We start from the raw sequence: 144,179 nt of genomic DNA, 5'->3' as shown, positions 1-144,179 counted from the left end.
CTTACAGTCTTGTGCATGAAGGTCTTAACTTCTACAATACGACATTTATATGTCTAAAAAAGAAAATTTAAAAATAAAAATATGAATATTACAAATGTTTGGAACCTTACACAGTTTCGTGCATATAATTATGTCTATAAATTCAAAATTTAAAAATCGAAAGCAAATAAAATTATGACCTAATGATGTGTGTGACAGTAAATTAAAAAAAAATAGTCCGTGGTTCTTCTACAATATACTAAGACAAAACAAAAAGTTTATAAGTATTGTTGTTTGTGAAAAAGTGTGACAATTTTGTGGGGTCTTTCACCCTGAGGTTGTTTTTTTTTGTCATTATCTTGACATTTATTGGTAGATGCATGATATTTATGAGTGTCGTCGGCTAATTAACGTTCAAACCTCACAAAAGTATATCATTCTGTGTAAAACTTTTTGCATTGGGTCGGGATCAGAATTTCGTAGTTTTTCCTATTAACTAGTATGCAGTACTTGTACCGCATAGTACCTACACTAATAGGTATTTAAGGGAAATTATTTGTAAAGAGAATGTTATTCATAATTCATTTTTGTCTTGTTCATATGATTAAATATAATAACGACTCCTTCACAAAAAAATACGCGTGTCGTAGGATGAACAGAAAATTTAATCACATGAATATAGCCTCCCATTTTGCCGATAGTTTTAATGTCAGGATCTGCTTTATATTATGAACTAGTTTTACGAACCTATGTGATTGTATTGTATGTAATGTATATTACATAAAAGAAAACAAAGAAAATTGGAATGAGAAATCTCGAGTATTCAAGTATCATAAAACAGGTTTTACGTTTCGAGTTACGATTTCCTTCATTTGGTATTTCCTTTTTATAAGGTATACGTATATTTTTGCGTGTATGACTTAATTGAGGTAATTTTCTTGAGTAATTACAAATTAATTACGAACGAAAAAGTTATGCACTTTGATGTAAAGATTTTGTATAATTGTTCTAAATGGTTACTTGATCAAATTGCCTTCTTTTGTTTTAAATTAATTAGGACTGGTTAGTTATAAGATTTGATTGTATTTAGTCATGCCGAAATAGGCATATCACCACTTTTTGAAATATCATTTTCACTTGAATAGTTTTCCATCAAAACATGACAAATTTTTATCTTAAGTCTCTTAACCCCGGTCGTTATTACAGTAGGCGGTTAGTTACTCATCATCTTTATGCAAACGACTTTCTGTCATCAAACAGGATACTAGCGTTTTTTCCGCTTTAAATCTTGTTTAGGTGGGTAGTTAATAAGTGAGCCTTGGAAGGAACGACAAGTTGAAGGTAACTTTTAAATTACGTCTCCGTTCCCGCTAACTTATTTACTCCTTATAGAAGAAACAAAATATAATTCCACTTTTCAGGTCAAGAGATAATGGCCTTTGATAACAGCCAGAAAAAGCTTTCCGCTGTTTTGTTTCTTTTATCTTCAAGTTTCTGAAGTTTTCCACAAAAATTATAACTTGCAAGATTAAATAAAGAAGTTTTAATAAATTGCCCAGGGTTAGCCGGGATTAAGGCTTAGGTGAATCTAATTTTTCATTTATGAGAAGTACCTATGGTGCGATTAAATCTTTTAAATTGTTTTGAAGTTGCTATTCGAGAACGGGTAGGTTCAGAATGTTCAGATTTAGTGTTAAAGTTTCCGTTTGGTCCATTTCTTTTATATCCCGACTGCAGACGTCGCAAACTCTAGTGCGACGTCTGCATAAATATGAATGGTATATGATACATTTGAGCCATTAAAATGAAGTAAAAACTCATTGCTAAGACTGAAACATAAATTATGAATGAATTTATATAGTTTTAGACCGAAACTAAATCTTCTCAGTTTCTCGTGGCTTAAGTTAAAGCAGATTCTTACCTTACCACTTAGACTAATTCTCTATGTTAGATGCTTTTCCCCTCAATCACTTACACATACTATTTTTACGTGGCTAAAAAGAAGACTATTTTCCATTTTGCTGTTTCCTATCAGTTTGTTAAAAGGCAACGAAAATAGAAAAAAGCTTGTGTAAGAGGGTTAAAGGTATAAAAATAACTAGAATACCTCGTACGTTGCAGTATTTGTCGACATTTCGCAGTTTCGCGCCTTGCAGCCAACATCACAAAGGTTATTATGCAAAATTTGTGCCAAAACGCACTGTATTCAGTTTTGGTGGCGGAAACCGTGGGCTTTTATTTACTTGCCACCCGGATGCAATTGCAATTGTGGTCTGAAATTCCGCATGATAAATTGTCAACTGATTTCGGTTCAATTTGCTAATTAATGTTTGTGAGTGATTTCCACAATACATGTGTAGGTAATATGATATTTGTGTTTTGCTGGTTGGAATAATGTTACCGCACGATGTCTGTTCTGGGACTTTTTTTTTTATGTTTTCGAAATAAATGCTACAATCTATAGTTAAAAAACAGTCCAGTTTTTTTTATTTTTGAGTATAACGGAGTAGAAGTTAAAATAAATAAAAATGGTTGACGGCGAAAATGTTATTTCGTCATTTATAGGTGCAGTTTGACGAGCCGTGTAAAATTGAACGTTTTCACGTAAAACTGTTACGTATTGAGGTTTGTATCCGTCATGTCTGCGCGTTTGGAGCGCGCAGAATTTTGTAATATAGCCGGTAGGACAATGTTCAAGGGATGCCGATCTTTTGTAGAATTTTAATAAAAGGGATTGTTTCACGAAAGTATACGGGAATTTCATTCATAGAATTGATAATACTTTTGGAGACTTATCATAGAAAAACATATTATATACATTTTTTACGCTTACCTACGCTTTATTGTACGTGTCTCTTAATCCGGACACATTTTAAAGATGGTGTCTTTATATGGATGTGAAAAATTCTTTGCAAAGAAGTTGTTGTGAGTAAATGTACTAAAATGGTGACCACTGAAATTACTAAGGAGTTTATCGAAATAGTTATTAATTTGCCTACACTTCTAAAACACGTGACTACACTTCTTCATTGCTTTACATTTGCTTTGTATAAACTTGATCTTGTCTTCACCAAATACAGTTTCATAGTGACATAATAAACTCATTTCGTATAAATACGATGTCCGCTCCGGGAACAATGGAACAGTGGATAGTATAGTGTTGCGTTTGGAACACTGAGTTACTGTATTCGACAACCACCCAATTCAACTTTACGAATACCACAGCGATACTGGCTAGTTGCTTTATAATATAGGTGCAACAAAGGGGAATAAGTGACTTACTGAAGTTATCTGCTGTCGGTATTCTAGCGAATAGTCGGGATTTGTGATGAGTCTTTTCAAAACCTTAAAGATTTGAATGTTACCCCATTCAAATCTTGTTGTTTAACATAAAAAAAGGAATAGATGAGGTAATATGCTGTGGATGTGTTTATTTTTCCTAGCTAAGTTGAAGAGAAGCTGTACTTATTTTTTTATTCGTTATTGTTTTTCACGCAACATTTATTTTTCATGTACGATTTTCATTATTATTGTTTTGATGACGTCATGTAGGTAAATTATGTAGTGTATTGGCATCATTCTTGTAATAATAAATCGTCAGTTTTAGAAGCTTTTTAGAATCAAAATTTTTCTATTAAGTCCCAAAGAAGTTGACATCGTTTCTAGCCAAAACAAAAAACAATCCAATACTAATATAATTAGACTATAATTATTGGTGAAATGCGTCGCCATAACAGTGGTATTAATTTGTTCGCAAACCGCGCCCCTGTTTCTGTCACCTCATTCCCTAAATTAATGACAAATAGAGTCCCACCCAGCGCCTCTAAATGTCACGGGGCGGTGTTTTCGATGGCTAATTGACTCCGTTAACCCTTTGTTAGCGATGACGTTTGTAATAGGCAACTTAACCCATTACATGTTACACGCGAACATGTTACAATGAATTGTTGCTAATTATCGCTTTGTCAAAAATGAGCTTTCCATGTTCCTTTTTACAAAGACTGTGACGTGCGCAAGGAAGTGTAATTTATTTGTATTTAAATTAGTCTCTTTGATTCGATTCACAATGTGGTTTCTACGAATCGTAGTCACTCAAAAGGCATTGAAAACTGTACAGCAATTTTATGTTATTTGATTAATATGATTTTATTTTCGTTAACTGGTCAGCTTATTAGGCTGTAGGGTAAGGGAAGATAGAATTTCAATTCTCGCTGCATACCTACTTGCTTCCTATGTAGGTTAAAAGTGACTTGGTCTCTTCCCATGCATGAATGATTGATTCCGTGAATGAAAAGAGATACAAATAATATAATTAATTTAATTTTTGGAAAAGTATTGGCCGAATGAAATACGTTGGAATACGATTTAAAACTACAAAAACAACTAAAATTTGTTCCGTAAGCGACAAGACAACACCAAATTTCTCTCATGTCAAAATTAGAGGTTAGATATTAAATCATACGATATTTTTCTAAAAAGTTGATACTAAACATAAACTTATCGTACTATTGTAACAGTTCATTTTACGCCTCGTAAAATCCAACATAATATCAGCTCTGTAATAAGTACCAACATAATACATGTAAGTCATGTTTTACGACATATTTTATGCTCTTGCTTCTTTCATTTTACGCTTAAGAAGATAATTTATGTTATATGGAAAACATATTTCAGATTTATAACAAGTAAGTAAAGGTAAGTTCTGAAGGGATTTGACAAATTATATTTTGTTCTTATACTTTGATTCGAAGTTAAGTTAATGAAGATGTAATGTCTTGTTGAATAACTTTATGTTTGAATGTACAACGAAATTTATAATTATGTTCATGTGAGGATATCATATAGAATTATTTCTGTGAATCCTTCGAAGTTGTCTCGACTTTTCTGTATATTCATGAAACAATTTTTAGCATTCTGTACCAAAATGGTAAAACAGAATTCTAATACTTAGGGTCCGCTTTCTTTTCGTCTATCTTGAGGATGTATCTCATGAACTGCTATATATAGAAAGTTTTATCACAGACGCTATTTTTACTATATTATAATAATTGAGGTTCCTCTTAACCTCAAAATTGAGGTTAACCAATGATTACCTATTGATAATGACATCATGAAAATAATGGCTGATTTTTTTTGTATATTTTTAAGTAAGTATTCAATATATATTGAAATTGTAGAAATTGTATATAATACACGGTGATTTTTTAGTCGTCTTACGAAAGGAGCCCAGTTCATGCATCCGACGTAAAATACCCCTAGGCGCGATTATTATTTTTTTATCATCAACTAGTTTAATAAGTACGAAGAAAAAATAAACAAGAGTAATCTGAAAATACTCTTAAAAATGATAAAAACGCCGCCGCCCGCGCCCCTCACCATTGTTACAAGGCTCGGACCGCGCTCGCAACAGAGCTGTGTTTCTAAAAAACTACGAATTGCATCATAATATTGAATAAAAATTGCATTTTAAATTTAATCAAATCTCATAAATACCTATTTTTTTATCATGAACGTGTTCTAGTCATTGGATACATGAACTGGGCTGCTTTTGTAAGACGACTAAAAAATCACGGTGTATACAATTTCGAAATTTGATTTTATTAGAATTAACTGCTATAGAATATTTTGTTTCTCTGTCTGTATTAATTGTATTCCTCATCATTGTTGTGGAAAACCGAAGTAATTTGTTAGAATTCGGAGTAAATTGTCTATTGTAGCCGCAGTCTCGCCAAATTATCGATTTGCGGTTGTCTTGATTGAAATTGCGTACGTTTGCTGACGCTATACCGAGTATCTACAAATTACAAGGTAACAATGAACTAGGAACCTTTGTTACAGACAGAAAGATTAATTTGCTTAATTATTTGCAGAAGTTAAAAGATTGTGTGACATGAATTTTGCATGTAAATACAGATAATGTTTATACAGTTATGAGAAATTTGTAAAGATTTATGATACCTACAGCATTTCACTCAAGCTTTCTTTTATTGTGCTTTGCTACCTTGTATTTATAACATACATTCAAGTCCCAGTCAGATTCGAGACAGTGCGGGTTCCGTGCAAGTACAACAAAATTGCGAACAAAATTGGCTATCGATTGTAAAAACTATTGCTCGATAAAACATCTGTAAAAATTCTTACTGTCTAACTATCACAGTTTGAAAGACATGGCTCGGTGGCAGACGGATAGACATCGTTGCCTCGATAGTAGCCTATTAATTTTTACTTTTTTAGGTACGGCATCCTAAAAACTGATTGTTTTACACAAAGATATTAGTGTTATCAGATCATTTGTAAAATATACAACATAATAATAATTTTAGTAGCCTAATTGGCACAGCGCACGATTTAAATCCAAATTTCTCCACCCGCCGTTTGATTTGAAACAAACATTAAAACAAAATTTGAATAAATTAGTAACACACAGAAATTGATTGTCAGTGTTCAATTAAGTTAATGTGATTATAATAATATGCGATCGTGTCCCGTATTAACATGCGACAAATAACTGAGCGATTCATGTAATCAAATCGAATTATTTATTCAAAACATCAGTGATCCGTCTCGTGTAGCTGTCCTGGTAATTGTAACATCATTGTGTATTATGCGCAGAACACGTGGCAGAATTGTTTTGTGTTGTACAGCATTTATTTTTAATTTAAAAAATATGGTTTTGTATTTTTAAGTTTTTTCAACGATCATACTTCCACAACTACATTTAATTTTGTTACTTTAAAAGCTGACGCTGGGCTTTCTACGATATTGCTGCCTAAAAACTGTCAAAAAGGTTACATTGGAAATTATTTAATTGTATTAAGATCTATGCATTTAAACTATCTGCTATTTATGCCTCACCGCATAAGTACAGGATTCGATCACGATAAACACATAGTTTCATAAGTCTAGCATTGCAAATGTCTACGTCATTTAATATTTACATGACATCAAGATATTAGCAGTTAATAGTCAGAAAGCCTCTCAGTACAGCTAACCGAGAGGCTTTCAGCATTCTACGCAGGCGTTCCTCGCGAGATTACCAACATGGACGCTTAGCGCGAACTCCAAGCACGAGATATCACATTCACGACACATGTCTGGCATATGGGCAGCTAAAATGGTGTTTTTGTGATGGTGTTGAATGATAATATGTTAGCAGTAAGATGGCTGCTGTTCCAATCTGTCATAGATCTTAGAGGCCACCAATGATGATGACGATGAGGTAAGAAAAGAGAGGTGAATTGTGTTTTTGTTACCGGCAAAAGTTTGGGAGGTACATAGTTTCACACATTGACAATATTTTGTGTCTATTTATGAAATATTAAGACGCACTATATTACCTGAATACGAAAAATAAAATAATCCTTTATTTATCTACCTTTTTTTGTTGTTTATGCTACTGCATAAAACCGCAAAGAAACTTATTACTGCTTATGTAGCGACAAATCTATTTGCCATGGGTTATAAATAATAACAATTTTATGAATTGCAACAACGTCTACATAAATCATAATATGATTCTGCAATAAAACCACTTTAGCACCCTGGTCACACCGACTTACATAATACCAACTACAGCAGTATTGGGGCGGCGCCGGCGGTGCGTATGCAAGTCCCCATCCAATTTGCCACGGCAATCAGCTGTGTTAATAAGTTCAAGCCCCACTCATTGAGATGCCAATATATCGTATAATCATAGTTGACATTATAAATAACGAAAACATTAAGAAAAACGAATTTATCAGACGATTATTATTACCCATTTGTTGGAATTCGATTAAATTTGTTTACAATGTAAGCAAAATTAGTTGATGAACACGGGTTTCATTTTCGTACGCTATTCAGGATAAAGCGATTGTGTCATCTCCGGTTCTAAGTAAACAGCTCGTCAAAGAGGTTGCAAATCGGTGATTACATCTATTTATAGCGAGAGGCGGCATTCATCTGTCAACCTAACGCTATTTAATTAATGGGTTTTCCTTAAAGGACCTGCTTAGATGTCGCCTACATTGTTTCCACATAATGTTATATTGTCGCCAGACTTTGAGAAATATTTTTTCCAGATTTTCGTCTTTGCAAATCACTTATTAGTTAGTGGAGCATTGCGGTGTATTAGGTTACTACTTAGGTACATAAACCAGTTTGATGTCTGTTCATACATTTTAATTTATGCAAAAAAAAACGAGTATTTGCTTGATCAGACGTTTTGTCTGCAAAAACTAACAAAAAAAAAAACAATCACAAATCAACTTCATAAAATATAAATCGATGTAAGTCTTAATTTATTTTATTTGTTGTTATAAAGTCAATAGAAATATATGTATCTGTTGAAATTTCACAACTGCTTAGATTTCACAGTTCAAGATATACTGCCTGGTAACAAATTGATCGTAATGGATAGACGGACGGACAAGGGAACCGTAGTATTCGTTTTCAGAACAACTACAAAACCTTAAAAAATATCACGTTTCATCTAGTTGAGAAAATTAATAAGTGTACATTGAACTTGAGCTTATAAAGCTAATTCTTATAATATGTAACACACTCAAGTATTAAGTATTGAGCTATATTACAAATATCCAATGTGCAACACATAAATATAATTCTGAAGCGCAGTATAGTGAGCGTTATTTCGCATTTAATTAGCGAGTACAGCCTCAGCGGTTGGCGTCGCTGCACCAACTCGGTTGTATCTCAGCAATCTGCAGTCCGCGCCTGTACAACTTCTAGCACGCTTCTGTGTTCTTGCTATACAACTCCTACAACTTTGCGTAGACACGGTACAACGAATTTGTTCACTAATTTTGATATGAGGATACAGTTTTGACGACTAATGTGTGGCGTATTGCTTAGTATTAAGAATCTGCTTGACTCTTTTGATGTTAAATATAGAAAAAAAATATGGTTAAGTTTGAAAAACGTCAATTGTTAGTTAGATTCACGAAATGGAGGATTGAAAATGAGAAAAATTTAAGATGAGAAATAAAAAAATATCCCATCTTTCGTCACTAAACTACGTCACAAGATTACAATGTAGCAAGAAACGTATTCGATATTTTTACACAATTTGAGTGACATAAAGAGCCCACTCTAGTTATCTCTGCACTTGAATATTTTTACCGTATTAATATGGCTACAAAATTGACATTCCAATTAAAGCTCGGGAATTGTTGAACGGGTAACCGTGCGCATTGGCACGCAACGCTGATGGATTTATGATATAATATGCAGCTGCAAAGCCTGTACCTATTTAATGCATCATTTGTGATGAGATGCATAATTCAATAATGCAGAGATGATTTTGTACGAGCATTTACATATGTTTAATTAGTGTTACCAGTATCGAATAGCTGGCGGTACTGATTGACAGGCCAATGACATTTATGATCCTATGTCAGGGTTGCTACTAATTTTAGCTCATGTATAACTATACCAAGGTATTTTTAGAATGTTGAAGCACGTTATAGCAAGTCATCAACAGTTCGCTAACAAGCTCAATTTAAAAGCTTTGAACACTCTATTCGGTCGTCCGTTTCAATTATGAAAATACCCAATTACTGTGTTCTCAGAATTTTATACATAGTCGACTAAAAATTGAGTGGTCACGCCGCCCGCATTACCTGAAATACATTAATTATGAGACAAAAATGCCAATGATGGCATGGAGGGCTGCGAAGCTACTTTCCGATGAACATTTCTGTAAAATTATAATTTATAATGACGTCACAATTACTATGTTACCTTGCAAACCGGTCACGTTCGCAAAGTTAGTCACAGTAATTATTCCCAAATTCAGAAAATGAAGAATACAAGTTTGAAAGCGAAATTAAACTTATTGATTTAGTCTGCCGTCTTTAAGGTAAAGTTGTATGATGTAATTTGAAATTTCTTAAGGACATTTTGCGGAAGGTTTTCGGCTGTAATTATAATTCCACTGTCAAACATTGTTACGTGAAAATTGGTATAATACTAATTGGTTCAATTCCTTGGAGTTGTTAAATCGAATATAAAATTATCTTTCGAGTTGAGTTTTCTAGCTTAATAAACTTGTGAGTAGCACTGAAGATGACAGAGAACTAATTAAAAGTTTCTTAATTATGTTAACATTTTGGAGATGTATGGGCTAGGTAATGGCGATGTTAAAAGTACTAGTACCTATTTATCTAGTGATAAAAATTATAAGAAATGGAAAGCTAAAAATTATGAAAGAAAAACTAAATTTGATCTCAGCCAGAGAAGCCTCATATCACCATTAATTTGTTACAAACACTGCGTACTCAGTCAAAGTTTTCGACTAACCGCACGTACAAAGTTCATAAGATTCATTACGTTAAATGTTGATTCTGGGAACGAAAATGGTGATATCCAGACTATATTACCCTGTAAATTTAATTAGTAAAGTATTCAAATGTAATTAATTACAGTAATGTAATACGTTTCCCGAATTTCGGATCAAAAATATACAGGGTGTAAGGAACACCGTGACTTTTCCGTGGGACCTGAGTTCTAGACATGATTCCAGACCCCACTGCGTTGGAATTTTTCATCGGTCTTTTCATGAAAATTGCAATTTTTTTTCGCGTTTTTTTAATTTTATGTGTCATAAAATCATTTTTCCTACGTATTTCAATAATATTTTCATAAACAAAATCATTATTAAGCCGTTTTCACAAAAAAAGGCAATGTAAATGAAACACTAAAAACTGCTCCCGATCAGCTGATTCGTAAAGGTACTCGTCGGTCATCGCTCTCTTGCAAATCTAACCGAAAGTGACGTCAAAACCGAACCAATACTCATGAGCAACAAGCGTAAGAGATAGCGCAACTATTGCGCGCGCACTCGCACGCATTATTCGTAATCCTGCCTACTATTCCTTTAAAAAAAGCCGCGCGCTTTGTAGGCACCGCTAGCCGCCTTTGTCGACACCGCCAGCGCGTCGCCGACACCTACAGCGGTATCGGCGAGTGACGTACCTGTGACACTGGATAAAATAGTACATCGATTTTTGTTACACGGGTTCCATGTTATAAAATAGAAAATCACCTTCTCAGCGTTTATCAACTTATCGTACTACGAAATTTATTAAAACCTTTTATTATTAACAGTTTGTTATTGTTTAGAATTCTGTAGTTCTAAAACATGTTGTTATAAACAATAATTTATTTTTTCTAAAATTAAACTCTGTTTTGTTACTAATATCCATCATCTACTAATGAAATTCCTGCCTAAAAATTTTTATCATTTTTTTTCCTACGAACTGCTGAATAATTATTCCAGTCACATAAAACAATTATGTTCTTACACAAAAGTACATTTTGTGATTATTCAATTTTAAAGGTTTAAGTTAAGTACTTTATTGTCAAGAATAATTTTACGATATTCACTTCGACCTCATGTAATTTATCGATAAAGAATCATAGGTACCTAGGTCCAACACTACTCAAAGGTAAAACCGAAAGTTCGGATTTTTTCAAAATAGTACCTATTTTTACTCAGTTTGTTCCTTACGCTAATCGAATGTGCATGTGCAATCGGGTAATTCGCGGACTAATTATCGTGTAGGCAGACAATTTTATTGTGTTAAGTGATATAAGTGCGTGTGTTGTGTGTGTATTATTTAAATTACGTTCCTAGTAGCTCGATAGGTTATTTTACCGCCCGGGAGAATGGCAACATGCTAATGTGTTATGGCGAAGCACGTGGCAATGCAAGTCTCGCGATGAACATTTACTGGACGCGGTACTTTTTGCCCCGGGTTCAGCAGCAGATTTTTCGCCGCGCCAAAATTTGTGTGCACGTAGATGGCGGACATTTCGAAATTTTCGAACCTTATCTGGTTAGAAGTGAGCGAGATTAAGGTAAGAGTAGGTTTGATTTAATAATACACAAGACACAGATTGAAGTCAGAATAGTGTAAATTGATTGGTATTTTTTTGTGATTGTTTTTCGTTACATCACAACATTTTTATAAAATGCGCGCGCGTTTCGAATGTTTCGATCGTGTCGCCGAGTGTCGCCCTCCTACCACATTACAGTTCGTGTAAGTACGTTCGCTGAGCGTAAGGATCGCGCGGTAACTAATTCATTGCGTGCTCAAAAATGACTAAATCTATAAATATTAATCTCCGACGGTAGCGACTTCTTTAATATTAATTAACACGTTATTTTAAAATCATTATGCGACTTTGGTGGTACGGTGTTCCTTACACCCTGTATACCTCATCAATAATACTCATTGAAAAACGGTGTCTATAAAATGAGTTTTTAATGAGGTAAATGTGATATCTCAATATATAATCCCTGTATCACAGTAAAATGAGTTGAGACGGTGTACGGAATGTATGTTTATTCAATATTTACGTTCAATAAAATGCACAATAAACGTCGAGAGCCTGCAGAGTATATATCACGGGCGAGACACGAGGCAGACCAGAGTACGAGGGCTGTGTTCACTTTACAGTTCATTTCTATATCTTGTTCCATTACAATCTTATAGCTCATCTTTCTGCAATGCGAATAGAGTTGGCAGCAGGCCCGGAAGTTGGATTTACACTGCTTCTCTTTTTTTTTAGATTGCGGTAGTATCTTCGATGAAATATTAATAGGGCGTTGAAATTTGATTGCTTTCTTGCCTTAAGAGGGATTTTAAAACATAAATTAAGTAAGGATTTTATCAAATTAATTGATATTAAACGTTAAGAATTAGTACTTAGTACAGCTGAAATGTAATTTGAAGTTCTCGGATAAGATTTTAATATTTTAAAACTACTTCAAAGTCAGGTAACAGTTTTTATCATGTTCTGTAAGATTTTTGGCGCACAAACTTTTTTATTCAAAATATTTTTTGGTAGTTCGACGTTGGTTATAGAGTTTTAAACTTTTAATAAAAGAATATCGTTCCCCGCGCTGTTAAAAATACAAATTGCTGACCTAAACGAATTTTAGTTTGCGTGTAGAGTATTTTAGGTAAAACTTTTGACTGGGATTAAAAATTGTTAGTACAAGAAAAATCTTAAAACTTTTGTTTTTAATTTCTACTTCAGCCGAGTATTTCAAGTATCTGGCTATCACGGTTCATTAAATACAACCTAGTAACTAACGGAAGGACGGATACACAGCGGAGTCTCAATGACAAACGTTTCTTTTTTCAACCCTTGGGAAACAGAACCGTTAAAATCAGTCTGAAATTAAAATTGAATGAAAATTTGTAGTTCACAATAAATATAGCAAAAAACATTAATGGTTTAGCAAGAACATCACAAGAAACAACTACAATAGTCCAGTAACCAGACCTCACAAGTAAAACTTATACTTACCATTAAACAAACACCATCCAATTACAACATAAAATTGAAATCCATACATCTATACGTTTTCATAAAATTGGGGTGTCTGTTTTTAATATTGGAATAACATGCATATGAATATATACGGTAAATAATATATAGATTGTCCGTCTCTATGTTTTTCCGGCTTATCTCTGAAGTGGCTGGACTGATAATGACGGGGCTTTTATTTCCAGCGTATTTAATGAAGATCAACTTGGCTACTTTAATTTTAGAACAATAAAGCTATGATGCAAAAATAAAAAAAAAATAAACAACTAAGTAATTCATTTTATTTTAATGATATTCAAAATAGGGAAGCGAACGAAGTCGAGGGTACACCTAGTCAGAAATATAATACAAAGCAATCTATTTAACTCGTCGACTGATTAATTAATATTGACTTAAATGTTCGCTATACGTAAGTACTTTGTTTTAATCCGCAGGACGTAATAAGATGCCAATTAGGGTTTGACGTGCGATAGCATTAATTTACTTGTAAGCAATAAAGTGATTAGTCAGTATTCATTGGTAAGACTGATGTCGATTGGTCTTATTAGTTTTAAGACTTACGTGTTAAACTATTTGTGATTAAATGATCGGGAGTGCCGACTAGTTTCGGATCCAACCGGTGTTCTTAATCATGAGCTGACGCGGCGGGGTCCGTTTGGGTCCGAAAGTAGTCGGGCAGTTCCGTTGAATACGCGTGAGTAAACCGTTGCATCATTTAATAATGAAACTCAGAATAGTTACTACAAAAAAATGTGGTTAGGAGTAACTCAATATTGTAGATTACTGAATATCAATAAAAGATTTATTAATGTATAGTCTCGTATTTTAAGGGTTCAATGTTTTTATTTTTATCAGAGCTATACTATAGCAGTTTTTTTAATCTCTAGTTATAGGCAAATCAACTGGCGGATAAAAAATATCAATCCGTATACCCCGTTGATAACAAACGTTTACAATTTTAAATGAGTTTATAGAAATCTTATTTTCACACGGCTCCAGTAAGATTTCGTTATCTGCAAGTTGTAGATTTTTTACTCTCTTTTATTGAAAAACATGGTTTCTTGAATATTATGTAATGCGGGTTCAAACAAAAAATAAAACTTATATACAGATTATTTCTTTATACAATATTTAATTAAGATATTTGATATTTGTAGTTTCTTTCTTAATAAGCCCTCTTTTGAAGGAAAATAAAATTGATTTTATTAGTTGTTGATGACAAAAGTAAAAGGAAGGAAAAGCCACAAAATACATTTCTATTAAATTTGATTGACAAACGGGTAATCTTCTTAACCACATCAATCATCAACCCAATTATCTTAGCCAATATGAAGATCTACATCTTCTGAGAGATGTCTTACTTGAGTTAAGCGGCTTATTTCTCTGCATAACATTAAAATAATGAGCGTATCTTACAATGCACACAGCTAATAATAGTATTGTTAGTATATAATAGCGAAATTCTGAAGTACTTGCACTTCACTACGCCGCGTACAGCACTATCGTGATTCTATAGTAGCAACAGTACTTTAAGAGGTGGTTAGCGATTACAAATATTTTAAACAAGCTGTTGCCCGCGTTTTCTTCTACTTGGTTAGAAGACCTTGAACCGTTTTCGCAGCGCACGCAACGGAAGCCCTCGAAGATGAATAATTTTCCCTGTTTTTTCCACATTTTCCATTGTATCTTCGCTCCTATTAGTCGCAGCGTGATGACATATAGCCTAAAACCTTCCTCGATGAATGGTCTATTGAACAAAAAAGATTTTTTCAATTTGAACCAGTAGTTCCTGAGATTAGCGCGTTCAAATAAACATACTCTTCAGCTTTATAATATTAGTATAGATATGTACATTTAACAATATTTACAATCCAGAGAGTCTACCTAAGAACTGGTCATAAGCGATTCTCACTAGTGGAGAATGAGCTAAGGAAAGAAACCAGAAAAAAATATTGGTCACCCATCGTATTTAATACCGCAGTTATGTAATTTGGAAATCTTCGTCATTGTTTTACGTCACGTTGTTTTTAATCGCGTTTCATGTAAACAGAGTTTTAAAGTACCTGAACAAAGTGAGGAATACATAAATACTTTTTGGTTACAACCTCTGCAAATGGAATAACAGTCTGATACACTGATAGCAAACTTCTTAGATGACATGTTTTTGTCACAGATGTTTCGGGACGAGGCCGCCTTGATGACGACTCACCCCTTACTTTATTATACATAATCAACTTTCAGACAAACAACAGCTGGCTAAGAGATCCTTGGTATTACGAGTCACATGTTGTTAGATGAACCTTAGCAATTATATTAGGTTATATACACATAATGTGTAAATGAATTATTCCAAACTTCCACAGGAGAGGATTTAAAATCATTGAATTCTGATTGATTATAATTATTATTATTCAACTTAAACTGCATCGGCATAATCAAAATATATCCTAAACTTAATTAAACATTAAATTGCATTAGTAATACGTAATAATGTTAAGACACAGACACAATACTTAAAATCGACGTGTCTAAGTCATGTATTAAAAATTACTGCGGAAAAAAACATTTTTAAGTTAAAAACATAAAACCAAACAAAAAGGAGGTCTAAACAGGTGCAAAAACAAAAAAAAACAAAAAACTTCTCAGCGGTAAACGTAAATGAAAAATGCAGATTGATGAACGCTCTATACCGCGTTTAAATTACCTTCCAACTTCTTATTAGTTATGATTTTATTAAAACTTGGCCTATTAACTTCCAGTTGTACACCAAAGTTCGGATTAGGTATCCAGTTAAGGCTATTGCGCAATAACTAAACCGGTAATAGCCCCAACTTTCTACCATTATTATTTACGGTCAGGTATACTCCAAGATTTTCTTTTATCTTCAGTACTAATCATGAAGATAATTTTGTGGTACAACAAAAAGTACTTATATAACCTATTTCATACATTTATTGTGAATGGGAAGTTATTTTATCTGTTTAGTCTGCATTTCCATGTAAACCCCTGAACCGATTTTAGTGAAACTTGGTAATAATACTGTAAGATATTTTGCAATACGATGGCCTGACAACAGAAATCTGAATACTTAAGAACAAAATCGTTAATTCCTAGTCATTTGACGGGCCTGTTGGTCTAGTGGTTAGTGACCCTGACTGCTATACCGGAGGTCGTGGGTTCGATTCCCACCCAGGACAAATGTTTGTGTGATGAGCACGATCATTTGTTCTGTGTCTGGGTGTAATTTATCTATATTATGTATGTATTTAGAAATATATAAGTATGTTTATCAGTTGTCTAGTACTCATAATACAAGCTCTGCTTAGTTTGAGACTAGATGGTGTTGTGTGAATGTTGTCCAATATTATATTATTATATATTATAAATACGAAAATGACATATAATGCATGTTGAAGACTATGTGGTTTGATAGACATTGTAGGGCAATTGTATACGAGTCTACTACTATAGTCCAGTTTTCTTTGGACTAAAAATAATAATAAAATTACTTTGCGTTAAACAGTTTGAAAAGGAACATAAAACGTGAGAACATTATTTTGACATTTAGTTTGTTTTTTTTTAAAATTTAAAACATGAAGCTTAACGAGTAAACGGAACATAAAGACATTTGAACTGAAATGAAACGGAACTCTGCAATTAGACTTTATATGGGTGCAATTGTTACCGCTTGCTACAATTGGTGATACTACCAAGGAAACAAAGATGAATAACTTTTACGAAATGTAAATTAATACAACAGTCAATTAGCTAATCAATAAATGCAGTTTACATAATGGAACCAGCTTATAGAATTGCCACAGCTAGGCATAGGCCTCCTGAGACGAAGAAAAGTTTTGGGCATTGATTACCTCGATTACTGTGGGTTAGCGATTTCTGATTCCAAAATTTAGAATTCAGGCTGCCGCACATTGATGGTATTTATTTGAAGCGGTTTTTTCTTTTTTTAAGACTTTTCACTATGGAATTCTTAATCTTACATTTTACAAACATTAAAGTGACTGCGAAATATACCCAGACTCAGGGGCAGCATTCGTGGATCCCACACCGCTTTTCCTGCGAGGGGATCGAACAGTGCGTAGTGGGTTTCAACCACTCGGCTATCTGTATAAATGTACCACACAACAACGTCTTACAAGCGTTGTTTGACAGAATCTTTAAACTATCTTGATAAACGATCCATATTTGAGCTAAAAACAAAATTCTCTCTGGAGTCATTCAGTGATATAAAAATATCACAAACATAACAAAAATGGCATTTATTTTCTACGAGTAATACTTCTCTAACATATCACTTCCGTTCATTTGACCAATTATATCAGCTATGTACTATATAATAAGGTATAATTCTATTTCTTTTGAAACCCAATAGACTTTAAAAAGTGATGAATCACGAAGCATGTCGTCACCTTACTGATGTACATACGCCCTTTAAATACCAAGAATGAGGCTTCCTTCATGTCGGAATTTTCATAAGCGGACGCTGTCATTAATAATAATTAGTGTGCGCCGAATAATATAAGCTGAGTGGTTTGGCCTATTTACAGATTATAGGCCTCTATTCCATCACCAATATTATAAATATGAAACTTATTTTGCCTGTCCATTCAAGTTTCTGCATGTTACGATTTGACTGCTAAAATACTGAATCGATTTTGATGGGATTTCGAAAAGTGGATAGGTTACTTTTTTTTTTAAAACCATATTTTATATTCTAAATCTGCGAGAAAAAGCTTACATTACTATAGCACTTTTAGTGCCATTTTTGCATACATGTCTCATGTTGCTCAGTAATGTTCAGAGCTCATATTTATTGCACGCAGGATGCATATTAGGTAAATAACGTGTATGAGCTCGCCTTGTTTGTATTGTGTTATACGTTAGGGAACTGTTTGTTTACTTCAATGAGACTGTATACGTTTCTGAGCTTTTACGTATATAAACAATCCTTTGGGTGTAATTTTCGAAAGTGATAAAACCCGTCAAGTGTGAGTCGAACTAGCGATTTTGGGTTCTGTAGGAATAAAAAAGAACAACAATTTTGTAAAAAAAAGTCAGTGATCAAATTCATGTATACCAATGTACATTGCTTAAAGTCAAAGTTTATTGTCATTATATTAGTCATTAATGGTTAATATGTGGTTTACTTACATACATAAAGCTTTCTCTACTGAAAAAAATACATACGTGTCGGTTAAAATTCTTTAAATAGTATTTAAATTCTAAGTATATATACAGTAATGAGAAATAACTCATTGCAATTTTATATAACGAGGAAGAATTACTTCAAATGGTATTCGATAAAAAAATGTGAAACCAATAAATTGACGAATGCAGCTGAACTTTATTTTATTTATTGTTTACCGAAAACATATAAAAACCGTAATCCTTTTGCTAGCATTTGTCAAATGTTACATGGAATGGAACAAACATGCACAGGCAATTTGACTTGTGAATAAAAACCGAAAAATATTCGTTAGAAATAAATGAACAACTATGACGGAGACAAAGCATTTTAGTGCTCACATTTTTAGGTTACCAGTTTTAACACGAATCGGTGACTAGGTTTCTAGTTACTCGAAAGTTTCGAACACAGATTGCATCAATCGACATTTTTTCTATCGTTTTCGTGACATTCACGGATAGCCAAGTTGTTATACGAATAAAGGCTACCGTATGCGACGTGTCGAGGGTTTGATTCCTGAGCATTTGTGTAATCCATCAACGCTTGTTCTTAGTCTGAGTGTCTTTGTATCTGTGACTTGAATGTTAATGAAAGCACGAGACAGGGATGAAATATACTACAGCGGTAATCGCTTTAAAAAAATATCGAGTGCTTGTAGAATAGGTCGTTTTGACCACACCTAGTTGCCGTCATAGTGAAATTAAAATTACCTGCGTCGAATCGGCTAAGAGGCTTTTGTCGATGGGTTATTGATATTAGATCGATGTAGGTGTGTCGGCATCGACGTCATCAATAACCGTGCGTGGTACGAACATGACCAGCGGACAAAGGAAGTTAGCCTTTACAATACACGAGGGGAACTTTGCATGTGTGAATTGTTTATTGAAAAATTACCATTGGATAAATGATTGTTCGGAGCGTTGAAAGGTTTTCCATTATTCCACGACACACACAAACATAGGTACTCGTACTTTTTCATTACGTTATTCAAATAAATGGAAAATGCGTACCGGTAATCAATCTGTACTGAATTCTGGTGATAATGCAGGGTTTATGGGTAGTGTTTTAAAGTATATATTTGCTTTTATTTTATTTTTTTACGTGTTTATTCTTCTATGGACAAAGATACCCAGATTCAGCACAAGCATTCGTGGATCACACAAACGCTTGTCCTACGTGGTAATCGAATCCACAACACGTTGGACACATTGATTTTGATGAACTATTTAATGATTTTTAGGGTTCCGTACCTCAAAAGGAAAAAACGGAACCCTTATAGGATCACTTTGTCCGTCCGTCCGTCTGTCAAGACCCTTTTTCTCGGGAACGCGTGGAGGTATGAAGCTGAAATTTATATCAATTACTCAGGTCTACTGTCCCTTGAAGCTGTGAAAAAATCAAACTTCTAAGGCAACGCAATCAAAAGATACAGCCGTTTATGCCACAAATTTTCGACACTTGCAAGGGAATCAAAACCTACAGGGTGCTTCCCGTGAACTCAGAATCTTGAAATTTGGTACGAAGCAACGTCTTATACCATAGATAAAGGAAAAATTACAAAAACCATAAATTTTTAGTTACATCACATAATATTTTTTTTTTTAATAATTTTAAACTTACTACCTATTTCCTCATAAACGCGTAGAGGTATTAAATTGAAATTCATACCAAATACTCAAGTCTATAATACCTTTAAGCTGTAACAAAATCAAACTTCTATGTCAAGGCAATCAAAAGAAACAGCAATTTAAGCTGCATATTTTGAAACTCGCACGTACTCGCAAGGGAATCAAAACCTAAAGGGTACTTCCAGTCGACCTAGAATCTTGAAATTTGGCATGAAGCAACGTTTTATAGCACACATAAAGGAAAAATTCCGAAAACCTTAAATTTTTAGTTACATTACAAAATATATATTTATATGACTCGATTGTCGTAATGAACGAACTTTGTAAACCTTGCAGGTTTGTACGGAACCCTCGGTGCGCGAGTCCGACTCGCACTTGTCCGGTTTTTATTTACTAACCACAAATTTTATTGATAATTCTTAAGTAAACAAGATTATTAGAAAAATCTTTTTAAATTCGATTACTTCTGAAACGGAAATTTGATTTGAAACTGTAAAAACACGTATAAAAATAAATGTACACAGACACAGCACCTCCAAGCTCCAAGCCAATATATAATACGAGCACAGTGTAACCGAATGCAAAATGAAATAGCACGCGAAACTTCGCGGCAAGAACGTCTCTCGAAATCCTACCAAAGAATACCATCATCCGATTTTCTGCCAGCTTACTGTAAATAAGAAAATTCATTCGAACTGCGTCGTTAAACGTAATCGAGCGTCGTGGAAAGTATTAAAGAAGCAGACGCTATATTGCATAAGTTAAGATGTTACAATGGAAACTTTGAGTACAGCACCAAGTGTGCGCAATTCCTCTTTGGCAAAATACGTCCCCACTCATCAGGCGAAGTGAAGTTATGTAACGTTTATACGACGTTCTTACAGTCAGCAGTTAAAACAATCTTATGCCCGTTCAATTGTTTTACCTAATTGTTAAATTATATTTCTGTCGTTCTATCTACGAAGGTACTTTTACCTTCGTAGTTTTCTTTAAACATTTACTTTGTCACAGTACGATTATTGTTTTTGAATGGTAAAGTTCTTTTTGTTTTTTTTTAACCTCAGTAGTGTTCGACTAAATCATTGAAACGATTTGCAAAAAGCTTCGGCAAAGAAAACAACTAAATAATGTAAACTAGTGGTCTATCAAGATATTTAAAAGCCACTTTTTCTTCCCTCGAATATATTTCTGAATAGAACCTTATCATTAATTTTTGTTTTTTTACGCATACATTCACGAGAAAAAGCCTTCATCAATGCATAACTATAACTAATGCCATATACGTTTATAAAGAAAAGAAATAATGAATAGCAAACAGCTGTGTGGTTGTACTGGAATGCTTCACTCGAACATACCTCGCAGGTCTTTTGTGATGCGATAATACCGTTCCACGTTGTATTTTAGTTAGTGTTAGTGCGGTCCTAAACAAACAACCTCCTGACAAAGATAAAGACGCTTACTACTTATGCTTAAGCCTTATAAGCTTATATCAAAGCTAAGAACGATAATTAAATTAAATAGAATACACGTATTACGCAATCATTTCCAAAAGTAAATAAACATCTAAAGGTTTGTCCTGTTTACCATTAAAAGAGTTCTCGAATCAATTTTCTTTGAGAATCAATTCCTTAAATCCTTGCCTTGTCTCTCGTTAGAATTGTTGGATTATTAAAGCTTGCAGCTCTTTCAACCCTCTCTGTTTTTGTTCGTTGAATATTTTAGCCCGTTAATTGGTTAGTTGATTTACCATTGTTTTCTAAAGAATTATAGATTCATGCTAATGTAGGTACGTACTTATAGATGCACGAGTAGCTACCTGACGTCTCATTACGGAGGGGAGCCGTCTCGAGAGGTAAATATTAGTGTAAGCGCAGCACATGTCAGCTGTAATGTTTGAATAATGAACGCCATGTATATGTAAAGGAGGCTATTGCGAAAACTTGTGCTAGTAATTTTCCTTAATATTAACGAAGAACGAAAGCAGTGTTTTTATGTTCTTAGGATTAAATATATAAAGAAAGATATGGGTGTAATGAAAGAGATTTTCGTTCAATACAGAGACAAACATCTTTGTATTTCCACCATTGATATTCGCCGGGCGGGATGGAAGTTGGTGCGTTTGTTTCGCTACATTTAGCCAGCGTCGCTCGCTGCTACATTTCATTAGTGCCTCCTCCCTTTTCGATATTGTTCTGCTTGTGTTTATTGCGTGTACGTATAGATTAATTAATTTGCGTTATTGATTTTTATTACTGCAAATAAAGGGATAACGGTGTGTAGATAGTCACGTAGATTGAATATTTTTATTTAGTATTCACGTCGGGAGTTGTTTGTTCTGTTTTCTCTATGAACAGTATATGAATGAGTTGTCTAGCGATAGTCGTTTCATTAATGATTATTCTACATATCTAAGTATTCAAGTATTCTCATTCCAGTATAATGTTACAGCCAAAGTTATGTTGATTAAAATTTGTAATTAACGTTTAACTTTCAAACAGACACTGAAAGATAATTGTGCGTTGTGTTCACATAAAATATGGAAGGTCTTAGATATACGGACTTTATACATATAGTAGGTTGTAAATCAAGTGCTAGGTTACTTAAAAGCCATTACGAACTCTTAACATACATAAAATTAAAGTCGAAAGATTGGCTTGTGGGAGGCGTCGTTGTAATCTCTGACTCGAATATTTAGGTAATAAAAACACTCTGAAACATACAGATCGCTAAATTACTTTAAGCTTTTAATCCTATTTTAAAAATAACTTTAGTTCATTCAGTTTGATTACGACAATACCGTGTAAAAGCGAGGAAAGTATTCATGGAAACAAATGAAAGGTAAGAAAACAAGATAAAGAGGTCGATAGGTAATTTACATCAATGTCATCGGTAAGGGAGTAAGGCTGGTCACACACGGATGTCATGTAACAACCTCTTTAGTGCATACTGCTAATAAGAACACGAAACTGGTAACTCCAATAGCTGCTGTCAAATTATGAAACCGTTCAAGTGAGTGTCAGAATCCAGGCACTGACGGTTTCGTACAGTTAGACTGAAGGTTTCTCTTAAATTTAATTGCCACCCATCCAATTCACAGTAACAGTTGCTTAATATTGATCTTAATTGTTATTATTTGTTGTTAAAGTGACAACTGATATGCTTCATCTGCTTCATTTTAACAGTCTGGCTATCACAGTTCAAGAGATACAGTCTGGTCATAGACGAACGGAGAGCGGTGCCTTTGGTGGTGCGGTGGTATTTGTGGGATTTGGTGTACATGACGTGCATTGGAGAACAGTGACGAATAGCTAAGCGAGGTTGCCGTAGCGAGGAGTCTGTCTATGCTAGTCTTCGGTCGCTGCAAGAAGGGAAATATTCGAGTGTTTCAAATAAAATTAAACTGAATTGTCAAACAACGTTGATGCTTATTACTTAGTAATTATAATTTGAAAACATAAAACCAAAATAATTTTAAAAAGACAATACATGCAATATACTGTAATAGACAGCTTAAAGTAGTTGATGCTGAATGCCTGATATAATTCGTGTATACCTAGCCTTACTCTTAGTAAATATCTGCTTCTTTCATTTATCTTAGTAAAAAACCGACCGACGTTTTTCTGTCGCCCACATTTGCTTCGTAATTTAGCTGTAAGGCATTGTAATTTGTAGTATTATTCGAACATATATTTAATGCCTAAACATTATTGGTATGTTGACTAAACATGACGATATTGGTAATACTTTTTTGCATTTTTACAGTGGAGAGTCGCATACAGTGGAAAGTCTGCCTCAAATACCTCGTTCGGTTTGATTTTAACTACAACATTGCATATACTGTGATTTTATTGATGCGTTCATAACTACTGACAAGATTGTATATTTATGTTTCTTCCGAATTAGGTACGTATGTAGGCATAGTGTTATACTAATCTAGAATGAATTAAATGAATCTTTTATATTAACAGATTATATTAAAATTTGACAAGCACAATGTACCCTGGTTTTAGATACAGGCTTCTTCCAAAGATGTCCGATGTCAAAGATATTGATGTGTCTCTATCTTGTGCTACGTCAACCAAGTTTGGGCCAGCTGTTAGTCTGAGGTAGACGACCTCAGACTTAGTGGTCACCCTTATTTTTTTTCCTTGTTTGGCTGTTCGATGTGGCCTTCTTTCCTTAAATTTGTAACAAATATCCGTTCATTAACTGTAGAGTTGGCGTAATAGTGACAGAGGTACAAAGCAAAATACGAGAATCTATTCAATACTCAATTTCTTACAATATTGTCTTATTAAATAAACAAACAGACGACACAATAGGTAGGATTCTGTTCTTTGAGTGTTTGAACGCTCCAGTACTCTACACCACAGAACATTACTACTTAACTATCCGTTGCAGCCCACCCACTCGGGTTTAGCAAGAATACTAGAGATGTGACGGTAACGTCGATAGAAATAAAACAATTTAAAATATATTTTAAGATGAGGTTTATTAAAGAAATAGTTTTAGTGCATTTCCAAGTGAAATATTTTTTTGTTAAACAGCTAAAGGTCCTCAGTGAAGTACATTTTTTAGTAGCTTGATTGAATCGCTGAAATGGCAATGATTTCAGTTCTGACAAGTGACACGACTTTGACTTTAAAATTCAAAATGCAAATTGAATTGCATTTTGCTGCTTTATTTTTTATATAAGCGGCTTTAGATCCCACTGCTGGGCAAAGGGCTTCCTCTTTCCTTTTCAGACCTCTCTATCTTTTGATTTTCTGGCAACGCCTGCCTCGCTTATTTGATCACTTGTCACACCACCTTCGCCACTCAGCGAAGATGTCTTTCCTCTGCTATCCATTTTTGATAGATAAGTTTTAACACTTTTTAAATAAAAAGTGTAAAGACACATCCGTCAAAACTTATACAATATCGATACGAGGCAACACAAAGACGAAACTAAATCGAGTAAGTTCCCTGTGTTCCCACACAGTGTAGAACACATTGTCAGTATGCTAGATAGGCACAATGAGCTATGAAATTCATCATGCAGCTACGTAGCGCTTTGTTTGATCATGATTAAGATGTTACGGGTTTTGAATGGATCGTCGCTCGTGTATTAATCAGACCGCTCCCAAATCGTCTATTAATCAAGTTTAAGCATCTGGATGACAACGAACTGTCAGCTTAAGTAGTGTTTAGTTTACGACGCACTGTAAACAATCGTTTGCGGTAACTTGTCTCGGCTCACTGCCTTTATTGTTTAATGTTTACATGATTGTAATCATAAAGTTTGCGCGATATTAAGGAATTGGGAATGTGGAAACTGTAATTACGCGCTGTTTGCTTATTATTAAATTAGTTGGGCTTGTTTAGTTTGAAACTAATTTGTTAGATTTCTGTGTAATTTTGTTATAATTTCTCTTACATGTTGCATTTTCTTGTATATATGTTTTAAGTGTCATTAAATGCAGATGTACATTGACATATTTTTTATATGAAAATCTCGCCGCTTCTAATAAAATATACTCTAAGTTCTTTCTTGCCATACATTAGAATAGTCAGCAAATTGTCCATAAATGCAATAAAAGCGGTTACGGTTCATAAAAACCGCTTAATATCATCAAAAGTTCAGCTTCAATTGGTCGCAAAGCGCAAAAACGTTAAAGCCGTTATCCCAGTAAGCGCATTCGGCATTCCAAATCAACAATGACATTAACCCCCCTAGTGTGGCAATCAGAGAGTAAGTGGGAATTTCCGCGTCGTTTCATACGGCTCCCGGCTAAATGTTAAGAGTTCACTGCCGATGTATCTACGTAAGTAGGTACGTAGGCATGTACCGACCGCGCGACCCACTGGCCACAGGACCGCCGAGCTAAACCGGTACTCGCCTACTTGCGCACATTAAATGAACATTCGAAAAAACGACAAAATGTTTTCAACTTCTGAGATATTTCATTGGTCTGTAACAGTTTTTCAAATATCGAACTTCAGTTTTGAAATTTATTGCTATTATTGGTATTGAACCTTGAAGTTGTGATGTTCAATTGTTAACACAACGGTCTCCACAATAATGTTTTATTAATACTTGGCGATACGATTCATCTTTCATTCGTATAAGTTTCCGCTTTTAACACAAGTGGTTTTTCAAATTCACTTTCCAGATTAATTATTTTAAAAGTACTGAAAAACACGAACTATGAGAATAAGAAATAAAAAAAATTGTATGACATACGTGGGCTTTTACCTTTTGTTGTTTACACAGTACTGAAATTTTGTCAAAACTGACTTTTAGGTAGTGAAATGCTCTAGGTATTTAACAAATACGTACTACCTGGATTAGTCGACTTTTGTCAGCAAATGTTTATGCCGTATTTATCGTGTTACCACAGAGAGTATTTAGAGTACAGAATTACAAAGTTACAGCGTCAAAAGCGTTCGGTAGCTACCCATATAATTCTGTGGAACATTGTGGGTGCCTCCCGAACGCGAGCAATCCTCGTCAAACGCAAACGGAATACTATATAAAACGGGTCGAGGGCTTATTGACATAATGTATTATGAAAGCTATTTATTTTTAATAAGCTACGCTTTTATAGATTAAAGCTACCATTGATGGTATGCCAAACATTCATAAAACATATTTCTGTGTATATAAGAATCTAAACAGACTATAAATCTTTTAAGCTTCCTGAGTTATTTTGTGGGTCAATAACGTGATGAAATACAAATACTATGCAGGCTTTATTTAATATAGCGTAGTATACTCTAATTAATCAGAATGTAGTAAAATATGTACTTATCTTTCGGCCGGCTTTCAGTTTAACCACATTCAGTTCTATTTGCAGCATGTACGTCTGCCTGTCTGGTTTCCATATTCCATTGTACTAAGTACCAAAGTATTCCATAGAAAGACCTTATAAGAACGAAATCGTTGCCTAACTTCGATTATGTTTAGTATTTGTTTTATAAAATGGCGACAGGAATACATCTATGAAAATATCAACTGTCTCACTAACACAGTTCGTGAGATACAGCCTGTTGACAGACAGACAGCCCCAGGAATAGATTTTCTTTTTACCCTTTGTTAACCGCACCCTGATGAGGTACAAGAGGACTAAATTGTGCGTCTCAGTAATGCTTTTTCTTGAATCTACAATCATCTTTCCCATTATGCCTTTACAGTGTATTAAGATGCTTCTGATTTCTGGGAATCACTTATATTTCAGACAAAAAATTTATGAATCTATGTCGGGAAAGTATATTGATGTAAATGTTCATTATGTTTATTCACGGTTTACCCTTGTTAGAGGGTCATTACGAGTTCTAAAAAGGTTAAATGTTCGAAAATAAATTGTTTACTCGAAGTCTAAGGAGGATTATCAAAATATGCCGATTATTCCAATCAACGGTTTCGGGATTAGGTGCTTTTTTGCCTTTATATTGTTCAGTGTTCTGATTTATTTCTCATTAATAAAAATTATCCGTCTATATTTCTTTTAATTTCAAAATAACGTGTCGCTCATTACTTAGTTATTATGTTAGCTGTTTACAAGTTTGATAAAAATCGAAGGGGGTGTGGGGGGGGGGGGTGAAAGATGGGTAGAATAATTGAATGTCTTTAAATATGCTCAGTTTTTCAATTTAGCTCCAGAAAACAATTTTGCAGTTTTTCTACCTTAAAATATTGTGTCTTGGCTGGCAAAACCTTTGTTAATAAGAGCAGTTTCCTAAAGGAAACCTACATATTGGTACGCTGATTCTTGAATGGGCCTCTAAGATAAATATCTAGATGGTTCAATGGTTGTAAACAATGTAACGTACTGAAGTAGTTCTGACAGTTTCGACAGCAATCCTCTTTGCCCAGTGAGATGAGACTTGCCGCTTCTATTACACTCTATTCTATGTCTATATTCATTTGTGCAACCGGAAACAAAGACAGCAACGACCAGGTTTTGTATACATTAAATAATAAATGCTTCTTTAAATGTATTAGTTGAAAGAAAATGTTTCTTGTTTTAAATATGTAGCAAAAGAAAGGCAGTGTGAAAAACCAGTCAAGTTAGACTCGGAGTCGCAACACTCAGGGTTCCTTAAAATGAGCTGAGGAAAAACTAATTTGAGAATAAGTTGTCATTAAATTTGTGATCGTCACAATCGTTGTTGAACCTCCATTTTTGTTATTAAAAGAAATACATCATCTGTAAGTTTTCAACTGTATACCTCAGTCAGACAGGCTACCACTTTTGTCATTAGAGCACGGAATTTCAAAAAGCATATCTGGAATATTTTTTTATTTATTTAGCCCACTGTGTGTGTTTTTTATTTCCACGATTCTCTGTACTGGAATCAGCCCGCGAGCTAAGCGTTAATAATGATAGTGATAGAAATAGCACTTATAATTACATTGTCGATAACTATGCACGCATTCTTCTTTAAGATAAGTGTCTTCTTTACAATTTGTATGAATCCGTGCAATCCTTGAAGGACATAAGTGATTTGCCGGTTGTGCTAAAAATCCCCACTTATCCCTACTAATATTATAAATGCGAAAGTAACTTTGTCTGTCTGTCTGTTACGCTTTCACGTATAAACCACTGAACTGATTTTAATGAAATTCGGTACAGAGATAAAGTTGACCTTGAGAAAGAACATAGGATAGTTTTTATCCCGGACTTTTGAAGAGTTCACATAAAATCGAAAATATATTTCTTAAGCACAGCATTAACGACAAATATTGTCTTGAATTTTGGGAATTTTCCTTTCATTTATCAAAATTTGATTTTAGGTAGTTACTTATTTGTTATGATTTATTAGTGTTCAGTGTTGCCTAATGTAATCTGTACGATATTATTTGAAATTAATTAAATTGAATGTGGAATGTATTTCTTTTTAATAAATAAACAAATTATCATTTTACGCTACACTACAACCCCTTAATTGATCGGACAAGTTTTTGAAAAGTACGGGAAAAGGATGTGTAACTCATTGAGTATAGGAAACTGACTGATTGACTGCTGACTGACAAAGCATTGAAGGCATGACCCGGAATGAAAATAAGTCGTTTTTTAAACGCGAGTATACTTAATATAAAATACTTTTTTCAGTAAGTTTGTAACTTGCGATCTAACTTTCGGTAAACATTGATCTGAAAAAACCTTTTGTTGAAAGTTGAGTAAAATATCACTTTTAGTTTTCCATTAAGTATTTGCTTTGTTGTTTTGTTTGTCAATAACAATCTTCTTAAGAAACGTTAACAATAGACTTAAATAATCTTGTGGCTGTCAAAATAGAGTCTTTTAATATGTGAAATAAAATTTTCTATTTCAGCGATAAATCTGTTATGAAAAGGCATTGTTTGTAACATCAACATCCATTTTTCGTGCTCACAATTACTAAAAGTTAACCAGTACAAACAGCTGAGTCGTATCATTTATTCATGACGTTCACACTAATTACATTCAATGACCAACTGCCGTTCGTTCTTGTGCGGCGTCTGCATAATTTATTCGCAGTCGATACTAATCACTATAAAATGATGATTGGCTTGTTTGCGAAGCATAATACGTTCGAATTATCACAGCTAGAACAACACGAGGGCAAGGAATGGCGTGCAATGGCGTGCGTGGCTTTCATCGCCGGAACAAAGTCGCCGCGCAACAAGTGACGTTTCGTCCCTAGCCGCCACCTAAGGCGAAATAGCTTTTCCTTATAATAAAGTAGCACCTAATAAATCTACCTAACTCACCATTAATACCAAATCACAGTAATATTAACATCTTCAATATAATTGTAAATGATCTCAATTCAAATGTTTGATTTCAACCGCGTTTTCAGTTCTCTTAGTAAACAGTTCGTATGAGTTTATTTACTTTTCGCCACTTTTAAAAGAGAATGATTGTTGTTTGCGCGTGCGCGAAATCCGAGCGAGAGAATCGTGCGAGCGAGACGGGTGACAGTAGCACTCGCTTCGACCAATCGATTAGTCGCATAACGATAGCGGCTTCTTAAATGCAGATGTGTCGTGTATACCAACGTCAGTCGGCTGGCGGCAGGCGGCCGGAGCCCTCGATCATGGCTCCCGGGAGCCGTTACAATATATACGCTGCCTTTTGTAGTGACTGTAACGTTCGGCCGGTCCATAGAGCTCGCGGTTGAATGTGTGACCACATTCTCAACGGCTGTGCAATGTAACGAAAATTATCGTCGGACGACTATTAGATAAACTTTTAAAAACTAATATCAACTAACGAAAACGGCCTACATTGTAAGTTTAAAATAGGAGCGGACACTTGAATAGTGCTCAAATTTAATTATGAAGTGAACAAAGAAAGGATTGTAACGGGAAAGGTAAAGATTAAATGTTAATTTTGTTTTTTAAATATTGTAGGCACTGTAAACAGCATGTGTTTGTCATTATGCCGTTGATAATAGAAACAAACACGGGCCGAACTTGATGTTATTGGTTGTTTCTCTATGATTTCTGGTATGAGATATTGGCTTAATTCGTTTTCATTAGACGTAAAAATAGGACATGACGCTTTTATGCTTATTGGTGTTTTTTACAAATAAAAACATAAGAATGACACACCTTCCTTTTTTATTTCCTGATGAGAAAATGATTGCTTTCATTCATGGATTAAATATTTTTACTCCGTTTAGCCCATCGTCTATAAAACCGGAAATACAAATTCGAAGAGCTTGTTACCAGACAAGTATTTTAAAAATATAAGAAAATTTTATAGAATACTGACCCACATTAAAACAATGATATTTAATACAGAACTAAAAAAAAAAACAAATCGATTAAAAAGCACTAAATCTACGAATATACATTAGTGACATATTTGTAGCCATTTCGTAGCAAATTCGTAGACGTTCGTAGCAGATGATAACATAATCGTTTAAGATATAGATTTGGCATACCTGTCGTATTGGCACCTTTGGATGGTTTTCGGGGACGGTTTTCACTCCATCTGGTACCTAATAACCTCTTTAGACATGTGGAACTTTATTTGAGTATATCCACGTGACTAAAATTACTGTAGAATGATGGCTGTATCGATCCGAGTGTTTGTTTTCATAGAGTAACGGAATCAAATTCGCTTGTTTATGTGTTGTTTATTTCCGTATTATGTTATTTATAAATTGTTTGTTAGAATTATTTTGACGTACGTATTTATATTTGAAACCTTCTTATTTTGTTTATTATTTGAATTTAAATATATTATTAATAGCATGCTCATCGTGTTTTTTTGTTTAATAAACAAAAATGTTTAATATAATTTCCAAATTGATACTGTGTTGTTGTTACTATTTTTTTAAACAGGTTGCTCTTATCAATGTGGCTGGAATGATATTTTTTTAAGTTAAAGTTGTATCACAGTTTTTTTGTCCATGTTTTTTTGTAAGCCTGTACTTTTAAATTCTGGAGTTAGATTAAATAATATAATAATTAAAAGAATGCTTTTGTACGTACGCATGTTAATTGAAAAATATGCATGTATTTTTGTAAAACGATAGACGATGAAAAGGAACAAAATTAGGTTATTTTTTAGTTTTCTGCAATTTTTACGTACTTTTTCGTTTAACGAGGTTTTCACATGGATTTTATTTTAAAATTGTCATTATACCGTATGATTGTTAAGTTGACCTTGAAAACTCAGACTGCCTGTTACGTAGTGTTTAGCCTCATTTAGGCAAATATAGGTTCGATTCGATAAATAAAACATTCATAACAATGTTACTGCATTGGTTATCATATTCGTAGATATTTAAAATAGTTAACCTTAAAAAAATCTTAAAACACCTACGCCGACCGCGTTATTAGCGTATTGGAGATTTTGCAAAAATAAAAATATGAAAAAATATCAATGGAAAAAAACCTAAAAAACACATTATTCCTCAAATAATGAAAGAACAAAATATTATTTAAAATTATTACACATTGCTATAAAACATTGACAAAAAATTATCATTTGAAAATCCCATAACAAAATGATCTCAAAGAATATTAAGTACGAAATATATATTAAGACCTCCTTATTCATCAGGTGTTCTATCACTAGTATAAGTAGGTTGTATAAACAACAGAAATTCTTAGTGGAGGGTCGAGCGCCGGGAGAAATTACAATAGGTACGTAGGATAGGCAGGTAGGTACCTGCATACCCGGCCGGTATTCCATTCCTCTTGTCTTTATGCCCGGTATAGCTGCCTGGATTATCTGGCCACGAGCTAAATTAGATACGCAATATAGGGTGTAGCTAAAACCCGTAATTCTTTACTTAATTATTTTCTGTGTTGAGCAAAAAAAGTTGACGATAGTGTCGTAATCGATTAAGTATAAATTTAATCTCCTCCTCAAACTATACGATCCCCTTAAAAGGTTTTTTTCTATGAATTTTCACTTTATTAATTGAGAAAACTATACAAATATTTGTGAATACACCCGCTATACATGGATAAATTTCTAAATGCGGGTGGTTGGCTTTTTAAAGTTTTTAGTTTATCTTTAATTTTATATTTACTTACGAGGAATAATTTTATCAGATCTATATAGAAGAGCCATAGAGCTTATTCTTTATAGTACGTACAGACAATATTTCCTAACTGAATTATACCTCTTTGGGCATTGTTACCCGTTTCGCTTTATCGATAAAATAAATTTAGGTTTTCTCAGTAAGTAATGCGGTGCTTGAAGAGTTGATTCCCCGAAACTTTTAAATGGGGAAAATCAAGGTCGATCCTGAAAGCGATAGGCTTACTGTTTTTTTGTTCGTAATTATCATTTTAAGTGATTTTAAGAATAATTTTAATGTAATGAAATTTAAATAATGTTTAATCTTCAGAATAATGAAAATCGTTTCTGAACGATAAATTCTTTTGACCATTATTTTTGTTTTTTGTTATCCGATTTATTCGCTATAAAAATTGAAACAATCTTTTGATTAACAATAACTCAAGTACCAATAGCAAAAGAATCTGATTCTTACCAAAAATGACGTGTTATAAAGAGTAATATAACGTTCAAACCACATATAACAAGACTTACATACCTTTTATAGTTGACACGAATACCATAGAGAACTGAACACAACAGAACGACAAATCCTAGTTTTTGTAAAACAAAAACCAATTCTGATTTATCGTCCTGTACGATTAAGTCAAGATCTCTAGCGATTCTTTACGTGTCAAAGTACTAGCGAGCACGTCAGGCCCTCGATGTCAGCTGTCCACGAAATCATTAATATTCGTATGACAAGCGGGACAGACAAGTTAAGAACAGTCAACATCGGAAGTGTTGATGTGTGCCATCGGTAATGTACTCGTTGGTGGAGAGTCAAATGGAATACTAGTTAAGAGTAAAACTTGTGAAAGTTTAGACAATATTTTAAAATCAATTCCGCGTATATTTTGTATTAAATTTCTTTCTTTTTTTGTTGACGAAAAATAGGTTGAAAAAGGTCAACAGTATTAATTGTAATTTTAACACGAGAGGTGATCAAATCATCGATCGCCTATATTTTTCTTTTTTTTTGTGTTTGAGCTTTTCACCGAGTAAAGTTTTTGTATGGTGATTATACTTAGATGACTCAAATTTAAAGGCTTTGGACAGAAGCCGTCAAACGTCGACAGCAGATTTCAATAAAATTCAATAATAAACTAATAAATAATTGGTTTGGAAACGCATGTGGTAATCATTTTTAACTCATATAATAAACTTAAAAGGCCATTGCGTGCAGGCTGAAATCATTTTTAGGGCTCCGTACGCATATATTTGAAATTTTAACATCTAATGTATATTGTATGTTCCGGCAATGACGACAAATGATAAAAATTTAAATCGAGCAGCGGTTGTGTGGTCATAATTAAATGAGTAGCATTTCCTTTAATTTATTTTTCTTTATCTAAAGAAATCCTATCTATGTGTAGAACACTCAGTGTCCCGAGTAAAACTCGCACTTGACTATATTCTTTATCACACTAAGCACTTACACTATAATTAGTAACTTTATAAATAATGTAATTTTAATTATCACTGGCCTCATAGAAAGGAGGTTGCCTTCATAATTGTAAGGTCACCATCAATATTGATATTCTCAGTAATTAACGGTGCGGACGACAGCGGCAGGTGCTTGCCTATTCCAACTTAATAAAAAAAAGTTACAGCTTTGTACAGGATGTATTTTGATGACATAAAAGTGTTTTTTAGATATTTTTGTACATAATTCATGGCTTAGGAAGTCGTTGTAATGTTGGGCCTGAATTTTTTTAATGACTTTAATAAGGAGTCATTTTGAAAATAAACTCAAAGAAAATACGTACAGTATCTATAAGATACTCGACGAATGTTACGATTATAATTTTCGACCGCATATGAAACAAATTGCGCCTGACCTTGCAAAAAATTCAGATAAAATAAAATAAAATAAATATAAAAATAATTCTATTTTAAAAAACATTATGTTTATTATATACCTAGATATTCATTATAACACTCACAAACCTCATCTTTTTTCACCTAGAGAAAGGAAAAAGTCCCCTATTAATAGGTGTCGACATTTTTAAATTATAACATCGCTTAATTTCCTTGAGACGTCGTCAAACCGAGTACTGAAAATATTATCTTAACGACTACTTGAGAACTGTGTTCGTGCTGGGACAAGTTGCCCACTCGACAAATTCACAGTACTAATAATTAAAATATATTTAACTTTAGACGGAAGCTGAAGTATTTATCATAGTAATGTTCGACTAAGTAGCCGAAACCCACGCTCCGTCTTGAAGAGTCTGTAAAATAAAATTTCAACAAAGACAGTTTCGGCGTTTTGTTTTTGATAACAGATCTAAAAATATAGGTTCGCAATATATAATAAGCAAATCGATTAAAATAAATCATTATTGTTATCAGGCCAAAACCGATACTTAACTACAACATACTTAAATAAAGTATGAAATACGCCTAGATATTAGATGGGTACTATCCACTATGTATGCTGGTTTCCACTAGGTACAAAAACTATGCAATAAAAGTCAAAGCTTCCGTTTAATTAACAGATGCATCAAACAAAAATATGTTACGAAAGTAATCTACGTCAGATTGATTAAAATCAGTTATTAAAAAAATAACGACGCCTATTATTAAACAGCGCAAAAAAAAAATACAAACGTGTTCATTAGCGCAGAATATTTAGTTTTACGATTCAAAAAACATTTTTCGTAACTAAAAACAAGTGAATGAAACTACAAAGCGCATCACTCTTGTCATTTTTCAATTAAACGGTACGGTTCTGGCGGCTAATTTAATTAATATGCTCGCGCCACTTTGCACGGACTGTTAATCGTTATTTTTTTTAAACGGAAATAAATTTTATGGTCGGCCTCCGTTTGTCATATCGACGTGTTTAGGCGACTTTCAACCTTGAACCTTCAACATTCTTAACTTTCCTTCATCATCAGTTTATGAGTAATTTTTAAACGTTTTTAACTGCAGCGTAGATATGTATTTATAGTGGTAAATAAATATGTTTTAGAGGTCAGCTATTCTTCTTTTTCCAGTATTACTTGGTTCAACAAAATCCCGTATTTTATATCGAGCGACTACCTACCTTATTTCCACAAAAAAAATATCTGGATGAAATAATCTACTGCAATATAGTAAGCCTAGCTCTACTAGCAGTTGTGATAATAGCAAATATGCTTTTACCGTACATGTATAGATGTAATAGTCTATTTGCGATAAACATGATTTTTATTAGCTTGCTCTGTCACATAAAACGGAAAAAGCCGTCCTTTTTCAAAAGTCAGTACTCCAACTCGCAAGAAAGACATTTAAATCTTCCTGCCCATTCTTTCGAAGTTTACCGCGACCTCAAGCAGATTAATTCATTAAATATGTTAGTAAACAGCGGCACGGGCTTATTGTACAGGTCATAATAAAAATCCCTGTCAATTTCAGTGCAGGAAGATGGCCCAAGGTACTTTGTTGTAGGTTTATGTTTGGCCAATTTTTATTTACGGGATTCGTGGCTACCATCTTACGGAACAGAATGAGCCTTGCGCCGTGGTAAAATTTATAAGACATAACTCGGCCGGTTTACTTTACAGAATCATAAAAATGTTATTTCTTGTGGACAGCCGGAAATTCTGATAGGGTCACCAGAGGCGGACGAAATTCGAAACGTTTATTATTTATAAAGTTGTGTGCCTCTTGCTGGTGAGATGTTATTAGTTCCCCGGGTGAAAAGTATCGAGCGCAAGGAGGTTTTTTGTTCGTTAATAAATAAGTAAATTTATTTATTTTTGTTCGGCCTCTAGGGTACGGTTTTACTGCAAATAAATACAACCACCGAGTAACACGTTTTACGAAATCTTTTCCTGATTTTATAACAAAATAATAAAATATTTCGAATCATTTCTTAATCAATTAAATTATATTTGTTAATACATTTTTCAGTATAATAAATAATTATATAGTTTGTCATCCTACAAATTATAATTTCACTTGACGGAGAGGTATTAATGGATATGTACATATAATATCCATAAGAATAATATTATATTCTGCGAAATAAAGAACATTCAATTTGCAACACTCATAATACCTAAATTCTATTCCCCGTAAGCGTGAATATGTCCATCACTTCAAACATTTTAACACAAAATTGTTCACACAAAAGAAATCCGTACATAGCAACAAAGACTTTCGGGCAATTTTAAAAGCAATTCGAATTCATAAACGCTACTTTCGCAGCATTCACGCAAATAACTTGACAATAAACAAACGCGCTCGACGTAGCAAAATGAACAGAAAGATTTGGAACAACCCAGATATGCCAGTATTTGGTAAAGAATAACAAATGTAGGCGTACTGATCGAAAGCAGCTTAGGTTCAACATTCGACAACTTGGTTTGGTATTGTTAGGTTTATGAGAAGTTTAGTATAGTAATCCAGATTTGTTTTTAGACTAGAAAAGCTTTGTGGTTTTCTTTCTATTCCCGTCTTAAATGTAGGTAATAATTTATTAAAAAAATGTCGAACTATAGTTTTTCGTGTTTTATAGTTATTCTGCAATTCAAGAAGGAGACGAATCTAACAAACCAATTATCGTGAAATTGGATCTCAATTTTGCGAGCTATAAATAATAATAACAATATTTCACAACAACGCCAGCTTGTCTCAACCTGAGCAAAGCTTGTAATACGAGTTCGAAACAATTGATTAACATTAAATATATTTTGTTTTCTAAGTCATAAATAACACCAAGAAACAGAAAAAATGATCGTGCTCTTCATTCGAACATTTTTTCTTGATGGGAATCGAACCAACAATCTCCGGTTTGGCAGTCAGGGTCACTAAACACTAGACAAACATGCTAGTCAGTAAGTAAGTGGTTTAAGTCTCCCGCCTTTCTTACTCACATAAAGAAATGTATTTATACTAAAGTAATTTTCTAAAACATATTTATGGTCCGCAAAAATGTTGCCGTTATTTAATTAAAAGATAAGTTTGTACTCGACTCGACATGTCTCAGTATTATTGATTTCAGAACAGGGATTTGGGACAAATCTCATTTGTTTTTTGCCTACTTCTTAATCCAATATAGTAGGTCTCTAAATAAATCGAGCTGAGCTTTCGTAAACGTTTTGTCTATTCATCCCAGAGGAGTTTCTAGTAGATACTAATTTCCGATAAATTTGTGCGTTCTCGCGGGTGAAACAAGCCACGGGGAGAAATTTATAGCTTTTGAAACGGCGTTTACCTTTTGAATTGAGCGTTAATCTTGTGTGAAAGACGCGACGTAGAGGCGAGATGCGAATATTTGTGATCTTTTCGCATTATTCACTTATTGTTTAACCGAGACCTCATTCCGCAAAGAGCCATAAATTCTAAATCCCGACTCCTGATATTTAATCGATGACACATTTTTTTTACGGTATCGCAACTGTCGACGTGTCGCGTCGGGAAAGTGGGCCGGAAAATTTGTTTAAGAAAGTAATTTATCACTTTCGATGGATACATTTAAAAAGGGAGCCGCGACTCCAGCCATTTGCATATTGATTTGCCAATAAGTTAATTATTTGGAACTCGTTGCAGGTTAATTTCGTACGAGGCAGCCCTAAACAGTACAGAGAAAATGCTTTCTCTGCCCAAGTCATGCGTAGTTATTTACCTGTATCTGATCCTTTGTCTATTTTCGCTCCACAAACTTCGCTTTATTTGCTCTGCACGATTGGCTGCTTCATTCCGACATAACAAATGAAACTAAGTTATTACTAGTTTTTCCGGATTACTTTCTTAACAAAACAAATCTTTCTCCTCGGATAAATTAGTAGGATTTAATTTTTCCCGCATTCTTCAGCAGAAAGTGCTATCGAAGGTCTTGATATAAGCATAATGATCATGTGCTTATGATAGAATAAGTACACCATATAAGAATTATCATAAAAAATCCTGGCTTTTTATACCAAAATATCGTCGTAAGTTCGTATTAATTTTCATAGAAAGTATGAATAAAGTGCTATTATGGTAATGTCCATTGGTTGGAAAATATCAGGGGCGGAAAATGTACAATGCAAACGACTTTGGGGGCCCATTATTCGCAATCAAAGCATCAATATAAAGAAAAGTGATCCACGATATGTTTGTTCCACTTTAAAGACCTATTCAAGGACATCCCGCGGCGTGGAAAAATTCCCCTCTTTTACGATTTAATTTCACGCTACCTTTACACGAAATGCGTCTCTGGTAAAATGTTGTTTAAATGGAGACGAAATTGAAGAAATCTTAACGATGTACAGTAGGGATATACATTATGTAGATAGCTTTGTTGGAAATAAGATTACTAATGATTATAATGTGAGCTTCGAATATTTTCCTAAAGATGAATGACTGAATTGCTCTTTCTTAAATAAATACTTTAACAAGACTTCATACGAATCTCTTGTGAAAAATAAAATAAGATAATTCTTAAAACAATGCCGTAATATCTCCCAACAAAACGCCAACAAACAGGAAAGCCATATCGCAATTAGCAGAAGTACAGTCTGCGAAAAGCTAAACAGCTCGTCGACATGTCCCAGAGATAAAATGAACAACGCTGTAGTGCTTGACAACTGTAATAAAGCAACCCACTGACGCATTGTTTACGAACGGTCGTGTCGGCCGCGTCGGTCGTCCGTAAGCCGTCGGCTCCAAGCCTCGGAGACGTCGGCTACGCGTAATGCCTTTACGTTTGCATGCGATTGCGCTTTTGGGATACATAAAAGGCAGATACGGTCGGAATAAACATTTCACTGTTATTCTACTACAGATATATGACTTACCGCTTGTACCAAATAGGGATAGGACAAAGTTTTCGTTTGTAATGAAGATCTGTAACCAATGTTTTTATGTTTAGGGTTAGGAGACTTATCCCAGCCATATTCATGAAATGTCAACGTCGTCTTCTTTATAATAACAAACGAATTCGAATTTATAAATACAGGACAAAAGGCCAATCCCAAACCATAAAGAATTTCTTATAGAATAGCGAGGAATGCATTAGTATCTCAAGCTTGAAATTCTTTGATGATCTCAAGAATCTAGAATGTGTGTCATGGTGGAACTTAAAACATTCTTAAGGGAAGGGAGGTTGCGGGGAGCACTGAATATTGTAAAGCAGGTACAGAATGTAGGGAATTCAGGCGACGCACTATCGACAAAATGGAGTCTTGTAGGAAATTCTGATGCTTTTATAATCATACTACTTAAGTAGTCATAATAGGTATATCAGAATGCATCAGACCAATAGGGAATTTTTCATGCATGAGCTTAATCTATAATTATAGCTAACAACGGCCGGGAAATTTTATAGGAAGTCTTGCGAATAAATTTGCACATAATCTGCATAAAACTAGTGGGAAAAGCTGATTAGATCCAACATACATTATGAGTTTTGCTTGAAATGGGTTTTCCTTATTCCTTTTTTAAGGGAGTTATGTTAAGCGAAGAAGAATCGATTTTATTTAAGTTTTTTTCGACATCGTCTTGATTTTACAATGGTCGAAACAAAAACATAAACTTTGTTTAACAAGACTGTATATTATTTAATCAGGTAACAACACCTTTTGCGTCACAATTTAAAACCTAGTTTTAAAAATACGTTCATGATTTACTTCTATGTAAATACCGGTACTAAAAGGACGTATGTCGTTTGACGTCAATTCAAGTCCCAAAGGTCAACTCTGTATTTGAAACCTATCATTAGCCGACCTATGTATACGACACTCATGGAGTCCTTTTAACAAGGTCAACATCGAATGCCTACTTAGTTAAGTCCTCAGGGATTACCATCGGGTTAGTATTGCCGAATCATCTCGTATCAAATCGTCCAATCGTTTTCCATTTAAAGCATCCTTAACCCGCTAAATGTGGCATCAAAAACAACTAAAATCTCCGTCAAAGAACTTACGTATAATAACTAACGTATAAATCTAAAACTTCATCAACTGTAGTGCGATCTAAAAAATCCACTTTCCTTTGAAACTTTTGTTTTGTTACCTAAATCTACTCGAAATTAAAAACGTTTTAAAAATCCATTTAATAATTACAAAGTCTGGAACATCAAGTCAGAATGGAACGTTACCTAAACGCGTTGACGTGACATGAATACGTTTCCTGCTAAATAGTGTACAGTGAACACGTTTAATGGTTTCCCAGTTCAGCTGTATTTTTCTAGAGCATCAACTGACTGTTTGGAGCAAGAGTTTTAATGCATCAGACATCGAGACAGCTCGTTTTTTTTTAATAAATACAATGGATGTTGTTTTAAAGGGATAGAGACTTTTGATACAGTTGTGTTGGAAATGTTCTGAAATGTTATGCTCAAACCTGATTCAGACGTAGTTATTGCTCTGTATTTTTAACCCCCTACGCAAAAAGAGTTTTGTTATAAGTTTTACGTATGTCAGACTATCTATTTGTCTGTTTGTGACATCATAGCTACTGAGCGATTTTCATTTAGTTCATTTGGTATTTTGGGAAAATTATGTGCGAGTGCTTTTAGTTATGTCTGATAAAATCGATGGAGTCATTTAAAAGTTGGTCTAAGTTTTCAATGTCAGGTTTTTAATTTTGCCCTGTTGGCTGTTCTTTGCACTTTCTCGAGTATTTGCTTGTTTATCGACTGTCAGCCAACATAAAGCGCCGTTAAACCACTGTAGTCGTGTTTTGACAACATATTGTAATTGCACAAAAAATGTCTTTTAAATGTACAGTTTTATTGAACTATTTATTACACACTTTATATTTATATCGAAACGTGAACATACATGAAACTTTCTATTGGATAGCTTTTATTTAACTGCCATTGGTAGGCCGTTGCTGGACGTCTCCCAAGAAGCACGATACAGCCTTATTTTGCACGGTCTTTACCTTATACTTTGTCTTTTCATATTGCATTCTGCTCTTAAACTTAATATGCATAGAAATACTTCTTTAATTGTAATTCTATATCTTTAAGTCAGTATCAGCCTAGGTGATTACTGTTTGAGACAACAGACAAAGGAATTCTATTTATAAATGAGATTGCCAAAAAGGGCGTGTCTAAATATTTGGAGGCATCATATTGGGCACGTAGCAACTAAGTCCATTTTCACGATAGTCTTACAGTATTAGGCGTATTTATCGTATTAATATTACATCACTAGATCTAATACTAGATCAAATAGGGATCCGTTCCCAAAGGATAAAACGGACTATTTGTACAGAACCATCAATTTCCAGAGTCCAACTCCTGAACTTGACTGTTTATTTGCTCTCAGAAATGTGTACTCCGTTTTCGAAAAAATAATTTAAAGAAAATATTTCCTCTAATTACATGGGTCGCTACAATTTATATAGAAGTTATAGAGATAGCAAGAGTAACAGAAATCCATGTGGAACCATTAATTTTCCTCAATAAATAAATACGAGAAATTACATTCAATACCAACCAGTTTAGTAACGTCGACTAGAGTTCTTTTTGCTTCGTGGATTTTTTAGCAATACTATAGGAAATATGTACAGTTTTAAACGCATGATGTTGTCTCTTTTTAACAATTCTTTTTTGGTTTGTTACAGAAAGGTGGGAGGAAGACGGATGTAGACAGCACAGTGTCTACGATGGACCGCTGGGTGACGGCGGCGAGCTCGCTGCTCTCCTTCCTGCTCTACTACAACACCTTGGACGCAGGATTCGTTTACGATGACAGGTAATCACATCATCAAATCAAAATAAATAAGATACAACGACAGCCTTAACACCCGAGGCATTCTCTACCAGTCAACCATAGCCTGATGTTTAGATTAGAAGAAAAATGTGTCAAATATTGTAGAGTCGTAATAATGTTAAGATTCAGAAAAACAAAAGGAGATTTTATCCATAACCCTGGACTCTAAACAAGGATTCCCTTTGTCGTCTTTCTGTCACAAAGGATAAAAATATTACAAAAATTATAATCCCAAAAAATAACCTACTAATGCTAAAAATAAAATGGCGTGGGAAGGCGCCTCTGTGTATGTCAATATGGATGTTTGTGTGTATGGACATATGTTTTAATTGTACATATAAACGGGCAAAGGTAGAAAGAACTCTGGGAAGCTAGGATAGGGGATATGTCCGCCTACGCCGTACAGTAATAACCTCGAAACGATATCTGATGAACCAGTAAAATGACGCGTCGTTAAGGCATTATAAACAGACGTCATTCTCTTACATCTTACTACCAATTTCGTATAATAACTCACGGGTTGCGTAGGAAGGTCTCTCGGAGTGTACTTTGTATATGACGTATTACGAGTCTGTTGGTAAAAACTTTAAGGAAAATCAAAGAAAATTTATAGTGAATGTTTCATTGCTTCTGGTTACTCGTATCTCCATTTCGGAAATACACCCTGTTTGATAAAAACACAACAATGAGTTGTGACGTACAAATAAAAAAAAAACATAGTACACATTTATATTAATTAGTATTAATATTTTGGCCAAAGTTGCAAAAAATAAATCCATAACACAACAAAATATACACTCTACAATTAATTGTAACGGTCAATAAGAGTTCCACGTTTAGCAGTTGACGTTTCCGCTTGGCAGGGGAGAAATGTACAAAACGGCAACCATGTGAAAGCAGGGTAAAATCACCTGGCGACCTGTCCGCGTGCCAAATATAATGAAATTACAAGTTGCGACCGCCAGCTCGCTGGCAAGGAAAGTTATTTGGTTTACGGAACGAAAAGTATGTGCTAATCTGGGATTCATGCTGTTACTAAATTGTACTGGATATTAATACCGAAGTATAAGACTTTAAAATGGTCAAGTAATTTATTACCTATTTTAGAAGTTTAGGTAAGTGTTACGGATAGGCAAGTGGTTGAGTTTGTACTAGCATAGAGTCTTTGTGTATGTGACTTGACGTGACACAAAGATTAAATTCCAGATTAAGGAAGTCGCTTTTTATATGACAAAATTATCTATTAAATTAATTAAGACAACATTTTTTGATTTGAGACTGGTTTAAATACCTATGCACATAATTCGTTCTGTATCATATTACAGTAATGCTCATGCTCAGAATTGCATAAACTGTTTAAGCTCGCTAGAATATGCCCTCTCATGACCAGTCCAGAGGAAATAAGACGCTCCTGCAAGCCAGTTGACTCCCCGTCTTCTACTCACCGTGTTTAATTGCCTGTTGACGGCTCTTGCACTAAATGGCTTTGATGTTATTAATATTTGCGCGGTCAATGTTGCACCTTTGTACGCTCAACAATATTATTTGTGAGAATGCTTCCGAAGTTTCGGATTAAGGAACTTAGTTCAAAATGTGTTTAGTTGATCGTTTTATTAAACTTGCAATCGTGAGCTTAATTAATAAATGTAACGTGAACATTGTGAGTGATCTAGATGAGATAACAACAGATTCATGTTTATGATGTTAAACAGTCTAGCAGAATTTTTGCCGTTTCTTAAAAATGTATATTTCTCAATTGAAATATTACTCTCAAATTTTACTTTCGTTACATAAAAAAGAACTACAGTCAGTCTCTCGAGGAATGCCACCAATTAACACCTAAATAAGGTTCCCAGAGGATTGAAGGAGCTGTAAAAAGGTAACCCGCTATTTGGTGAAGGCCCAGACTTGGGCATGTTGAATAATTTAGATATTCCTTTGATCCCATTGTCCCTGAGGGGTATAAGGGCCGCCACATTATTGTATTTGATTTATACTTTATACGACTCAGGTAGATGGTGCCTTAAAATAATATTTTCTGTAATTACAATTTTGTGAAATTTATCACAAAGTTTTAAGAGAAGTTTTCAGTATTCATGAGCAATTTAAATGTTAAAGACAGGTTTTAAACGACGCATTGTTGTATATGTAGCCTTTATTTTTATGTCCTCGATGTAGTATCGACGTCTGATATCGTCAGAAAGTTACTAATGAACATGACATGTCTCGGACAGCACTAATTTTCTCAGTAGAAATGTTCCAACTCGATAATCGTGATAGAATCGATGAACTTTGTTCTGGATTAGAGCTCGTCGAAAACCGCTTCAGTGTTTCGTAATTGAGGGCTTACGTGACGACTGTGCGCAGCTGCCCGCAACTTCCCAAACAAAAAGTTCCTCACTATCCCAACTTTATCTCAATCTTAGTTTCGATTCTACTAGGGATGCGAGTAGTTTTTATCGATATGGTTATGAAAACCAATATAGGCCAATATTGTTACAGGATGGGCTTTGATATAAAATGTAAGGGATTACGTATTTTGCTATTTCAGCGTAACTTTATGCTTGTATGTAGACTCGTGTATTCGATATTGAAGAGACATCACAAAGATATTCTTTCTTTGATATTGAACTGAGTTATTTTTTACAATAGAAATGAATATAAAAATGTTGTTAAACGGTATGTTCTGTAAGCTTATATTGGTTGTACTTAACAAGCACGGCTCTGAAATTGCGGATTGAAAAATCAAATTTTTTTTATACTAGCTAAGCCTAACATAAAGTGACCGCATTTAAATATAAATTAATTTAATTAAGTGTTAAATTACTCTGTAATTATTAATCTTGTCATTGACGATAAAAATATTTTTACTATAAATATGCGTAATAAAAAATCGATACTACACAGGAAAGTAAAACTTTTAGATCGAACACGTAATTCTCGTCTAATTGAGGATAAAACCGTTTTTATTCGGTTCTATGTGATGTGTTATAGGTAGTAATATTTCTCGTGGTGATGTGAAAACGAGGCAGTACCGTTCACGGAATCGCTGGCGTCATAAAGTGAAAACGTCCATAACCGAAGCCTACTAAGGTATTCCGTATTTCTATTTTCATTTTTATTGATGCGTGGTTCGGTATCGGTATCGCCGTTGAATGTAAAACGTAAGCCTATAAGAAAAGTATTCGGAATGTTGACTGGTCACCGCGCCGGATCACGTGAAGAATAACTATGGGCACCCGTCCTTTGTGTGACTTGCAGAAAAGGGAAAAATTGTTTTGGGCTATATATTTTCTTCAATAATGTGGATAAATGATAAAAATATTTTCGGAGAAGAACGTTGTGGCCTGATCGTTTTTCTACAGTATTTTTTCTATACATTTATACATTAAAATCGTAATGGCGGAAAGAAATTGAATCAAGGTACAAATAGGTTGTTAGCGGAACACGGCGAGAATCAAACTTTTTGGTTTCATATTTCCCACGAAAGATATAAATATTTTCTTCCAAGAACTTCAAATGAGGAAGTGCAAAACGAAAGTCATTTACGAACAAAGTACTCGGAGAAGATTTTATGTAAATAAGTGAAGGAAAAGGCGTCTTACTCACAATTTGCAATACAATGGCTGGATGTTAGAGATGATTTTTCCTTCTTCGCATAGTAAGCACGGTTTTGGTCCCATAAAAATATATTATTCAATCGGCTATTTCACTGGCTTTCCCTTCCAAATCTAAAATGAACGAATAAAATGTATGAGGGATCAATAGATAAAGGGATGAGTACCACGTGTGGGTGGTGTTGGCGGTCGCCGTCCTCTCTCAATAAATCTTTTCTCTCTCACTTATAATTGGGTATTTGACTTTTTTAAATAAAAAGGTTCTGGATGTTCTGTGTGGATATCAAAATAAAGTACCTACCACATGAATTTATTATCAATTTTGCTTATTTGAAAAGAGTAAATCAGTAGGATTTATGAGTTTCATTAATCTTTGCCTTATTGAACATCATGAAGGCATAATGAAAACCGAGCTTTTTTTTCAAATGATTGACTATTTTATCACGTGAAAGAATTCCAGCAGTCATTTGTTTAATAGACAGTTTTAAGGTACCGATTTCGAAATAATGTGGCCAAACCGAGTTAGGTTAAGGAGACCACTGACTTTTTAATTTCCTCTGCACTGAAAATGTGCCCGGTAAATATCGTCCGTTGCCAAAGCTATCCGATAGGGTTTCCGACGTTCACTTCGTTAATAATTTCCTTTGCTGTTCTGTTATCACATGGCAGGAAATGCGCAAATAAAGCTATCTGGTGTTGATTTCGCCGAGGGAAATTTAAATCGTGGTACAGGTCAGTGAGCTTAAGTTAACCGGTACTTCAAGCATTGAAGCGGCGGTTGCTTCACACATCAACCGGAAAACGTCAAAACACGGTTCACAAAATCAATTTGAGAGGAGAGATCGGTACGTTAAAACATGTCCATTATTTAGGCGGTATTGAGGCGCCCTTCGGAGGGAACGGCCGAGGGCACGGGGCCAATCGTTCGGGAAACGTCGAACGGATTCGGTCCCGATGAGCGACTACCCGCTCAGGTAAGATGGTAATATTTTATTTAAATTAAGCTGTTAGGGAAGGGTGTTTGAATTTGTTCTACGAAATCAAATTTTGATGCGAATCGTAAATATAAATTGAAACGTCTTATTATGGCCGTAAAAGCACATATTGGAAATAGTTCAATTTAATTTTGCACGATGTTATATGTCGCTGTTTTCATTTCGGGGAAACATTATTATTGTTTTTGATGTCCTCTGTGACAGGATCTGGAAATGTCAATAAGTAAAGGAAACTTATTTTATTTTGGAAGTTTGTTATGAAATTTTGATGATTCAGAGAAGTCGTTGGTTTTTTCGAGTCGATGGTTGACATTTTATTACACTCCTGAATCTTTAATCAGAATAATAGACGACGTTTCCTGTATTGTTTCCGTTCGTTCTAAATTGACGAATGGTGACAATTGACGATTTTAAGTAGTATTTTAATGCTAAATATATAATTAAATGAAAATTAAAAATACTGCTTTCTATTTTTTTTGTTTCTACATATATTAACTTTCAAATACTTTTATAAAATAATAGCGATATTTTTTATTACTTATCTTCAAGTAAAAATATTATTGATGAAGATGAATCTGACTATGAGTGAAAATATTAAAATAAAAACACAACATTCATAATTTCACAAAATAAATACAACATAAAATGAAAATTGTTAAAATAAAAGATTGACAAAGCAACTAAAAAATATGTTCGTTATTGATCTTTTATATTTCATTAAAAGCTAAAGCCGTAGGAAAAAGTTACGTTGCTAAAGTTTTTTAATCAAAGCTGATGAAAAATATACGATACTGGCGCTGGACGTCAAGATACCTCGGTACACCGTGTATTGCTCTGACAATCTACAAATTGCCTTTAAATCATTTTTTGCTGCGATATTAACTGTTTTTCAACTCGTATGACTTTAACACATGGTGTTTGGTAATGTTAACTTTGTACTATTATGAAGTGTTATAAGAACTGATCAATCAAAATTATTGGTATTTTAATTTGTTTTAAAGAAAAGTAATGTTATAACATGCTACTTCAATGTTGTTTATTCAAAACTGTTTTAGTAGGGCGAGAATGAATTAAATTAGATTTTTTTTTTCGCTGAAATATGAATAGTAAAAGCCCTCGATTAAAACCGTGCACTGAATTTTCAGATTTCAATTGAAAAGCTGTTAATCTCATGTTCTTAATGCATATTGAGCAAGCCATCTACATGTTTGAATCTCAATACTTAATCAACATTTAAATAAAATCTTGAATGAATGTGATAATATATGTTAATGTAGTTACTTTATTTCGCAGGCGGGCGATCCTATCCAACCCCGATGTCATCGGCCACACACCTATAAAGGCATTATTCGAAAACGATTTCTGGGGAACACCGCTCACAGACCCCGGTTCTCACGGCTCCTATAGGCCGCTGTGCGTCGCTACATATCGATTAAACTACGCTTTCAGTGGATTCAAACCGTGGAGCTACCACCTTCTCAACGTTATATTCCACTGTACAGCGACGGCCTTAGTGGTGATGACAGCCCGCCGCCTCTTGCCGGCGTATTGTATGCGAGTGGGCTCCGCAGTCACCGGCCTCGCATTCGCAGCGCATCCTATACACACTGAAGCCGTGGCCGGCGTCGTCGGCCGGGCCGACCTCGCCGCTTGCAACTTGTTCCTATTAAGTTTTCTTCTGTACAGCGAACACATACGATTACGCGAGGAGAGACATAAGAAACAATGTCGGCATATAGTGAGAGACAATTTGTTGCGCCGACAAATACCAACTAACGAACCCCCTTTCAGACTGAGCTGCCATAGCTTGGTACAGCACATCATGATGAACGTTCGCAAACTGTTAAAGGCGAGTAAAGCCGGGCCGATGAAGATGTGGGACGCATGTGAGGTGAACTGCGCAGTGAGACCAAAGTGTCAGTTTAGTGGTGGTGTGAGTGAGGATTCAGGTGAACTGTTGCAGTGGCTCACGCTGGCGGGAACACTTACTTTCGCCGCGGCCGCCACTCTGTGCAAAGAGCCGGCCATAATGGTTCTGCCTCTTTGCATATTCTATGACTTTCTTAAGGGCACTCGCTACGAGGAACCGTACTATAAGGTAAGGAATACTATTTTTACGTAAATAAGCTTAACACAAAAGCGCTTTTTATAAGGTCAAGTATCGTGAAGTTATAAGATTGTTTTCGGGAGGTTTTAAGATTGAAAGGGTTCTCGGCTAATGAACTCCGGGTGATTGATATTACCTCGTAGAGCCTGATTTCAAAATAAAGCAGAGGGTTATTCTTCTATAGATTCAGTAATAAAAGGTAGATTAAGTGTGTACCTAACCTAGTTGGTGTTTCAAATTACCTAAATTATTAAAATAATTAAATAACGTTATTTAATATCGTCTTACAATTTGAGGTACAGCTCTCATTCAATTATAAAGATCTCATCACAAATTGAAAAGTATTTAATGCACACTGTTTATTTGATACATTTTAAGCTAGTAACACCCATCACGTGTATGTCCTGGTCCAAGATTTATCAGAGACTCGTAAAGCGTTGCCAAGAAGTCTTAAATATTATTGACTTTCGTATTATCAAACTATATCACAGCACCCTGAGCGATTACAGTTAACGATTCTAAGCCATCAATTACCGATACTATCAAGTAAACGTACAACCTTATTTCAGTGAAGGTTTAAATAGGTCAAATGAATAAACAAGTGAAGTCAGAGGACACTAGGGGCCACCACCTTTTTAAACTTATCGTCTCAATTGAGTGACTGAGATAGTGCTCTACGACTGGTATATCGTCTTCTCGCCTGCACTATCTTCAACCGTAAGTTTTTGTCGAATAGTGGTAAGCCTCCAGTGTGTGTCTTTTGCTGGAAGTCAGTACTAATCCAATCGGTATCCTGTGAACGTATTTATTGTTTCCAAGTCGTGATCCGAATCTTCGATTGATGGAAAGACAAAGTTTCGCGGATCCACTACCGTAATTAGTAATGGAGAAGCCACACAAAACTGTTCCCCGTTTCGTTGTTAATAACATTGTATGGATGTACTTATGACGTTTTAGTCAATGCATGCTGGTCGTTATTATAAACCATTGCTGATGCTTCATTTGTTTGGGTAATAAAAAGGTTAACAATCTTGCTGTCTTTTAGCCTAAAATCTCACTATAAAACGTTTTTAAATCTCAGTTTTGTCTTCTGATTTATTCAACTCTAATTTCTATCTCTTTTTAAATCTTCAAATTATATCAAGGATTTATTAATGATTATTAACTTGAGCAAATACTTGGTAACGAAAAACGAAGGACAAGAATTCGTAAAAATTTCTAAACAGATTTCACCATACATTTTCATGGATTTCATTTCAACCATAAAATCTTCGCAAATATGTCAATCGATTGTCATACAAAAATGACTAACAAGTCTGATGCATCATATAAAGCGCTTAACATTTTATAAACAAGTACGTAGTCAGCCAAACAATCGCGGCGGATTAGGTTTGGCTTTGCAAACGCATTTTACTTCACATAGAAAGAGTTTCCTTGGTGGAGCAGCCTCTAGTGAATACACGAACTTACTCGTAGATAAATACATTAGACTATGCAAGGCTGCACTCATATTACTAAGTTCACAAGGGTTTAAAGGTATTTCGTTGTTGCTCATGCCCGTACTATGAACTCGTAAAGTTGCGTTTGTGGAAAAGAGACGCCGCGAAGTGTTATGTATAGCGCTGTCTTACTCTAACGATGGTTACCTCAAACGTCACAAGATTTATCACGGTATCATTTACGTATGTTAGTAATCGAGAAAAGATTTGGCCATTTGTAAAATGTTGCCATAAAAACGGTTTCCCTTAATGCGTCCTTGAAAAACCATACCTGCAGTTAACATGAAATACCATATCTTTTTGGCTCGTCAATCGTTTCAATCAATTCGTCCACTGCATGGACACAGACATCGGTTTCTCCCAAAGAATACGAGTACACATATATTTATTTACCTACGCGTATAAAACGTGTACGTAAACATGAAGTCTATTGGTATACCTACTTGAAGCCACTGTAATTGTATTCCCTGTAATATTATATCTACACACTACACATGTATCAGGATTCCAGGAAATCAATAGTGTTGACCACACTTCATAGTCCATTGATCGATTACTAACCCTACTTTGAAAGGCTTCATATACAACTGAATGATTGACAGTGCGACCAAAGAGGTTCTAAACTATTTCTTGAAAAACAAATATTTACTTCTTCTTTTATTTCAATAAAATGACTCCGTTAGTACCGGTTCTAAAAAATTTACTTGCTAGTAACGTTGAAATACAAACTTTCTCGTATATTGTAATAATTTTCAGTAAATTTTTGTGTTGATTTCGGTAAATGCAATGTAAAAGTTTAAGAAGAGGTTTTGATGATCAATCCAGTGATCAGATATTCTCTCATGAGCAAATATTACTATTACGATACTATGTCAAATTCAGAATGCGGTATAAGTTCTTAATTAAAATTATCAATCTAAGCAAAGTCAGCTTGAAATTCCCCACTCAACAAGTACCATTATTAATAGTAATACGCAGTAAATCAAATCGTTCACATGCCACACGATGTGACGTTGAAATGTGTACACCGTTAATTGTCTAATAAAATATGTATTTAGCCATCTCCTTCAGTTGACTTTCTGTTTACTTAGTGTATAATGGCATGCAAATAGGATTAGCTATTGATTAATTAGCGTGGCAATGCCTGCGTACGTTCCTGATTTATATGCGTATACCATTGAGGTTGAAACGTGCTTAATAACTCGCGATAGATCAGTTTTCATATAATTATTTCGATATTAGTTATTCAGTAATTCTAAGTTATTTGTACCAACATATTTTAGTAGAATCTGAAAACAAAAACCTCTTTTATATAGGAAGACGCTTTTATCTATTAATAGAATATTTAGAGGCCGGCATTATAAGGTAAAACGACGTATTTTTAGGCAAATAAATATCCAGTTTGTTTACTCAAATTTGCTACTTATTTTGTTTATCATTTTCGCAAATATATTCCTCTTACGAAGTACCAAAGAAAGATAAAAGATAGTCACAAACTTATCTCATTGAACAATCGCTAGCGAAATGTGTAAAAGAATTTACCTCCAGACGTACGAGACTAGGCAAACACGAGCCGGTATTTCGGAAAAGCTTGCTTTCCTTGTTGCTTGCTTTTTAATTTTCCACTGAATGCATTCACACACCTGGGAAATATAACCAACAGAGAGATAATCGTATCTCGCAAACGATACTGCAGCCCAAAGCTTTCACACTGAGTTTCTGAGTAGTTTTTTAAAAGTAAATTTATTTCGGCACGACGCGACGTGTCCACGTGTTTTCCAAAAGTAGTCGTTATTTAAAAACTTAATAAACACGCGCTGCCGAGCGAAGAAAAAAATATTCTTCGCAGCGAGTTTAAGAGCAGTTCTGGGATTAATGTAGCTAATCTCAGCTTGTATTGCGTTTTATATTGGCTTGGAAAGAAAGGAAAGAATAACGTTTCGAAATCATTTACGTTGCGAATGATAAATACATGCCTACAGTGGCTGTGTAAAGTCTTTTGTTTGTAATTTATGAGCTAATTTACGGTGGTAATAGCCGCTTGTGAAACTTGTGGGTTCAATCACCCCTTGCACTATTGACGTATACTTTCCGCAGAAGGTAGTGAGTGCAGGATACTTATGGCTCTAATATTAGCAAATTACTCTCGCCAGCAATGCTCGCAATATACACTGCACAGACTGCACTACAGTGACAGTTCCTAATTGCCTTCATTTGTCCGCGTTGTAAAAAGAACTTGTTATTTAGTAATGACCTAACAAGTTACATGAAAACAACGAAAATATACACTTGGTGTACTTTAAGACAGGTTGAAATAATAAATTTCAGAACTTATTTATTAAAAAAATCTGCTTGTATTATGATCATTTAGAAGTGGGTAAATTTTACTTTAATTTTTGTCGTTGCCAGGTGGAAATAAAAAAAAAAGACAAATAGTTTGACTTGTTATTTAGCTTTCGTTGTTTAATAACCTATGTAAAGACTTCTAAAGACTTTTTCCAACGTACATATAAAATGGTAGACTAAATATTAAACATGGAAATATAAATACAAAGCTAACGAGTAGTGGTGTTCTACTAAGACTTGTTATTTCGTATTTTTGTTGTTTATTCCCGACTTCACTCTTGTTGCTACGAGAAAACCAAGGCTTTAAGAAATAGAGCATTTGAGTTTCACCTTTAATATTAAATGATAAAAAATTGTATGATGGATATTTTAGAAATATTTGACCAAAAACGTCTATCGGTGTTCACAGATAACAACACTTGGTTGATTGCCTTTATAAATCTGATGACTTTTTTCAAATTAGTTACATAGAAAAAGCAGACGATTATCGCATTTTACACATCACATCTGCCTATCTGACATTAGCAAACCATTTTATTGGATAACAATGTATTCCAGAACAAATTATTTGATATAAAAATTTCATCTAGCTTATTAATCCAGATCGTCCGACTAGTTTCAGACCCTCACGAGTACTTGATCATGTGCTAATTTAATAAAAAGGAGAAAGTTATTAGAAGCAACCAACCTCTTTTCGTAAAATGTAGAGGCTTCTCTGTCGTGAATAAAAATCCATAGTAATACTGGCAGAAATAAAATACACAAAAATGAACTTTAAAAGCAGGAACAAAAGCCGTCTTGTTTTCTATATTATAAGATGTTTATTGTAACATTAGCTTTGTGTTGTTTATATCGGGGACGGAAGGAAACACGGCTCACAGTGATTGCCCTCGTTAATGAGGTTGCGGATGTCACACTACCTAACTCTATAAAGACGAGAGGTTGTGTGAGTGTGTGTTGTGTAGTGTATCTCCAATTTTACGTGGGATAAATTGTAAAGATAAAGACACTAAAAAACTTTATTTTTAATATAGAAAGATACGTAGGATGACATAACTAATTAAGAGGGCTTCGTAAAAAAAGAACGAATAACGTAAAATACGTGCAAGAAAATATTGGTCATAAAGATGATTTCGTTTTTGAGTATGGAACCCTAAATACAATCTCAGGTTTGTAGTGCAGTTAGAATTTTGTAGATTTTCAACTTGGTGACATTATGATTTATGGAGTTTCTCGCCGGTTCCTCCCTAGGGGCACGAATATCTTGGATTCGTGTAACTATGTCACTAGATTTGTAATTTAACTTTTCAAAAGACTTTAGACTACGGTACTTTAAAAAATAGATCAGTAATAGATTTAAATTATTAGCACTTTTAGAATGGAACTAAAAATATATTTTTCCACAAATTTGTTTCTATAATCGTACTTATATCTTATCTCATTCAAACTCTTTATATTTGGATAGAGGCTTGTATAGACCATTGAAACAACTATAAACTAGCATAAACCTCCTTTTTACTTTGTATACTATTCTCCTTGCAGGATTATTTTTAGCCTATACTCAAAGTACTTCAGCTTCCATATTATAGCCTGATGTTGATACAAAAATAGCCGATTGAACAAGAGTCACGTCGTGTGTCACAGTCGTGTGAAACTGGTTATTACTTTATTTGACCCGTGAGATATTCCTCCAGTATAAAAATAACTAGTTATCTTTACTTCGGATTTTTAATATCATAAATCTCACAAGCACAAACATTCAGATTGGAATTACAAATATTTTTGCCGTTGAAGAAATATATTACAGTTTAATTTCGCTTTGAAAGTATTTAAAGATACTATTAGATTACTTGTGTTCTAACTGTGAAATTTCGACTTTAGAACAACAATGTTATGATAAAGTGCGAAAATATTAATAAATATTTGAATGTAAGAAGGAATTGGTTAATTCTTTTTGGTTTTTGCAGAATTCAAACGATTTTTGACAAGTTAAAGTACAGTAAATTGTTAAAATTATCATTGTTATATTATCATCAATTTCAAAGATGTTTTTGTTGTTGTACTTTGTGGCTGCTACGAAATAATACGAAATACTATGAAATACTGCAAGTACGGACTAAGAAAAATATACTCTAAACCAATACTCAACAACATCCCAAAGCCGAATAAAAACTCACACCCTAAAACCCAAAATTCAAACAAAAAAAAGAGCACAAATAGAAAGACATAATGCTTCATAATAAGTACGTATATGCAATGGGATTAGATCCGTACAGGCGTGGAGGGTAACCGTTTAACACACGCGCGCCAGAGGCAGTCTGTTTTATACTGCAGGCTAATTAAATCCAATTTTCAAATGCGGGTAGCCATGACAGAGATATTGCGGAGTGCGGGCCGGACCGACTCACAGGACCATTTTGTGAAAATAGCTTTTCTGCGTGAAGCAAGACTGTATTATGATCATCCTATTATGAGTTAACGCGCTTATTATAAGCTTGTGAGTTGTTTTGGAGGATAGATTCGATAAAGGATGGTGTAGTGATGAGAAATCGGACCATTTATAGACTTATGTTTGCATACGCACAAATCCGTACTGTTTGATTGATAGCAAAACTTGACAACCAATTAAAACCACTTCTAGTAACTAGCTAAGTCCACAACTTTTTCATTTTGACCTACAATACACGGTGATTTTTTAGTCGTCTTACAAAAGGACCGTAGTTCATGTATCCGACTTAAAATACCCCTAGGCGCGATTATTTTTTTTTTATCATCAACTAAGATCATAAGTATGAAGAAAAATTAAACAAGAGAAATCTGAAATATACTCTTAAAAATGATAAAAACGCCGCCGCCCGCGCCCCTCACCATTGTTACAAGGCTCGGACCGCGCTCGCAACAGAGCTGTCTTTCTAAAAAACTACGAATTGCATCACAATATTGAATAAAAATTGCATTTTAAATTTATTCAAGTCTCATAAATACCTATTTTTTTATTATGACGTGCTCTAGTCATTGGATACATGAATTGGGCTGCTTTTGTAAGACGACTAAAAAAACACGGTGTATATGACATTATGAGTAATACAGTGTTCTGTTTTCTAGCAAAGGGATAGGCCCTTTGCTAGAAAACAGAAAACTGTATCAGGATATATACAAAAGAATAAAGGTCAAAGTTGTTATAAAATAAATTATCATACAATTTCAAAGCACGACTGCAATAAGAGCTAATATGAGAACAAAGCAATTCGTTTCCTAATTGTTGGAACATTATTTTTCATGGCCTACGCACTGCTTAATATAGCCTTGAACTCACTATTATTGTTAATTAATATTATCTTTAACACATAGGTAGCTCTTTGTTAAGGGTACTTTTCCGTGACCTTTGCACGGTGATAGTACTGCAAGATATCATCTGTTTACATACAGTCAAGCATTTTTAATCTTTTTTCATAATTTTTGCCAATTCCAAAAGGGAAAAGTTGTCAATTCGTCTGTGTTTAATGTTTGTTACCTCAAAACTTCGGACTGGATGAATCGATCTTTCATTGATATGATTTTTCATCTTAGGATAACAAAGACATCTATTATAGTATAGCACACATGTACATAAATTGTAGTACGTTTACGTAGTTAGATAACACAAAGCACACAAAACACAATGCTCCATAAATATAAAATATCTTCCATTCTCAAGCAATGTTTAACCAAAAAGAAAAATCTAGACGCTCGTAGAGTCAAAGCAAACAAAATACTAGAATATTTTCACATTCAGGTCAAATGAATATAACGACGTTTCGTTAGGAATTCAAAATAAACATTTCAACATTTCTTCAAACTCACATAAAAAGATAGGCGACATTTTTCCTTCTTAAGCCAGCAACAATTTCAAACGAAGTAATTAGGTAACTTTATAGGCACAATCCACGAACAAAACCAACGAAATGATTCATTTCTATGTAAATTTCAACGTAAAAGCGTTTCTGCAATACAATTAAACATAAAATATAAACCAAAACAGCAAGTTTGATATTCGGCCGGCATAACTTTGGCATAGTCAGAATTTGCGACCCGACATTCCGTCCGCGGTTGACATGACCCTTCTGATTTTCGATTTAGTCTCTCACGTATTACGTATGTACGTGTATATAAACAAAACAAACGTCTATTTTCCGCACAGCAATGTTTTATTGTATCTCCTACACAAGTTTATGCCATCTCATGCAATAAAGTGATAAAACAGTTAGCTAGCACAGCGCTGCCGAACTGGCTCAGATATATCGACGAACAAATAAAACAGCCATTAAAAGCGCAAACTTACCGAATGTTTTGTTTTGTTTTTTCGTCGTATCTCCTGCGAGCCCCGAGTTATGGATACGGCGATAATATATCTCATCATGTACGCTAATGTTGAAATAACACCCGTACATGCTTCTTGTATGCGTACCTTTTAGACGGATTTCGAACTTGCTCTTTTAATGATTCATTTACAAATTCCCTTCAGCCAACCTTGGTTTATATTAGTCAAACAAACTCTTAATAAAAGTAGGTTAGTAGGCATAACTAAAGTAGGTAATACAATAATAAACCAATTAATTCGGTACGTATTATAATCAAAACCATGACTGTTACCTAGCACTAAAACTTAATGAGCCCAATATATTCACATAAAGCAATCGTTAACTTCACAAAAAAGGTATATTGTAAGCGAAGTATAAATTCAGTAATAATGAAAGGCCGCTTATAAAACTAAGTAGATACGTAATATTCATGATATCGTTCGCCAGGAAAAATTAACGGTACGCTTAGCCAAATGAATATCGATTCAACGCCCTGCCCTCGGCTCATTTGCCCTGCATAAAATTAGTATTTGGACCTTTTCGCGGGCAGGGCCCAATATTTCTCTCATGTTGAGTATTGAAGCCATTTTCTGTAGCTCTCAACATTAAATTAACATTTGGGCTTTTTCTTCGGCATCGTGCCCGTCGTTCTTTGCCGTCCCTAGCTCAGTATATTTCAGCGGTCGCGTAATTTGTGGCTCGTAAATGTTCTGAAATTGGTCATCCCTTTGGTTGAGGTGAATTTATTGCCTCCTCGGTCGGCCTGTCGAAAGGGGAATTAATAAGTCCCCTCTAATGGTGAAACGTACCCTCACCATCAATTTGAATGCCAATGCCCCAAGATTGCCGCGGCCCAGTAAAACGAGCCTGCACATGAAATATCTCACTTATAAATTCTTATTCATTTTGTGCTTTCAATAAATTGGATACCCAATGATTACCTCATTTTATTACAAAGCCGACATATGGAATATTGAAAGGGTGACAGATACAAGATTGAATGAAATATAGTTGGTCAGTGTTGTGTAATAACTTTTTGGTTGGACCGGGGATGCGTGTTTTCCCATAACGTCTTTTTAAATGGTTTCGTATTGGTCCGTCGCTTATCTCCCCCACCGATGGAAATTGATTATTTAGGCGTTAGCAGGCGACAAGCTACCGCGTTGTCACTATTTAGATAAGTTTAATATCGTCGAGCCTTAAAACAAAGCCTGGCCTACAAGTTTTGTAATATATCTATGTCATTTAAACTCGTTGTATCTACTTAGAAATTCCCTAATTGAAAGAACCTCGGGCGTTCAAAGTGTTTAAAGTTCAAAAAGTTTACTAAGGCTGTAATTATTGTTTGTATTCTTTGCCATATTATCATTTTAAAAAGTTTGATGAGAATGACAAAGAACTACGGCGTAGTTTATAATTGAATTGAATTTATAGACGATTATCCTATTGCGGGTCTTTCTTGTAAATGTCGTCGTAAATGTTAATTCATTATTATTTACGTGTGTTTCTGTGTTAGATTACGTGGGTTCAGCTATGGTAACGATAATGAGTAAATAATGACCATTCCGTTGTGAACTGAGGAGTGATAAACATCTCTTTCGTAAGTAAAAATAATGTTTATTTTCACCTGTAAATGTGACTGCAAATGTTATAGTAATTCTAATGTTTGTATAAAGTACGGATTACTGGCGGTAGAAATGCCTTTGTAATACAATAGGTCGCAATAAAATTAGTGAGGGGAAATATTTGTGACTTTGAATCACGAACGCTGCATTTCGTAATTTCATGTCACAATTGTTCAAAGCTACATTCAAAACTGTTGGCTTCTTGATAATGTCTGCATTTAAAGACAGACTTGGCTCCGTCTCCGTGTAAAGTACAACTTCAATACGATACATCACTATTTTTACGTAAAGCAATAAACAAAGTTGGTTGTAAATAACTTTGGTTGAACGCCTCCTTGTCTTGAAAGAAGAATAATGGTATTTTCTATTTCGTTAGGTTGTACTAGATATACTTGTGTCCGCTCGGATGGCTGCCAGCTGTGGCGCTCCGCATCCAGTTCTAGTGTCCCTCCCGTTTGGCAAAGATGTAAACTTACTATGTAGCTGGAGGTGACCTGTCCCCGCTATATTTTTCCTTCTAGGTAGAAGCAAAACTGCGACGCATAAATTTTAAAAGAACTTGAAGTTACGTGACTCTGAAAATAGGGAAAATTCTTTATTCTAAATGTTTTACTGACTAACATTTTATACCAAAGGGTCTTGTGACCTAAAAATGTTGTTCAAATATTTCATGTTATTTGACCAGATAACTCCGAATGACAAGAAACAAATTCGAACCTTTTTCGCAATTAAAAGATACGAAATTAGAAGAGAATGTCTAGATATAAATCTGCTCTTTTGATTGGTTCGAACATCGTTTTATATTCACTTTGACATAAAACGAAAGGACGAATCGTTGACATTCCAAACAATTAAGTAAGTCTTGTGTTGCGGAGGCCTCTTCCATTTCTGACTGAGTGTGTGCGGACCGCCGGCCCTAAATCAAAGAGCCGTGAAGTCCCCCCACACTTCCATATTTTCGCACCCCGACAACGTCGTATAATGGCTATTGACCAAATTTATCGACTTTCATGTCATATTCTCATCTTTATGCGGAGCTGGAAGCCTGGAATTGGCCTCACATAACATATGTGGGAAAAAGTCTTCGTGTTCTACGACACGATAAATTATTTTGATCTTTGTCTCGTACATAAATAATACTAGTTATTGATATCAACGAAGAATAAAGCGGCTAAATGGCGTATTCAGGAAGCGAATTACATGTCGATCGGTTTGATTAATTTGATTGAGTCCATGAATAGTATAATCAGACGATACGCTTGGCCATTTATGTATGAAATATATGTATATATATAGGATCGTGTGTCGAATACGTGTGGTGATATTAATTTGCTTGAAACAATGGGAGCATTATTCAAGCTGAACTCTAATCATACTAACACGTCCGTTATAAAATCCAACTACCACAAAAACACCTTAATACCCGGGACAATTGTTCGCTCACGTATGTGCCCATTCAAAAAGCGGAGAGAAACCGGCGTGAGCAATCACAAAAGAACGGAAACGTGGAGCGAAGAAACACTGTCATTAATATACGTTCTACGATGTTGTACGCCGCTACTGGGCTTCTTGTTTTTATTCATAGCACGGAATTTAAGTTTATTATGATTGTTATGCAAACTTCGACGTAAATGGTGCGAACCGAACAAAAGAAGTAAGCGATCGAGTATCGCGAGATTCGAGTGCTTTGCTTCCATATTTAAATCAAGAAATTTCCGATTTTATCTTAAATATAACTCGAGTTTTTTCGTCCAAAAAGTTTGGTTGTTTTTGATTCTCGGTCGAGGTTCTGCCTTTTATTGCATTTATCGTCTTTATATCTCGATACACGTTGAATATATGGTATAGCTTTTATAAATTAAAATTAGTCTAAAAAGACCCGAGTTTAGATTACTACTCGTTGAAAAGCATGCATGTTACAGCATTTGTGGATGAATTATATTCAACATTAAAATATTTGATATAAAGATTTTCAGGAAAAGTTAACCATCTTATATTCATGTCAAAATGTATTTTATGAGAACACAGAACATTAATATACTTTCATAAACACGCTTTTAATAAAAGCTAGTTAATTGCAGTTCCAAGAATATATTGTTTGAAGCCTCACTAAGTCATTTTTAATAAGTTCTAATAATAATTATAGTGGGAGCGCAGTAGTTAAAGTGAAAGGTCACCGTTAAACCAGACCAGACAGAATATACAATGTAGCGACGTCATAATCATTATTAAAAACTTTTACAACAACTTCGAAACAGCCTGCTCTGAGTAACTTGCTACCTACGTAAAGTACGGAAATTTATTACAGAATGTTTTTACTGGTTTTCGAAGTTCCTTAATCTAAAATCGATAGAAACGACGCCGAACAAAGTTGTGAATTGTACCTTAAGTTGGGAATCGAAGAAAGTCGGACCTTCCGTTCAACACCTGCGTAAAAGATACGCTCCGTTGATAAAGCCAGTAGTTGGGGTCGCGTTGCACCGAAATGAGATAAACCGAACCTTTACACGAATGCGGAAAGTTCATACTATCTGGAAATAATCCGAGAAGTTTTTCCGCATGAAACCGGAATACACACATACACATGTTGGTTTAGCCGTTTTTATTTATTTACTTTTATGCAGTAACATTACAGAAATAGGTTCATAGAATCATTGGAGTTCGGAACTTTAAGTAACGGTATGTCCACATGCACAGGTTTCGAATAAAATAGTATCCAGGTATTCTTGAACTCACAATGTTTGCTAAAACATGTATTAGTATTTTTGGCGTCAACTTAGATTCGAACACGAGACTGCGCATGACAGTCGCGTTTACACCCACTAGTCCAATAAGGTAGTCTAGTTAAAGCAAATTACAAAATTGATTTGGAATTTAAATTGAATGTGAAACTATGTCGGCCCTGGCAAATGATTCTACCTACCTATTATGGGGTTCTGTTCCGAATTAATAATAGTCTCTATGTACATTTAACTAAGGTTTGCTTCTACACAGATAATGAAGCTACAATCGTCGACTATATATAGTCCCATGGAATACTAATAGGAGAAATGTAATTTTCCAAACAACTGATTTATCACTAAACTGTCTCACGGTTATCTCTAACGAACTTCTAAATAAACAAATAATGAACGGTAGGTCCTTTTCAACAGCAGTGCTTTCTCAACCTAAATATATTTCAGGGCAAAGTCCTCTTTCATAAAGCTAATCTATTATTAATTTCAAAAGAAATGCCAGACGACTAATTTTAGTTTGTCGGTACATTTTCTTGGGATTAAGCAAAAGCTCGCTCCTATTTGTTCCTCACTTAGACTGACCTGATAAAGATTGACCCGATAAGGCAGCTGTATTTAATTTTAACAGTAATTTGAACGTTATATCCTTCGTAAATCGAAGAGATCTAGAGAAAGCCCCTAAATGTGTACGTGAATGTTTAGAGAGGGATACAAACCGAATAGATATGGTCGGGTGCGTCTCGTACGCTGGTCGAATGGAGCGAGCAAATTACATCACTCCACGGCGGCGCTGGGAGCCTAGTAGCACGTGACGCCGGCTTCCAACATGATACACGGTATTATTTTCCTCATGATATTAAAGGCTGTGAAGGTTTTTATTCAGTTTATTTAAATTTGGTTCAACAGACTGTGCTGTACAAATATGTAGAGTGACGTTCAGGTGCGTATGCCCATTTTAATAAGGGGCTGAAAAACAAAGTTTTTTCATTTGTGAAAGTATACTTAGTAGCTCCATTATTCGCTAGTAGTGGTCTATTATTTATTCCCACTTGGATAGTAAAATCTTGGATTCCCCGGACCTTACTACTGAATGAGAGAGATGTCTCATATACGATAGCATTCATCAAATAATCTTATCGTCAGAAACAGTCCAACTATTTGCCTTTTAAATACGTATTTTAACACATATTTTTTGGAACAAAAGCTGTAGAATAATTAATAACTGTAGAGGACATAAAAAGAGTGACAAATGAGTGGCGTATTTTAACTGAAAATAAAAAAGTAACAGTTCAGGTGTGAAAGAAATATTGTATTAATTACGCTGCGTCATGTACAGACATAGAACAAAAGGTATTATGGCTGCTGTATACAAATTGATACGAGACTGGCAGTTTCGATAACAGTTACATGTGATCGATGTATGGGTTGCTTTTAAAAATATTTTTACAAAAATTGTGGATGTGAAAAGTGTTTTTTTTTTATAAGAACTATCAAGGTCGTTGGGGCTTGAAGATCTTTGTATGGATTCGTATGCATGAGGCGCAGGTTCAATTCCAATTAAGACAGAGTAACACAGTGTCATTTTTCAAAGTTTTATGTACTTTCTTAATTATTTTAAGACCTCACTGACAAATGGTGATGGAAAACACCCTGGGTAGCCTGGATTCCATTTTCGTAACTGAAATCACCAAAGAGCCCTAGTTTTTTTTTATCAATGTTTAAACTGAAAGGATTGTTTTATACTGGAAAAAGCCTGCGCAAAAGTGGGACGTATTTAGTGTGGTATTATTTTATGCATAGGCATAAGTAGGTAGGTCCTATAAAGGTCTAAGAAACTGATAAAGATGAACAGCATTTTGTAGGTAATTTATTTCTAATCTTTTTGACATTAGTCAATGGTTCTTCGATAGTGATACCTGGATAATAGGTCCTTGATTGGAAACTTCAATTAGCTTTTGGGCCTATGACAACCTCTTAAAATGCAGTGGTGAAAGAGAGATGGTGCGCAATAAGGCAATGAGCGCATCTCTCTACGCCGCAACGGGTTTATTGAAAGAGGCGGTGATAGGCCAGAGCCTTCGAAAAAAAAAGTTTTTGTTAAACCGTTGCCATTTTGAATACACGTGCTGTTCTTACCCGCAGTTGAGTGCGTTCAGCCAAATTCTAAACAAAGTGAACAACGATAGATTTCTCTATCTGGCCGAGCACAAAGAGTGAAATGCTACGCTGTGTTTCATTTTGCGTTTTTCATTGGACTGGAAGGAATACAACCGAGACATCGTTTATTTGTATTTCGTATCGCGTTGAATATGCAAACAACATTAACAAGGACTAATTTGAGAATAATTTGATGTGAATGAACATTGTTATTCGAGTGTACTGAGAAAAGTTTTGACAAATTCAACTTTTTCTTTTCTTGCCCTTGATTTTGTTTGTCTTTGCGTTACTATGTTTTAATTGTGAATAAGTCAGTTAAGGATTCTTTTTATTAGGTGTTTAGTAAACTGTTTTTAAAGTAATGTTCTGATCTCAAATATTTTAACTTAAGGCTTTTGTTTTGAAACGATTGCCGAAGAAACGGAGTGTTTTTTTTTCAATGTATACTATGCATGGTTTGTCATGAGCATTTTTTTTTCTGCTGCTTAACTTCTAAATATGTGTTTTTAATTCATAGACTTCTTTTTTTAATTATAAATAAAGCTTTAGGTACTGCTAGAAAATAGACAGTATTTGAATACACATACGTATTTTTTTATTTTTTTACTACACTAAAAAGACTAACATAAATTATACAATCTTTTTTTTTGTGTTTTCATAAAGCTTACTGTTTGAGCTAAAAATATTTTACACTTTATTGATGAATGGCTTTGTGTATTATCAGAGGCATCAATATTTACGTCGACGTATTATAAAACATCGTTTAATGTATCAATGCCAAAAAGGATAAAAAAAAAACAAAACGAATTTTAAGTCATGGAAAAAATGTTGATTTAATTTGGCTTTTTGTTCCATATAAGCATTATGCAATGTATGTTTTTACATTATGTAGTGAAAAAGTGACTCGTTTATTTATTAGCATTTCATTAATAACTTTTATACATAGCTTTTATTTGTTTAATTGTTTCTGTTTCTCTGTAATACAAAGGTCTCCCTTTGATTTTTCCACTCTTTTCGGACTTTTGAGAGTTCTGTCCATTGAAAACAATTACTTACCCTATTTTAATTTCTCTAAACGACAAAAAAATAGCAGATCGACATCCAAGTGAACGGAATCGCGTTCAAAAATACATAAACCTTATATAATAAACTTTACCGCGCTTAAAACTTCAAACACGCAAAATTAAGCTACAAAGGTCCGAGTTTTTAAATCATTAAACAAAGACAGAAATAGTGTACTCGAAAAGCACTGGAATATGCAAAGTCTCAACAACTTCTCTGCGAATAATGTAAAGTTTCGAAAATTCTATTTTAATACGTACTTCGCTGTGTCTGGAAGCTTACAACAGATTGTTGTCGTACGGTAGTCCGACTTACTTCAAGAATCATATTTCTTTCAACAGTCTGTCTTTTGTTTTAAATAATGTGGAACGAGCAAAGACCCAGTAACTTAATCCATGGTACTCGGAAGTCAGCGAAGCAAGCAGAGTTCTTTGCAAACATTCATTACGGTGCAACTTGAGAATAATACTGTGATACTGCTATACAATCGAGTAATGTACAGGTAACAAATGAAATGTTTTGAATAAAACTTACAATAGTATGTATTTATCTTGTTTTGTTACCGGATTCGGTTTCGTTGCTACAGTTGTAGCAACATCACAGTAAATATCGGTCTTATATTTTGTTGAACATAATTATTTTATACTTCATTAGGAGGTTTAATGACAGTTATTTCAATGATTAAGGATTAATCATAGCCATGTAGTAGTAGTAGCTCTCTTAGGGAAAAACTGTTTTTTAGTTAGATTAATTTAATTTAACATTAATTTGCACACAGTCATCCAACAAAACAGTAATGTTCAAAATAGGTATACATTAACCCAATTCTTATATGTTGCATCGTAACTAATACATTACAAGCGTTCCATTGCTAGTTAATGACTCGTTTAATTGGAAATCGTAAATCAATGTCATACAAACCTTTCAATGTATAAGAAACAATGAGTTTCAACAAGGGCGAGTCTGATAGACAAATCGATGGGAATAAAATCTGTCTGCTAAAGATTTTTAATTAAAAGTTCAGAGGTAGGCGCCGTTAGTCCGTGTATTTTATTATGCAGTTCATGTAACCCATCGCAATAAACCTGATAGATTTATATTTCAATTCGCACAATAGTGCTACACCCATTGGACACTATCCATGAATATATTTCTATAGTGCTGCTATGAATGCTAGTTTCTGCTCCATTTTATTTTTAAACAAAAGTTTTAAGAGCCGCATCCGTGAGGTCAGGGAGAGAGCTTCCTTTTTGGCAAATGTTGAGAGTGAATGAAATGTTGAGTGGCTATGATGTTTAAGTTTTTTGTGAATACAAGGTCAAACTCGACCGGTAAAGAGGATTCATGTTGAATGTTCATTTCATGCTCTAAGATGTACCATGGTTGGATAGAACAATAGTTTTTATACGTGAACTGCAAAAATAAATGTGTCCTTGTGCGACAGGGAGTTTCACAAATATTCAAGTCATATGCACAAATGCACCCAGACTCGGAACAAGCGATTGCTAATAACACAAATACTTGTCCTACACGTGGCACACAGTGGATTTGGTGTGCACATAGCTTGGCTATCCGTGAAGTATTGTTAACGTAATAAAAGCAAAAACACATTTATTAATAATTTTTCACTTTAAATATTGAATACTAATCTTGTAAAAGAACACCAGTACTTGTCGTGACTTATCGACATTTTCGTATGTATTTATGTTTATACACACGTTTTTGTATTAAAAACGTCATAAAAGGTTCGCGATCTATCTGTCAAGTGCAGCGACAACGGCGTCCGCTTTCAACCGTTTGTTATGGCAGGGCGTTCCATACCGATACGGATGATGGATGATTAAAGAAAACTGCAAAGAGTTTAGATTTCACAACCAACATCGATAAGCTAAAAGAGTTTAAACTTTATAAAGCATTTTTTTTTTCTGGTTGGTTTTTAAATTACCCTTTGCAAGTTTTTTTTTACTGCTTGTGTTAATGGCCAGTAGCTTAAGTAGACTTTAAAGTAAAAGTAGTAAAATGTTAAAGTATCTGTGTGTTCCAAAATAAACAAGCATTGATCTACAAATGGACGTACAGAAATTGCGAATCTAATCGGTATACGGTTTTTTGTCCGTTGGCTATATGTCTAACTCTAACCAACCAATAATGATCAGAAGTTATGTAACTAACAGTTCAATTATTTGCTGTAGTACTTTTTAGATTTACAATATAACAAACAAGTAGTGAAAAACTAATCTGCCAATTAATGTATGGAATCTCTTCAGGTTTGGCTTAAAATAATCTAATTCAGGTAAAACTAATTATAATTAAAAAAAGAATGTAATTTAAAATGCCAAACTAAGCTGACCCTAAACTAAGCTAAAACAAGAAGACAAATGCACGAAAATCATATTTATTTATCTTCCTTGCATAACATTACTACATTTCCAAACCATACCCATATGCCTATGTTTAAATAATACATGTAGTTGTCAAAAGCTTTACTCCCAAATGTAAGTACTTGATATCTTAAGTGTAGAACACGGCGATCACAGTACACCCGTTAGCAACAACATTGTGCCTTCGCACGGTAAGTGACGAGAACCGGATGCTTCGGGCTACCCGGGTATTCACTCTTCATATTCTTGGGTACAAAGACATCTACGTATATCTATAGTACATACTTATATAGATACCCCTTTCGGTATCGAATTTATAGCGGAGGTGACCCGCATCGTTTGTGCCCCTTGTTGTGTAGTGAAGTGCCGGGAATCAGAGCAACTAAAACTCTTTACATGTCTGTACTTTTGCATGAGTATAGTTTTGAACAACAGTGAGCCCTAATAATGAAAAGGGTTGGTTTGAACAATGCCTTGCATTGATGCATAAGCGTTATACTCCGAAACATGATATTCTTACACTTTTGAAGAGATTTTTTTTTAGTTCATTGTTGTTTCACATCAGCGAATTCATAAGGTTTTTTAAGAATGTAGCGATTCGATACGTACACACGGTTTTTCACTAAACCCGTCCAACCTCAAAAAAACATGGTAAACAAATTAGGTTTAACTAACGACTTTCGTGTTTCGTCAACTATGTGCATGTTACCTTTTAAACAGTTATAATTGTTTTGTTGTTCGGCCCGAGGTCGGCATTTCGAGTGAAATCTTGTATTTTTCGCTCGACAAAATACTGTTATTATATTGTAAACTACTTCATCCGCCTTTAACTAATATAAATTATAGAAATGACAGCTGTTAACGTGTTGGGAAGTTGACGTTAATGTTTAAATATAAACTAACAATCTTGACCTTTATCGTTGAATACTTAATTGGACAAGTGCTGTTTACCTGAAGTATTTAAGTCGAATTTATCAACTTGGAATAGTTAATTTAGAGAACTATGTTAAGATGCTTTTAGAAATATCAGGAAATATGCGTTAGGTAGGAATACAAATTAATCTTACACGTATAAAGTATACAGTGTGTAAGTGGTAAGGATGTAAATTGAAATGACAGTCACTGACAAAGATCAACCTATGAAAGTTGATATGTATGTTTAATACGAAATCCATTGACCAACCTCAAAGGCTAGCTTTACACAAAACCATTTCAACTAGAACATTAATCAATGAAATCCACTATTACTTACCTCGGACGTAATTAACAAAACCTTTGTTCACTCAAACGTCTTAAACACAAGCAACTCGAATAGAAATTGGTCTCCTGCCCAACTGTATGCAACGATGAAGGAAATAAGTGAGTGCGGTGTTCGTCGACGCTGGCCACATAACCGACTGTGCCGTGTGGTGGCCGGTAACAAATAGGCGTGACAAACCGAACGCCGTTTGAGGTGTTTGTGTACGATGCGTTTGTCTTCGCTCCATACAATATGTAAGGCAGGTATTACCTTGCCTTACGTGAGTCGGATTACAATATGGTATACCGTCATAAGCAAGTTTGACTGTGTTTTTGGCAGGCTTTGTAGTTCAAAAGGGTTGATTTTTGAGTTCCGTAGCCAAAGGTTTATTAAACCCTATTTCTGAGGAACCGCCTGTCAGTCAGACTGTCCGTCGGTCACAAGGATGTATCTCAGGAAACCGTGATTGCTAGACAGTTGAAATATACACAAATGATGTATTTACATTGTCATTGTAACGACAAAAGATAATGGTTGAGGTCAAGCGGCGGTTTTTACGGTCATAAATTTACTAGGTGACAAACGAAAGTTTTAGGTACCCATCCTCAAATTTAGTATCGCGAGTCTGATTCTCTCTTGACCGGATTTTGTGTTACTTATCATCAAACCATTTTCGAAATTCTTTTCAACACTAATATACAGTCCATTAGCATAATCCTAGGTGTTAGACAAGCAAAAATTCTATTTATAAATCAATAAGTACAGATATATGTACATATTAACGATAAACCATACCATTCGCGTCGTTTAAGGAAAATTCAAGGAACTGGACCCTTGCTATAGCCATCACCCGCCTGTCAGGGCTCTGATTATGGTAATTTCCTATCGCCCGGAGGTCGCGTTCAATTCTGGTTGTCATTACGATATGACGAGGACAGCGCAACCTGTTAGTATTTATTCTTAGTTATTTTTTAAGCTACTGGTTTGTTAAAAGCGTTATTATGAACCGTATTTTTTTATTAACTAAATCTAATATTTACTATATACACTATTTAAGAAGCGTCACAAAAGACACCTTCATCTACTTATAAATCTGATAATTAAAATGAATTTTATTAACAAGTTTGGGTTGGGTCCTGCACAATAAGTAGGCATACTTTTTGTTTCCCCATTTTTGCTGCCAGGACTGACAGATTAGATTGACGAAAAAAAAACACTATTTTTTTCCATGTCCAATTTATTATATTAAACATGTGTCGCGGAAAAGTTAAGTCTACGCATATTCGTAACCAATTGCGGTTTATCAATTTGCAAGGCTCAGTTATACGTAGAAATAGTAAATAGATAGACTGAAAAAATACAAACAGTCTGTTTGGTTACCTTACAAGTAAATCGGTTTCCCGTTTTAAAGTTTTTCATGTAACCAGTGTACCTACAATTAATGGAAATACAAGAATTTAGTCGTTTTATTTCTTGATATTTGGGATATATTCTAAGAACCCGTTTAACAATATAAATGAGGTTCTATTCGCAAATTGTGGTTAGTTGAACTGTTATAAGTATGTACTAAACAAAATTTCGATTGCTTATGTAAAGATCTCCAATCAGTCATTTTTTTTACAGACGTATTAATAGCCTGGAAAAAGGTCTTAAAAAACAATTAGAACTCTTAAAGACGAAATCAATCATCTATTAACGGCATTATCAAATTCTAAACCTCTTAAAAACGTTACCAATTTTCTTTAAACGACAATTAACGAATATATTACGGGTAAAAGTTTCAATTCTTAAAAAGTTTTCTCAAGAATGAGGGTGGCACTTTAATGAAAAGTAAACTGGGACACTTTGTATCTATGACAGTAACTGTTACCGGTATTCTACTGTCGTCGACTTAACGTGGCCTGCTAATGAAAGATTTAAGCTTCTGTTTTGATTTAAGACTATGTAGGAAATGGCTGTTTATTGTGATGTTCCGAAGGCCGTAGGTACACCTGTCACCTACTACAATCGTTTTATGTTGTTTCACAAAAGAGGTTATTCCAAAAAGGGTTATAATAATAGAAACATGTCGGATTTCCGTAACAGTGAGACTTAAATTTGAATGTTTTAAACAACAACTAAATAACTGTTTTGAGTACCTGTAGAAATCAAAATACCAATGCCATAATATAATATTGTTAATGAATATCAGTTAAATGATTCTTGCTAAATTGAACGTTCAAGATATATTATTCCTATTCTGAAAAGCAAAGTCGAACTGGGTTTACGTATAGAGTATTCAGATTCGTCTAACTTGAAATCGATCTGTTATATTTCTTGTGGATTATGAGAAGCATCCATTCGTTTCCATTAAAACCTGAAATTGATTGACCGCTTCTCGAAACTTTGCAATAAACTCATCAAATTCCCGTAGGACAAAAAAGTATAATACGTAGAAATAAAACTTGATACTGACGGATGCCGAGATTTTCCGAAAATGGGAAAAAAGTATCAAGAATACTCCAACAAGTTACCTTGCCTGTAGAAGGGAGGTTAACCGCAATATTATTATGTTCTAGTGCAAAATTTCATCAATAATACTATTTCACTTTGAAATAGGAAAGAATGGATGAAACACAATTACTTAAACAGAACTCGACACAAGCGTCCTATTTCTTTCTCGCCTACTACAGTAATGGGTTTGGAGCTCCCCTCTTCCCACTAGTGCCGGCGGTACCGCCCCCTCGCCCCCCACCCTTCAGTTTCAAACGCCGTCGGTGCCACCAACAATGACCTCGTATTTCAGACGGAATTGCTCAAACACGGAACAGAGAAAACGCAGAATAGCGTCCAGATATTTTAAAGATCATCCTAGATTTGTTGTTGTTAATTTATATTAATTTGAATATCCGGAGAAACGAGATTAAAATATAATAAACATTAAGTTCCTATTAAATCGTTGTTTCTAAGAAGTTATTAATTTGCTTCGTAATGTGTAACTGATTAGGTACTGAAATCGTTCTTTGTAAATAACTTCTATCATTGTAGAGCGGTAGGTACAGTTTAGTTTCTAACCTAAAAATACATTTATTACGTTCCAAATATTTTGGCTTCTTTCCCTGTTACCGTATAAACACAATACCATAAAGAAACTGTCATAAAACAGAAATAGTGAATAGGTAAAGGCGTAAAGCTATTCGTTTATATTGACCCCGAACGTTCACTATCTGATAACAATATTTGGTTCATATCACATAAAAACGTAGGTGTTTTTATTTATTTTAGTGCGTCATCTGTGACCGAGTAATCCTGGGCTAAGTGTTAGCGAACTCATCTCTTTCTATGGGTAGCATAGGATTAAGGGTTATATAACGGTTGAGACATAACATAGATTTCCCGAGGGGCGCGGACTTCTGACAGCAGACGTTTCGCTCGAGGCCACGAACTTGTCATAATTATAAGGATTCTAGCACCTTATTTTGCTGTTAAATTGATAATAAACACAACATTTTTACTGGCACTTTTTTATAACTAACGCCTACAGTTCTGAAAATCATATTATATTAGATAAATAACCTTAAATATTAATCGGATTAGCTTTTTTAGTTTTCCCGAACACAGATTTTTTTTTAACTTACATTTAATATTTGCTTTTACAGATTTATGATGAACAACGATTGTAAAGAGCAACCATTTTGTTCATAGCCCGTGCATCCATCAATGATCACTCGATTTCGTCGCTCGCTATAATGACGATAATTATTTCCTATGCTAATTGATTAATTGTCCCGACCAGCTAAAGTGCTTAACATTAAAAGCGAATGTTCGTTTTATGTACAAACACGGAATGTACACGTGGTAATGATTTGCATTATAAATAGGACGGCCCAATAAATGAACAAATTGTATACAGTTAAATTGAATGATGATACTGAATTTTGAAACGAAATGTTGAAGTTACACGTCATGTTAGAGGGTGAGAGAAATACGTTCATTCATAAAATGGAAGTTAAGAGCGTGTAGTAGTGCGAGCCAGGATATTTATTATAGCGCCATTTACTCAGGTGAATGTACGATATTTGTCGTGTAGACTACATAGTCATGTCGCAGTGGAAAAAGCCTTAGATTTTCCTGTTGTACGTTAAGTAGGAAAATATTACGCGAATGAAATATGTTTTGGTATAGGCGGCCGTTGGTCTTTATCGAACGAGTTTGTGTATGTTATAAATTTGGGTTACAAGCATTTGCTTACATATTTTATGTGTAGTAGTGATTTTCACATCACAAAATTGTAGTACTTTCGGCTTTTATTGATTTAACTAATGTCAAATCAAAATCACGTTAAGTTAATAATATTTGTATAACTATAGAATTTATAACATTTATAACTTCTTGGTAAATGTCCTTTGGCTAATGCAGATTTATAATTCAGGATGTATAGGAGACATATGTATTAATAAGGTGAATATCAGCATCTAAATGATTTTATAAATTGTCGATGTTCAGACCAACTTAAAAACTAAATATGTCCAATTACATTTCTTTCTTATACTAGATTATACATTTAGAAATATTACCAATATATCATCAAATGACTTTGAAAACATGCTGTCATTCCGTAATTTGGGATATAATACAATACTTCCCGATCACGTGCACCTCACAGTTGAAAACAGCAGGATATAAAACCTATACAATCTAACTTAATTTCAGTGGACCGTCCAAAGTAACAGGTGGCTAGCATATGGTTATTGCCGTTGGCACTGTCCCTACTTCAGCGTCCAAGACATTCACGCATTCTTGCGAACATGAAGCAGAACCATCTTAACTATTTGCGGACCATTAGTTTATGAGTAATGTATACTAATTATATTAATACTAGGGATGAGAACTGGGTAGTGGGTATAATTTTCCGTTCAAGTACGAGTCATACTCACGACACCGATGGGTCTGGATAAATAGGTTAAAAAAGGATAAATTTGCAAAAAAGTTACCCATAAACTTTATGACCGAACTATTAATTGCTTAACCTCAATTTTTAGTTTTATAGAGACAACATTAATACGTCATCATTGGAAATTACAACTGACTATTTATCATGTTTCATGAGATATATCCTGGCATTAGACGGAATGCCAGACATCGCAGCCTTAGTAACAGAGTTCCGTTAACCATTTCAATACAGAACCCTAAAAAATATGTCATCCCTATTGTGTGCACAACTCATTACACTTGTGTACCATGCACATGATGGAAAAACATTCGTACACGCCCTGGACTAATTACTTCAGTCCGATGTCACTAATCACTCGACTATTAGTGTCGCTAGCTCAACTTGCGGCGTGTTTTCCGAATGAATGTTTGTTTTATTATTCGTTTTAAATGGATGGATAAATACTGGTTGATTGTATTGGTGTGGATTCTATTGATTATCAGGTGTCTATGTATGAAACCTGTCTTTATCTAGTTAAGATACATAGTTGGTTTTTCGTTGGGTTTCCAAATGTGAAGGGTGAAATTGAAACTTATGGCGAAAGCTCTACCTTCAGTCCGTCTGTCACAGAGGCGTTATATGTAGATAGAAAGTGGAAATTCGCACATATTTATGACGTATTTATATTGCCGCAAAAACAACGTTTCGCAATGGTTAATACGTTGATGAATATGATGGGTGATGTTGTAAACCTAATTTTTCTTTAGACTATAAGTCCGGAAACCTGAGTATCCTGAGACCGACTCACAAATAACAGGATTTATTTTTCTTCTGTGTAAAAGTCTGTCAATGTGTTTATGATCACGTAACTTTTTACTCGCACACGGAACAAGTCCAAATTTTCCTCTTTTTATGAGTTATATTTATCGTTTTCCGACATTTCCTGATTTTATTTCATGACACATTCCATTTTGTTAATGGCGTCGGCTAAGCTGCCGAATAAGTCCACAACACGAATAAGCAGTGAAAGATAAACATGGAAGGCTTTAGAAAGCTATTATTAGTTACAAAAGTCAACAAAGGAAAAAAGTTAATCGGCGTACAATAAAGTGATGGAAAATTAATCATTTACCATCATAAAAGATTATTTTTTCTTTCACAATTATGGTGTCAACACTTTGACGTTCATATTCTTTGTAGATATTACTGTAATAGCGTGATATTCACCTTTTCATGTTGATTTAAAGGTTTTATTATATTTTTAGTCTTAAAACGAAGGAATTTATTGTAGAAACGGTCATATTAAAATACCATCACAACTACATTGCTTATCGGCGTACCCAGTTCTTTGGAACAAGCTAATTTATCAAAGGCCTACCAGAAGTGGATTACGGTTTCCTGCAAATACTTTTTATAGACTAGAATTACACTCTACAGTACAGTTGTATACATACTGTGACTAGACCAGAAAATTTTGCTATTAGGAATCTTGGTAATCCTAGTAGTTATTGTTATAAAATTTAAAATAGCTCTTACATGAGGGTGCGGAATCACAAAAAAAAACAATTAATAATTATTTTATCCTCATAGAAATATAAAACTGACACAAACTTTTCATTTATTTTATTCGAATTCAGATCAAAAACCTTGTAAAACAAAAAAATAAATAAATAACCGAAAATTCTCCATATTATACTGATTCGCGGAAACAGAAAACGAGAACCGCTCAAATATATTTAAATCCCACCAACCAATGTTCCCGCGAAATCGATTCAATTTTAATGACGGCTGTTCTTAACGAAGTACGTTGTAAGTTTCACGTTTATTCATTACCCGGCGATGGCCTAACAAGGGCGATATGTCAGGCTGTCACGTCTGCCCGGGTATCGCCCCGGGCAACGGATAAACGTACACCCGTTCTGAAACATTCGCACGCGTTATTGATATCCGGAATATCAACATGTATATTAATTTAGATATAAGAAGTTTTCTTTTGAAGTTTATAGTTTGAACGAAAACATAACGGAAAGTTGAACTAAGTACGAAACGATTATTCTGTACAAGGGATATCACTTTTATTTGTATCTGAGCATTCTTAAGTCGATATTTCTTATCTGACAAAATGAAACAAACTCGGGACGCTGTCTCTTTAAAGTTCTGACAATAATTGTTGAAATAAAAAATTATAAATGTATAAACATACTGATCCTGGACTGGCCTTTCGAGGAACGTACTAGGTACATTATTGTCCTTTTTAATTAAAAAATAAGGATATCGGCTTTCCAAAAAACTTCATTAATGCACAGATAATGGTAAAACAACGATATCTCCCTATCGATCAACGATAAAACGGGCAAACATAAATCAACTTCATTTGAGTTGACATCGACGTAAGTATGGGCTATGGGCGACGAAGTAAAACGGTTAATTAATCGTGTTAATATACCATTTCCGAAATATTTAATTGCACTATTCGTTGTTTCCTTTGTTTAGTTAATTGGAAACGCGCTTTATAACTGTGACACCGATCGCTCGCTGTGGTTATCATGACAGAGGGACGTAACCTTTTGCGGTTTGTATTTTGGCGCGTAGACTGCTCATAATGGGGTGGAATGAAATAAAGAGGGGAAACGAAGGACGTTTTTCGTCTGTTAATAGTTATACGCCTCAATTCGTGCATGGGATAGGCAGAGGTGTATTATCGTAAGCCGTATTTTGCCGCAGACAAATATACGAAGGAATGTAATGAGCCGGTACTGTTTTTTTTGTGTTGAGAGTAACTATCACGTTTTTTGTTACGTACGCTCTAGTACAAGGAGTCGGTTGGTTCTAGGCTTTCAAAATATAACATTGCTGAACCCACGTCCGAAATATACGACCAAAACCTGACAGTGTCTAGTTTTTGCGAGCGAACCAAAAGATCAATGAAACAGTACCCTGAGATATTTGATAAAAGAACTGGAGTTACGAGACTGGGAGAGAAAACGAAATGCAAATGTCGTGAGCGTATCGCAGCGCGCCTCTCATCTCCATACGATTAGTTGATCATTTGTTACGTCACTGTCACTTCCACGCTGCCGTTTGCCGCCATTGCTGACTCTGACTTATCTACTATTATTTCGGTCATAATTGTCAGTGTCAGTGTTTTGTGCGTATCTCGTATCTGTTTCTGTTTCGGCGTAATTAAGAAAGAATTATGTTCTTGTTAATTGTATTCCGCTTTCGTTTTAGAATGAGGAGATTGATGTGCTTATTTGGATTTTCTAATAACGTCTGATTTAGTTTATATCGCTAGTTTAAATCTAATATTAAGGTCAACGCATGTAGGATAAGATAAAATACTAATTTATAAACTTGTTAAGTGTCAACAAAGAAAATAAACAAAACAAATTTTAATAGACACGCCGCTGTAAAATGAAACATACGAGTGCTCTAACAAATCCTATCTGATGAGATCTCAAATTCATGCATAGGTGCACCGACATATACGCTGAAACTAATTAACATCTTAACGAAGTCGGCGATATAATGAAGTTGTCAGTCCCGGGTTGACACATGAAGTGTGGCGACGACTAGACTGTTTAATTTTTCGCTGTGTGATTACCATTTGCATAAGCTGCGAGCCGCTGGGTAGTAAATTACTTTTGTTCTTGATACAATTTAAACTGGAAATGGTTTTATTCACGCCATGTTTCCTGGATACGTTCACGTCGAACGTCGAATTTTGAACTATTATAAGATAGTTTGAAAGTTCATCCTCCGGCACTCGAATTTCTGACGCAATAACTTTGAGGAATGCTTTGTTTTGATCGATTTTCTGTTCCATCATTTCTCTGAACTCGGATCGTATCATTCTGATACTCTATCATGAAAATTTTGATAGTTTAAGTTTTTGAATTTTAAAGAAAAGTTTTAAAGTATAGGTAAAAAAGATGTTGTTTAATATTTTTTACGAGGAATGTAAATACTTATATTGAAGTATAAGTGGGCACCGTTTAATTAAACTTTATACTTTTCAAAGTTACTTTTAAAACATTAGGTACATCAATTTTTTTGTGTTTGCTTTTTATTTTTTTAATTTATTTAACAAAGATTATGTCTTAAATAGTTTTAACACTTTCACAATACTGTAACATTACAAAATCGTAAATTAAAAACGATTTTAATGATGCACATACATTAATTAGTATCACACTAATTAATAGCGTAGTTTGGTTTGCTAGCAACAATCACTTCCAGTCAGTAATAAGTTTTCCTTGGTCGTATACTTGTACGTGCCAACGCTAACGAGATCTCGCCTCGGATATTATAATTAGGCATAACACTGCGTTCACTTCATCTTGCAGCACCATAAATTTTGAAATTATTTTGGGAATTTACTCCTTAATTAATTGGGAAACTTACTTGTTGTGATAGTTTTATTTTTTAATTTATTGTGCTTCTTTGTCTATTTTAGTAGCAATCTGTTTAAAGTGGTTGTTAAAGATATATTTATAAAAATAAAATTTAACTTTAAGAAATTGAGTTTTTCGTATCAAATTTTTGTCATAACCTGATCTAATTTTGAAAAAGTTAATTAATTTTAGTATATTCGAATATTTATTTCTTAAACTAGTTTTTTATAAAGTCTTAGAAATCTTAGGTTGCGTCCGATACCAATCGGGCGATCCCGATAAATACGCCTGAGTAAACCGTTATATTATTTATGTACGTATGTTAAAATACTTAGAAGTTAACAACGTTTTATTGTGTTTATTCAATAAAGAAAGTAACATTTATTTCATTACTACTTAATCTGTTAAAATAAAATACAATAGCATTGATCACAGACTGTATAGAAGTTGGTGTAATAAAGAAACGTGTTCCCTTTATTCGGTGATAAGTGTCGTCTTATCGGCCATTAACGGTATTGACACGAGACCTCCCCCTTGCTATAAATAAGCTAGTGATAATATATTAATATTGGCATTATCGCCAAGTCTTGCAAATGTTTGGCGGCTCCAGTATTTCGGTAATAGAATACTGTCAATACGTTTTCACTCAGTACGCTCAATTATGTGAAAACTGCTATCGAATTTTGGAAGTTTGATTTTTGATGTTTTTGATGAATATAAATTTACCTCAATAGAGCTTGAGGTACAGTCCCAATGTCCCTACGACGGGAAAAAGGAAAGGCATTCCTGCTTGGGGAGCCATGAATTCATACGACGTTATTATTTGTTTTGAAACAAAATAATCATAATGCGATGCGATTGATTCAATAACCCAAAAAATCTCCCACTTACATGAAGAAAATCAAAACAGATCAAAATCAAAACATTATTTTATTTTATAAAATGTAAACTAAAAATAAGGCAGGAATTGTTTTAAATGGGACTGTTATTTTTGGAATATCGATATCGAACGTTATCAAAATATTTGTTCGAAATATTCGCTGCGTGGCATCCCGCCAGTCACGTTTGTCGCTCCAGTAGCCTTTCGTGTGGAATTTAAAATCACAGTGTGTGTTTATCGAACCCTGTTTGAACAAAAGTTTACTCTGTATTACGCTGATCTCTGAGAAATAGAGGGGAATACGCTGATTGAATGTATTTTACGAGACGGATCGCGAAATTTATTTTACAAAACAAGTATAAAAAAGTTGTAAAAACGAAGTGTTGGTTATTTAATCGATTAATTTGATATGACACTCGATCATAGTTTAAACTTAAGGGTCACGGAAACTGTATATATTCAAGTTATAAATCTTTAAAATTTACTTGATATTTAGTTACACATGTTACAATTTCAGTTTCAAAATTTAATTTAAAATTCATTGACTTAATTTAAGAAAATAGTCACAACGCAAACCAAGGCTTACAGATCTGTTGATCTTCGATTTCGATTCAAGTTTGTGGCCTTTTTTGAATGGGCACCCGATAGTGTTCCATTCATATCGAGTTCCTCTAGTGCTGTACTTCAGACGAGCAGCTGTTGCTTTCAGTTTGCTACCAACACCTAAAGTAGGACTGCTGTTGTGGAAGCAAGATGGCGCTATACACAATGTAGAGCGGCGTCTCGCTTTCACAAGTGGAATAATATTACCTTACAATATGGGGAAAGCTGTCCAGTATGTACCTGTTAATGGTAGTCAAGTATTTTATAGCCAGAACTTTTAAGCAGTCTTGAAATCTCAATCTTTTATTTCTAGTACTTTTAGTGCAGCGTAGTTTTGTGGTTTCAGATTTTTTCCAAAAGTTGAATAAAATAAGGTTGAATAGCATACTTTTCGCTCGAACATGTATTGTGCATTTATTCTAAAACTTGTTTTTTTTTTACCTTTGATGTTGAAACAAAAAAAGGACAAATGACTGAAAAATATCTTTAATAATAGCAACCTACAGTCTTAATTTTGTTTTATAATTAAGTCTACAATACCCATAAGGAGCTAGTTCTATGTTAGGTATCATCGCCTATTAAGCAGTAAAAATAAGTAATTCCACAATCTTGTCCATCTCCTGAAAATACAACATCATTAATTGTGATTCCAAACGACACAAACATATTGGTCTCTGGCAGTACGACCAGACTTACGGAAAAGTTAATCACATCATTATGCTCATTTCCCTTGCGTACGCAGTGACTTAATCGAATGTCAATCCTTGGGTGCTTGGCGTACCATGAATGTTAGTCGTGCCTTCAGCCGGCGGCCACGTGACAGGTGACGCGAAAGGCGAGCTATTGCCTACTCAGGGCATTGCGGAAAGTAGACGTAAAACATTCGAATTTAAAAATACTTTTTCTTCTTTTTTTTTAAATCAATGTATTCTGAATTGCAGTAAGAAGATTGTGTTTTGTTGGGATGCGAATTTTGGGTTGCCAGTAATTTAAAGGCGCGCATTTTGTATTGTTGCAATAAAGATTAAATTCAGAATTAAGATTAAAGTCATTGAAGTTTACCTCGTGTTTGCTTTTGGACATATCATATTAACTTTCCCATTTTTTTTTGTTCAGAATGTAACAATTATTAAAGTACAAGAAGTAAATCAATGTCTTGATGGCCATTGAATGCTAGACAAGTAATAATAATAATTTAAGAATTTATACATAATTCAATTCATAGGTTAGTATTTTAAACGTATTTGATTAATATAATGTATTACTTCATAAATAAAAACTTTAAACAGTACTAAAAGAAACTTTAGTGTCGTGTCTGTACTTGGCACAGTGAGTTACGAACTCATTTACAAGAGAATGACTAAAGCTGGAGTAAAAAGCCATTGATTTGGAATATTTTATTTGACCTGTTGCTTTGACTTGCTTTTGTAAATAGTTCAGCTATCATACAATATATGTTTTTCAATTCCATGTAGTTTTGTGATAAGCTTAATAGTGCAAAGATAAGCTTAAAGTTAGTAAACGTGGTTAAAATAGATTTACTCTCAAAATTATTGTCATTTTTTGAACCTTTGAAGTTTACCTGTGAGTCGCAATTTTGGTTATTTTTTTAGTTTTGTACCCAACATTTAAAATTGGAACCATGTTACTTAAAATCCATATAATTATATTAAAATCAAATCAGTAGTTTTTGCGTGAAGGAGTAACAAACTTGCGCATAACAACTTTCACACTTATTATTGGTTTACAGTGTTATACTTTTTAAAGCTTCGAAATGAATTTTGTAGCTGATTGTACACTCAAACGAAAACGTAAAAAAGTAATAAGGTTAGAGCCTAAAGCATCACAATGTAGGCTAAGTTCGTTGCCGTGACCGCTATTACCATACTAATAATAATTAGTTATTCGACCAACTCAACGGATATAGCATGACTCGAAATGGGGTGGTATAATTACTTCACGAATAGTTCCTAATATACTGTTGCTTATATGTATGAACTAGATAACCTAAACATTAAAGGACTACTAGTAAATAGGTATTGAATTTTTTGAAGATAAAGAGAGCATAGAAGTAATTACCTAGTTTCAATTTAATTTATGAATGTTGTCAGAAACTTTGCCGTTACTAATATGTAAAAATGTTGATATTCTTATGCCAGCTTGAAATCAATTTTAACTCACGTAGCTATAGGCATTAAACATTTTGAAATAATACAAATAGCCAGCTTCCAACCGTAGCTTAACGACAATTCTATATTTATTATTTAAATGTAAAAAACTTAATTTGTTTTGTCTAGCTTCTACATTTTTGCGATATAGCCTGATGACGAACGACTCGGCGGACTGATGAACAGACAGCGGTACCTTAGAAATACGATTTGGTTACCCTTGGCGTACGAAACACTCAAAAGATATTGTGACTCACGTATTTAGCGACCCCTGCCCTTGCCAAAATAGGCTTCTATTATTAAAGCATCTTGTAAACAAGTAACAGCTGCATCTGACATTTAATAAATATTCTCGTATCGGTATCAATAAAGCCGCGCCACATTGTTTTGGATGTTAAATTAACAACAATCGAAATGGAACCGGCGGCGAAGCAAGCCAGAAGCGAATGTGACTCGCAATTTCGTAACATTCTAAACTTTTCTATAAAACAAAATCACTTTGTGAAACGCGGTCCGACGGAAAATTCGCGAGTCAAGTGGAGCCTTTTGGCGACGTTATACAAAAATACTAAACATTTTCTCCGGAATAAAATATCAAGCAACCGAGCAATTAATACAATTTTAACAGATATACGAAGACACGTAATAGAGCGACTTGAGTCGAGCAACACGTGAGACAATCTACTGGTTGGTACTCGAACAGTGTACACGGTTATTAAGTGTTAATGGGAATTAAGTAATTACAGACGTCCACTTCGGCTGCCCAGTGAAAATGACCAGTTGCCACTTATTTTTCTTTAATTACCCGTTGCGTAGAATCGGGCTTTTCTTGCCTGCTACGAAAACAATGGATCCTACGCAAACATTGACCAAAGGTGAGATGTCGTGCGTAACCGTATGTTACAAAGCATTGATGTGTGTGATCATCTACATATATTAGTAGACGTTCCATCAAGCCTATTAGTGGCCTAACATATTCCTTTGAGCCGTTTGTGCTGGTTATACATCAATTACCGTACATATAATATTATTGTCATTTACAAGTCACGATTGAAATCTCGAGTGGCTAATGAGATTTATGGAGATTACATTTGAGATCGAATTATTGACTAGGTAATAATTTGTAATAATAATTAATTTAAGTAACAAAAATATCTTTTAGGTTGACTGAATATTTGAATCTCAGTAAACCGATATCTAAGTCAATTTATTTAGAAGTAGGTTACGTTAACTTTCACGTAAAGGTATATTATCCTAAAATGGACTCTCCTTTTCAAGAATATATGAGTACGGAGGTTTAGTTATAAAAGATTTATCGCGTCAATGCCGAGGCTGGCACAAATGGCCATACTCTGCATTGGAATTGTGTGTCAGTATGTGAAGGGTGACAGCAAAAGTAACTGGCCTTGCTTTGTGCTCAGCTACAGCTTGACTCGGCGACTCTATGTAGAGCTTATCTCCATAGATATACCTATGCCTTTAGGCATGTTAAAAGAACTTGGTGTGTAACTGTCGCTATTGTTGGAGCAAGATAGCGCACTATACTCAATATAGCGGTATCTGTCTTCATCAACTGAGACAGGTCTTCTTCAAGAAACTGACATCGGCTGATGAGGTTATTCTCTAAGATTTTCAACCACGTTTTCTTTTTATAGTTTTATGACATCTCATCTCAGCAAGTGTATTGAGAAACTCTAGTATAGTAGGAACTATTTGACTGAATTTAATCTGTGTAATTTTTTTATATATTTTTTTTTGTGTGGATGTGAAAGAAGCCTTACACATCGCGTGGGATGACAATATTTGTATGGAAGTAATGAAAAGTAGAACGTCGAGCATTAGTCTATTCAGTGGTTTGATATTCAATATGGCGACACCGGAGATTTATTTATTCTTATTCATTTTTATAAGATATTTATTAGAAAAAGCGATGTTTATTATTCGAAGGTCTTTTTTATGGAAGTACTCTACCTGAGCAAAGCGTATTTAGTATTTGTAATTGTCGATATTAGATAAACATTTTTGTTGGAATAATATTATTTTTAGAAATTGTTCTTAAGATTTCTTTCAAATATGAGTATCTGATTTAAGCTTTTACAAATATTTTGACCCTACAAAATTGTAGAGTTTTTTTTTAATTTCTTGTGTAAGCCATTTTGCTGTTGCTTTTTCAGTACATGTACCTATTTAAATAATTTTCCATTACTATTTTATGCCTTCGTAAAAAATCATACATCCATAAGCGTTGACTGTAATGTAAATCTTATTTTTACTGATTATCAACCTCAACGTTGCCCTACACCACCCGTTATTTTTTTTTTGCATAAAATCAAGTGTATACAAACTCCTTACTCTATTCCCACAGCCTCCTTAATATATCCACACTATCGAAGCACCGGTCATCAACACAGCCTAACTGAATATACCTCCTGGCCTTAGGTGGGAGTAGTAATCATATTAACCCTGTGAACACACACGAATGCCGCTGTGTGTCCCACTGTTATCTCCCACGACATCTGTGATAAGTGATTAGGTGATCCTATTCGTAGTCTTGACTTCACAGATATGGGATTTATAGGGTGTTCTAACTTGACTATAGATAGGTCTTACTTCCGTGTAGTGTCGCTGTATGGCGTGTGATGTGATAAAGATATATGTCATGTAACCAATCTTCTTAGAGAAGATTTTAGTAGTCGTGACTAATTGCCGCTGCTGTTCGGGATTTCAGTAATATTTTTTTGTATATAAATGTACAAGGTCTTCTAAGCTTGGTCATGGTCTCAAAAAATAGTACATCTGTTTGAGTTTTAGATCGAAAATTAACACAAGATTTAATAAAAATACTTGATTCGTTTCAAAGAGGGCTGTTGGTTTACACCAAGCATCCCTATTCTGATCTTTCCTCAACCCCCAGTGCTGATAGTATGGGGTATAGTTACGTATTATTAATTAGTTCTTGAGTAATGTTGACTTATTCTGTTGATACTGGTAATATTATTATTTGCAACAATATAATTGCGATCATATATATTTGTTACGCGTTAACCAAAAAGCAGGATGGGAATAAAATTACAATATAATAATATATTTAAATGGAGTCAATTACTATGGTTTCTATTATAATTAATTCTATAAAAGGTAATTCTTTCAACTCATATGCCTAATAACGTACACGCCCATTTTTTTAATACCTATACAAGTTTATCGAACATAAATTCAGATTTAAAATGAACCCATTTAAACGACTAAAATTTACAATTCAATTACAACGGAAAAGGTTTTACTAACTTTAACATAAACGTAAATAATAATGTTTTCACAATATTATTTAAAACTAAGAACTGTTAAGTACGGAGTTTTAGGATCAATTTACTAACAGCTTGTTTTAAGTTCCCCGTAACTTCGTGATAATTTTATGAGTGTTATACACGAAAGTTCAAGTGGGTATTGTGCCCAGTTACCGTACAAAACATTCTTGTGTTATATATAGGTATATATAGCTCGTAATATTTTTATTACTGTTCACTGACCTACTTAATATACTTAAGTTCAAATCCACTTACGTCCAACCTCTTGTCTCGTCTTAAAACCAAATAACTCGATTTCGAAAAGTTCTAGATTATTTAATAATGGCTCTCCGTACTACGTGGAGTGTAATTAAGGAAAATAGTTCAGAGGTTTTCATTATCGGCAGTAACAGCTCCGAGTTGAAAATACTTTAGCATTTAACTGTTACTGTTAAGTGTTGGAGCATCTTTAGAGTCTTTGAAGTTCAGTTTTAGTACAATTCACCCTGAGTAAATTCAAAAGATCAAGCTTTCTAAGACCTATTCAAGATTAATGTAGCAGAAGCAAGGAATTACAATTGCGTTTTATGCTGTAAATAATAAACTTGTGATTCCAAACATTTGAATGGTGCTGTATTTTTTGTGTGTTAATTGATTCGTTTTGTTTACGAACCAAACCTTTCTTCTTCACAGTTCATTTGGACTTAATTATTCACAGAGGGCTTACGTTTATTAATAGATTTAATTTTTACGGGCCTCTGTTTATTAACTGCCTCACACCGAACAAGGAAAATGTTCGTGAATCCTTTAATATTTATGTGTTCAATAGACTCGGTTGTACGAATGACAAATTGGAAAATAAACAGGAATCAATTCACCGATTTGAGGAGCGAACAATCTTTCATCGCTCCCCCCTCTGGCTCTGCTCCCTGTACCCCCCCCTCTCCACCCCTCCGGTATCCGGGACTATCTCATCCTCGAAGCGGTGAGGATTACGTTTGTTTGCTCTACCAGTCGGTACAAAGCGAACAGTCTGTTGACATTTACTGTCACGGTAAATACTCGGTTTACCATTATTTACCGAGCGGACGTAATACCTACTACTAAGCAAATACCTTCGAAAGAATAGAACTATGGATACTGTTGAAGTTTAAATCGATAGCGTTATGGAACATGTCTAACCTCCAATTAAAACTCGGATTATCGTAGGTTGAATCAGTTCAACTTCCGCTTGTTAACGTGTGAATACGCTTATGCCGTAATACTGTGTAGCGCAACCTAGTCTGTTTTATGAAACACATAAACTTGAGTTGTTGCACTGCTTGCTGTATACAGGTCTCATTTTAGTACAGGCAACTTATTAAATATGAGGTATCCTTCAGATATTAAAATCTTAGTTCTGAGCACACAATTTCTGTGTCACTATCGTATGTGTATTTCGTAATTTAGCACATAGCATATTGTCGTAGCCGTAGTACACGTAGCAGCTGTCAGGGTGCAGAGCTACGGCGTAGCACAAGGCGAGAAGTTTCCTCCTTTACTAAAACAGCCCGGCACGTGCTAAATTAGTTGGTAGGTTTTTGTTCTAAGTCCGAAGGTCGGGCGTCCCTTAACCAACACAAGCGTTCACGTTGAAACATAAATAATATTAAATACGGTCTATAACACTGTCTGTACACAAACAGTCTAGGTAGGTAGGCGAGCTTTAAAAATACGAGGGTTTTATTTATTACGGCAATTAAATAGAAGTTCGTTTTATACTCGATTGTAAATTGGCCTTTCTGTTACATAGAGACAGATATCTGTAGCCAAGATTAATGAAATCTCCCTTTTCGTTGTTTCCCAGTGTTTGCGCGTTGTCCTTTGTGTCCTTTTAGTTGAGTCCCAGATTGTTGGATTCGTTTGTAGTGAGGCAAGTGAAGGACCGTTTAATGTAATTCATAGATAAGAGGGGGTAATGACTGTGCTACTCGCGTGCTATTACGTTTAGTACGCAAATGAACAGATGTTGACACAGTCGTGACTCAGCGCGTTTCACTCGAAGAATATGAAATTAGGACAGGGTTGTATTGCTTAGACGTTTTCTTAATATTTTATTTTATTTGTTTAGAAATTGCTTTTTGATATTTACGATGTACCTGAGATATATATGAAAAGGTATGATTTAATTGATGACTTCTCGTTGTGTTTAAATAGTTAATTCAAAAGGTATCTATTCATTATAATCACTGCATGGTTCATTCTTAAGCGTGTTATGGTAAGATTTCTTATTAATATTTTAATGTTGTAATATTTTTTATTAGCTGTTTAACGTCAAAACTTTCTCAACAACGCGGCAACGTTAAAAGTTTAGTTGTATAGTACTCATAATACAGGCATAATAGTTTGAGATTAAACGGCGTTGTGAAAAAAACATATCCAAAACCCATAGCAACGATGAAATTGTTTCTAAAATGAAAAGAATAAAGCAGTTTCAGCTTTTGAATTTCGACAAGTATTTATATATGAAATTATAACTTTTGTAGTGCTAGCAGAAATATGAAGATTAAAAAAGGTCGTTCCTTTTCACGGCACATTTAGTCGGTTGACTTTGAGAACGTTCATCAAATTAGTTTACAAAGAGTAAAGGTTACTTCGTGATTTAGTCAACTAATGTCCAAAATTAGCAAATTGTTTGACTTGTGCAATTATGATTTTGTCATCTTTGAGTAGGTACTGGGTACTGGTATTTTTCTGAAAAAAATTACAGTCTTACTGTTTTTAAGAGTAATTGATCCTATTTCTACAATACTAATAACCACGGGCATTACACTTGCACGGGTTGGACGATATCTAAAATAAAACATTAATAAAAATTCACCTGTAAATTACTTGCAAAAAGGGAAACGGCACTTTTTACACTACCGCTATTCAAATCCAATATCAAAAAAGGTTGGATATTATTAACAACGCAACGAGCTCAACGATAGCAAAGAATATGTTTACTCATTAACTTTATACATTCCTGTTTATATAAATACTAGCTGACCCGGCGAACTTCGTACCGCCTTAGCGTAGCTTTGATGCACTACTTTATTTTGTATAGTTGACCTATCTTAGGTATGAGTCCTATTCAATTTAAACTGGAATCTATAATATCCTCCATATATAAATTAATCCCTATTTCCCTATTATAACTGAATGCAGCTCTGTGGGGATTAAACACAACATTTCTATGTTGATTTCGATACCGTTGAAGTTCATTTCGCGCTTCGCGTTGCTCATCAGTTTGATTTGCTCGTAGATTTCTTTGACTTGCCGTATTTTGAGTTCTGCGGCCTAAATTTGTACGTCTGGTTGGTGGCATTGTTAAAAACTGAAAATAAAAAGCTCTCATATATTTTCTGTATAACCAAATTGTAATATTATGTAGTCACCAAAAGTTACCAAAAATCGATATGAAGCTGTCAACTTACCGTAATTAACAAACAAAAAACTTCTTAGTCTTTATAACAAAACAAACTTTATCAAAAACTTAGAAAGCGGTTATGGATGTGATGCCACAGATTACCACAGTTTTTTTTTTTTTTACTGGCTTGGCTGTTCAGCCATTCGCCAATGACGCCAATGTCAAGTTAGGGAAACAGATACTACCACAGATTACTAAATAGGATATGCGAAATTTGTATAGGTTTACTATTTGTATTATTTTCAAAAAATTATAAAATAGTGCAATAGAATTTAATTAAGTAACCACGTTTCCGAACAAACTTAATTAAGTAACCACGTTTTCGAACAAACGATGCTCTTTTAATATAGTCTATGGCTGTGAATGACGTTGACATTCGTATAAAAAAAAAATGACATTCGTAACGCGCGTTTTTTAAAATATGCAAAATTAAATGTATACTTTTCAATATTTCTGAGAGATTTTCTTAATATTTTTTTCCGTAAGAACCATCCTTGGACTTCCACAAACATTTAAAAAAAAGAATTATCGAAATCGGTTCAGCCGTTCACACGTGATGCCATGACAACGCGAAACGGGTTTCATTTTTATATATATAGATTTTAGAAAACATGTCTATTCGTTTTTGAACATGACTTTAACAAAAGGAAATCTGTGCGCGAAGCCGCCGGGCAAAATGCTGGTATAAATAATAAGAGGAATCCACGTTGGAGACGGAATACCGGTAAAGTTATACTCCCACCAGACACGATTTCTCTCATAATATTATTTGCTGCTGTGACTACGTGACTCGAATTTCACCAGTTACCTGCTTATGACGATATGAAATTTGTTCGCCACAGGAAACTTGCTTATTTACCTTAGAAATTGCAATGCGAGTTATGAAATATGAGATTATTGTACTCTCTGTTTCTTGTCAACATTGCTTTATTGCATTCTCGAAGCGTATGAGTACTCGTGTTAAATGCAAATTTGTTATAATAATAATAATATTTATTACATGTTTAAAACATGATATATTAAGATGTTACAATAGGTTGAGATCATACATGTTTTGTAAGACTAAAGCATGCAAAATTAACTACGCTAACACGGTTTATATTTAAAACTATGTTCCATAAATTCTTCAATGGAATAAAAGTTGTTTTTTATAAGCCATTTCGACATTAATACGTGGTTTAGTAACATTTTTTTTGGTGTGATAAATTTTCACATTTTCTATGTAACCCTAAACAAGGCTAATGTCTAAAAGGACCACAAGTTATTTAAGCTGTTTCGTGTCATGCGGTTAAAAACACATTTGTTTGAAAGTCGACACAATCTTGATATTTTCACCTCGGTAACATGTAACATTTAACTTTGTAGATACGAGCATGTAGGCGAAAATTGCAGGCGAGCTTACCCAAAGGTGTAAGAAGTTTCAATACAAAATGCATGTGTAGTCTGTTGTCGAGTCTTATACAAAGCTTCGAGCAAAAACTTCGAGCGTTCGAATAATCCGAGTCAACATTAGGCAAGAAGTTATGCTGACATTATATAAACTAATGGAGCCAGCGATATGCTCTGTGTTATAATGTTATCTTCAAGTTATAATCACGACTCAGTGGCTAGAGAATCCGGATGAGTACTTATGATATATTTAACCTGTAGCAACACTACGGTTAGCATCTCGGAAACTTTGACCTTCAAAGAGAACTGTTTATAAATAACACTTTGCTAACGCGTTCATGGAAGCAAAAAGTGACCATGCAGTGACATTTGAAGGTCAAAGTTATCAAGCTATACCAATATTATAAGGCTGAAGAGTTTGTTTGTTCGTTTCAATACATTTTCGGAACACATTAACTGGTCCAATTTGAAAGTCTCTTCCAATTTTAGACAGCCCATTTGTTTTTGAGGAAGGCAATACGACATCTACCATTACGATTTGATTATAGGAGAAGAGCAGTAAATAACAAAAAACACTACAAAACGTGTGCACTTATATCTCCATAAAAACGCGGACGAAGTCGCGAGTAACAGCTAGTATGTAATAAGTATAATTATTATGTAAGGGACAGCGGTCATGCAGCGCTATCGGTGAGCGAACCTATCTTTACGCGTTATATTGTGGCCGTATAAAAATATTGTCATACCCAGTCAAAGACCTTGGTGGTCGGAATTAAAAGAGCTTTTTCCTGTTGTAGAAATTTCGTCATGTAGTTATGAGGGTATTAAAGTTAATGGAGCCCTCGGCACCGTCGTCTACCTCACCGAGTTTATGAGTTCATAGGCAGGCTATCTCTGTGGCAACGTTTTATTTGTGAGATATAATTTCCATTTTGGAAGCTTCTACGTAGATTATTTTTTTTAGAAAAATATTAAGTGGTTTTTGTTTTGCTGTTTTTACTATCAGTTTCTGTTAGTCTTGTTTTTAGTATTGAATATTTTGGGTTTAGTTTACATTTAGTACGGAATTAGTTATTGGATATTTGATGGTAAGTTAAACGGGCCAAGAAAATTTTTATGGCCATTAAATTATATGTAGGACGCAACTCAAATAATATGTTACATATTTAGCAGACACATTGTCCTTACAAACCTTGTATTTCTCAAGTATCTAAAGCATAATCAAAATATTATTCGTCATCCGAAACGCAGGTATTCTATATAAGGTTTCGTTAACAGTTAATGCTGAGGGTTTTTCAAACGGACTGGCAAATGAGTCGGCATTCGCGAGGCGACGATGGCAATGTCAGCCAGCCAGTAAATTTCTCAGATAAGCGCTGCTCTGACGTCTAGGCCAAGCGCGCTCGCTTATTTCATTAAGTTATTTGCTTTGACTTCAACTCGCAGCTGATGAAATACAAGTCGACAATTTACTTCAAATATGTACACTATATAGGTTTAAACTTGATATGCTAAATTATAGTATTCAAGAAATTAATGTATGTTTCTTATACAGAATAGAGAGTGTAATTCGAGTAATTTCGACACTTAATGTAGCACATCTTTGTCACATTTCTTTTCGCTTAACAAAACACGCAGTCCTTATAACCGTGAAAAGGTAGGAAGGTGTAAAAATAGGGTTGTATTGTTCAGCTATTTCTCCACTAATTCGGATTGATTAATTTGTAGTTCATCTAAGTTTCGCCGAGATTTCCGATTTGCTCCCCCGGTGGTGTAAATTGTGCTAGAAATCCGAAACGGCGTCGTTAGTTCTGCGCGGGGTTTCCCCTGGGCCAGGTCGGGCAGGGGACGCGGTAACCTTCATAAATCTTTTCCTCGAGCTTCCCGCAACTAACAAGCCGGCAGCGCACTCTCTACCGGCGCGGATCGAACCCCACTGCCACTAAATAACCGTGAAAACTTTCATAATAACACCACTTTAAGTAGATTAAAATACCTAACTGATCGTATAGTCATATTAATCATAGTGCCTGAAAGAGGGTCGGTGTTATGTACGTGCTAGTAGTAATTTAATAATCTAAGGGACGTCTCACCGCGATTCGCTCCTTTATAAATCAGTTTTATCGGGGTGCCCTCGGTATGGCTTAAAATTATTAGTTCTGTAGATGGGTGTGGTACTTTTGACTCTACACTAGTGCAGAATTACTACATAAATAAATATGTTTAACATCATAAAGGTTCATATTGCAAATGGAATTACTATTCCCCGGTCCAGTTGTTCAATAACGCAATAAAATTTAATAATTAATTATCCATTATAATTTTATGATTAATTTCATTTAGATTCATTTACGCGACAGCAACATTTAATTCGCGCTTATCAAATTTTATGAGTTATAAAGTACCTATAACCATTGTTCCGTAGTACAATACTGTCGGTATCTCAAGCTCTGTTTTATTACATGTTTTAAAATCATCCTACATAATGGCGCTATAAAATATTATGTCATCTGGATCTAGATATATCTCGGGAGTATATATCCTGGGATATATAGCGCAGTCTCCACTAGTTTTAGTCACCTTACGACACGTTCTGGTGCGGTGGGGATTAGTTCTTAATACCGTAGTCCTCATGCCAGTTGAGATGTAAGCCGTAAATACGCCTGTCATAGAGTTGAATCTCGAACAAACGTGAACAAATAAATCTGTGTGGAAAACCTGCTCGGTTGACGACTTGGTAAAATGGTCATTAATCTCTCGACTCTAACATTTACTCGATTGTTTTGAAGTAGATTGTTTGTTTATAAGTATTTATATTCTGTTTCTATGAGCTGTTCAGCGTAATAGGAAATATAAGTGTTATGTTCCATGTTATGTGCCTTAAAAATATATACAGAGGTTCTCGAATAAAAATATCGAAATGTTCTACCGGTTTAAGCATCTCAAACCACATATCCGTCAGGCTATAAAAATTACTATAATTCCATTACATCGCGGCAAATTCCTGACAGATATTAATGAAATATTGCTCAGAGGTAATCAATCACTATGGAGTTGGGAAGAATATTTAGAAAAATAAAACTTCCAACAGCAAACTTTCCTCTTTGCGTTTATAAATAAACTTTATTTTATGAATTGGAAATAACTTGATACTTTCAGATCCTTTCTTAAAACTTTGTGATAGTTAACTGTTAACTTCTTTTCGAACGCCTCGATGTTTATAGGAATTTTATTGATTAAAGTGTTTTTTTTTTATTGTTTCAGCATCGGTGGCGGAGTGTTTGTGCGTTGGGGACAGGAGGCTTCGCCCTCTTGTACTGGCGCCTTCGACTCGCGGGCACCCCTACAGCCTTCGCGGCGGCTGACAACCCCGCTTCGCGTGACCCTTCCATTCTCACGCGTCTCTACACCTTTGCCTACCTCCCAGTCTTCAACTTCTTCCTCCTCATTTACCCCTTTCAACTCAGCTTCGACTGGTCGATGGACTCAATACCGAGGATAACGACATTGTTCGACGCTCGGAACGTCACGACTGCAATTTTCTACGCCGTTATTTCTAAAGTGACCTGGCGAACACTAACGAATGAATTTAAAAAGCATCAAGACAACCTATTTCGTGATGCAAAATACTACAAAAAACAGAATTGTAAAATTAAGCACAAATGGAATTATAGTAGCAAGCAGTATAATAGAGGACAAGACTGTTATGAAAGAAAAAGCTATCACGCTCCGCACAAAGAGAATGTATCATCTAAAAAGCTATTGTGTCCGTGCACTGGCTGCAAACATTCGCTCAGTGATGAGCACACGAGTATGTGTCGCGCTAGCAACAACAATAACATAACGATGCATAACTCTAGTTGCATCTGTCCAATATCGTTGAATCCCAAATCCAAGGCCAGCACGCCGCATAAGAGCGTTTATCGCAGTCCCCAAGTTGCGTTGCTGATGTTCATGGCGTTTATGGTACTGCCATTCGTGCCTGCGACTAATTTACTTTTCTACGTCGGCTTCGTAGTAGCGGAGCGTGTTTTGTACATACCGAGTGTCGGTTTCTGTTTATTGCTCGGCTTGGGGGCTGGTGTGTTGACACGGAACTGGCATCGGAGCGAGGCGCGCAGCAGACTGTTCATGTTGGCTCTGCTGCTCACCTTATCCGCTATGTGTGGATACACGCTGCGGCGAAACCTCGTTTGGCGGGATGAAGAGAGCCTCTTCAGAAGCGCATTGCATATCAACCCCCCAAAAGGTGAGTAAAAACTATCTACGTATCTTCTCAGTTTTTATGAATGTTTTTTGTCACCCTATTTCATCTTACGCAGTTAGCTCTCCGAAGGGGGAACAAGTACCACTTCTAACTACTTACATACTGTGCTGTAATAGTGCGTAGGTCGTGACTAGTCACAAACGCTCGTTTACGAGCGCCATAGTGACCTATTTCCTTTTCCTACAGGAAAGGATGTCAGTTGATATATTTTGTACATGTTAGTGTGTCCACGTCTTATATCGCTATTTTATCGGTATATCGTAATCAATCCATTTATCTCTCGGAGTACAAATAAATGTAACCTACATGTCGAAATAAAAGTGTCGTAAAACATTTATGGTGGACAAAATATTTTTAGCCTAACAAAGTTTTCGGAACCGGCCAGTTTTACTAACCGTTAGTCAACGTCGCGTCAAAATTTGGCGAGTACACGGCATAACGTTAGTGCGGCCGAACCAACACTTCCATTTCGTACCTTTCTCAAAAGTTTGTTTGAGTTGCTCCCTCGTTACAGCTCAAAACTAAGACACAATTAATTTGTTTGAGAGACAGCTACAAACTACCTGTCCGCGGCGTGTTAGTTCGTGTAAGTTAGAAAAGAGGTTGTCACGGCACGGCTGCTTGCCTCCAAGTACCTGCCCACTCGGGAACTGGTAATGTATTCACTACTTCCACTCACATTCAGACTCTTGACCTTTCTAGGACGCCATTAAACATGCATGTGCCTCCCGAGGGAAGCCGCCCCGGGTTTCTGTTCACATCACAAACTTTTGCGCAAAGAGAAAAGTTTCCTCTGATGGTTCTCATTTTGCCTCCCTTCATACGACGAATGTTGGTCGACTATCTCGAATATTATATTAGTTGTGTTTTGTAAAATAATTGTTCATGAATATTTTATTTGACCTCAATTACCGCAAACGCGTTAATGAATCTGAGAAATTAAATTGATCAATACCTATATATTTGTCTTTTTGACATAATTAAAGCTTTTAAAGTATTTTGTAGAATACGTTTTTCAATACCATGCAATGTATCAGAATAATGTTTATTATATACTTTAGGTTTATATGAATGTGTTAAATGAAAAGATATTCTTAACGAGGAACGCAATTTACTGCATTGAAAACAACATAAATAAAACCAAAAACACAACCTTCATAAATAACATTATCAACAGGTCCCAGAAGTCGGTTTGGTAAATATATACCTACTTTAGGAAGTGGAGAAACTGTAAGTTATTCACAAACCACAAATAAGATAACAGAATATGCTCCCCTCACCTAAAAACAATATTTCACCTAAATTATGACACTTTATCGAAGGGTCTCCGATGTAAAACTATCGAACTTGTTGGCGATAGGTTTGTAAGGAAAAAATAAGAGGGCCGAGTTGCTTTTTAAAAGTTTCTACCTAACTTCTTGTATTTTTACGAGATCCAAAATCACTTGTAAAATATTGAGGACACTGGTCCCCAGCTGTGGCCTAACTTATATTCTCATGGGTATTAAATACTGTGAAGAGACAGTCTGAAAAAAAACTAGTTTCTAACCTTTTTAAAAGTATGAATTTAGATTGCTTTTACGTAACAATTTCCTTCAAGCCAAATTAAATCAGGTAATTTACATAAAAGATGTAGGATTAAGTTTATTTTACGAGTATTTAGGTTTATGGAATCGTGTCGAAGTTTTTAGATTTTCTATTTCAGGCATGTTTTCGCGAGGGTCGGATTGAAACCCTTGTAGGGTACGGCCTTTCCTCCCATCCATCTGTCTGTCAGGGACTCTTGGGGCGAAAACAAAAATAGAAAAATCTGTCTTGGAATGCGACATATAATTTTTTTATTAAAATACTAAAAAAAATTGGTGTAATTTTGAAGATATTGTTATAGTAATACCTAGGTATATTTGATCAACGTGATACAAGCTTTAATAAATACACTTCCACACAAAGCATTTATAATATTAAAAAAAAAACGGGTATTATTTTTTTACAAATTATGAAAAAAGAATCATTTGAGATACATTGTAAATTAGTATTTCAATTATTAAATATGCTTCATAAAGCCACACATTGACAAACGCGTATTTTTTTAAAACAAATCCTTTTATTAATCAGTGTAGCAGCAATATAAAACTCTCAAAGAATTCTGAAGCACGTAACAATCTTGTTCAGTACGCTGTCGGGTCAATCTTTACGGTACAATAAAAACAACACATACAACCTCTACAGACAAACAAGCATACGTCGCTCATTTAAAATTCCTACAATGTACAATACGCGTATAAATAATGACATTGTTCCATTGTTAAACACACAGCGAGCAATGTATTGCGCTACATACTACATAGGGACTTGGGTTTGTGTCTTTGTAAAAGTTATATGAAGGAAAAGGTTATTGACTGCTTAAATCTTAACGGCCTGCTTAACAATGGTCTTTGTGTGGTTTTGTAAATAATTTCGAGGGTTTTCTGTTGACTTTTGTGGTGAGGGTTAGGTGCTTTTTTCTCGTGTTACAATCATAACCTGACTAACCAGGTTGAAGCATTTGTTTTGTCATGTTTAAGTACTGAAGAAAAGCTTAAGTTTCTACTTCATATTTAATCGATGATGCCCGTCACCAATATTTTTGTCATTACCTTATACCTACTGTGTCAATATTGGGTAAAGGCCTCCCGAAAATGCTTCACAATGTCCTACCTTCTATCAGCTCTCACGCTTATCGTTTCAGTTTCTCTCCGCCACATTAATGATACTCTAACACAGCACAACAAATAAAGGTTTCAATTATACACATCATTAAAGTCTATAATTAACTAGGAAAAAACATAACAACACAAATAACAGAGACTAGGTTCTCTATAATGAAAGCAGCTGATTGTATATTGTTTTAAATCACCTTACTTGGTGTATATTGAAATGCCAGTACTGATCATTATCACTGGCTACTAAAAAGGTAATTAGTTCAGTTATTTAGTAGGGTCGAGGTACCGGATACAGCCTACATCGATACCTATTATTATTTATGTCCCGTTTAAACTACCGGAGTGCTAATGGGCGTAATTATTGGCCGCTAGAGTATTAGGGTAAGTAGATGTATGTTTTATTTATTGGTACGTGATTTTGTCTTGAATGACTGAAAAAATGCAAAAATTAAAAATAGTATAATGAGGGGTTAAGGGATTGAATGAATGTGGTTGTAGATAATGTCGGTTTTGTTGTTTAGAAATCGTGTCATTTGAATCGGAGATCACGAAACACGGCTTGGACTATCACACAACGCCATCTAGTCTCAAACTATGCAAGGCTTGTGTTATAAGTACTTTATATTTATAAAATTCTTACATGTTATAGATAAATAGCGCCCAGACGCAGAACAAATAATCGTACTCATCATAAAAAAATTGCCATGGGTAGGAATCGAACCCACGACCTCCGGTATAGGCCACTATCCATTAGACCAACAAATCAGTCTACTGCGGGCTTGTGAGCATACCACAACTTTAATTACTACATTGTACACTTTGATCATACATGAAACAATTGCCTAGAAACATAATATTTAGAATTTCCCGAACATCCATGATTTACCAAGTTTGTACGTGAATTTATATTATCAGTCGAACTGTGTGAACAGTGTCCTCAAATGCCAGCCCCGGCTTTGTTTATGATGCGCTCAGTACAAGGCCAACATAACTCGGCACGTGTGAAAAGAGCTACACGAAAATCTGAGCAAGAGACAATTACACGTTCAACGCTGGTGAGAACGAGACGTAGATATGTTGGTGTCCTTCTGAATGTGCCAAGTTACATCGGCGGCACTGTACGTAAATTCGAAAGCTCTGCGATGTTCACTGAAGCACGTTGTTTTAGCCTGTCTTATACAGATGCACCTTTGTTCATATTATGTGGTAATCATTTATTAATTACCTAAGTCAATATTTTATTATAATAATATCAAGTTAAATATTAAAGAATATTTTAATATTCATTATATTTCGAATTTATTAAAAAATAATAACATTATTTATTGAAGATATTCGTAAATGGCGTAAATTTAAAAGAATAAATTAATAATAAATACGTCTTGCCATAGGCATTCTAAACTTAAATATATCTCAAACTGTCAAAACTTTGTTCTTAATTTAAAGTTAGGCTAGAGTAATTTCGCTTGCCTGATATTTAGGTAACTTGTAAGGCAACAAAATGAGTTATTTTACTTTCCATGAAAAATCTATATCTATACTAATATATAAAGCTGAAGAGTTTATTTGTTTTTTTGAACGCGCTAATCTCAGGAATTACTGGTCCAAATTGAAAAATTATTTTGTGTTGAATAGACCATTAATTGAGGAAGGCTTTAGGCTATAAACCACCACGCTGCGACTAATAGGAACGAAGATACAATCGAAAATGTGAAAAAAACAGGGCAGGTATAAATCATAACTTATATCTTCTACCCACGGAGACGAAGTCGCGGGTCTACCCACGGAGACGAAGTCGCGGGCAACAGCTAGTATTTTTATAAAAACCATATAAGAAATAAATACAATATGTGTTTTTAATAGTTACTATATAATATTATAACATGCTTTTGCACTGAAAATTGAAGAACACTTTATTTAGTCATTCATAGACGTGGTTTTGTGGTAAAATCTGGTTACATCCATGCATAAACAATTTATGGTTTAAATTAACTACATAATTTAAACGTAAGTTTTGTATGTTACACAGTAGAGTAGTTAAACATTTAGCGATATTTGGCACTTTGTTATTTTGATTATTTTATTAAGTTTACATTTACTGGGCTGGCTGTAATATATTAAATAATTATTCACCTTAACTAATTGCTCCTTTTTCTTAAATAAAAAACGACTTGCGCTCTAATTAATCTTTCATTCAACTAACTTGCCTGTGTGGACAAGTGTGTATGTATTGACAGACACAGAACACTTGTCCTGCACAGGGACTGAACCCACAACACGTCAACTACAGTATGTTTGACATGGTGACCCATACCACTTGCTATCCTTTCAGTCAACCTTAAACGAATATTTTAAATTGATCACACTTATAAGTGCGAAAGTATGTAGTGTGTTTTTGTTGCCTCTTTACGTCCCAACGGCTGAACCGATTTTAATGAAATTTATTACGGAAGTAGTTGACACCTTGGATTACCTGTAATGTCCTGGCATGCAAAATCACGAGCAACATCCACTTATAATAAAATAAATTCCTTTAAGATTAATCACAATGTCATTGTACTCATTCATAACGATAAACAATTTAAGATAAATTGCGATAACAACATTCTTTACAAAATAAAACACTTGTATCTCCAACATTCTTGCTCAGTAAATTTTCGACTCCAATTAAATTGGATTGCAATCGACAGCGGCCCTCCATTTACAGTAATTACAGCCAATCAACAAAAACAACTGAAGGCCACTGAAGGTTTTCTCTTCATACAAATCAGATGAAAGATGCTCACCTTACCGACTCACTAATTACGTCGCGCTTTCAAAGCTAAGCTCGATTCTGTTTAATGAAGCTGTTTATTGAATTTAGGTGCTCTTAAATATTGCTGTAGAATCTTCACCTGTAGGTAGGTTGTTGTGACAATAGTTTACTTCCCGATGATTTAATTATTAATTGTACAAAAAATGCTTTACGTTTGAACTTTTTGAAGAACACTGTTTCTAAAAAAGACAAGACATTTCATTTTTTTTTTACTATAATATGATAAATATATTCCACACTGTTCACACAACGCTCACTAGTGTCGATCTAAGCAAAGCATGTAATAGATACTAGAGATCTAATAAACAAACAAATATTTTTTAATACAAATATTTTACAGATAAATTATATAACACAAACGTTTGTCCTGGGTAGGAATCGAACCAATGGTATAGCAGTCATTACGTTATTATAAAACTTTTTTTTTAAATTGCTCCCGCTTAAGGAATCTTTGTATTGCGGGGATTTCACAAACATTCGATTAACATGCATAAACCTAGACTCAGATCAAGTATTCATGGATCACGCAACCTTTTGTCCTACGCGGGCTCGAACCCGCGACACGTCGCTCAAAGTAACAACTATTACAATCAAATCACCACAAGTAAGCAGGTCCATACAACAACAGTTTACTTCGTAATATTAAGCGGCTATAGTTGAATCTCGTCCAATTTGAAGTGGCCTCTATTCCTCCTTTTATCTTTTAGTAACATGACCTAAAGGCTAACTGGATCCAATTTGTCGGTGGCGGGTATTCGAAACGGGCCAATCACAAGGCGCCTCCTATTACATGAATTTGCCGGGACAGGGGACAGTGAGGCGATCTAATCGGCTAAAGCCGGCTTTATCCAATATACCTTTTGCAGTGATAACTGATCTATTGAACTGTACATACAGTGGATTAACACTGACCACGCAGAATATTCAATTAATTTGATGCCTGTTATTGTTTAATGCTGTAGTAACTTCGGCAGTGTGTATTAGGCCTAACTTTGGTGTTCGCACTGATCTTCATTGTGTTACGTGGTTAATAATGTGTTCGAAGTCAGGGGCGATGAAGTTATTAGTTTACAAATTGACTGCCTTATGAATAAACGAAAATAATAACCATCTTAATCTTTCATTAAACTATTTTTGCTTTTGTTTTTTTTATTAGGTAAAAAACTGAATACAGTATTCTTACTGGCTGCCGACGTCGAGTAGGTACATATTTTTTTACATATGAAAACTTATTAAGATACAATACATCAGACATGTATTGCTTAAATAAACAGATTATTGGCAATAAAATACCTATTGTCACTAGAGTATCCCACAACGTAGGTAGGTACTTAAACTCAAGAACATGTCTAGTGAAGTACACAGCACAAATAACAGACATACAACATAATACATCGATTAATTACGAAGGGTTCTTCACAACACTTGGTCCGACCACAGATGTAATCGGTTAAGCCTACGGTTTATCGAGTCCATCTTTTGGCCGATAGCTGCTTCGAGTGGCGACTCTCACAGATTAACGTCATTATCTCTTTCGTGAACTTGTCTTACGGCTACTTAGGTGTCACAAACTTACTTACGTAGTTCCTGAGATATTGTTTGGTACTGATTAATAGGTTGTTCTTATGCTTCATTTGTTAAATGGTTTATCACATAGAAGTTTTTTTTAAACGACTCTGGCACTAAGATATTTGATCCTTGTGACAGTTTTTTTTTTATTGTTCTTATTGACTTTTCTATACTTTCTTTTCTTTTCTTTTTATTTTACCTCCGAGTTTGTATGGTGGTTATAAAGTTACTTGGAAATAAAGTATTAGGCTTAGTCTTAGCTTCATGTTTACAGGGCCCAATAATCCATTGGCATACCTATAATAAATGACAGTAAACCTCAGTATAAAGAATAACATCTAAGTTCAAATTCACCTTGTGGTTTTTATTTCTACTTCAATAAGAGTAAATATTCGAGATATACATTTTATAGATACTTTGTGTTAATGTCAATCCAGAGTAACATCCATTAGTAGTCACAAGAATATTCGAATATTATCATACCAATTGTTGATATAAAAGACATTAATAAACCATAGTCACAGAGCGAGTCTTAATGAATATTTGGCATGTGTGAGTGATGTCCGCTCAGTGTAGCGTCAACGGCGTAAATTTAATCAACAGCACAACAATATGTATTTCAATTTGTAACACAAAGACACGGCTCAGGGGCTCAGTTTTATTGAGTTTTGATTTGAAAACGAACAATAGATGACCCCCTACATAATAAAAGCGAAACTGGAACATTGGGCATGGTTAGGTATTGCGGCTAAATGAAACATTTCAATGTAAGCCTTTATTATTCGTGCAGGGTTGTGTTGGAAACTGCTGAAGGTAATAAAAATGACGATATAATGTTTTGCAAAAATGTTCGCAATGCTTTGTCGGGCCGTACCAACCGCTACGGCTGAGTTTCGAAACAAACCCGACTGAGTATTTATGGAACACGAAACAAATCACAAGTTTTATTAGGATCGAGTACTTCCTGAATAAATTCAGTGTATTTTTGCCACTATTCAGTGAATGAATAATACATTTGTGCACTCCGTTTGTCAAAGGCTGATCGATTTAATGTTGTCAATTCTGTTGATCGCTACTGTGATTGGCTGATCAATAACTAAACATAGTGTTTGACATGCTGCTTGTCAGCTAATAACATTTTATTTCTATTAGGCTAACAGAAACCCAAAACACACGTGTCAATTTGAACTAATCAAACTATGCTAATTATTTTGTCAAGCACTGTGAGTCTATTTCACTTATTTTCGCTTAGCTCACAAAATATATTTCGTATAACTCAACAGTAGTTTTCAGTTTCATTTGTTTACAGTTGCAGACTAAAACCTGTTCAAAGTTACTTAGGGCAGTGAATTAGTAATAAGCCCGTCTATTCGTATATTAGTTGTTTGTCGTATTTGATCGTTCAAACACTCAACTGGAAATATAAGTAGAGTCTTTAATCGCCCCATAATCCTTGGTAAGCCGACCTACGTGAAATCAGTTGAAATGTTTTATTTTTCTTTACTCTAAGCTGTCGCTTACACGGAAGTAAAACCTTTTTGGAAAACGTTTGGGTTTATAAAGCGTTCGAAATCTGGAGAACCGGTAGTCCAGTATTAATTGTTTATTTTTTTCATCTAGAAGAATTAGCTTTGATATTTGGAGATTGTAGTGTAAGGAGTTGGTAGTAATAAATTTAACTAAGCAAATATACATTGTGATAGATAGATTTCACGCAAGAAATGTCTGCTTACCTACGAATATACTACGTGATACAGATCAGACTTACAACTTAAAATCTTAATATTTTCAGTGTAAAAAAAAAACATTCTATTGATCTGTATAAAAAAATAATTAGTTATCGACTTACATTAAAGATTCGTTTAAACAAACACAATTATACAAACTGCCAGTCACGTTGTTCTCGGAACTCCAGGTGCGTCTTGTGCGTACGTTAAAAAAATATAAGTTATGACGTAATAAACAAGTGAACACACATAAACACCTACGGATACAGCGTCAATGTTTCGCGTATTACCCGTGTAAGTGGGTACATAAAAAAGCTTTCAGACCGATATTCCAATCAGCGGAACGACTAAGTAACGCCGTGTCTCTTTTATATTTTTTCGCTCTATGTTTTTCTTACAGCTAATGGTGTCGATCGTAAATGGGATAAGATTTTTATTTTCTTTTTGATGTGCCCTATTTAAGGGAAGCACCCAGTTACACTTTTATGTAATCGCCTCTTACGGATGAAAGCTCACAGTAAACACACGTGAAATTGTTAAATGCACGATTTAGGGCTCCTAAGATTACCGAAAATTATAGCTATTGAATTTCGCTCTTCAAAAAGCTCTTACTGGTAATTCTTATGGTATTAAAAGATCGGGGATTCTTTAGAGTGAAAATAATTTTTAGTGATCATTTTCCGTGTTAAGCTGTGATTATTTTAGGGATCTTGAAGCGGTAACTGAATCTTTATAGTTTTGTCATGTCCACACATCACGAAAGTGTGTTAAACCTTTGTAATTTGATATCAGTATAGTTCAAACAACAGGTGTCTGCGATCAGAACATTTCGTTTCGAAGGCTTAGCCACTTAGCGGCCGGTTAACTGATATCTAACCGGGTAACCTTGATGTTTTATTCAGTTCGGGCTTTTAGTAGTCTATTCACTTACTAATTTACGAAAAAGATAGCTACAGACACTATTTAGGGAAACTTCAAAGAGTCTTCATATCTTTATCGTAGCCGAAAGTTACCCACTACTGGGGGTTAGTAAAACAATAAATTTTAGCCCATTTTGTTTGTCGTGCTTCTTGTGCAATCGCATCCAGTTAACTAAGCTGTATCATAACCCAACATGTTTTCGTTGGTCATCCTCTCATAAAAACAATAGATGGTCTAAACGATTCTGTTACGAAGTTTAAAATCACAAGATCTACAAAACCTTCCGCAAAGTCCGACTCACGCCTGTCAGGATTTTGCAGAGCGGTCTCAGAGTTACGCACGCGGTAAATCTACTATGTCATAAATATAAAAGAATCCCTCGGAAATCCATTGCCTCTGTTTGATAATGTCTTTTGTTAGCATAAGTCCTCGTAGGCCAGTAGGATACCGTTTCTTATTCTACTTTTCAATAAACCACAATCTCCAGTGTTGGGTCATTTTATTTCGGCTCTTAACCGGATCAACCCCAAAAATAAAGGCGCCCTCTAATATCTTTTGTTGTCCGAACCTATTAAATTAGCAATAATAGTAGGGGTTTTACTGAACGTCGAACATTGTTCCGAGGGCCAGTATTCTTTTAAACGAGTTCGTTCAAACAATGATGAGAGAGTGGAATCTAATTTAAGATCTTTTTGTTTCCTCGGCTTATAGTAAAACTCATGGATTAATTATTAAATTGATTAAAAAGATTTGTCAGTTTCTTATATCGGAACTTAAAACTACGTCACGATTAATACTTGAATCGAATCAAATTTTTCCCAGTACATTTATTGCTTAGTACATAGAATATAGTCGGTGTTTTTAAGTAAACTGCAACTTAGATTAATTGAAAAGGTTAAAGTCTAGAGCGATTTTGCTAAACATTACTATCAACAAGTTGGCATCACCCCTTTTATTCAAGCCTCCTTTGAGAACGATCCGCCAGGTACTACAGCCACAATCTTAGCCATCGTTTTGAAAACTTTAAAAATTCTATGATTTTAGAATTATTGATTTTGCAAATATCAACCGTAATGAAGTAATATTTAAAATCTGCTTTTTATTGATTTTGTGTTTATTATTTTTAAAAAGTTTTTATATTTAATGTCTTAAAAAAAATCGGCAGTCTGACCACTAATACAAATTCGAAATTCAAATTTCAATTACATCATTTCATTAAAAATAATTTTAATCTAAATAAATTGGTATTTCTTTTTAAAATTGGAATGCCATTAACTTTTATTTGATCGTAAAAGTAAATCTAAAATTCAAAACAAATTGATTTACGTATTTTTCATTAAAATCGAGTGAATGTTTCAGGAATATGTTTTGCGTGTTTATTAATGTTAGGTATGGCTGGACTTCACAAGTGGTCCTTGAATCGTATTTAATCGAATAAGCTTTCGCATTCAATATGGTTAAGTACCCCCTCATAGTGTTGGCATTTGTGTATTTCGGATATTAATCTAGTTTGATAAGTGTGCACTAGAATTTGGAGTAATCTTGTGTTGTAGTGGAACAGGTAAATTAAGCATTGTTTACGACAAAATTTGTTGATCATGAATTTATTACAATTTATGATCATTAGGTACAACTTTAAAGTCACTTCCATTGATACATACATTTTATTTTATTCGATCGGTTTTAATATTTTTGTTATCAAAAAAGTAAAATTTGCAATATTTGCAATACTCAAATATTGCACACTTCCATCTCATAATACCCCGCTTCGCATCGGGTAGGTACTAGGAATGCATACGACCGCAGAGTTGCCTAATGTTTATACGGTATAAGCGGATCGCAGTACCGGAGATGGGCGCTCGGGCGTGATAGCGAGACCCAATCATACCCGTCCATGACACCACCTTCAATACAGACATACCGACGTCAAATGACCGGTTTTTAAACTGACGCTTTTGAATACAGGAATATTGCTCCCCGACTTTATTTACCATTTCATCGTGATGACACGGCTTGTGGCGTTTGACTAGGAGTTCAGATCGCATGTAAAGTTATTTCGCAAACTGCGTTAAAATGTTGCTATTTAGTTTGTCATTAGTTTCGAACTATAATAAGTTTTACGACCGGGACGGCGAATCCTGTCGCTTCACTTTGAATATGAATTCTGATTTCTGAATCATACAGTGAGCGTCGAGTTTTGATCTACCACAGAAGTTTTAGTATATACTTGTGTATTATGTTAACATTTTTTTTTCATTTGTATGTAGAGTTGTTTGTAAAGTTTTACCACGTTAAAGAGTAGCCATAATGAGCAATAGCATGCATCGTAGTAAAATATTTTGTTTGATTTCCTTTGCGAGTAACATGTTTTTTTTCCATTTCATTGCTCTACATAATTGATTATCAAAAGCACACTACGCAGCTAGGGGTGAAATGGAATGTTACATTCTTTCAATCTTTGTGTCCTTGCTGGATTTATAAACCACATTTATGTGTAATGACGTTGTTGCCTACTCTAAAGTAATATTAATAGATGTTACAAACGTCTATACTATACGAAGTTAACCGCTGAACCTGGGCCAAGACCACAGACCGCTACAAAACGATTGTGGCAGGATAATGTACACACAGGTCTGTTGGGCAAACATTATGATGTTAGGCGTCACGGAACTAAAGAGAACATTGATTAAAAGGTACACACCGGTATTTAATTTTCAACTTTAAGCTTCTAAGCACAAAGTTTAAATTTAAAGGTTTAATTTGTAGAAACGGGCATTGCGGTTCGCCTTGAAAAAAAAGGTTTTAACATAATATTCGTACTCCTTACTAAAAGGCGTGGTTTTGATGTGCTATTCATGATTACTTTCTTCATTTAGTCTTAGTTAAAAATTATCACTATTTCCTAGTATTTAAATAACTGTTTAATTTAATCGCCTATCCTATTTGATGAGATATAACTATCTTAGTCCAAAACAATTAATCACAGTTTGACTTTATCTTCGACTTTCGTTGATTTACGGATGTTTATGGCGGGAAATATTATAAAAACAGATTTCCTAGTCTTACGCATTTTTTATAGGTTGGTCTATCAGTCCATGTGACTTAGAGATTATATGTAGTAACAAAACGTTACAGAGTCAGAGAGTTACGAAAATGACGAAACATGGATTAATGTGTGCGTATCTTATACACATACACACACAACGGTGCGACGCACTAAAGTAGGGTGTGAAATTATTCAGACCATACCTTCACTTAATTCAAGGTCAAGAAAAGCGTCTTGGGAGATGTCCCATCTCTGTCAAAGGAAATACCCAATCAATTGCGCAAAATGCTAATAAAACCACTCCTTTTACATATGTATATCCTATTACTACACGGTTAATATGTCCCGTAATATATTAGAGTGTTCAATACATTTCTATTTAAATAAAGGTGGTGCTTATATCATAATAGTTCCTGAAATCGTATAGAAAAATAGGCTGTATTAACTTTATTTTGCCGTAATGTAAGAGTGATTTATCAAATCAAAATCAAAATCAAAATCAAAATTCATTTATTCAAATTTGGCTACTAAGTAGCACTTTTTGAAGGTCAGGTTACATTGGACAGCCCCCAGTTTTGCCCACCCATCACCGCTTCCTAAGTGCTTTTGCTGTGAGAGAAGAAAGGGTGCAACAAACTCCCCAGCAGCACGCTGTCATTCCAATTACATTATATATGAATATAAATTTATATGGAATATATATTCCTAACATTTTATATATGAAGAAAATTTTATATTTAGCAAATCAAATAGGTAAAAGAAAGGATAATGGTATAACCAACCTATTTTAGGTAGATGATCGTGATCATAAGCTCAAATAGTTTTGTGTGCGAATCCTACGTGCAATAAAACATAAAGTTTTGATTATATTTTACAAAGTAAATAACCTAAATCTTTGACCACAAGAGTTATTAAAACTCGAGAATATAAAGATTAATTATGCATATCAAATTTAAATTTCCTTAAGCAATTATTTGAAAGGTAAATTAAGTAATCAACTTCAAAGCAGTTTCGTGTTAAAATAATATAATAAATCGGCTTATTCCTGCTCATATGTATGAATAATTAATTAAATTGTGTTGTCTGCTTCGTAAGTGGATTAAAATGATGGATCATGTGGGTAATTTCATATCCTTATACTTAATTAAGTTAGTCTTTAATACAAAGATAAAATACGGCCGTTGTTATCAATCATTCTTCAACAAGTTTTGTGAATTTTGGCCGTGTTTAAATAGATGGTAGACATTGATATTTCCATTGAGTTTTCTTCTGTAAAACAATACCTAAATATAAGCCAGTAATTAGCTTACACCCCGGTTAAGGACTGGTTTCTGAGTGTGAATTCCATATTGATCTAAATATGTAATTGTAATAAAATAATGGATATTGAAAATGAAAAATTGCAATTTAGGTAGAAAAATGAAAAATTGCAATTTAGGTAGAAATTGCAATTTTTCATTTTGCATGATAAAAGTAACCTTCTAAATTATTATTTAAAAATAACCAAATTACCAATGCCAATAACCCTTAACAAAATTACGTTCTAGCATACAAAGGTTTATCCTGAATCAAATGACGTCAAAACTCGTCTAAAATAGCACAGAGCCATTTTAGTAACATACTCAATGTGAACGTAAGCTGCGAATATTCACCAGCCAACCAAGCCCACATATTGCAAAGCTTGCGAAATTAGAAGCTTGGGCCACATGTTTCGCAAAGTCTGGACTTAGCTTTCCGTTGGTTGATGTTACCCCGCTAAATAACCTGGTTGTTTACAGCAAGTTAACTGAATAGCTACCTTAACATGTTGTCTTAAAGCTCTTAATAGCACACGCTAGCTGTATCCCTATAAGCTATTTCATTGTCTAGTTTCCGTTTTAATACCAACATTGATATTTTGGAAATGGAAACATGAATTTTATGTTTGGAAAGTCAACACATAACGTAAAGCAATGATCAAGTTAGGTAACCTAAGAATAATGAAATTCTTGCATGTAGTCCGCATAACCAACTTATAAATATACATTTTTTAAATAAAAACTCCTTTGGAAGCAATTGAATAATAGAGAGATTAAGTCAGTATTCTTTTTATCACGGCAAATCGTTGCATGTTTCAAAGCAGTTTATTAAACTCGCGCCTATAGGAAAAATTGATAAGACTAAAATGAATATTTGACCAAACTCTAAGCAATTTTCGGTTTGACCTTTTATCGCTCAAAATTGATTTACCTACTTAAATATATTTAGATAAGGAACGGCGAAAGGTCATTCTTTTTATAGACTTTAAACTTGACTTTAAGCATGATGATATCCTTGTAATTACTTTAAAGCCAAAATTAGGAAATGTAACAAAAACAAATATTGAGCATCATTTTGTTCTTTTCACATAATCATCTTATCATTAATAGAAGAAAGAGTAAAAAGAATCAATTCATAAGAGATAGTATTGGAAGATCCATCTTTAGAAGATAAGGAAATAGTAAATTGTGCTAATCAAATTAATTCAAAATGTGGTATTTTGAAACTTAATATAAATAAACTCTCCTTTACCTCAAGCTAACTACGTAAGATGAACAAAGGTTATCCGAAATTCGTTAACAAACTATTTGTTCTGAGCGAACAAACTCTTATAACTTAAAGGATTTGTAGCAAAACTAACAAAACTTTGTTTTACAGCATACGGCAACTTGGGCAGTGTGCTGACCACACAGGGGCGGACCGCGGAAGCGGAGGTCGCCTTCGAGAGGGCGCTCAAGTACCGACCTAATATGGCCGACGTGCATTATAATTTGTAAGTAAATGTTTATGTTTTTTTTTGTAGTAGGATTTTTTTTTGGGACGGCGTCATTGAAGAGAAAAGTCGTTTTGTTGTGTTTTTGTTTTGTTAGTGCCCTTTTGTGCAACATTTTTTATTCAGAGTAGAACTTAATAGCTCCAATTAATGAAAAGGTGATAGTATTCGTAAAGTCCTCCTCGGTAAATAGACTATCTTAAACGCAGATTTTCATATTGAACCTGAGATAAGCGCGTTCAAATGAACATAACAAACTCTTTGGCTTGACAATATTAGTGTAGATTATAACTGTCAAGTTTACATATAATTTATTAATAGAAAATTAGGCTACATTCCAATGGTCTCAGTGATATGGCCATGGAATGTTATTAGATTAAACTGTTCGTAATTCGATGGCTTTATCTTAACTTCATGTCAAAAGGGTAAAGTGTATTGCGTAGGTAGATGTATATGATGATGACACCGAAACCCACTGGTTCAATAAATCTAGTCGATCCCCAGGTTAAAAGGTGAAACCCAGTCGTGCTCACAACAAGACGCGATATATGAAATATACGCCTATTTTTGTAACACAAGTCTTCATAAGAGCTACCATTAAAGAGTACATTACAGAATATTGAATTATAAAATTACTCTTCATCCAAAACAACCAAAAAGGAGGCAGTCTATTTTTACTCAAAATGGAACATTATACTTTGTACTAAGAAATGGTAAAGTAATTCCATTTTCATATTTTACCTCAGGCCTTAAAGACCTATTTACATAACTTACATTGATGCTGCAAAAAGAAAATTACAAATGAACATCAGAGCAGTAACAAAAGGAACACAGATTTGATGTGAAGCCCATATTATTCTAATCCCGATAACAACAAAAGTTTAATACATTCAAAAGGCCTGAGAGTACCCTTAGCCGAGGGTGAAATAATATTCGCCATGTCTTTCCTAAGGGAATAAAAAGGCAAAAGGTCCGATCCCTATTAAGGACATCGGGAAAAGAAAATATTATAAAATATAATAAATGGCGGCCACACCGCATTTGCTTCTTCGTGTTTCTGAAAACTGCCCTTGTTTGAAGTTTCTCGGAAAACCAATAACGAAACTTTTTTAGATAACATGGAATGTCGCTAAAGGGTACAGAGGGACATTTACTTTGAATTATTTTATAAATTCCTCTTATTTTCGGTATAAGAGGATAACATGATCATGAAATATGTAATGGATGCGACGCTGGTATAAAGTACCAATTTCACGGTAACAACGTAAAATGTGACATCAAACAAATTACTTCGACAAATGTAAATTATGTTGTTATATTCGCTAAGCAATTAATCCAATTACCGTGCTTCTATATTACGTTCCAATTATTTCAGTAAGTAAGCTTAAGTAGCATCATCATAAAATGTGTACATAATACCTTCGTTCGTTAATGAATGTGTTTGTGTTGTTATAGGAAAGCTTATACGAAAACAATATGTCTGCCTGTGTCGCTCAAAATAGGAGGCTCGATCAATAGGCTCAGAACGACGGGCCGTCCCATTAATTCACCGAGGATTCCACTTCTTGAATTAATCGGGTACGGTACTCCCTGCCCTGCCACCTAAGCGTTGGGTTTCCGAGCAGTTTCACAAATTAACGTCAAGCCACATGATCATAATATAATTACTCAAAGAGGTCAAAAGGACCGGCGCTGGCAGTATACACTTGGTTTGATAAGCGGCGAGTGATCTTACAAATGACTCGTCAATCTGATACGCTAAAGATTAGGCAGTGTTTATTTTGAGAATACCTTTCATCAGTATTCTGTAGGTCAGGCTCTGTTTTGTATTCATTTACTTATTCTTATATTCTTCGGAGAATAATTAAGAATGTAAATTAAGGTAAACATGTGAGTCTGTGGGGGTAGGCTGACGAATCGCCTGGCCTACTTACAAAGTTACAACACTATATGTATAAAGTGTACTGTTTACGAGAAGGATCGTATCAATCTCGGCTCCTATGAAGATAATAGGTATTGTTTAGCCTTCCATTTTGGACCGTCAGCTTCTTAACATGTTTGAATAAAACCCTGTTAATATGTTCGTGTAATGGGTGTGAGACTCAAGTGCTTGCCATGTAGCGAACTAAAGTGCCGTGCGAGACTACGTGAACAATTTTGAACAAGAAATTTGAAATCAGAACGTAATTTTCTCATTACTTATTATGTACGTGAACTATAATTTAAAAAGTTTAATAAATCATTATCGAAGATTCAATAAACATTATTTTTTTGGACATTGTCATGATCAATTACATCATAAGCTGGTTTTCGATAGCGGAGGGACTCAGCTCACAACGCTAAACACACAGTGCGCGATGTGTTATGACTTTGACACTCACGAAGGACAAACCTTTGTATCATTCAAGAATGCTTCTCTTGCGTCTTTGTGCATTTAATTTATATGTTTTTAAATTTCCGAGTCCTGGAGTAGCTTCTTTAAAAAAAGGTTAAAAAGTAGATATTTTTTTTGTTTTCTCCTTACGGCATTGTTGAATGGAATAGTTCAATTCGTTGAGCGGGATAACCCCGGCGGCAGTGTGTCACCATGTTTAAGTAGCTATCTGTACGTGATGATAGTCGAGCATGCGTTCAGGCGTAAGCTGAATGGGCGAACAACGCACATATCCTTATTCTATTAAGGGCGTATTATTATGTTAGGCGCGTGCCCTGATACCATCTTTAATATACAATCATCTTTAATTTACCACGCGTTGTAATCGAAAGAAATTGAACACACATACGTGCTATTAGATGTATAGAAGATACAAATAGAAATAAACCGTTAAGGTTTGAGATATAAGATTGGAAAAGGTTATATTTCAATTCGTTAGTTGCTTTGATTAAATATATCTGTATTTCTTAAATCCTCTGGGAAGTCTATTAAAAGTTGTATTGATTGGTAGCACTGGTTGTTGTACGGTAAATAAAGGTACCTAACGTTTATTTTTATTAAACGTAGTTTGTTTTGATGCTTTTAGTTTTGTTTTTGGTGTATATTTTAATGTCGAAGTTTTAATTCTTTGCAGTCTTATTTATGAGCTATATACTAAGAAAAGACGCAACAAGTATTTGTCACCACGTTGTATGTTGCAATATTGTCTAAAATGAAATTAATTTTTCTATAAGTATTGTAAAACGTGACTTCAGTTTAATGAAATTAAAGTATTATCTAATAACACCGTACTCGAGTAACAGGGCCGGAATATAGATATACTTATATGTATAAAGGTAGGTTCCATCCATTGTTTTGCTTGTAACGAACAAGCCTTTGTTCTTAACGTTACAATTAGCGAGGCCAGGAATAACCCTAGCAAGGCTTCAAATATTAAACGCGTACACTAGCCGGTGGCATTGCAAGAGCCTTCAATCTCTGTTTTAGACGTGGCCACGTACTTCATGTAAATAATTATTTATACATATATTTCCCTCTTTCTAATTACAGTGTATTTGAATTTAACGGTAAGAAGAAAAAAATGTAGATAGAACAATTGAATAGCTAGCCGAGTTCTATTTATTTATAGGAATATTTAAGACAATTATTACAAAAAAAAATGGATTTATATTTGTTTAAGTTTGCGTAAGCAACGTTTTAAAAAGTTGTACAACAAATTGAGAGTTTGTTGCCTTTTTTAGTCCTACATATTTAATACGTATAGCAACTTTAGTAAAGGGTTAAAAACCCCAGTAAGCTCAGTTAACAAGTCCCTACCTCCATCAACTAACTCGTTAGTCACCCTTCGAGTCTTTTACTCAAGATAAGAATGGATCCCTCATTACCGTAGAAACAATGAAATTCACAATGATTGTTCTTTATAAAATAATTATTTTAAGTAAGAGCAAAACGTAAGAGTCATCCTATTGCGGTGAATTATTGCTGCGAGGTCGACATAATGGCCTCTAAGCTGCGATTTGTCGCAAAGATAAGATTATTCGAATTCTAGAGCACATACTAGGGAGTCTGTGAGGTGATTAAGGTATTTCATAAATCGATTAAACGACGGAATAGTGCGTGCTTACAATTTCATTATATGTATGAAATAACGACTGTGTCCCAAAGGTCGTAGATTCGATTCAATTTACAATGGACGGATTTATTTTACGTAAAAAGTTAATATAGTTTGCATGAGGTTACAAAATTTTGTGGATAATGCACTGCTTAATAAGGTTGGATTATTTCAATAATGTATGTGAATAAATGACAGTTTTATTCTTCATTACGTTTTACCAGATAATCTACTTAACCGATTATGATAACATCGAATAAAATTGAAAAAAAAAGTTAGTATTAAATTGAAAATGTTCACAACGTACACAAATACGTCCTACAACAATTTCCTTTATATCCGCGACTTATTTATAAGGTCAACAACCGTTTATTAATATCTTAGTAATAGAACCCACTACCCCGTATTGACAAAAGGATCGCAACATATAAGTGTCATAGTATGTATGCGGGGTATTGTAAGCGCGCTAGGTTTTGGAGCAACAAATCCCGAATCACTTGACTCTATTTGCAGTAGTGATGGACGTTCAAGTCACATTGTAAGGATAGGGTTGGCAGAATGGTGAAAAATTTTGATGTATGTAAATTTTTTTCAGTTTTTTTTCAATAATTGGCTTTTTAATAGTCAGTGCCAACCCTCACTTAGTTTGAGTAAATATTATCAAGAAATTGTAAAGAAAACAACATGTGATAATAACGCTGATCTTTGACGTTTAACCATGTAATTGAAAAATTGACATACTTTACTTTACTTTAAACAATGTAATTGAAAAATTGACATACTTTACAAGAAACGGATTATATCCATTTAAAAACTCTTAACCAATTAAGATAAAGCTGATCTCATCATTAAGCTTAGAATTTTATCTTTTCAAATCTGCTCCATTTGCTGATATTCAACTATACTGATATTTTTTGAGGCAAAAACACACAAACACATCAAAAATAAAACACGATACAGATCGGCTTAACAATGAATGCATTTTCTGAACACGAGTGAAACCTGCGAAATGGTTTTTGAATGGAAAACAACAGCATTGTTAGAATCTATCCACCTTTATATTGCACCTTTACGTGATGTAAGTGTTGAATAAATCTTATAGTGCCTTTAAGTTTATGTACAATTATTCGCTTCGAAGAAAGCGAGAAGGCCACTACTAACTTAATCTAGAGAGGTGTCTCTTTTCCGCAACTGAACGGCATCTTAGTCCTGCTACAAGAAGTAGTTAAAGGCCTACAGAACACTTGGTCATGCTGAATGTGACGTCAGCCAACAAACGATTACCAACGTCACTTGTAAGAACTGTAAAGTTACGTTTTTATAAGACGGCACCAGCTGTCGACTCCCTTATCCTTGTGTCGCGGATTCTCAAAGATTCAAGTCACATACCTACACACTCAGACTCAGATCAAGCATTCCTTTATAAAACAAATGCTCGACCTCGGGGATCGAACCTGGGACATGTCACTCACAGGAGGCTTGGCGTAGTGACCTTCATCACTTGCCTATCCGTGCAATCATTAGGTACTTGTATACTCTGTACTAGTTTATCCATTACTTGTCTTCAATACCTACATCTTCAAACCACTAGTTTCATGTACCTAATATTTCCTTAATTGGTGTAGGAAAGTTAAAGCCTAAAGCCCAGAACCTTTAACAGATAACTTAACAGAACAGATTAGGATTTACGACCTTAATTTCGTCCGTTAACTTCTAAGTAGTTTTCAAGTACTTAGCTTTAGTTAGGGAGACTTACTCAAATTGAAACAATAAACAGCTCTCGATAGTAATTATGTCTTATTAATACTTAACGGAAATCTGGAACATTTGTGGAATGAGACTTGATGGGAAGGTAAAGGCTAATTGACATCACGATTTAGTAAAAGAGATTCCTTCTGATCAACTTAATTATATTCTTATTTAAATGGGTTTAGAATCCATTTTACTTTGTTCAATAAAATCTTACCGCGAAATATCATGGTACGTTGTGTGTTGTATCGACCACGTATAACGACATATGTCAGCGCCAGCCCCGTGGCTATGATGCCTTCTTCAATATTGTTTGTGACAAACTCTTTACTGAAGGTGACTACAAAGTGCAAGAAAAGAGCTCGCAGACTCTCACCTTTGACTTGCCAAAGTAGTTCAGTGATAGACTTAAGGAGGCTTCGTTTATTACACGCTGGTGCACAAAGCACTGGATTATGTAATTGAAAAGTTACATCACACATTTTGTGCTAGAATTTTGTAGTGGTACTAAATTCTTAAAATGTAGTCCATTTAAAATGAAAATTCTTTATACAGTTTCCCAAATATGTATGTTATATTAAAATAAATGAAAGTGCTTTGAAACTCTGGAATTGTTGACGTAACAACAACATAGGTGCCTCTTTGAGAATAATACACCGGATTCTTAAATCCCCAAACTGCTTTGATGTTTCACTTAAATTTTGTTACATAACTATGAAACGTTGATGAAAACTATCTGTTTATTTAAAGCTTCATAGAAAACTCCCAACGGGAAACACAGTATCAAGTGTTATTTGCATATCCGTTGACAGTAAAAAAAGTTAAATAAAATGCGCGTTTCAACCCTGTATAATATCAGTGCTGTACAGAAGCGGGCGAGGCGGGACTACAACGTCCCACTGGCGATAAGGCGTAGATTAAACTGGTGTTTACTCACACACACACATATTTAACATTCCCGCCATCTAGACTCGCGACAACGCTTGCTTGGTATTTGCATACTTGTTTGCGAAACGATTTGGTCTAGATCTGGACGCGTCTACATGCAAATGCAATTTATACGGGACCATACAACACTTGCTCCGAGTAATTGTAAATTCACTGGGATTTTTTCTTTGTACTTTTATCTAGGACGAATGTAATTAATGTTAAATTGTTAGAATTCATTGTTGTCTGTTTACTGGATGGGTATTGTAAGGTCTACGCGTCGTCGGTGAAGTGTAGAAACTATGGTACATTTTAGACACGGTTATTTTATCAAAGAAGAAAAAATACATTATGAAACAGAGACCCAAGCGACAGTTCACTAGCTGAAAACTGAAACAGAATGGTAATGAACATTTCCAGTGCCTGAAATTAATGAAAGTAAAAAAATATAATACGGTTCGCAACAAGCCTAATTGTTCGCGACAGACACTCTTCGTGTAATTTAAAACCTTTTTTTATGAAACCATGCATAACAGGAATTAATTAAACATTAAAATTGAAACAAAAGAAACGCAGGTCTTAAGGAAAACTTGGATCTTTTCCGCAAGTTTTTACTGAAAAGATGTTTAATAATTGTAGCGTGGGTTTGTAATACTAAGTTTAGTCGACGTAATTTTTATTAAACTTGTTATTTAGGTTATGAAAAGATGAAAGGATGTTCTATTTATCTTTTTCTTACTAGCGACATTCTTTTGTTTAGTTGGTTTGTTATTGACGAAGTGTGAACAAAAACTATACAACTTTTTATGGAGTCTCTACTGGGTTTTATACCTAAAAAAAATCTCTCATAAAAAAGGTTTACATATAATATTTATTCTACAGTGTGGAGGAAACCGTCCCCAAATTAATTGCGTCCTAGGTGTTTTTTTACCAACTTGTCGCTTCTCACCTTTCTAGTTTTTACCAATCTATACTGTTTTTACTGTGTAATAGTATTTTATTTCAATTATGACTTATTTTTTTTAATAATTGCCTTTTGAAAGTCCCTGTTATGACAAAAAAACTGTTACAATTTGACTACTTCCCTAAATCTTATGCCATTTTAATTATGCTGAATATTTGTTCCGTTGTTTAAAATGTACGAGTATATCCCCTTGCTTGAATTATTTGCTTTCTAGTACTAAATAAGGGCTTTTATTCCCTTTGTAAACAAGATAACTCAGACTTAGATAACGGATGACTTTACTGTGAAGTACAGGTCCAAATCATCAATCCATCAACGCCCAAAGTTCTAGATATGTTACCTACATGGTTACTGAAGATGGAACCTGATACATGGAATTTGATATAACATTATTATGCATAATTATACGTTCCACAACTAACATCGTATGCATGCTTTCAACAGAATCTGTTTATTACAAATACCATTGTGTACTACAATACTATATCAATAGCAAGTTGATTGACGTGACACGACCCGATTTTGATATGGGCTAAGGACTTGGCTATCTGCAATAGATCGTGTGATCCCTGTTGATCCAATATTTGTATATCCTGCATATATTTCTTACGAGTTCGGCTGTTTATGCATGTAAGATTTATGTACCTATGCAAATTTTACCCACAATACTGAACACCCTCGAAATCTGGGTCAGATCTTGCGGTGCGGGGTCAACTTCACCTTGATTTGCGACAAGTCGTTCTGGTATTCTCAAAGATACCTGAACACTGAACATGAATAACTTAGATAACCTATTTTGTATTTTTGTGAAGCAATTGAATTTAAATAAGCTATGAAATACGTTTGGTAACTTGTTATTGCGAGACGTTTTGTTTCAGCTTCATAAAGCTTGGAACCGCGAGCTATTCGGAAATTCGTTCGTATTTTCCACATTCTGTATGATGCTTAGAAATTGCTTATATTTTTGGGAATTGGGAATAAAGCGTTCGTTTTAAACTTTTTCGCTCCGCTTTTGCAAATTCACTGGTACAGTTTCTCCATATTTTGGAATACAATTTTCGTTCCCAGATTTTTTATTGCAATTTGGTATTTCCTAACAAATTTATACATTTAAAAAAAACTAGGACGATCTTATAAACATTATCATTGCATAATTTAGGGATTACATTGTCATAACAGTGTAAACAAAAGATCAACTTTAGGAATTTTATTTTCAAACCCTCAAAAATTCCCTTCTGATTGATCAAACTTCATTTACTGAAGCAAAATTCGAGATTATTATGTTTTTTACGCCTCAGGAAATCCACAAGCACTGAAGTTAGTTTGAACAGAAGAATAAATGTTATTCAATGATTAGGGTTCAAATTATGATCAAGTGAAATTGGGCCTGTCGTGTTTATACAACCACGGTCAACGGTTCGGAAAACTGAAATTCTGGTTCCAGCCAAGTTAATGGAAACAGACAAATTGCTTATTCAAATAAATCTGGACTGAATCGTTTGTGCTGCCTTCGTTAAACAGTTCAGAAATCCGATGTGGATAGCGGTATTATAGATAGTGGTATAATGCGTAAGTTATAAGTTAAACGCGCCGCGGTAAACATTAATTCAATTCACAATTTGTCACCTCGGTTAAATCGCGGAATGTCGGGATCGCGTGCGTCGCACCCGGGCGGCCGGGTAGCCGGGTGGAGCCATCAGACCTGTTCGTGAGCATTCACTGCATAAATTACTTACAATTTATCCAAGCAACGTTTGCGTCGCCGCTCAAACGTGCCAAATTAAACAAACATTTCGTCATCATAATTTATGCTACGTTAACATTAACAAACCGTATCTGAATTTAATTTATCGCACTTATAACGCGTGAGCTTGTGTTGTGCTGGTCACGGCCAATTCTTATTAATCATTTTGTTCCGAGCGAAACACATTATTTAGGCGTCAAATAAGCGGGCTTAATGTGACATCAATATTTACACTGTATTTTGTTGGTTCTGTTTAAAATGTTGCATTAAATTTGCACATAAACGTGTTTTTGCGGCCTAGTCAATGTAATGTACGCTTATTTTAATAAATGTTTTCTATGGAGATAATACGTGAAAAAAGAGGCCCAACATTTACCTGTGTTTCATAATAAAATATCGACATTGGCTGCCATTTGTCATTGTGTATAGGATGTCAAACATATTTCAATTTAAAGACTTGGTCGCTAAACGAAGACATTTAACCGATGATAACTGTTAAAATTATAATTTGTATCATGATTATCGTAATAACATCTTCAAATGCTTAAATAACATTTCGTAATGTTTACAAGTCCAAAGTCTTGTTCAAACCGACTGGCATGTCATTATAACTGTACCTAACTCTTGTTTTTTACTTAGTCATGTTTTACAACTAGTAAAAGCTAACAGACTGAACATGTTACAACTAGATAAACTTTATTCAGGTACTTGTTTAACGTGTAATGTCATTTATTATTTAATTTGACGTAGTTTAGGTACGTTAGGTACCTACGCTGTGTTGACGCAAAACGCAGTGAACGGTGATGTAGACAAATGGATTGGAACCACGCACTCGCGTTTGTCAAAAGTACTCGAATTAAGGAATTAATTGTGTTATAGCTAAATTTAGGTTGTATGTAACACTAAAATAATTCAACTATAATTTATGACTGCTATAGTTCTCATGAAAGCTTCAGTAAACACGTGACATTGCCACAGGCTTTGATGATGTTCGAGATTGATCACATATTTGGAAATTACAATGTTTATAGATAAGTCACGTGACTTGGATTTGTCAAAACAGTTGAGCACTCCGATCAATGTCAGCAATAATATTAACAGATTACAGTACCTATATACATTATTTTTTGCTCTCATTTATACCACATTCTTTTGATCAATGATAGTTAAAGATATTTTTGTAAAATGACAGGAACATCAAAGTATAATGTTGGTACATAATAATAATATAGTCAGAAATGTTGTCCATGGGTCGATAAAAACCTATACCACGGAGTTCTAAATTACCCCAATTCCCCATTTTTTTATTTGGACTGTTAAAGGACTATCGTAGACTGATTGAGTTTCGCGATTTGCCACATAACTGTGGTCTACGTAGCGCATGTTTGAACGTCTGTCCCCTATTTACGCATTGCATTGCATGGAAACCAATTGCAACCCTTTGCGAGTCTTGTAGTCAGTTGTAGCGATGCTTTTCTTACTTCCTTTTCCGTCTTTTTAGGTTTTTCAGAGCAATTATGTACCAAAAACCATAAAGATAGGAACTTTTTGATGATCCTCGCCTAGGTAATAACGAAAAAAATGCTAGTTAATAAATAAAATAAAAACACACCCATGCATATTTTATTCATTCGATATTTAAATTTAATATATTTTCTATGCACGGTACACATAATATAAGGTAAAATAAAATATAACGTCAGTTTAAGTATACAACACTAAAACATTCCCATTAAATATTTCCGTCAAATAAACACACGATGACACACCAGTAAGTATCATAAAACCAACACAACATGAACGGTAAAACTTCTGTAAACAAATGTAAATTAAATTCATCACAGTTAATTGGTTGTAACATGCTAAGGTAACCGTTGTCACAGTAATGGATCCTAATTTGATGAATATACAGGCAATTATTTTAAAAAATAATTACGTATTATCGTTATGAGTTATTACTATTAACAGTAATTTTAAATTGTTGATACCAAACATGTGAAAGCTTTTAGACTTATTTCACACATGAAATGCAATTCATGTATGAACGACGAAATAACACGGTATGGGCGCAAAAATCGACTTTAGCACGATGGAGATAAAGACTTTTATCTATTTTCTTTGCATTTGCAGTTGTAATTGTCTTCCCAGTATGAGCACGTAGTCAATAATCAAAGAATGAACGGCAATAACGAACTAGTTATTACCATATTTTATGGAATCGATTTGTGATAGTTTGCGGCGAATAGTTACAGCAACATCAATTATGTTGTTACGCGAAAAGGTTTCATTTAAACGTCTGTTGCTTAGGATAAAACGATATTTTTTTGTATCGGCTTTTTACTTTTGGAGCTAATAAGAGTCTTTAATCATGAGTTTAGCGCAGTTTTTGTTAAGGACTTAGCTCAGAAACATGTGAAGAAAACGGCCGCTGTTAAATAACGTTTTTTAACAACGACCGCTTTTGAATTAAATAAGAACAGTTTTATATTTATTCTATATTATAGAGTATTGTTGTGTGAAAAGTCGTTCTTTTTAATATATTTTGTTGTTGCTAACATGTGCGGCCTGTTATGAAAAAGGAGCAAAAAATGTTTTAACACACGAAACGACTGGCTGTGTGTATGTTAAAAAGTATTCAGAAAATTATTTTAAACAATATACCAGACATTGTTTATAATAATTTCTAAATAAAGGCGATTATTGCAAAGAAAATAAATTCAAAAAATGTTATATTTTTTCATTTTTTTCATCATTAAAGTTTTATACATTGAGAAAATCATACCCATAAACTAAACTGAACACGCATTCTATATGCGGGTAACTACTTGATACTTTATTATAACCCAATAAGGGTGATAGGTCATAAGCCTTCAGTTAATTAGAAATTAAGAACCTACAATTTTTTGACGTCGGTAAAATACAATACCGATTAAGTGCTATAAACTCTCCTGCACAAGGGACCGACTACCGGCTAATTGTGTGTTACCCTACTCCTGTGGGTAATGGGGGTGACTTCTGGCCCCAAGAGGTTTTCCCCCAGGCCCCCTTTCCCCCGGGGCCCCTCATTATCACCGACGTGACGGTATGCTCCATGTATCAGATTCTGAATTAAGAGCTTACGTTAATTAATTTTACATCCCATCAACAAATTTAGGTGATTTTGCAAATATTTTGTTTATAAGTATTCAATCGAGCAGTTATTATACAAAATTCTCTTGTTTTTTTCCTAATTTGATATTTACTGACTGATTTCCCAAGAGACAAGGATACTATGAGGGCATAGTCAACTTTTAACTTACAAACTGTACGGTATTTTTTTCATCAACCTTCCTTTTATAAAATGCGATCCTATTGCTAAAGGAATTTGTATTGTTGAACTCAAACAATAAAATTGTGCCACTACCTTTTTGCTATACAAACAAACATTTAAACAAAGGCTTTGTCGCGAACATTGCGCATATTATAATTGCATTTACTCTACATAGGGGCAAAAAGACAAGGTGGAATACCGAACTAAAATACAATAAAGCGAACATGGCCTGCGCAACGGTTGAATGGAATAAAATTGTAACAGCAGGAAAGGCAATAGGTCGTTGTTAATTTGTAGATATTGTGCAATATCTTTAACGAGGCTTTTAATTGTTGTGCGTTTAGTTAATTAACTCTACTAGTTGTTGTTTTAACGCAGAATTCTGGGGAAAAAAGGTGTAAAATAATATGTTTTGTTTCTTTTTCAAATCATGAGAAAATTCAAAATAAATAAGCAAGAATATTAAATACTAAAATAAATTCTTCGCTTCACAAGTTTGTTAAATTAAAAATATCGACTCGAATATAATTTAGTTAAGTAATTTATTTGTGAAGAACAGTAATTTTACCCACAAGAACATCTTTCATCAAAACCTTAACGAGTTCTCTTCGTTTAATTTCATTACCTTGTTTGCATGTTTAATTCCCATTGTTAAACACACAATAACCTCAACTAACAGCTCACTAAACTCCAACCATAATATCGCAAACTGAATACTATCAGCGCAATGCATTTCAACGTAATAAGTTGCATACTTTAATTTTGCCCAAATTAATGGCGCCCAACAAACGTCGACGCAGAGTTTTGGTAAGGCAGCTACCAACCGCACAAAAGCAATTTCACTCACAATACCAACGTTACAATAATTAGAAGGGAATTAGTAACAAATTATTGCTCGCGAAGAGGAGGGTATAATAGCCCGACCGAGCTGGATGATTCTCATTAGTGTACGTTGGTCCCACGTAGAGGCTGGCTCGTTGTGGCCCTGCATTATTCATGCGGACAATATTGCACTGCCGCATCTATCTATACAGCTTTTATAACGTTGTACAGTTATATTATCAGGTGATGTTTCATTAACGCTGACATTTTGCATTGTGCTCGTGTAATAATGCCGTCCAATTGTTTGATAGTGTACTATGCTTTGTGACTGCGGGTTAGCGAGATGGTGTGAAATATGAAATATTATATTAGTTGGGTACACTGATTGTGGGTTCATTGTTAATGTTTTGGTACAAGTTACATGGAATATTTATCGTCTAATATTAGCATAAATTTAAATTAGATTTAAAATAGAAATTGTATTTTAATTAAAATGTATCTGTTAAGCCAAATATGTACATTTTGGCCAATGTAATATGAATTAAGTAGATACCATGCCATAGGTATTAGTGCCTATTAATTTATATGAGTAAAATAATGCTACGGGAACATAGAAGCAACACGTCGGTATTGCACTATAATATTAAAATTTATTGCTATTGGAAATTAGTTGGAGAGAGGCAAGCGCTATACAATTTCATTCCCTACTGATTAAACGTTACACACGAGTAAAATAGTCATGAGATTTCGGTAGCGCAGCGTGAAACAACATTTGATGAGCTATGAATTTGTTAGCAGCAAATGTTCATCACTAATTAGCACCAAATGTGAAACTACGAATCGCAATATTAATGTGGAACGTGAAAGCGTCGGGCTTCGCAAGTTCGCCTCTGACTGCACGAAGCGACGGTTCAATATTTCATACGTCATATGAATACGTCACAAAAGCTGAGTCTGATGTGGCTGTGAAAGATGAATAGAATGAATAGAACGGATACGCGACAAATAGTCAGTGTTCTTTATAAGCTTCGTCGATGTAGACAGTTTTGCAATTCCTATTCAGTCCTTTATGCAGTTGATAAATACCTGCATTTACATTCTAATGAAGTATGTCGTTGGTAAGGTTTTAGTTTTGTAAATACGTAGATGAATTAAATAAACAATACGCTTCTATTGTAAACAAAATACAGTAGAAGGTACTTGTTTAAACTTTTTACGATAAACAATAGACGGCCTACGGCATAGGCATAACGAGAACTACGCCGTAGACGTTCTAAAGAACTTTTTACATTGTACGTTCTACGAACTTAATGGTGTTTCTATATTGTTTGAAAGTTTTATAATTAGGTTTATTTAACACTGATTTCTCACATTATGTACTAATTAACTTCGGACTAAACTTTTTCTAGTTCAAGAAGATTTACTGAGAACTAATTACCTAATCTCAGAACGAAATATTCGAAGATAATTGAAATAATTTTGAGAAGAAAAATTCCAGAATCTTATTAGCCGAGCAGGAGACGAATTATCATTATTAAATTTATATAATTATCTATTTATTCAATAAAATGAAAATGTAATAAGCCGATTCGCTGTCTAAATTGAGTGTATATCTTTGTTTCAGGGGAATATTACTACAAAACCAAAGACGTTACAGCGATGCTATCAAAAGTTTTGAGAGAGCAATTTACTTTAGACCTTCAATGGCTCGTAAGTACTTGAGATAAATTAATTATTAAAAACAAAGCTTCTTTGGTATTTCTTCATAGCTCTTACTAATAATTTGATTGTCCCTTCAAATTATTTTAGATGAGGGCCGGACGAGTCTTTATTCTGTTCTAATTTGGGTTATTGTCTTGGAAATAAAGGGGTTTACAAAATTTTCATTGTTAAGTAAACAAGAACATCTTTCCACGGAACATTTTGAGCTGAGAGTAAACTATGAACAGTTGGAAATAGACATTTAAAATATCTTCAAACTGCTTTAAAACTTTGCGCTCAAGTTGCATACCTTTCAAAAGTTTCGTGTTTTATTTCCAGCTTTCTAAAAGATACTCTACAATTCGTATTAGGTACGGGATATGTAAATTTTCTAGACTTCCAGCAATTTTTCGTTGATTTTCGAATGTTTGTTTTAGTCGCGTACGTGAATCTTGGTACGTCGTTGATGGCGGATGGTCGGCTGGCCGAGGCCGCGAGCGCACTGCGCGCCGGCTCTCGAGCCGAGGGTGTCCGAGTGCGGGACCGAAGGGAACACGACGCAGCCCGAGTGTCCGCGCTCGTGCAACTAGCGGCCCTCCACTCGCAGCGGGGCCACTGGCATAAAGCCCTGTCGGCCTACAAAGAAGCTCTCCAAATACTCCCGGACACAAACACGCCGATTGTCGGCTGGACCCGGCATGTAAGTAACACGTCGCATTTTAACAAGCGCTCACGTTATCTTATGAAGTGGGCACGTGCCGATTTCCTCCGTCACGGGTTAAATGCAGTTCAAAATTGGGGAAAAATTCTGTTGATTGACTTTGTATAACGTATAGCTTGATGTTTCAAAGCGAAAAGCTTTTGAAAGTGTTTGATAATTAATTAGAAAACTTAACAATACCTTTAACATCGTTACAATGTTTTGCCGATGTATATGTATATTAAAACAACACTTTCTTTTAAATCGACAATACTTTTCCGATATCAACATGTTTTTCCACGTAATCACAGAGGCACCTTTAAATAGGTTTTGCATATTAGTGCGAACTCTCTTTTTTCTATCCATTTCATATGGACTCATTTCTACCACCTGAGTGCATTTTATAAACTCACATGCTTTTTGTTTAATAATAACTAGACTTGTACCTTGAGAGGTAGTCGATCTACCGCGAAAACAAAGGAAACTCGAAAACTGATATGTTTTGAACATACACACTGATGTATATTCCATTGTACGTCATCAAAACATCGGCGTCGTGTACCACTTGAAGCGCAGTTAGATTCTAATTTTGATTTTATTGTTTGCAGAGTGTCCTATCAATGGTCGGGGAGATTTATGTTCAATTACAGCAATGGCCGTTGGCCGAGCACAGTCTGCTGTTAGCGTTAGCGACCGCGCCGCATCACGCCGGCACACACGTCACATTAGCTCAAATACTCGCCAGAAATGTTAGTAGCAACATTTAATATTCCGTTATTTACTTGTAATTGGAACTATTATTGCATGATATTGTAATTTGTCATTTTAATGAGAGAAAAATTAAGTTACTAAAGTCCCAATGGTTCAATGATCTTCCACAGTGCGAATAAACCTTGCACAGACCATCTTTATTTTTATACGTTTTATTCATTAAAAAACCTAAACCAACGTTTTTCCGGCGAAATGAAAAAATAATCTTTTTATAAGCGACTCCCACACTAGGAATATTTAAAAAGACTGTCGCAAAAGTTTTACAAAAAATCGTTCCACCACCCATGTTCAAAAAATATAATCGCTGTTCGTTAGTTTCGCAAAAACTCAAAAAAGGCTGAACTGATTTGGCTGAAAATGATTTTAGTTTTAAAAGCAGTTGTGAAAACTCAAGGTTTATGTCGACAAGCCGAGTTCAAGAGTATAATAATAATTATTGTTTTCAATATCGAAAGTTGAAATAAACAAAACTGTAAATTAATAACAGACTTTAAGGTATCTTTCAAGGTTACGGTTATACAGGTACGCACATTAACCCTCGTTTGTCCTCAATAACTAATTAAATAGTGAAAACAATATATTTCACAGGTTAATATGAGCCTTGTAATTAGTTGTAAAGTCGTGAGAACTAATACACGTATCGTGTGAAGAGAATATTGAAGGGTTAAAGCCTCTTCCGAGCTATGAGCATTTAATATGTAGGGTTGGCGATAACTTATCCTGAAATCATGAATAGTTATATAGACGAGTAAAATACGTGGTTATGTCTAAGGGTTCATTGTATCTAAGAGATATGAAGTTACGCATTGTAGAGCATATCCAAATAGATTTCGTTGATGTTGAGAAGACTATGGGTGTTGTCTAATACATATTTGTTCATATTGTCGATGATTCCAATAAAAGTGGTTATCCCATAAAAAACTTGATCATCTGATAACAACTTATTAAATAATGTAACCGTTTACTCACGCGTATTTATCGGGGTAGCCCGACTACTTTCGGACCCAACCGGAGTCCTTAATCATGAGTAGACGCGGCGGGATTGCGAGTCGAACTCACATCATTAAATAAATGCCACACTTTGCCAAACATGTTATTTACAATATTATAAAAAAAATCTACGACAACCGATAATTATCAAACTCATAGGGGACTAAGATCGAAAACGTTAATCAACCAAAACCTCAATAAATATAATTATGAACATCAGTTAAAATTAAATTCCGCTGCGGCAAGTACTGTATATCCAAGATTATTATTCCTTGAGGGCTCGCCAGTTCACCGCGCTAATCAATTATTCTCTTATAAGAATTACCGCACCACTTAAGTACCACTGAACTAATCTTTGTGGCAGATGTATTAAACTTGGGTAAGTCACGTCAATAATATATTTTGTTGCAGGCTAGTAGGAGTATGGAAGCTGAAATGTGGTTTAAAAAAGCATTAACTTTAGCGCCTAACGATCCTTCAGTCAGGGATCAATTTGGTAAGTATTTTTTGGCAATTTTCCCTTTTTTAGCTTTGATTTATTTTGCATCTTAATATTTGTAGAAAAATGTATATAAAAATACGCTACCCTCGTTTTGACACAGTCTGGTAAAAAGTTTACAAGTTTTCATACTACAGAAATTCTGACTGAAGAATAAATAATATCTAAATCTAAAATCAGAAGAAATATTTGGTGTACATAAAATTTTATAACTTATTATCATAGATTATTTTAATAAAATTAACATTATGTAAATTGTATCTGATTGTGTTGACCTGTATTTGATATTTGGTATGGTACTGACAGTATCGCTTGTTGAAAATTTAATTTAGATTATGTAGCAATGAATTTTAGTATTATTTAAACCTATTTTTGAGACTAGCCTACCCAATGAGTAAAAACGGAACCCTATTACTAAGGCTATACTGTTCTGCCGTCTAACTATTCAACCCCTAGCTCTAACAGTTAAAATAGATGAGCAATGGGTCCCACAGTCATACATTTTATGGATGACCATTTCCTTTAGAAACTTTATTTTTCTTTAGTTTATTTGCGCGGACCCATCAGTGAGGCGAGACTTGACTCATCTATTATACCTAGGCATGTTCCTGAGATCACAACGTCGGCTTCGAGAATCAGCAGAGCAATTAGTAGCAGCGGCGCAGTTGTCACCGGCGGACGGCGCACGCGCCGCGTCTGCCGCGCGTGCGTTACGGGACGCGCGGCGGTGTCGGTCGGCGGAGCGGTGGTATGCGCGAGCCGTTCAGCTGAGCCCAGATGTAAGTACTACAACACTTATAAAGGGTAGATTATGACGCTATCTAATCGATAATGGTGTTGTGCACGAATTCGCCGTGAAAGAATTGCAAGCCACAGCTAAGGTGTTAAGGGTACCAACATAACCAACTTAATATATCATGTAATGGTAGGAAAAATAAAATACAAATACTACTTTTGGGGGCAAATTCAAATGCTTTGGACAACGAACAGTTGTTGAACAGAGGGCAACGAGTGCAATAGAACAGTTTTAACTACAGATCATCACCTCTTAAACTTATTTAATTGCTGGTGTTGTGGAAAAGAGACGACGACTCGCTTCTGTAGTTGCAAAAATCTTTCTTTGATACTTTAGTTTCGTGAACTGTCGCATTGTTCTATATGTCTCTTGTATAGGTAATGCATTTTCACAAAACACACACCATAAGTAACGAAAGTATAAGATACACTTCCATTTTTGCAGATGTGATGCGATAAATCGTATGATACTCGTATGTAAACTTTTATAAAATAAAGTATAAAGTTTTATGATATAAGACATAGTTAACCTTAATTGGTTCTTTCTTGCACTAACTGGTTTTTGCATAGGTACAATTCAATCAGACCCAGATTCAATTCAGTATTGTTCAATCCATTAGAAACGGACGATTATGTAAATTGCACAATCGCCTTAACCTGCGTGGGCAACACTAACGGTAGAAACCTCAAGCCTAAGTGGTCCGTCACCGATTAACACACGGCATAACTCTTAGTGCCCTATAAATAAAGATCATTTTCGAACCGAAATTTCCTTTACCATTTTCTCCGAGTTATTAATTTATGAAAAATTCTCTCTTCATCCAGTATTCTCTTCGTCTGAGATTTTCTGAGTGCAGGAAATCTGACAGTAATTCCAAAGTAACGTACAGGCTTAATTAACCCCCGTCAGAGAAATTGGCTTACTTATTTATTTATTTATTTATTTATTTATTTATGTTAAAACGATAGAGACACCAATTACATTAACATAGACGTGAAATTTAAAATAGGAAGAAAAACATAATATAAACTAGAAAAACCAACCAGCTTAAGTATAAACATGAGAAACTTAGTTACATCAAAGAATAAACTATTAATAAACAAAACAAACGTAATATAAAATTTATAACAATAACAAAATACACATTAAACTATGCGTTCGCACAGGCTGAGACACAAACACATTATTATTTTAAAATCTTCAACAAATAGATCACAGTTCGGTTCAGCTTCCATGAGGTCATTGAGCATAGCTAGAACACGGGGAACTGGGGATGAGGCCCGGGCCACTGTGCGACTAGTAGGTGCGGTTAGTAGTCGGTGTTTTCGTCCTCGAAGATAGTTGTTAGGGACGTAAAGACGAATCAGCTCATTGTGCAGATCAGGGGCATCAGTTATCCCTCTAGATATTTTGAGCATGATGTTCAACTGGTCATAGGCTCTTCTAGTTTGCAACATATTAAATCCTAGGTGTCCAACAAGAAATTTGGTTGGATATAAATATGGATAATATCCAAACCGGAATTTATAAAGGAACCTCAAAAATGCCTTTTGGACCTTCTCAAGCGAAAGTACATATTTAGCCTCATACGGATTCCAAATACAAGAGCTCGACTCTAATTTGCTTCTGACAAGCGTGCTGTATAAAAGCTGTAGTACATGCGCGTTTTGAAAATCTTACTACCCGCGATATTTGTTTAAATAAAGATTTAAACCGAATGGATGAACAAAGGGTCTCAGGAAGTGAGCAATTCCGTTTGTTTGGTAAACAGACAGTGGTCAGATCAAGGACTAGCCGACGGCTATTTTCTTTGTTCCTATCTTGTTTGATGCTTGCGATACTAATTATTTTATGGTTGTAGAGAAAACGGTTTCTCTTTCAAGTTTCAAAATATTTTGTAAATGTATTTTTTTACAAAAACAGTTACAATTATTAATTTGAAAATCACCGTTGTTAAATATTCTCATCACACATACAGACCGTTTTATGAATATAATTTCATTGTACGAGTGAAAACGACTAAATATTTGCCTAAAAGTAGTCTCTTTGAAAATACTCTAAAAACAATCCTAACAACGGCTGCAGAACCAACAGAATCGAACAAACACTAAAATAAACTAAGAAAACGTCCATCACAGGTGTATAAACAAAAATGAATGAAAAGAGTGAACGATGAAACCTTGTTATTCCATTTTGTTCATTTGCTGCGGGGCCACCGATCGCCACAAATTCAGCCGCTCTAGATTATTCCCCGAATCGTGAAAGGTTTGACCGACACATCAAAAACGTTTAGCGTTTTTGTTCAATAATTTATTTAAAATCTATATCAGTGTAAGCATTTTTGTAGCGATTCGTTGACAACACTAGAGTATTCATTTTCGCCTTCATTTTCCTTAACAAAAAAAAAATCCGTTGACATGATTACGATGTGATACAGTAATTTGATTTCCAAGGAAGCTGGATTAGAATACCCGTTTGGTTGCAGGACGCCGAGTATCATTCCAACCTTGGCGCTATTTTACATCTGAATGGGAAGTATGCTGCAGCGGCAACTTCCTACCGGCGAGCGCTACAACTACAACCCAACGACGAAATAACCATCACAAACCTAAAAAGAGTTAGAGCATTAATGAGCAAACAACGCAGAAAATAATCCAATGAAACAGGCCTCATGTAAATCGATACGTCATAGATGAAATAGGATGTCAATTGCCAAAAGTATTGTTAGATACTGAATACAATTTATTTTATGCGTTTGTAAATAAGCAAGTGTAATTGTTAATTTACTGGCTCTTGTTGCCTGTGCTTGTAAAGTTACGAAGACCAAATTGATGGTAGTTTGACTGCCTACCTTATCAACAGATTACAATAGCAGGTAAGTTCAGAATTAGTAAGACAGTGTAAATTGATAAACACGAATTTTCATACTTCGTTTGATTACTGACGAGATTTTCCTTCGAACATGATAGTCAGTAAGAATTAATATTTAAACCGTATATCATTATCATAAAAGGGACATAAGTACCTTGAATTATTCAATTATATACATAATTATAGATTTCCAAGCACAAAAGTGAATTCTAAAGTGAGAAACGTCACAAATATTTTGTTGAACTTGCTGTTAATTGTAAGGCTGCGCTACATTGAAATAAAATTGAAAAATTAATGACATTAATGTATTTTTTCAGCATATATGGTGATTTCAGAATCCAGAAGTGTCTTTTTCAATATAAATGAATATTTTAGTTATGTCTTTTGTAATACAGAGCTCTATCGCGCATACTTGTGGTTCGTTATCGAATACATTGAAGGGTCTTAAAACAACGTCATAGGAGTAGTTAGAAATGATTGTAAATAGACTTTTAAATAAAACAATTTTATACGTGTGCAAATATAGTTCTAAAGAAGCGTTGATTTCCATTATTTCGGTGAAAATAATGGTTTTCTATTGTTATTATTTTTGTCTTCCATTATATTTTAACTGTCTGTTCCTTGTGAAAGCCGGACCTAAAAGATACTGATCGAAGTGAAAGGCTAGTGTATAAACTGTTTAGCATATGAAATGTAACATAAAATCTCGTTTTTATTTTTTGGACGTTTGTTAGGTTATAAATGTATAAACATGAAGCTTGCTTGATACTGATTGTTCATGCTGAGGCAAAGGCCAATACATTATTCTGGAAGCCGGTGGTATTAGCTTCTAATTGTGTTGCGGGTTTCATTCATCGACCGGGAGCGATCGCCTACGGACGCTGGACTGTTTGTCTGCTCCTAATCCCCGTTACGTCTATATAGCATTGATTGTACATTTCTGGATGTTCAATCGTGGATATTATATGTGTCATTCTAAGGCTGTGTACCGATTTACTACAAAAAGGAATTGTCGTGTTTTAAAACACTTACACTTAAAAAAAAATGGAAATGAGCATCTTTTTTTGTCGCATACGCATTTCGATCTGATACGATAATTTTTGATGTAAAACTCTTTTTTAATATTGACATATTTAGTTTTAAATTAAGTTGAATCATTTTCATGACTACCTACTCATAATATAGTTTAAAATACGAGCATGGTCTCTTCAATAAAGTTGAGAGTTGAGAATTTAATATTTACAAAATTATTTAATATCTAAGCTAATGTTAACCGGTTAATCAAGTTCCTTCAGATGAAATAGAATATGGCTAATGGAATATCATTGCTGCTAAAGATTATTCGCATTGAGAAATCTCAGTTGAATTGACATGTAACATTCATAAGTTACCGACGGCTTGCATTTTAGACGTGATAGGAATTGCGAGAAAAACGATAAAACTTGTATTTTTTATTCATATTTTATAAATCAGTACACGGCTGATCAAATGTCACTTATGCTTCTCAAAAAATTTTAGATTCGACTTACAAATAAAACGAATGTACATTTTAAACTTATTTCAAAACTTCATTTTTGGTATCAAGAAATTAAAAAAAAGAATTTGATTGATTTTACTAAGCACTTCCTAAAGCATAGTGTTAACTACATGATAAAAAAGAAGTAACGGGGATTAGATCATTCTGCATCTGTTTGTTTTTTATATTCATAAAAATAATTATTAATTTAAAATTAAATACTTAACCTAAAAGTCAAATAAAATTGCTTTGAATATTTTGTTGAATTTGTATTAAATGTATTTTGAAACGATAAATTGTGATCGATTAATAATTATTTTACGAAGTCTGAAACATATCTATGTCATGTTTGTGTAGATATACAACCAGACATAATTGTTATTACGTATAAAAATGTAAAATAAATTGTTGTAAATAAAAAAATATTTATGTCGCATTAATACCATATAGCGATAAAGATGATTTTTACATTAAATTCTAATTAATATTTTTGTTATTTACTTCTCACACCTGTGACAATAAATGTAAATTACGCTTTGTAGTAATACTAGATAAATGCCAAATAAAATTATTTCATTTTCTTTGGGCAGATTTGTAATTGATTAACAGTTCCAATCATTAAATGGGAAATATTTTAAAGGTTTATTCAACATAATCTCCATTCCTGACTGTTAACCTGTATTCTTAACGTCAATTATGTTATGTATCAAAACTTAGCCCATACTGGACCAGCTAAACCGAGTAGGTACTTACTACATTATCTAATAATTTAATGTACCAGTGACAGCCAACCTACAAATTTTCAGACATATTTTGTTCTAAGGGAATTGTATTAGAATTGCCTTGATGAAGAATATTCACACAAGACCTTATTACGTTTGAATCTTACAATTCGACACCACTTCTAGAACTCTCTCACTTCTATTCCATTGGCAAGTAAAAAGTTTCGTTCAAAAAACGTGAATAAATAACCACACAAAAAAAATCTTAAAAATATTTCCCTAAACATTGGGATCTTACATTTTCTACGCGTTACGTGATTGTATGTATAGATAAGGCCAAATAGCTTGAAAAGTGATATAGAATTTTTAAATAAATATTTAAGTAAAACCTCTTAGCAAAACCTTAAAACAGGCATACATTTATAAATACAATCACGTAAGAATAGTTAATACTAACCTCATAATTTCTGTAAGTCGAAAATCATATTGAAAATAGAAAATAATTTTGCATCGTCGAAATTATTGTGAATATATTATTGCAGACTTGTGTAAGCTTCTTAACATTTTATAGCATTACAATAATATGGATATGATATTTTTCTTACTCTATGCGCTCACCAATTTTTTTCTCTTTACCAGTATACTTCGACTTGATCGTAATATGCTATTAAACAAAATTATTAAAATTTCTTTCAAATGTAACTGGAAGGTCCGTATTATGAACTCTTAAAATAAAATAGGATTGTTCTTGCTGTGAAAGCGAGATGGAGCACAAAATTGAATAGCTTTGTCTTACTTTAACAACGGAACAGTTTTGCTTCAGGGTCTCATACTTACACATAGCACTGTTTTATTTACTTTTTATTAATTTTGGTCGTCTAGGCATTTTTTTTAACATAATTCAGTGCATAATAAAACAATTTTGTTAATATAAATACGGTTAAGAAATATGACTGTCTTTCAATATACCTCAAATATTCATTAACATAAAATTGTGAATGCTACTTTGTACCTTCTTCCAATTAAAATAAAGATCATTATAATATGATCATCTTATGAACTCTTTCTATCTCAGGTGAGCGCAAAACTGTTTACCAATGTACTGGAAACAGCTTAACATAAATATTATTTTCATCATAGTTATTAGGCATTACAATTATTGTACTTCCAGTAATCAATAACACATTTTGTCATAACAATTTATACCTACTATACTAGTAGGCATGTGTAAGTAACGATTGAGGAATTGTAACCACTATTGTTTTATTTAATAGTTATAAATAGGTACGTATATTTATGGCGTTATGCAAGTAAACCTGCAAATTCCCAAAGTGATATTATATGTTGGTAATTTTGTAAATAAAAGCTTCAATATTTTATGTCATGTTTCATTTCTCTAATCCCTTGTAATCGTGGTTATTGGTAATTAGTACAAAGTCGATAATTGGTTGCGGTTTTAAACCTGTGTTTGTAAAAGTTTACGTTATGATATGGATATACAAAAAGTTATGAATTTGATGAAAATACTCTTAATATTATACTGTTTGGTAGGATATTTACAATGTAAAAATAATAGAGATGGTGACAAAAGGGAATAATAATATTTTTAGCACGTTAGACTACAGGGATAGTCAAGTGGTAGAGGTCACCACGAAAAACTTATTGTGCGCGACGTATAGCAGGTTCGATCCCCGCGTAGGACAAGTATTTGTGTGATCCGCAAATGCTTGCATGTGGCTTGAATGTTTGAGGCATCCCCCGCGAAACAAGGATTAATTTCCTTAGTGCGGGAGTCGCCTGAAAATAAATCTATAAGAAACAAAAAAAAAGAAACGAAATTTTGACTTTGACCCATAAAAATGGTACTTTAAATTTTAGTTTGTGACGTCACAACTTCGCAAAATTATACACAGAAGTGACGTCACGCGTAAGTTCTATTAACTATATTCTATCAATTTATTATTGTTTCACAAAATCCTTATTATCCTACATTGAAAAATAAAACTTCCATCATCGTAAATGAACTCATAACATAATATGTTACGCCCAAATGAAATCGTAGTGTCACAAGCAAAGTCCATATTACAAGATATACTGAATCCTACACACATTTCATTATAACAACCATTCATTACATTTCTCTAATTGTAAATGAAGAATATTTAAAAAGTAGAAAGGAAAACCTACAATGGTTGAATCTTTACAACGTATAATATATCTTCTAATATATAAAATTCCCGTGTCACGATGTTAGTTACCCTACTCCTCCGAAACGACAAAACCGATTTTTACCAAATTTTATATTCGTATTTAGTAGGCCTGAGAATCGACTAACATCTATTTTTCATACCCCTAAGTGATAAGGGTTGCTACACTCTAAAAAAAATTAAATTATTGTACGAAATTGTTTGTTTTTATTTTTTTTATAATTTGGCATTAAAAATACTGTATACAACTAGAAAAAAATATATTCGGCAAAACAACGTTTGCTGGGTCAGCTAGTAGTTCTATAAATTATATATGTTCTTTATATATTATATATATCCATTTGTTATTAAAAAGAGTCAATTTACCGTACACACACAAATACAATAACAAAAAACGACAAATATGCAGATAAAGACTAACATACAACTTCGAATACAAAAGTTGAGAACACAGAGATTTTAGCGTAGGGTTTTATTAACTTAATTAATTGATTGCTTTCTGTAAAATATTACGTATATTAAGCACATAGATATAGGCCTGTCCCACTCACACATCTAAACTCTTGTATCTGAAAAACTAAAACACAAACACACTTTTTGTTGGCAAACGATTGCGTTACATGCAATTATGGTGCTATATCATGTGTTACATACATACGTATACGTGGGACCAAATAATCTGACGCATACTTTTTCAGCTTATCCTACTTTCACACAAGATAAAATATAAATAAACCATAAAGTTTTTATAAGACAAGATAATGTGGAAAGTGATTACATTTCTTGCCGACAGACGAGTTTGCAATTCGCAATTTTTTTGCGACTTTCGTTTCGAGCACATGACTGGAAGAATAGGCGCGTCAAATAACTTGGAAAAAAGACACTTAGCCCGCGCTCACGCCTTTCCTGTGTGTTTTGTGTAGATAGAGCATCCCCTAAGCTCCACAGTAATTTCCCTCGAAGACATTATTTTCCATGCTTCGCGCTCACCCCACAGCCATTACCATTCGCTTCATCTTCAGTTTCCTTTTGTATTTTGCTTTGACACTTTGTGTTTCGATTCGATATTGAGATATATCGTCGGTGATATTATTTTACGTCTATTTGAAGATTACTCTGTGAGTTTAGGGGATTTTTTTGCTTGACTTAATAGTTACTTTATATGATTTGAATGGAGAAGTAAGTATAAGTAGAGTACAATTTCGAAAACAGATTTTTAAAGAAACATTATCAGAGTAATTGTGTCCTTTTTTGTTTTATTCATAAAGTTAGTCTGAGTCCTGCCTTTGATAGTTGTATTAAACTAGTAGTAAACTAGTAATATTCAACTAATGAATAGGTTATCGAACTGCATAAGTTAATCGATCACACTTAATCTTTAATCGATCATTCTTAGCTACCCTTGATAAAGTAGGTCCGGGGTGACATATCTCTGTCATAACAACTTCCTCAGTGTTTGGGAAGACACGTTTTTTTTTACTGCTTGTTAGCTCTACATCTTTGACAGTCGTAACGGGTAGTCTGGCATCCAGTCTCACTAGTATTATGTATTATGTTGCCCAGATAACTTGGTTGAAGAGAGTTAGAAATCCTTATCTCAGTTACCTTGGCAGGTAATCAGTCGCTCTTTGTAAAACGCTTGTACTCACTGGCGTCTGATTAGACCGAAATCGACCCCAAAGTAGTTGGAAAAAGGCTAGGCCACTTATGATGTCGAAATTGATAATGAGACATTTTTACTTAAATTTGTCGTATGAAGAAAAAAAAACGTTTTATTTCAGCTGAATTCAAAATGTTTGTCTTATTTTAGAAAGGAAAGAGTACACAGAAATGTAAAAAGTTAGCGTCTTTGAGGATCCAACTAGCTCTCAACAATTTCATAGCTAATTTGCAAGTGAGGTGATGAACGAGCATTTGACCATTCAACTTAGTACCGACGAGAACTTGCTAATGAACACCTCACCACCTTCTAACTCCCTTATCATTGCATACTTGTTATCTCAAACGTTTAATGTTACCGAGCAATTTTTCAAATTATTAAATGTTAAATGAACCTTTGCTGTGCGGTCATAGTTATTTTTTGGTTTTATTTCATGATGTTGCTTTTAATTAAGAATTCCAACTTGACAGGAGAATATTTTAATGAGAATGAAAATCTCTCATTTTTAAAGCAAAATACTGAATTATCATTGCAGACTGTAATAATTTCAGCTCTCATAGATGCTTTCTTAACGCTTTTAATTAATATTTTTATCGCTCCGAATTGCGCTCGCTTATGTTTCTATCATTAAAAATAAAGGTATTTGTTTTATCTAGATCTTACACTGAGATTTATTTCTATTATTCACTAATTAGTTAAAATGCAATAAATGAGAAAAGTTTTTGCCATTATTTTAGTAACACGTTGGGGCATTGACTCGAAATGACATTGTAATGACATCTGAACAACTACGTGGTATCACCAAAAAAGTACGCTGTGGGATATATAGGATGTATAGCACTCCACTAGAATCCTTTTGAGGGTTTTACGTCAATCCTGTAGGTAAGCCATTTTTGTATAAGATAACAAAACCCTTTTTCGCTTATAGAATTGTACATTTGCAACGACAGAGTATAGGCAAGAAGGAATTAGAGGAAATAGGATCAAAAACTATTTTTTTCAGATTAACATCGGTATGTCATCCGTCAAATTCTTCCTATTCATTTGATATGGAAAAATCGGAGTCACAAAGGATTGTGTAGCTTCGGATTATACTACCAGTCTATAAAACGTCACTCTACTGGGAAAAGGCCTTTTACCATACAGCATTGAGCAATATCATCATGCTAGTTATCAAAACTCGTGGATATAAATCTATGCTCAGAACCGCAATGCTACTACGATATTTTATATTTTTGACACGCCTCTAGATTTGTTGCAACATATTGTCGGATACACAGGGGATTTCACAAACATTTAAGACATAAGCACAAAAACACCTAGATTGAGAACAAGCATTCGTGAATTATACATTATACAAACGCCTGGATCGAACCCGCGGCATATCGCACAAAGTGAGTTTAGCATGTTGACCAGAGTTGACCACTCGGCTATATGTGCATACAAATTCGTTGATAAATAATCAGTTGATTTCGTTGTAAATCGGATGCAGGAAAGTTGACCACCAACTCCAAATAGTGACACACGCTTAACTTCTTCTTTATACTGTTTATACTTCCCTTTTCAATGAATACAAGCTACTTATCATGTACTACTAACGTTACTAAGGAATAGTCCAGTACTTGGAAATTAGTTAGGTGTGTCCGGCGGATGTCTTTCAGCTGATATGTTAATGATGACGTGCATACTGGCTGTCGTGTCGTCATAATTCTAGAAATGGCCCGCTAACAGCCAGTATAGGTGAATGTGGGGTAGGTATCTGCCTTTGTGATCCAGCTCGTACAAGTCCTTTGACGCAATGCATGTAGCCATTTTGACGTCTAATGAATACTTCGCATTAATTTTCGAGAATTTGTGTTGGGAACTTTTGTCCTGTTTTTCGTATTTTCTACTATTTTATGATTGGTTTTAAAGCTGACAAAATGCCTGATTAGTTTTCCAGGTAGAGTTAAAATGAGTAGTATATGACGAAATTTCGTACTTGTTCAACATTAATCAATAATCCCTTGTAAAATAGTACAACAAAAACAGTTTGTTATTTTGAATGTCCCCGGAAAACATAATGAACTTGTGATCTAACATCGCCTCCAATTTGCGTCACAGAGTTAATATGAAACGCGAACTCACGTAAAGCACAAAGGTAGACTTCAATATGCAACAAGTACATCAACAAAACTGAATTTACAATCAAAAGAAACACGGTGGCTCGTCAGCGGCTCGGTTGAACGGAGTGTCACAGTTCATTAATATTAATAGTCGGGGGCAAAACCCACGGCTACTGCTCTCACTCCATGCATAATTTCATTTCTACGCCCCTACAAATTTTAATTGTTCGAGTTGCTACATCGCAACTTTGTCCGAAAGTTACAGTGACGAATATACCACCCTGCTCGTTGTTTCGAATAAGTACAAAAAATGTTTGCGCTGCGTACAGAGTGCCGAGCGCGGAGTATGCTTGAGTTCGGTTACGTTCACCAAACTTTGCCAGCGTGCGCCGTTTTAAGCTTCGCGACGTATTTTAATTTGTTTTAGTTGAGAATTTATTGTAAACTTTTTTAATTTACTGAAAGTCAATATTACGCGGGGTATAAAGGAGTGGGACGTCGGTACTCGGAATCAGCTTTGCTGCTTTATGTTCACGCATATTAGTTTCATAGTTTACATTGACTTCGAAACAAAGAACATTACTCAGTTTTCGTAGAACAACCGTTTAGTTGGTGCAAATAAAACTCACCTCTCCTGTTTGAAACATTTTCCAATTAGTAACAGCAAACCCTAGTGGTTGTAGTCGACGAACCAAAAATATCATTTACATAAGCAGTTTAACTACACGTTGCGGAGAACAAAGAATCTACATAAACGTTCTGATTAACATTGTTTTTTTCGATTACGCAGCTTTTACATATTGGCTACTGTTTAGTGAACACAGCTTTTTGGCAAATTACTTTTGATAAGTATAATAAAAAGGAGTTTTACACCAAGAAAGATATTCCGTTACTAGTTCGTAGCAATTGGCATTAGTATTACTGTAAGTAAAGATACATCTGGATTATTTCTTCCTCAGCAATAACTAAAAGCACTAAATTTACTTCCAATAAATCAATACTCAAAATCCCTAAAGGCACTAGGGAGATTGGTATGAAATAACCGAAAATAGCGAGGTGACAGACTCTCCTAGGTCGGCGTCGACCGCGACCGCCGCGCCGCCGCGCCGCTCGGCCAAACCGCGCTCGCAACCGCGCCACCGACGCGCCTCGTGATACCCGCCTGAGTGGATGACTGAAAGAGAAAAAAGAGGTTGTATTCAATTATTTAATGTCATTGACACCTTTTATAATGTTTTAGATATGTTCCGACCACGCAGAAAATATCATCTGTTACAAAAGTAATGACGAATTTCACATTCATTTATAGACGCAAAAAGGGAATTATATTACTCGACAATGATACGTAAAGTTTTAAAAGAAACTTATAATAAATTTCAAATTATAAATTTTACAACTCGACGTCAAATTACCAAGTAATGTAGGCGACTTTTTGTTTAAGCGCATAACTTGTGTCAAATGTCATTCAGAATGAGTTTCTATACCACGGCGTGTATAAATAATGTAAAACCCCCAAGTTTGACACGCGACCATAATTAGGGATCTTCAAAAGTAAATTTATGGAAGATCAAATAGGTATACTTATATATGTTGGAGGCTATACGGCGCTAGGGGCCCGAAGCTTATTAAAAACTGTCACATAAAGTAGGTTGCATCGCTGTGAATTCCCCAATGCGTGTAACCAATTTACTCGAATACTGAGTAAACTAGGAACGAAGTCTTAAATCCCTAAAGTAATAACATTTTAATAAAATAATTAATATTAGGCAGACAAGATGATCTAGTAATGAAAAGAAAAAAAATTAATGCCTGTATAAATAGTACGTACACAACATTATTTATATTTTACTAATTAGGTTCAGTAAAAAGGCTTAACTAAATAATTGCCAACAGAACTGTATATTATATAGTCACATTAAATTATTCCCAAGCACAATAATTATATGTGCATTTAAATTGCGAGAAATTGCGGTGTCTTGAAAATCTGCGCGGCAACATTTTGTCTTGGCATATTGCAGTTAGTCTTGCCGCCTCACCGGGATTAATTTTAATCTTCTGTTACAATACTATTCTCAGTTAAAAAGTTTTCGCGTACTTTGAAGCAGGTAGCTCGGTTTTAGGTAAAAGTTTTCACAGGTAGATATCTCACAAAGCCTCTGAGTGTCTGAACGCAAAACTCCGAAGCATTAAGGCTCGTACACACTCGTGCGTTTATGTTTTGCCGCATAAAATGTATTCGCTACATCAAATGAATATGCATGTGTTATTAAATTGTGTGAATGACAACTGTTGGTAATTTTCCAACAGTAAGTGTCATATTTAAGTAGGAATTATATTATTTAACATCGTTAAGGCTGAAACGGGTGAAATCCCGTCGAATTACTCATTTTCATTAACAAGAAAATTATTATTTTATGTTAAGTACTCTTCATTTTCAGTTATAATTATAATAGTGCCGGTGAAAACGTGATTGTGGTAATTGTAATCGAAAAATATAGAGATTGAGATGGTTTGATGTTTTTAATAATCTATCACCAGCTCCGGACTGGATACAGATATAGATAATCTTTGACATCTATTAAATGTTTTCTGATGACGCTTCAGCACCATAAAAGAATAAAATCAAAAGTCAACACGAAAATCAACGAATTTTCAGATAGGGCGCGCTAATATTTGCCATAGAGCATAAGTTGTATATTCGTGAATTCGTATAAACATGGAAGTAAAAATATGAATCAGTTTTACGGGGCGCTGTTGTTACAATACTGCACAAGGTAATAAATAATATCTACAGGTAAATAAATCGAATGGCAGTTGCAATGAAAAATATACGACTCGCTAGTAATATTTCCCAGTTGTTTCAGCTTCCAGTTTCAAATTGGAACTCTTTTAAAAGAAAACCGAGCAAACGGAACGCAGAACCGTCTTAATGTTGCCAGCAAAAAACTGTTGTTCTTTATTAAAACGAAAATCTGTTCTTTAAATCTTAGTTTATAATTAAAACTGAAAAGTTTTAATGAAGGATGGAGTGAACTAATCCAATTGCTAATTGTGTGGTTATGTAGATTTCCCCAAGGTTTGGGGACGTCGCAGTGGACTGTCACAAACTTTTATTACTTTTAGTTATTACCGCTGACAACTGAAATTATTCTGAACATACTATAGGTGACAAAATCTTAATTCTACGATAATTACGTTTGATTATAGAGACCACGCTCTGTACAAGAGTCTACGAAAAAGATTTAATTCATCTGGTTTTATTAATGTATCCATAATAAAACAACGTAAAAGTTGGCAAAAAGGTTTCCTACAAAATACTTATATTCGTTAGCTCCACGCATGCATGCGCTAGCAATGCATAAAATGCAGTATACATAAGTGGCTACTAAGCTTTAGAATGCACTCTTGTTCTATATTGAATCCCTCATTTCAACCTCGCAGCCTCAGGGTCTTTTCATTTCCCAACTTTTGGAGCAATTACCAAAGTAGTTGTAAAGTTTCACATCGGCCTCTCAAGATTTTCATTTGCAAGAGTGAGTTTTCAAATTACAAACGAGCAGTTTTAAACACCCACGTAATATTTTTGCAGGTTTTTGCTAACGGAAATTACCGTTGAAAATTTCGCGTTTTCCTTATGGTGTACAGACAAAGTCCTAACTGGTATCTTGTGTTATGCTTTGAAATAAAATATAAATAGAAATCGGTCGGTTTTGTTCAAAAAATGCTACCTCATCATTTATTTTTAATCTTTAAGAAAGAAAATAAACAAGGGAACGGGTCAGTGAGTTTTTTGTAATACAATACTTTCAGAGGGTCAAAAGAGCTCGGGGACCAAATATCTGTGTCAATAAATATCGTTAGCGAACTTTTGCGGAGTCGTCTTCGCGATAAATTTGATGAGCCGTGCGACTCAGTGCTTAAGTGATTGGACTTCTGTGGTAACAGTTCCAACTCTGACTTTATGAAATAAATATTAAAAATGATGAACGAAACAAGAGTTTAAAAATCTCTACTTTTTAACCTAAACATAAATGTCGGACGTTTGATGGCGACATTACGTAGAAAAAAAATGTCTCATTCAAATTATCATTTCAAACAACATTTTAAACCAAAGAAACTAAGAGCTTTTATATACAAAAATAAATAAAAGCATCACTTGCTTTATGCAATTACAACTATTAGTGTATTTCCATGTTTCAAGAAACTATGGACAGACTAGCAGTGAGCAAAGCAAACTAAATCTTGTTAACGGCGAGCGACGTCTTGTTTCAGTCGTCTATTCAAATTGTTGTGGTTTTTACATCAAGCAATTAAATGTTGCAGTAAAATAGAAATTCTCGCTCATTTCAATGATAAACGAATATTAATTTCTACATTAATAATTAAAACCATTTTTAAGCTTGAGCTGTACCTATAATTATGGATTATTAAATGGTTAATGCACCTGTCAAAGTAATAGTTATAGGGCTTTGTGTTTTACGCTAGGGGTTTTGTGTTTCATTCATGTATTGTCGATATATCCAGGTGTTTTGATCAATAACTTTCCGTTAAACGCTAAAAAGCTACCGCAGCGATCTTTACAAAATGACGTTCTAATCTATGGTTTACCTCTTTTCTTTTGTTTTTGCTAATATTTCTAGGGTTCAAAATAAACCTTTTTTTAATTTTGAC

The 144,179-nt window shown here is 34.4% G+C and overlaps 1 protein-coding gene and 1 long non-coding RNA gene across 2 annotated transcripts; one reads left to right on the top strand and one right to left on the bottom strand.

Annotated features, from left to right (window-relative positions):
* The first annotated feature begins 30,092 nt into the window (after positions 1-30,092).
* On the top strand, positions 30,093-133,036 carry LOC113497257 (transmembrane and TPR repeat-containing protein CG4341). Its single transcript, XM_026876727.1, has 11 exons — positions 30,093-30,483; positions 42,237-42,367; positions 48,291-49,095; positions 92,835-93,819; positions 109,294-109,408; positions 124,595-124,680; positions 125,109-125,371; positions 125,980-126,120; positions 127,544-127,628; positions 128,232-128,410; positions 130,913-133,036. The coding sequence occupies exons 2-11, from the start codon at positions 42,279-42,281 to the stop codon at positions 131,078-131,080; spliced, it is 2,916 nt and encodes a 971-aa protein (XP_026732528.1). The 5' UTR covers positions 30,093-30,483; positions 42,237-42,278; the 3' UTR covers positions 131,081-133,036.
* Positions 87,976-88,426, bottom strand: LOC113497258. Its single transcript, XR_003400882.1, has 2 exons — positions 88,189-88,426; positions 87,976-88,088 (listed from the first exon to the last, which is right to left on the bottom strand). It is a non-coding gene; the product is annotated as an uncharacterized LOC113497258 (long non-coding RNA).
* Positions 133,037-144,179: the final 11,143 nt, after the last annotated feature.

The sequence above is a fragment of the Trichoplusia ni genome, chromosome 9, assembly GCF_003590095.1.
Source record: "Trichoplusia ni isolate ovarian cell line Hi5 chromosome 9, tn1, whole genome shotgun sequence".
NCBI lineage: Eukaryota > Metazoa > Arthropoda > Insecta > Lepidoptera > Noctuidae > Trichoplusia > Trichoplusia ni.
This window is presented reverse-complemented; position numbering and strand designations above follow the sequence as displayed.

Coding starts and splice junctions, on each gene's coding strand:
- LOC113497257 (XM_026876727.1), top strand. CDS start 42,279: ATGGACCGCTGGGTGACGGCGGCGAGCTCGCTGCTCTCCTTCCTGCTC. Junction 125,372..125,979: donor TTGTCGGCTGGACCCGGCAT/GTAAGTAACACG, acceptor TATTGTTTGCAG/AGTGTCCTATCAATGGTCGG. Junction 126,121..127,543: donor CTCAAATACTCGCCAGAAAT/GTTAGTAGCAAC, acceptor ATTTTGTTGCAG/GCTAGTAGGAGTATGGAAGC.